This window comes from Maylandia zebra, linkage group LG8 (genome assembly GCF_041146795.1).
Source record: "Maylandia zebra isolate NMK-2024a linkage group LG8, Mzebra_GT3a, whole genome shotgun sequence".
NCBI classification, from domain to species: domain Eukaryota; kingdom Metazoa; phylum Chordata; class Actinopteri; order Cichliformes; family Cichlidae; genus Maylandia; species Maylandia zebra.
Genome location: NC_135174.1, coordinates 27,138,764 through 27,282,942, shown reverse-complemented (window position 1 = coordinate 27,282,942; position 144,179 = coordinate 27,138,764). Strand labels below are relative to the sequence as shown.

Here is a 144,179-nt window from a genome sequence, read left to right as displayed (position 1 = left end):
GAGAAAGGTTCAGATTGCTTCAGTGTCTTTTGCACAGATTATTATGAGAAATGGATTAAAAGTGGTGAGAATGAACTTTCTGGTATGAGAATTGCTTCAAAAACTATAAAGCCCAGTATAAGTTTTTCTAAGTCTGTATAAATCCATCTACTCATGACATTTTACTTCAAGGTAATGTAATTAGGAAGGGGGAGTAGTTTTTTTTAACTGTTTGACTGCAGGCCTTATCTTGGCTTAACATCCACCAGAACTCTCTGAGACCTGTTCTATAAGTAGGATCTGAAATCATCAGCAGGATTTCATCTTAAACTTTGGGGTTAACCCGTGTTTGATACATCACCATGGTAACTTGTTCTCACCGGAGTGCATTCCTATGGTTAATCATACTGTCAACATTATCTGCTCTGGAGGAGGTCATGTGCCAGATTAGAGCTCACCGCTTTAAATCTCCTACCGACCAATCAAATCTCTGGAAAATAGCATCACTGTTCCTGAAAGATCTCTTGAATCTGTGCACAAAGAAGTGGGAGGAAAATGAGTTTTGAAACTTTGCCAGCGTCTGCTGCTGCTTGGAACATAATAAAACAGATTAAAGCTGCTGCTGACACTTTTGAACGGACAAAGGGATTTTTAATTAAGCTCATGAGTGAAGTGATGACTCTGCATTACATTCTTCAGCTCTCAGATCAGGAAGCATCCTTGAGTCAGCAGGGGAGGGGGATGTTTGGGCACACACAATCAGCCATTGTTCTCCTGGAGGCCTCTCCATCACATGTTTGATATTGCTTCATTTTGTTTCTTTGAAAACAGTCAAGTGATATTCCAGAAAGCTGTTGAGCAACAAAAAGCAGCAACATGGCATCCATGAAGGAATCAAAGGACTGTAAATGTGGAAACTGTCAGCACACATTTAAGTCTTTCTGCTGCTTTCATCTAGTGAGCATATATTTCATCAAAGGCAGATGGTCGCCTGTTCGATGTCTCCTTAGGAAATGAACGATAAAGTGACAGAGGCTGGTTTATATGTGGAAGTGAGAAAGTGCCATTAAATGCTCACTAAACATCCTGATCTAGCTTTACAGAGGCAGTTTAAATTTGCTGTGCTGCATTTAATAAACAACTTTTATTCTATTGTATTTTGTATTTTGATCTGAAAAGTTTTATACTGTGATATGTATACTAGGAGACTGTAATAGGTGTGTACAGTGTGTTCCTATACATGACAAAGGATTTAATTTTTCTACAAATTTTTCTAGAAAAAAAATAAAAAATAAAAAATAAAAATTAATTATATGTCCATTTGTGCATAACTGATATGATTTAGATATTAAAGTTTGACCATGTTAACCTGTGTTAGCTGAAATTCCTTATGTGAAGGTTGTTAGCCAGATCTATTATGTTGATGACTGATAATTATGTTACAGTTTTAACTCAAATTTACACAAAGGATGAGACAAAAAAAACCCCCAATTGTTACATCAGATATTAAATAATATTCAATCCAAGGATTCAAAGTTACTTTGGATGCAGTTTAACGAGCTTTGGCACAGATAAGCTCTTTCAGCTTTCCACAGGTTTTTGCACAGGCAGGCTGACACATCAGGAAGAATCCCACTGATCTGGTGATGAAAGGGCAGCTGTGGTTAAATACTGCAGGTCAGTATTGATTAGAAACAGGTGTGCGAGCAGAGATAAGTACAGTTAACAACATACACATGCAGAAACGATAGAAAGGTGGTTGGTCTCAGCCTGAGAGGACAAGGGGAACATGACCTACTCACATATATTAAACTATTTCCTATCTTTGGACATTAATTTTCATACAGATGCTTTGTGCAAAATTGCATTTGTTGGGTATTTCACAGAGGACTCATTCTTTGCTGCACCAGTCACTTCAGTGCAAAGGACAGAGCAAAAAAAGAAAATTGAAATCTTGCAGAATAATGTCAGGATGTTTTTTCTTTAAAGCTTTAATGCACTTGTTAAATGAATGAACTTACTGCAGTTTTTTGTCTTTGTCTTTTGTTGCACTGTATTTAGCTTTTGACTTCATTTCACCTTTGTTTTGTCATTTTATCTATAAGATGGATCGATGAATATTTAGTCAACATCTAGCCCACTTTATAAAGCCAGTAGATTTCTCCCTGTGGTTGAGTGGCCTTTTTGACTTCTTCCCACACTCCAAACATGCATGGGTTAGGTTAATCACCCATAGGTGTGAGAGTGAATAGCTGTCTCTCAGTGTTACCCCTGTGATAGACTAGAGACCTGTCCAGGGTGCACCTACATTTCACCCCATGACAGCTTGGATAAAATGAACGGAGGATGAGGAGACATGTTGGACATTAAAATCTGGACATAGACAGCACCTGTGAGTCAGGTACACCTTACTGTACTTCTGCAGAAGACTGTATGAGAAGGACCACACCTGTCAATCATCTATCATCACTGTCTAGTGGATTGTGTATCAAGTATCCAGTGCTGTGAAGCGAGGCAATCTCTTGTGTGAAAAAAACACCCAGATGAACGGACTGTGATGCCCTAATGCACCACTAACTGCTGCGTAACAGAGACACGCCAGCAGCTTTGACAAAACAGCATTAATTGACTCCCCGGGAATAAGAAAGAGAGCGGGTAGTTTGGCAGGCTGGGTGAAGGGGGGCTGTTGTTTTGTAGCAAAGAAGCTGAGGGAATGTACCAAGAGGAGTGGAAAGCAGGGGCCAGAGATGCAGGTCTGAGCAGGTCTGGAGGGTCAAAGTGAGTTTAATAAAGAAAATGCAGAATAATAAACACAAGTCTTGCTTAAAGCGTGGACACTGACAGCTCTGGCATGTGCTTGAAAAGGCTTCATGTTTGATGAAATGGTAACTATGAGGCTCTGCTCCACTCGATATACTGCAAACCCTAAGGGAGAGAGAGACTCTCTCAGTCAGTCTGACCAAGATGCCAACAGGGAGTCAGAGGGCTTATATAGGAACTTATAACAGGAGAGTGTGCAAACAAGCTGGATTTTCTGCTACAGGTGAACAAATAGTCACAAGGCCTTTAAAAAAGGGAGACTTACACAAATGCAGACTAAGACTATTTATTTTAAATTAAATAAACAAGGAAAGAACTTATCCCCGATTCTTTTGTCCCCATGATAGAACAGAGAAAACCGACTCATAGTGTGTTAAAACATTTATATTTCTTTTTAAACATTGCTTATATGGAAAGTTCCTCTTTTCTGTGTCTTTATCTATTAATATGCCTGTGCACTAAAACTTCCTGTTTTTTAGTCTGGGTGAGCACTTTGTGAGTCAAAAGTGGCCTTGCTCTACAAGCCTTCATTATTAAAGTACATAAAACAATATAATAGGAAAATAAGGATACTAAGGATATTGATTTCATGACAAACTCAAGCTAACTATGGTGTCTGTAGTCGGCAGAATTAGTCGTATAAATAAGTGTGTTGTAACAAAAAAATGATGTATGCAAAAGTCAAATCAAAGAGCAACCAAAATCAAAAACGGTATCTCAGGGAGGAGAGGCTCTGAGGGCTTTTGGCACATCAGTGTCACTGATGTGAAAACGAGCTGCACCAGCCCTCCAGTGCCTGCAGATTAGACCTGCCACATAAAAAGGCTGAAAGGAAGAGGGGGTGGAGTGGATCATCATATGAAGCATCAGAGATGGGTTATCTGTTAAAGCGAGACACTGAGCATGAGTCATATGCAGTTAGGATACACCATCATAAAATCTAACTTGCAGCATAAACCAGCATGAGTATGCTGGTTTATGCTGGTTTATACATCTATAGTGTCTCTTACCTGGACACTACAGATGAGTACCGACTTCCTCATGGAGAGTGCACAAGAAGTCTGAAACACTCACCCTCTGATCTCTAACCCTTCATTTAACCTACTGAGATGTGCAGCTGTGGAGCCAGGTGCTAAATCAGTAGCACCTGGAGGTTCTTACATTGTGATTATAAAATGATATAATATAAGTTTTTCTGGGCTTGAAACTTTGAGTTAAAATCCACAGAGAGATGACCGGCTGAATTCTCCAGCTTGTCTGATACTTCCTGCCAATCTGCATGTAAATCTCAAGTTTCTTCATTTATTAACTTTGTGTATTATGGTTACTATGGTGCATTATGCGTTTCTGTTTAGTTTTTTTATTATTATTTTGATTCTTTGGGGGTTTTTTTTTTGTTTGTTTGTTCTAATTGCTGATTAGGCTTAAAGCAGGAAAGCCTCTAAACTCCATAAATATTAGAGCCCTTGGTCTTTATTTAGTCCTAGCTTATATTCTGAGTTGGTTATTTCTTATGCATTTTGTTCATTCCATATTTCTGTTCTTTCTTTCTTTTTCTGTGTTCATGCCATCAGCATCCAGTGTACTTTTAAGATTATGTTTCAGGGTTTTTTTTGTGTTCAGTTTTACTTCCCACCTAATCCTTTGTGGGGAAGGGCAAGGCAGTTTCTCTGTGAGTATTTCACCCGCTTATAATTGCTTTCTCTTGTTTTCTGACCGCACCTGTGCCCTTAATTACACTGTATCTGTGTGTGTGTGTGTGTGTGTGTGTGTGTGTGTGTGTGTGTGTGTGTGTGTGTGTGTGTGTGTGGGCAGGCTTGCCCCATGGAATGTAAAAAGCAGACATTAATTAAGACCAAAGTTGAAGCAATCTCTCGCCTTACATGCAAAGACTGCACTGTCATAAAGCTTCTAGCTTGTTTGCACAAGAAAATTTAATTAAATTTCTGCCATCTTGTGGCCACAGTTGGCTATTGTCTCCGGAAGCTGGATTAACTCCGCTCGCTTCTGATTCCATTTACATCCGTAGAACCTTAATTGAGAGCAGCATGCCGGATAAACTGTCCCAGGCTTTGCCTTTACTGCTCTGAGATCAGAAACGATCTGTGTCTTGTGTGGAATAGTGCTAGCATTAGCAAAGAAACAATCACTCTGATTTGTTTTGACAGATGTGTTTTCTCTTGCAAGCCACCTCAGGCAACATGTGTGATGTAGAGGAGTTGGAGTGCAGTGTAAAGAAGTTTTTAGAGATGGAGAGGGGAACTCCTGCCATATATGGTTTTAAAAAAAAAGGGCAATATGAACAGATGCATATGCTGTATCAGTTAGTATCTGAGAATTCACTTGGGTGTACCTGTGTTTATCTGTGTTTTCTTGCTACTTTTACTAAAGGAAAGGTTCTAAACAATTTCTCCAGCTCTTATGACGACCAAAGAATAGTAATTTTTAAGATTCTTGAGCCAGATAGATATCTATATCGATCATCTAGATATAGATGTGTTTCTGTTATGTTCTCCTCTCATTCAGCACACTTTACTCTTGGGTGTTTAATTCATTTATTGCCTGTCTTTCATGCTTTTGCATTCCTTTTTACCGTTATGGACTTTATAGTTTTGGGGCTTTGTATCAGCCACAGTAAAGGATCACTTCTATTTCGTGCTTGTTTCCCGTCTTCACTCTAAGCTGGACTCATTCATTGTGCTCTTCTAAACTAAAAATGAACATGATCTATGAAAAAATAAAAAGACCCAGACTTGAACCCTGAGCCTCTGCACGAAAAGCCACAGAGGCGACCAGCTGAGCCGTCCAGCAGCTCTGACATTTGAGCCTGATATTTCTGTACTAGATGACATTTGGCTTCATCAGCTCTCACAAAGAAGATGGTCAAGCGGTCAATCTGAAATCAGAGCAACGGCGATGGACACAGACACACAACTGGATAACATGGAATCAAATCTGCACTCCTTTAGCACAAAACAAAAGTGCTAAAGGAGTGCAAAAAAGAAAATTGAATTCTGAGTAAGACATCATTTTAGACATAAATGAACCTATACTGGTAATAAATATGGACAGCAGTTTGGAATTGTTAGGGTACCTGGGTCGTTGACCCAGTGTTTTCAGTTTTGTACCTTTATGTGTTCGCATTTTGGTTTATTACTGCGAAGGTTTTGGTTTCTGTTTTGCATTTCTCTTTTCCCCAGTTCTTCTTGGTGTGTGATTTTGTAGTTCTTAAGTTTGGTTCCATACTCCCTCTGTTCTGTGTCCAGTCAGTGTCTGTGTCTGCCCTGGTCTCACATCTCTGTTCCCTCTGTTGCAGTCCGCTTGTGAGTCTGTGTCTGTAAGTTCAGTCTGTGTTTCCTGTTTTACTTTGAAGGTCCATGTCTTATGTTAATGTGTCTGGTTTCACTTCCTTTGTCTCGTTAGCCCTGATTTGTCCCAGCTGTGTTTCCCTCCTGTTTCCCATTCTGTGTATTTAAGCCCTGTGTTTTCCTTTGTCTGTGTCGTGATCTGCTATCATATATCCTGTGTGTGTCTGCCCGCCTGCCCTATTTGTGTCAAAAATGATTTTCATATGCTCAGTTGTTTAGACCTGAGGTACAACAGACAGCCTTTCAAAGCATCAAGCATAAAAAATTGTTTTATTTGGTATTGAATCACATTTCAGCAAGTTCAGGATTAATTGCCTGACTCGTACTGCAAAAACTCATATCTCAGCCTCTGTTGAATCAATTATTATGGATATTTTCTAAATCTGTTTCTACTGAGTAAAAGCGTGTTACCAAATCTTTTTAATAGCCACAGTCTTGCTCATACTTGCGATATAGTATCCGAAAGCCTGGTTTATGTTCTAAATCATAGATTTATTTCATAGTGTTATCTTCTAATGTTCTTCTATTCCTCCAAACTAACAATATTTTTCAATATTTGTTAGTTTGTTTCCTTTTCCCCACACTTGGTAGTACGTGATTGTATTCGTCTATACCTAATAATAGCTTCTCCATGCTAGCTTTAATTCAAAAGCAGAGAAAGTGTGTCCCCTAAACACGAACGGGGAGCTGGTTCCACAGGAAACGAGCCTATTAGCTGAAGATGCTCTCTTACTTTTAAGCTTATACGCTGATACTATAGTGTTTTAAAAATATGATGAGGACTGATTATTCAAGACTTAGTATGGAAGGATAGTTCTTAAAATCTGGGGTTTACAGGAGGCCATTGAAGAGAATCGAACATGGGAGCAACATCATCAGTCTTTGCCAGTACTCTCTGTAGTATTTTGGATCAACTGAAGTCTTTCCAAAGAGCTTTTAAAACTTGATAATGAGAAATTATAGTAGTTGTAGCCTAAAAGCAACAAATGCACTGTAAACTGATACTGGTACATTTGTCAGGGTCCTCCAGTCCTTATCACAGTTAGCGTAGCCCCAACTCTCCTCGTGAGTCCCGTTTCCATCATCGTGCTATCTTGGTTTTCTGTGTGTTTCCTGTCCTTGTGCAGAACCTGCTTGGAGTGAGATTTCGGATGTGTGAGTCACAGGTTGTGTGAAGAGGAGCTTGGATGTGTGTTCCCTTTCCCGGATTCACTGGATTCCCTTGAGCCCTCTTCCCCCCCATCACTGTATATAAATATCAGTTTGTGTCTAGCTGTAAATAAACTCCGTTTAATGCATCATTCAGAGTCCTGCATTTAAGTCCTGCCTGTTTAATCGTGACAGCATTAAACTCAGTTTCTGCTGGTCTGTAGTGTGTACTTATACTGCGTTATCTATATAAACAAACCACAAACACTTCTGAACTGAGCAGCACAGATTCACAGGCCTGCTTTACTTTAAATCCTTCTCTTAGCAGAGTTGTGATCATTATTTTACTGATGTCATGTTTGGATTTAGATACTTGTAGATGTGACCGGCTGAGGCTCCTGCTGTGTTTTAATGACTCCCGGTCAGTGATCATGTGCAGATTTGTTTTGCCAGTATTATTGTAACTGTGCAGAAATGCAACATAGCCTCAGATCTATTGTTTCTAAATCTTAAATAAACAAGTAAAACAAAACTCTAAAAGAAACTCCAGACCACTCACAGGGACATTTTCTCAGCTTATTTTAAATAAAGAGATTGTATGAAGTGTTTCCAACTTAAACTCTGTAAACCATAATAAGTTAATTTGCCTTGTCCCCCTGTAGTACTGTACCCCTGATGCTGACACTTGGCAGTATTTGTGAGGTATTGAAGCCTATTTTGCCAAATTACAGAAGTAAATAAAATTCTTAGACTGTTCAGATGTGGGTCTGTGCATTCGGAGCTGTTTAGCCATTAGTGTCCTTTGCTCTGCATGGCTTTCACGCTGCGAGCTGGCTGTCTCAGAGTAGTGCCATCTTGACTCAGATGAGCACAGCTTTTGAAAGGTTGGCATTCATGCACCCTCAGCTTGGGCGGTATTGCACAAGGTTTTCCAGGAAGTTGTCTCTTTTTCAGACATTGGGATGAATTGGAAAACACATGACAAGTCCAACTCCCTCAGACTAAAGTCTGCTGCCTTACCTGACTCCTTTCTCTGCAACAGCAGAGGCTAAAGAAGCCAGATTCTTCTAAATCGGCTAATTTACTGGCTTGAATGTAAATAAATTTAAAAGTCACGGTTCAAATTTTTATTACTTGTATGAAATGGAAAAGCACATCCAGTGGCTGCGGAAACAAACTTAGCAGGTAAATCTTCTCACGAGAATCAATGCTTAAAGCCATTTTAATGGGCTAGAAATATGACTGTGCCTCAAGTTTCCAGCAAGTTTCCACTTTGCTGGAAATTTAGCAACACAAAGGTGGAAAAACATCAAAAATAAATGACAGTGTCAGATTATAATCAGCAATAGTTCCATAAAAATAAGCCAGTGTCATAGTGGTCTCAGACAGGGGTGGAGCTAAGTGGTGGTTATAGCCAGTGCAGAAAAAGTGTGGCCACAGAAACTCAACGTGAAGCTCCAAAAAACCTCATAGAACTGGAGTTACATCCAGTAACTACTGTTTTCCAAGCAAAAGCATTTTGTTGTGGAAACATTTCCACATGGAAACATTTTAACATCAAAACCACTAAAATTGTAATTATCTTTTGAACTTTACCATCACTTTTACATCCTCTCCAATTAAGGGCTTCATAAAATCCTTATTAGTCTTCATGATGTACAAGGCAGTCATGCCTTTTATAATTAAGCGTTTGATTAACCATCATAGGAACGACAGCACTATTTGCTATATTAATGCAGGGCATCAGTTTCTGTTTCATCCCAAATGTGAGTAATCATCTCAGTCTGGCAAGTCATATAAAAATTGTCTGTCTCCTCCATTGGTCTCTGAGGATGAGCGGAGCCTGTAAATCACTTTGAAGGATGGCAAATAAGGCTAAACCCTTGGAGCAGACTAAGACAGACATACCAGGATTTCAGTGTATGATGGAGGAAAAAAAAGTCCTATTTCCTTATGAATCCCAGTTAGAAGTTAGTGGGAGTAACAGCAGGGGGAATGCAAGGAGGCAAACAGGAAACAGAAGGATGCCACGGTGTCTGAGATGCTTAGCTACTCTAGAGTTGGACTAAATCGACTCCACACTGACTGAGAAGAAACAGCACTCTGTTCTTCAGAAACCTGCTCCACCCTGAGCTCTGCATCCACAGTGCAGCAGGATAATAAGTCCAAACATATCTCAGAGCTTTGAAGAACTACTGGGAGACCAAAGAAGGCTTACTGTTACTCAGATCCCTTCACTGCAACCTGACCTAAATCCATGTGAACGTTTAGAAGAAGTTCTTTGAGACGTCTTCAGATAATTCTCTGACAACACGACTTATAGTTTGAGCAGACTCGATGAGTCCATGCAGCTCAGGAGCTCCATGTTAAAGCAAAGTAAATTAAGCTATAATGAAATTCTAATTTCATTAAATCTGTAAAAGTTTATCAATCAAAGCTTCTAAAACACAACAGCATGACAAATGTGGGAAATTATTTGTTTTCTTACGGTTTAAATATTGCAACAACCTTCATCTCATCTCCAGCTGGTTCAAAGTGACCCTCTTTGGGTTCTCACTGATGGCATCAAATCCCATCATGAACTCTTCTGAGTTTCTGGATCATTTAGAACCAACTTTTATTCATCTCTTTTAACCCTCTGATATCCAAGTCATCAGAAGTGCTAACCTTATATTTTGGAGAAATGTAAAACAGACTGCTGCTTGTTAAGACTTGGGAGAACAATTTAGTAACCATTAAAAGAATATCAAGTAGGCTTATTCTGACAGGCTAGGTTTACACCTCAGTGGGTCAAAGCCCATCTTGATCCATCCCTAAGCTCCATATTAGCCAGCTCACAATTCCTCACATGCTGCCCTTCTTGGTGGTTACAAGGAGCCATCAGGATCTCATGGTTTTGGAACAACCTGCCTGAGGAGATCAGCCTCACAGAATCAGTGACATACTTTAAAATAACATCTTAAAACCTTTGGCATTAAACGTGGTGTCTTTCAGTGTCTGACTCAACCGTTTGTCCTTTTCACTGTTTCATTTTTGTTTACCATTGATGTTTTTTTATGGCTTTTGTGTAACATTTGTCTCGCTGTTTAAAATCTTGTCTTTGACTATTATATTTTTCGCTCTTTTGACAAGCGCTTTATAAATGCTAAAGCTAAAATATATTTTATTATTACATACATGAGTGTTTATGGAATAATGCAGTCTCTTACATCCTCACTGACACCTTATATTTGTGCATCGGCACTGTCACCTGCATGTCCTTACTGGATTCTGGCACATGCATGGAGTGAAGTGCACCAGCAGGGGGCAGAGGAGAGCTTGAGAAGTGGTTTCCAGCTGTCAGTGACCTGTGTCACCGTGCTCTTGCTGAATTCGGGTCACCTGCGAGTGAACAGTGGGATTTATATAATGCATGATTATTTGAAATGAAGCACACCACTTCACCATCAGCACCTCTGATCTTCATGCGAGCCGTGGGATCACAGCACCCCTTCAGGGCTTGATGAAAGCGATGCAGAGACGTGATCAGCACCAGGCTTTAAATGATCAGATCCCCCTTGTGTGCTGACATACAGATGCTGAAATCCACGAGGGTGTTTCTGCTGCATGCTAATTGTAGTTCTGTTAGCCTTTATGGGAGTCTCATCAGATTAAAGCAGGTCACCATGTGACTCCTGTGCAGCAGGGAGGAGAAGGAATTGCCAATCAAATCGTATCTCCTGTAATTTTATGTATCTAAGTTTATCAATGCCTTTCATCAGTGCTTTTATTTTTTCTGAAAGCTGCACATTGTAAAACTCACACGGAGCTTCTCTTAGCTCAGAGATAAAGAATAATGCTGAAAACCTGTGAATTTTTCAACAGAGAAAATCTAAGTGCTATAAATAGTGCTGAGATTTTGAATTAAAATCATGCAATACTGGAGTTATTCACATCACGCTACTTGTTATATGTTATTTTTGCAATACTCCATCACCTGGGTGATATCCCTTGAGCATTTCACATTGAAACATTTCTACTTAAATACTCTTTTTAATAAGGAGATCTTTCCTTAAGTAGCCTGCTTTAGTGTGACCACAAAGCTGACAGCAGAGTAAGTGAAAACAGCCCATAGAGCAGATAAAAGTGCATCAGAGGAACAGCTCAAAGTTTGAGACGCAAGGTTGAGATGGTTCGGACATGTGCAGAGGTGCAATAGTGCAAATACTGGACAAAGGATGTTGAAGAAAGAGGAAGAGGAGGTTTGTGGATGTCATGAAGGAGGACATGCACAGGTGATATGGAGGCAGATGATCGGCTGTGGTGACTCCTAAAGGGAATAAAAATAAGGAAAATTGCACTTGAGATAAAACTGTTGTGGTGACACTGATTCTACTAAAGGAACAGGTATGAGTAGAAATGTAGCGTCCAAAGTTTAATCTCGCCACAGGGCACATGCTTCAAAGACAACATGTAAGCATACATAAGGTACAATGTAACTACACTGTTACCACAATCTGAATCTCATGGTGTCAATCAAACCTTCACCATGGCGACAGCATCTGGAATTCAACACGTAGAGAATGTTGAGGGTCTGAAATGATGGTTTGTGTGCTTGAAAACACCCTGACATCAAATAGATGAAGCTTGTAAAGCACAGCTCAGGTGATCTTTCAGCCATCTCTGACTGTCTTCTCCATTTGCTCCTCTTTTTAGGATTAATCATAGAAAAGAGAAGTACTAACTCAATAAATGATTGTAAATTACATTTACATGAAAACATTGCAAGTTCCTTGAAACAAAAAAAACTAGCACTGAAAAATTTAACTTTGATCAGCGGTGGTTCAGAAGGGAAGGGAAGGGGCCCAATCCAAAAATAAACAATCATTTCTTTAGGCTTTAGCTGCATTTTCATGATGATATCTCCAGTTATACCAGTTAAGTTAATCAAGGATTGTGATTGTGATAATGCTCCACTCCCTGCAGAAGATAATTACAGAGTCATCGACACACCTAACAATAATTCTTGATCTGACTGCTCTGACCTTAATTAGCAAATAAAACAAATAAAAGCGATGAAAGCACACAACCCCGAAGGGATCCAGTGGATGATGAGCACCTACCAGGTACATTAAGCCAACTCTGTGGGATCTGGTTGTTAAAAAGTAAGTGGGCCGACTCACTGCGACATTGAAATCAGATGAAAGCCTTTGTGCAAGAAAATATGGATGAATGAAATTAAAAGCAGATGAAAAGTTAATAAAAAGCAAACATGGATGGATCTGATTTCTTTCACTGCCACTTAGTGCAGTGTTTTAACAGCGCAGCCCGTTTCCCAATGTGCCCTAAAGGCAAACTGTGTGGACTTCAGCATGGCACACACTGCATATAAAACTTCAGATTTAACAATGTGATCAAATGTTTTCATAATAACAGATGCGAGGGCCACAGAACTATGATAACTGAGTGCAGTAAGAGACTTACCCTTTGTCGCTGGCATCACAGCAGATTCTTTCCATATGCTGGGAACTTTCTGTCATTCCAAAGAGGATGGTAAATGCATGCAATACTTCTGTATTTTCCCTCCCAGACCATCAGGACCAGGGCCTCTTCTCTCTGTGATAAATCTGAAGGATTTGCACATCAGTGTCTCATTAATTTTGATTTTAGAATCAGCTACATGTTTTCGAGAAAGCTCTTCATTAAAATGAGATATATCAAGCCTACATAAGCCTTTTAGGCTTGCTCTGTATCAAACTATGGTGTTTATTCCTCTGCAGGCCAGCTTCAAGGGTCCCTTCTTTAACTTTACCCTCCTTTTGTGAGTTTATTGCCCCCTCATAATGAGACAGCTTTTACTGAGAAGATGTTTACATGACTTACTTTCCACATGTGAGCAGAATCTGCTGACGCTCTCCTTGCACCTGACTTTTAGTTTTATGTCATTGTTTATATAATGATTTGAGAGTGATTTGATAGTCAAGTGTGCATCATGATCCAAATGCCACAGGTGCCTAAAAGCTTCAGCTTTGACCGCCTGAGTGGGATCGATATACACACTGCTTTGACATTACTGAGGCATAGCTGCAAACAGTTTGGCTTAGAAATCTGGAAGGGCTTCCAATTGATTGGAAGGAGATGTTGTTTGTATTTACATGATGTTGAACTCTTGAGCTGCACCTCTCTGTCACACGCATACATCCATTAAGTCATGCATGCAGCTCAGCTTCCCATTACTCATTGGTGGGATTATTCCAAAAGAAACAATCTTGTTATATGTTTGTTGTGCAGAAAACCCCCCCAACTCAACCCCAATTGGTTGATATGATTTAACTCAAGTGAGAATTCTCATGAGGCCTCATATGCACATCACTCACGACTTGTCCATCTTACTGGTTGTCAGATAACCACTGGTTCCTAAGGAAAACTATGTATTACCCAGCGGGCTGGTGGTAGCTCCAGAAGCCTGCTTGCTCTCACTGGATGAAATTGATTGCAAAGAAGGTGCTGCATTAAAATTCTTCTGATTCTTCTAAAATTCTAGTGACTCCCAGACACCACAGCGAAGCATTGCCAATGTATATCGGCCGTGTGGGTAATGGTAAGTGTTATGTAGCGGAGACATGAGTTTGTTCAGTGGAAAGAGATTGCCTCTCTGTCACTTAGCGCTACTTTGCCTATGTTCAACCTCTCTCTGCTTGACTCCCACAAAGAGGGATTCGGTACCATTAGTGTTCCAGGTTTAGCCTGGGGACACTTACTAGATTGGGATTTTAACCTTAGTCTATTGTAGATTTATCACTAGACTTGTGGTAAAACGTGGCCAAAACGAAGCGATGAAGAAACATTCTGCACCCAGTGAGCAAACGCAAGCCTCCACTACGTACAGGACCGAGTGACTGTTTCTCTTTTTTACCTCACTCAGGGGTCACTGACCAGTCTGTAGCATGACTAGGACACCAGGAAACACATCTGATGGAGGAATGGTTATTTTTCGTGAGGGAAAGCGTGGTTGCCAGATCACCAGTGGACAGGTCTCCAGGCTTGTTTGATTGTTCACTTGATCGTACATTGTCACCACGACTGTCACACATCCAAAATGGGGAACAAGTTGACGTTACATGTCTGCAAAACCTCAATACAGTCCCAGCTAAAATGAACCTGCACACTTATTTAGCCTGTTTAAACCCATCTGTGCAAATGCACTTGTACTTAAATAACATGTCTAGTCTATTTGAACTTTTCTTAGTACAAGCATTACACGCACGTATTCACACAATTACTTTTTTCTTGGCTAGGCACTTTTAAACCTGTGATTAAACCACCAACCTTCTGATGACTAGATTATTCACTCTCTCCTAAATCACATTTTTTCATCTTTTTCTGATAATAGCATAAACTGTTATCTCCCTTTAGCGTTTTTTTAGCCAACATTTCCACTTTAAACTATTTAACAGCAAGCCAAAGACCAAGCCCACAGTTTTTCCAGAAATTGCATCATCTACTTTTGGTCTCTCTTTTGTTGTCACAATGAGCAGAGCTTAAGTGATGAAACAACAGCTAAGAGAGTCAGATTCTTTATTCACCATGTAAGTGTTCTGGCTGTGCAGAGATTATACAAGATTAACGTGAACCCAAGTGCAGACAAAAGACGACAGCCTGGCAACGAGGTAAATGAAACTTTAATTGCTCGTATAAAAAAGAAAAGCGCTGCTCGATGAGTCGGGAGAGTCCAGTCAAAAATAAATTCAACAGGAGAAAACAGCTGCTAAACACGAGGCAGTGGAGCCTAGCAGAGAGGTTAAGATTACAAAAGCAGCTGATGAAGTCCAAAATCATGTCAAAATTCAAAAGAAATGAAAGCCAGTAAACAGGCAGCCAACAGAAGATGATTTAGGAACATGAAGAAGAGACACTCTTAACAAAGACTGCAGGGAGTAGACTGACTCCCTGCAGTCACTGTGGGAGGGATAATAAGGCACAGGTGAGCTCAATTAGGACAATAACAAGGATGTGAAAAAAGGAGCGGAGGAGGTAAGTGGAGAAAAGACACGGACCCTTAACGTAAAGCAAAAACGAAATCTGAATAAAGGACAAAGAAGTAGAAGAAGAAAGTGATATAATCAGGCACAGCTGCAGCCACCTCACACCCATTCAAAACAATAAGTGTAATCCCACTCAGTGCAACACAGTTCATCTCAGAGATGTCTCAGAAGTGACTCTCTGCTCCCTACAACTCAAAATACACAAGCTGCACCGACAAGATAGTGAGGCCAGGAAGTTTGATTCAGGAGCTGCAGAGATTTCCAAAGTGTGGGTGATTGATACACGAAAAAAATCTAATGAAACATTTATTATTAAAAAAAAAAGCAGCAAATTTTAAATATAAGTCACTCTTTATCTGAGCAGTTCTTGACTCAGAACTATTTTAATGTCTCTTAATTATTTGGGTTTTCTTTTAATTAACGAACCTGATCTGTGGTACAAAAATGACACCGTTTACTGTTTCTGCACCACAAAAATGGGTTTTAGTCTCTCGGGGTAATTACAGATGATCTTCAGATTCCAAAGTGCCATAGAGACAATTATATAAAAGACCCTGTGCGGACTAAATGAAAGACTCCTAATGAGATCTGAAAACAACCTCTTCAGAAAGTTGAAGATGCACTGACATGGAGCACGTATATTCCCGGGATTAGATGCAGACAGGAGGAATATGCAAGGAACCAATGTTCAAAAACATGATTGAGATGTAAAGTAATCCTTGTTCTTCTCTGTAGCCTCGCTGAGTTCCACACAGCTGAAAATGCTCAGAAGAAAATCTTCTGTCGGAGGAGATGTAGTGAGATGCCCACCTCCACAACACCTACCCGACAATGGGAAAATGAGACAGGGCTAGCTTGTTAGCGGTTACCGAACTTTAAATCACTAAAAACAATTTACAATTAAAATCACAAAACATCCTCAGAAAGTAATCTGTGAATCAAGCGCAAGATAAAAGTAGAACAAGGAAGCTTATAGACCAAAATAAAAGGGTTTTAGTCATTTGCATGTTTCTATCCAGTCTTTCTCTTCATTCTGGCCCTGTTACAGAAAATGCTGGCTGCACCTTTTCTACTGTTCATACTTCATAATAATAAGTAGGTAACAAAAGTGTCAGCTACCACTTGAGATCAGTAGCACCAAAGACAAAAGTCTAGCTTCAGGGTGAAAAAGTTCTTTTCATGAAAGCTCAAGAATAGGACACATTCATCAAGCGGTCCTACTTCCAGTGAAGTGCAGTGTCCTTAAAGAGCAGCTCTCAAGTCATTATAAGGGGACAATGTTGATTTTTAAAAGGAAATGCTCATATTTAGTGAGGCGTGTTATTTTCTAAAAGCTGTTATTACTCAGTAAAACCCTGATTTTCTCGTATCATTTTGTAAACTCAAAACAAGCTGCAGTAATTAAGGATGAGGCAGCAGAAAGACTGCAAAACACGTTCTGTAAGCAAAAGTTTGTTCTGAGATAACACAGCAGCTGAAGAGTTGTGAAATTATAGCCTATTTGAATTATATATGTGCTTCAGGAAAAACAGTTATATTACAATGTGAGGTGTCACCTCTGTAAACCCGGAGGAATTAATGGGTCCACTTCAGTGGAGAACAGAAAATTGCACGCGGGTGTCCACTGTTCATAGACATAAACTACACCTTTATTGGTGCTATTTCCAAGCACATTGTGCGCTGTCGGTCCTGCTTGCTACACAACAACATTCAACATTTCGTATTTACTGCTGATTAACGTGATGGTGTTGTGTTTAGTATGTTGCTCTGTTTTGTTTTGTTTTTTGCTTGTTTTCTCTTCTTTTTCTCTCAACAGGTGATCCAGGTCAGGAGATTTTCTCTTTTAAGTGCCCTCTCTCACTGTCCCTCTTCCCTTCTGTTTTTCTTTTCCTTCATCTTTCTTTTTCCCTTTCCTATCCCTCAGTCATGTCTGTCCCGTCTGTAACAACTGAAAATATAATAAAATAAATAATAACAACAAAGGTCGATCAAATGGACCAATACGGCAAGGCCATGATGATCCATTTGGTAAAGTAAATCCATTGGGTATCCTTGTTGGTCTTCAGACAACAATTCTGACGGCTAAAGAACCAAATGGGACAGGCCAAAAAAAAAAAGAACAGAAAATTGATGCATGGCTCCATATAATCAAGAGTGTGTTTAAGTTAAAAGTGTTAATCAAATCAGTCTTAAAAGAAAAGTCTTGATTGTATCCACTGACAAATGAAAGTGAGTCATGAACAAAGGGCACATAAATACACATAATTATCCAAAGTATAACACATCTCTGTTGTTTCAGTGTAACTAGTCCTGTGGGAGCTCGCAGAGATCGTTCAGCTATAAGCTAGCTTAGCTAACATTCTTACATTCTTGGGTGCTTCGTGATGTCTTTGCTCTTAGCTTTGTTTATTGTGTAACCTTCATTAGTTATTGCACTTATATTTGTTTGTTTACTGACAGCTCAGGCTTCTTGAAGGACATTCAAGGCCTTTCTTTGGGTTTTCACCGCCTTTTGTTCTGTTCTCTGTCAAGATGATCCCAGACTGCTTCAATAGTGTTGGTGTCCCGGCTCTGTCTCAGTGCATTGTGTGCTTTTTTCTATTCAGGTGTGCTTTTACTGTATTGTATATCAGACACTTATTTGTACAGCACCAAATCACAACAATGGTCACCACAAGGTGCTTTATATTATAAGGTAGACGCTGAAATAATACGTCCAGAGAAAAACCCAACAATCATATGACCCCCTATGACAGGGATGGGGAACTCGAGGCCTCGAGGGCTGGTGTCCTGCAGGATTTGGATATCACTCTGGGTCAACAAACCTGAACCAAATGATTAGTACATTGCCAGGCCTCTGGAGAACTTCAAGACATGTTGAGGAGGTAGTTTAGCCATTTAAATCAGCTGTGTTGGATCAAGGACACATCTAAAACCTGCAGGACACCGGCCCTCCCTTTTAACAGGAAGAAACCTCCAGGAGAACCAGGTTCAGGGAGGGGCAGCCATCTGCTGCAGGTGAGTTAATAATCCAACAAGATCTTAAACCACTGACTGAAAGGCTGCTTCAAACTGTGACAGAGCCTCCACTGTGTGCAGCATTTTCTCCCTGTTTCCCTTCCTAAACAATGTAGAGTTAACAGCAGTGTTGATTTTGTTGACTGATACTTTTCTTAGTTTTCTTTTTAGACTGGTCAGTTTTTTTTTCTGACGGAAATGAGACGATAAATAAAAACAAATGTACAATGACAAAAACTACTACGAAATGTGTTGACACTTTCATCAATGAATACAAACAGGATGAAAATATTCAAGACTATCCAATCAGAATTAAAGGCAGCAAGAGTTTGGAAGTGATCCAATTAGAAGTAACCACCTTATGCAGTAAAGTTAGACACAAACAGTTTGATCTGCCCGACTAAACAGGGAAGGCGAGGGCACTCGGGTAACTCACATGCTCCCTGTTTGTCAGGAAAATGTGACAAAATGTCACTGCTTTGGAGGAAGAGAAGGGTAGATTATTTCTGCAACAGCCAGCTGGTTCAAATGGAGCAAGTAAGTGTCTGACTGTGCTTTAGACTCCTTACAGACACACAGGAGTGGAGTCTGAAGGACATGCAACAAACTTCTGGTAGGTAACTGCGAAGCAAGCGAGCACAGAGGATTGTACACTGTGCAAACACTAGACCTGTGAGCCAGTTTACTACCATAGCAGACAAGACAATCAGGCAGAGAATGCAGCCACAGTCGTTAAGTACACTGCAGGTGCACAGCTGCCAGTCTGGGAAACAGTAGGCCCACCTCTCCACCTCCACTTTGTCCAGTTTCCTCAAATTTTTAAGATCACACTGCACACTGTGATCAGATACGTCACACTTCCAAGTAACAGCTTGGGAATCAACTTGTTGGTGCAAAAAATAAAAATAGAAATTTCATGCCTTTTAAACACTTTTCACTAATTCAACTTAAGAAAGGGGGGGGGGAGAAAAATATGTGTATTAAAATTGGTTCTCTGTTATGTGCAGACGTGTCTGTGTGGGCACCACACTGCTCAGCTCTTAAATTAGGTGCCTTTTTATGCTTGAATGATTCATAGGTCAGTGCTCAACAAAACACAGACAAATTCATTTTTTTGTGGTTCAACAAAATAAAGAACTTAAGAACTGACCGCTTTAAAAAATGAGTCTCACTTCTTGGTAAAGTATTTTTAATGTTGCACATTAGGTTGTGTGAGTTTATTACATAAGTAATTCCATTATTCGTCATAGTGGGACTGCTAACAGTGTAACATGCTGCGAGTGCACACTGCGCTGCTGTCTTACTGTTTGTCTTTACTGGTTTAAAGATAAACAGTAAGATCCAGAGATACTGAGTGTAGTTACATTTAGTTTCCTGATAATTTTATTTTTGACTGTATTTTTAGTTACTAGTTGTAGTTTCAGCTTTGGCTTCTGTTTCTTGATTTTAGTCATTGTTCTTCTTTTCCTGCTTTACTTTGGTAATTATATTTCTGTGGTGTCTATTTGTCCCAACTGTTTCCACTTCACCTGCTTTATTTCTGTGTGTGTAAATACTCCCATCTCTCATTAGCCTTTGTCTTTGTGTCTATTGTGCTCCCCTGTGGTAGTGCCTGTGTTTACACCATTGATAGTTTTCTGAATTTTCATGGTGAAAATGTTAATACAAAATGCAAACATATTTGTTACAGTTGTAATGATAAGTTCACATATATGAGTAGTGATAAGCGGATGTACACAGAAAACACTTTCTCCCTGAAACATTTGAATGTGAAACTGAGCGTATTAAGTCTATAAAATTAAGAAAACAATAGACTGGAATCATTTTAAAGGCTGCACGGGATATTCAAGCTAACTATATTTAAATGACTTGATAAACTGGCGTGCACGATTACAACCAGTGTTGTGCACTCAGAGAAATGCAGCCACAAAAACAGAAGGCGTCTTTGGTAGCTGCTCAGCAGATTAAACGGATCACCGTGGGGAAAGCTGGACTCTGTGACTGCGACAGTGAGTGAGAATCACCTCCACACTTTCCCATTTGCTTCCTAATGAGGTCTGTGTCCTCCTCAGTCATGTTGCCTACCTCTATTTAGCTATCATTAACCAAATCATTAGCTTGAACCTGGTTATAACTACAATGACTTCCTACCTAATATAGTTTGACTTGATTTGTAGTTTTAAAAGTATGTATGATTTCCAGTGAGGGAGCACAGGGATGTCTTGGATGGGCCTGGAAACCCACAGTCTGCCCATTATGCCAGCATTGTGTGTACTTGTGTGTGAAAGCTGCAGTTAGGTTCATACTGGGACATAGAAAAAAAGAAAATCAAGTTATGATTACATAATGAATTTGAGCTAAAAGTGCAGACTTACAGCTTTAACTGGAGGGGCTGAGTAAAATCACAGCACTGACCATTAAGAAATTACAGCCATTATTATACTAAGGGTTGCTTTTGTTAGCCCTGCTGTTATGCCGCTGGAGTCACAATGAAAGCCAGAAAAATAACATTCACGCCATGATTTAGAGCTTGCATCTGGTCTGCAGTAAAGTCTCCATCAAATTACTTTGCAATGATTTTCAGATAGACAGCAGATCTCACTTGTGTTGTCTGCAGCAGTTGTGAAATGTGGATTTAAGGCTTTATTGTCATTTTAAGGCTTTATGTTTGCATGAGAGACATTTCAAGGATTTGTGAACAACTTTTAGTGGATTTATAAATACCCGACTTCACCAAAATCACGGTTTCTTTGGAGTTTAGTTCCTGATAGTATTTGGAGCTACCAGACAGAGCAACCCTCATAAGATGAAGCAATTTGGGCTCAAACATCAGCCGTGTTTTCTAATTTGAGGAAAGCCAACGAAGCCCAGCAAGTTAATGAACAAAAAGAAAATTCTGCTCTCTTGTGTGTTTGTCTTTTGTTTCTCTCTGCACCTTCTCAGTATTCATGTACCTGTTTATTTTTCAAGGGCGTTTAATTTTCAGCCTGCCTATAAATTCACACCTTGGCTTCCACTCGGTGTTGCACCAAAGTAATCAACACGCCCTGGCGATATATAGTGATGAGGCAATTATTTTGACCGCAGCATCTACTCTGCATATAATATAAAAGCAGATGGAAACACACGCAGGCACACACATATCAGATGAGTCTCGAGCCTTGGCACACATGTCAGTAACTACTGCCTGTGTCACTTTGTTGGTGCAGTCTGATTCCTGCTGTCAGTCTTGGCTCGAGTTCAGACTCTGGGAGCACTGCTATCGCTTCCTCGGCGCAGCCCTGTCTAGCAGACATTTATGCATAACAACAACCCCAGTGTGTATGCGTGATAATTAAAACGTGTGCGCTACAGAGCCTTTTCACATCTCCTTGAGTCTCACAGTGCAGAGCACGCTGGGGGAGTTTTATTTTTAGCTCCTTGGTCTTTGATTAAAATATGACTCTCCTGTTGACCTTCACACCTGCTGCAGCTCTGCCAGGGCCATGGGAACACAACCACTTGATAAATAAAAGCCTGACACCGGAACCGCTGACAAGACATAATCAATTCTCCATGAACTGTGCCTGGTCCTGCACGCTCTTTGTGACGCCTGTATTACATATCCTAATGCTGTGCGTGTGTGAAGCCCATTTTAAACCAGGCACAGCTCCGTGGATGGCAGCATCAGCATGAGTCAGATGACCACTTTACAGATGGAAATACTTCAACAAACATCAGTTGGAAGGCTTTAAATTTTGCTCATGCTTCCCGAATTCAGGCTACTTATTGTAGTGATCCGTCAGCTTTTCCCTCAGCACCATCATAGGGGTGACGTTCCTGGCCGTTAGTGACATGCCTCCACAGCTTTTGGATGGCTCGCCATAAAATTCTGAACAATATATTCACAATGCCCAAAGGCTGGATTTGTCTGACTTTCATGCAAGTTAAAGTCTTTGTTGGATTTTATACAAACATACTGCAGCAAGATGATGAATTCCTCTTTGGGGCCAAGCCCCTGAGTTTTCCTCTTCCACCATCAGGACACTGACATTGTGTGGTTTTGAGGGACTTTAATTTGCCACCTATAGCAATGAGTCAGCCCAACTTTACCTTAAGCAATAAATCACTGGGTCAAAATTAACTTTCTAATAATACACAAACAGTTTAGTGCTAATTAGGAAAGTTAACTCTAAACCTGACCATAAACTTGGTTAGTAATCTGTATTCATGGACTTTGAAACTTTGAGTTAATCACACAGACAGATATCTGCTCATTGGTCCCAGGAGGCTAATAAAATATTATAATGTCACTTACCAAAATTGGAGATGAAGGTTGTTGGATGGCCTCACAGTAAACACGATTACCTGTTAGAACACGGCATTAAAATGCTACAAAAGGCACCAACAGCACGTTTATATTTGTTTCATTTTTCAGCTCATACAAAGAACATTTGTGCTGTTTTTATATTAAATCAGTTCATACTGCGAACATATGTTTACTGATTACAGAAGCTGTAACCACTTGCATAATCTATGTCGGGTTCATTTTTAAAAATTCTGCTCCACAATGGCTTCCATTAGTTTGGTGCTTGGTTAGTATTATGCCTCGAGGTTAAACTCAGATGACAAACTTTTCCACCAGGACCATCATAAGGTGCCAGGTGACCGCTATTCATGGTGCCCAGAAGGTAAATCACGCCAGCTTTGGTGCTTTTCACATTTATTCTGCCACCATCTGTTGACTTTTAGGGTTTTCTGGGAGATGTCTCAACAACTGTTTGATGGATTACTATTACTTTTCTCTACACATTTTCACTATAAACAGGACTGTCAGTCCGCTACCTTATTATTGGCTCTCACATGATGAATTCAAATAATTCACTGATCCCCTCATACAGCAATCTGACATTTGGTTTTGATGGAAGCAGCTTTTGTATTGACTGCAATGAAATTTTGTAAGATTAAATGCATTAATCCTCCAGCAACATCTCGGATCAAAATGAGCTTTTTCAGAATGCAAAACAGAAAACTAAAAGAAATAATAATTCATGCTTAGCTGAGCTTTGTGTTCTATGCTAATTGTCAGGTGTTTGTTATCCTGTCAGGCTATACTCCAGCATGGGAGAATTTTGCCCTCAGTGCTGTCAAACACACGGTTACAGCTGAAATTTTTTACCCCCAAAACTATCATCCTTACCTGAACCACATAAACATTATAACCTCTCTGGCTGAAGTGTGAAGCCATATGTGATACTTAAAAATGCAGTTCCTGTAATGGCCACTAGGCGCTGGCTCCAGAAGTTGCCTCCCTTCCACCAGTTAATGTCTGTGTGTTACAACTGTGCAGTTCATAAATGCAAAACTTCTTAGACTGTCGTATTTTTGCACTTACTAGATCGCAGGATCACCCCCAGCCTGTCGTGGCAGATGGCCCCGCCCCTCCCTGAGCCTGGCTCTGCTGGAGGTTTCTTCCTGTTAAAAGGGAGTTTCTCCTTCCCACTGTCTCCAAAGTGCTTGCTCATCGGTGGTCTCTACCTTACAATATAAAGAGGCTTCAGGCAACTGTTGTTGTGATTTGGTGCAATATAAATAAAAGTTATTGAATTTAACTGAACTGAATTGACTCAGACCACAAAAAGTTTTAAATATTTGTTTACAGAACTGAGGAGGTTAACAATAGGCGGGTGGATTGGGGATCTATTAACGGTGCTGTCAAACAAGTGAGGTTTCTGAAAGCAGAGAAATAAAAAAATTACTGAGGAACAGAAAAGCATAGCACTTACTGAAGGCAGACTGTGACTAGACTCTGAGGATGGGAAGGGGCAGCGCTGATGTGTGACAAGCAGGTAGGTTTCCAGATGACTGGAGCTGAGTTGGATGGAGAGGCAGGTACTTGACTAAGGTTTGATTCCACTGTGGAGAGTGGATTCTAACGGAGACACAGGTCCGTGTAATCTGTGTATTCTGCACATCTTACTGGAACACAGGAGTGAGCTCTGAGAGACTGGATAAAGGCTTCAGGCAGACAACTGGAAAACAGGCGAGGACCAACTACTGTACACTGGACTACATAGTTCATATGCTAAATGATGGGATGATCTGGCGACAAATAGCAGCCTTAGTCGTTCCTTAGGTGCACAGAGATTGACGAGGAAATGAGCTGCAGGTGTGCAGATGCCAAGCCCAGAAAGGATACCTTCACCCGAGGAGGGGGCAAAGATGGGCTCACTCCCCCCCCCCGAGTACAGTCAAAGAGAAATGAAAGAGAAGAAAAGAAAAACATATCTCAGAGCACATTCATCGCTCATCCAAAAATGGTCATATTTGACTCCAAACCCCGGGACTAAACCATTACACACTCAGGAAACTCTCACAGCAACTGCTGGTGTCCTACTACAGCTGCATCATTGAGATTGTCCTGACCTATGGTGTCCTTGTATGGTATGGGAGCCGCTCTGCAGCTGATAGGAAGGCTCTGCAGAGGATTATAGAAACAAGACATCACCAACTCCCACCAAGTGGCATCTTCATCCATAAAAACTCACACCAGATGATTCTTGCACAGTTTTTACCCTGCAGCCATATCCATATTAAACACTGAACTTGAAAACCACTAAATACAATGCTGTGTTCTTAATGTGAATATTTATCATGTTCTTATATTATCTTATTCATTTGGCCTTTTGTACAGTTTACAGTTCTTCCTGTGCCTGCGTGGATTCTCTGTGTCCACTGGTTTCCTCTTGCAGTCCAAACACATACACGTTAAGGCAACTGGTGTTACATTTGAACGAGTGTCTCTTTGTGTTAGCCCTGTGATGTCCAAGGTGTACGAAGCATCTCAAACTGTACTGAGACGGAGAGCCGTAAGCTGCTGCAACAGAATAGCGGCACACAGTGTTGCAGCAGCTTACAGCTAACTATGGCAGTTCAGACAGGCTGTTTAGAATTTTTTTTTATCAGTGTTTCTCATTTCTTGGTATTCAAATTACATTATGCTGCAAGGATCCTAGCAACAACATTACCTACCAAATTTGGGAATATGTTACATTTATGTTCTAGAATTGTTACATTATTAAATATAACAGCATTACCCTGAGTATAATATCATAGTTAGCAAAATGCACTGCAGTCATATTGTCCATTTTAGTTCAGTAACCAATAACTGGCATTGCAGTTGTCCATCTGTTATATACAGTCTATGGATTTACTCAGCTGCTCCACACAAGTGCCCAACTATCCCAGTATCCCTCTGGCCTTCTGACTGACCTTAGACATCAGCACGTTCATGTCTTGGTGCATGATCAATAATCCACCTAAGGCATGCCAGAAAGTTAATTCATCTGGGTGCAGCATTTTCATTGGGGGAAAGCATTTTATCCCTCATCCAAGTGACTTCTTCACTCTCAGCAGGCGGCATGTTTCCCAGCTTTATACACAGCACAGATGCAGCATTGCCTACAAATGTGCCAAGAGCTCCTTCTCATGATCGTTAATATGCAAATTGTCATTTAAAGGTTTTTCCACTGAAAATGCTGCAAATCCTGCTGAACAGAAACTAATTAATGGGATCAGCATGTTAACATGCTACTCTAGTGCACAGCCTCATTAGGGTGACCAGAGCCCAACAAGCTAAAAGCAGGGAAAAGATTGTGTAGGTTGTGTAGTTTTACATTGCTGCTAATCTTACAGGTGGTTTAGCATTACAGGTTTAGCATGCTAAATGCTAAATATCACTGATATTTAGCATTTAGCATGATAAATATACAGTGTTTATTAACCCTCGAAAGGAAACTAGGGAAAGCCTCACAGTCTTTACTGTAACTGTATGCCTTTTTCTTTGTAGTAGTTTCTGTTAGATTCACTGAAATCACCATAACTTGACTGACTTTAATTCACTAAAATGTTTCCTGGTGATCAAAAGATAAAGACAGCAAAAACATGATGAAAGCTTGTTTCACACCCTTTGGATACAGTCTGCTGTGCATTGTTGGCATTTGAAAACTTAATGAAAATGTGAGGCATTGTCTCAGCATGGGGGACCAGTGTGAAGGAGGACTAAAAGTGCTGAGCTGTGATGTAAAGAGGGACACTGGCTTTCATTTACCCACTGCTGTTATATTTGAGTGTTTATGTAATCCTTCACAAAGCAACACTCACCAGATGCCAGTGATGATGCATCTATAAGCGTCCATAAATCGAGGGAGGGGTTTGTGGACAGTCATTTCCTTTTTTTCAGTCTCTGGGAAGAGACAGAAAATGTGGATAAACAAACTGTAGACGGATGAATGGACAGAAATATCGATTGACACAAAAAAATAATAATTGTCTGACATGTGGATGAAAAACTGAAGCAAACGGGCTAAAACAGGTTAAAGGAGAGTAACCCGCTGCATCCTGTTGTCCACTTATTGGTGTCTTCCTTGCACCATAATGGATGAATGTAGGACAGAAACACACTTTGGGTGTCCACATGAATTAAGGGCGCAGGCCCTTCAATTCCCTGTGGGCTAGGGACATTTGTCTTTCTGTTTGTGCACACTGTCTTTTATTTATTTATTTGTTTGTCTCTATATCTCTACAATGTTTTATTGTTTAACAGCAATAAATCAAAATAGACATGTTTAATGTTGCAGAGAAAATAAGAGAAGAAAACCCTTCATGGTCAGGGTGAAACCAGAGTTGCAGAAAGCAAAGAAGCTCCGCAAATGTGAAATATAAAATACAAACTACTTATTTTCATGAATTTTAATTTTTAATCCCTTTTTTGTTGCATTTTTTTCACTTATTTGTAAATGAGTCAGCTTTACTGTAACTCTTCCATATATAGAGTATATGGCTGAACGCAAATATAGTTTCATATGGACTAAAGTACATAACCAATAAACACACAACTGTGCACATTCAACAATAAATAGCAAAACCAGACAGACAACAACAATCACGGGGTGGTTTAGGCTTTTGATAGATTGCAGTGATTGTAGAGACTCGCAGTCTGACTCTTAATGCTGCAGAACCTTCTGCCTGATTGCAGAAGGGCAGCCAGGCTGTATGTGGGTTGGGTGGGGTTCTTCACAATAGCAGAGGCTCTGCAAATGCAGCATGTCTGGAACATGGATAAGGGGAAGGATGTTCCTATGAATGTTCTCACCTGCCTCACTGTGCTCTGCAGGAAGCTTTCTGCAGTTCCTCTGTTAAATGTTCAATTCAGTTTTATTTATTTAGTGCTAAATCACAACAACAGTCACCTCAAGGTGCTTTACATTGTAAGGTGAAGACCCCGCAATAATACAGAGAAAACCCAACAACCCTCTTTGAGCAAACACTTAGTGGGAGGGAAAAAAACAGGCTCGGGGAGGGTCGTCCATCTGTGGTGACTGGTTAGGGGTGATGGGGGGGACGGTAAGGATCGATGATGGGAGAGGTGTCAGAGATGTGCACAAAAAGAACTCTTTGCTTCTGACTCTACTTAAAAATCACTGAATTAGCAGTGAAGGCTGGTGGGCCTCTTTGGTTTTGTCTACCTTAAGAGACAGAGTGTTGTTGTGTTGTTGTGGTCCCAGCTTACCAGACGTTCCACCTCCTCTCTGTCTGATGCATCATCATTACTGCTGATCATGTCTTCAGCATACTTCATGATGAGGTTGAACTCAGACTTGGGGTTGCAGTAATGGGTGAGCCGGGTGAATAACAGAGCGCTGAGCATACAGCCTGAGGTGTTGAGGTTGAGCAGAAGGAGTTTTCTCACCAGCTGGAATTTTGACATGACGTTTGTCAAAGTGTGGTAAAGCAGACGGGTGTTGGAGATGTAGAGAGGTTGGGGAGGCAGGCAGTGGGGATGGAAGAGAGGATAGGGCTTTAGACCACTTCCTCAAAGCACTTCATTATAGTGGAAGTCAGTGCTACAAGGAGATAGTTACTGAGATAAGATTTGCTAAGATATTGATGATGTGCTCCTCAAATCAGCCATGGCCAGATGGAGCACCTGCTTCTCTATGGTGGGTGTAGAGGTAATTCAGACTCAAAATCCACCCAGCTGCCTTCCATTGGCGGTTTACAGGCCTGTCTAGCTCATAAAAGACCCAGAGGTGGACTTGAGATGTTAGCCATGGTTTCTAGTTTGGCTGACATGTGTGGTTACAGTCTTTTACTACAGTGATAGCCTTGATCTACTTCGCTGTGAACGGAGTCTATGTATTCCTCCAGACAGATGTGCTAGTCATAAGTGATTGCTTCCATGAATATATTGCAGCCTGTGCTCTCAAAGCAGTGCTGTAGGGTTGTGATGGCTCCACAGAGCAAAACTCTGATGGTTCTTTTTATTGGCCGGAATAGTTTGAGCAGTGATCTGTATGCTGGGAAGAGAAAAACACAAAGGTGGTAGGAATGACCCAGGTGGGGGACAGGGATGGCTTTGTGTGAGTCACAGATGTTGGAGTAAAATAGGTCAAACATATTCCCGCCCCTTCTGGCAATGTTGGGAAAAGTGTTGTGGGTAAAACTTTGTTTCTGCTGGTTTTTAGTTTGGTATGGTTGAAAGCACCAGGAACAATGAAAAAAAAAAAAACCCTTGGGGTGGGTCGTTTTTTTTTGGTCGCTGATGGCATTGTGGAGCTCGTGCAGTGTCTCATTAGCATTCGCACCAGGAAGGATGTAAGCTGGCATGACCATAATTACACTGAATTCTCTTGATAGAAAGAACCCAGCAGAATTTCACGTTAAAAAACAATCAGTCAGTGGCGAGCAATGAGTGATAACTACTGAGGCATCAACACACCAGCCTCTTGATATAATAGACGAAGCCCACCACCACAGGCCTTATTCAGTGTTACTGTGTTCCCTGTATCTGGATGGCTGTATCAGGGATGTTACTGTACAGCCATATTTATATGATGATAAACATGCATCAGTTCTTTATTTCAGGCTGTGTATGAGACTTTGTAGTGAGATGGAGTCTAAGGCAATCAGATTTGTTTTCTAGAGAGTCTACACTGGCCAAAAGTACAAACAGTAGAGCTACTTAGTATTAGCTTTTAACCTACAGCAGACCTCCATCTGCTGGCCTCGATTCTGGGTCTCTTCGCACCTCTTTTGACACCTTGTCTTCCAGGCAGCCGAGTCAGGTGATGCTGCGGTGGACCTTGGTTTGCACAGATTACCTACACTAGTTTTCTTTGTTAGTGGTGCTGCCATTTGTATAACAGACCACAAGATCAGTTTGCATAGTGACTGTTTTTGTTTGATTTTTGTCAATAATTAAACTGAAGATTTTTTAAATGATCTTTCTAATTATTATTTCTTTTTCATAAATTTGAAAAATTGTTTTTAAATAAATGTTATACAATTCATTTTTCTATATCTTAGTCACTTTAACATCTCATGTACATTTATCATTTTATAGTCTTGAAATTATTTAAATCTCTTTTTGATTTTTGTGTTTTCATATTTATTTGTATTTTTATACCGCCATCTGTTTAGATTTATTTATTTATTCATAACTGTATGTTTTCAAAATGCATTTTCTCGTGCCTTTATTTTTATTTTCTGCATTTTCACATCATGTCACTCCTAATATGTTACTGCGCCTCCAGTTCCACACAATTTTACAGCTACATGGACAACACTAGACAGTTACAACACAATGACAGCTATTACTGTGCGAAGACTGCAATTCCATCTGTTTTGTTACCACGTTACACAACTGCCGCCTCTCTCCTCATAAATGTCAGGAGTGTAAAATGATGATGTCACTAAAATTGCCCAAACCAAATGTATTTCTGCTAAATGTGATTGTCGGGACGTAATCCTCTGGACAGTATCTGAAATTAAATGCTGTGTTTATTTCATCCTGTGGTGAAGAACACTTCTTCTTTTTTTTTTTGCAAACAATAATCCGGTACTCTGTCATGGTAGCCTCTCCACACTGGCCTTACGCTACGGACCATAAATGTCACGGCTGTTTTGCATGTGGATGGAAAATGCTAATAAGTCTACTCATCGCTCTAAAAAAACCCAGCCTGGCTTCTTAAATGAACCTACTTGTATCCATCACAGGTTAGCGGTGCTTTAAGCCCTTCTTTGTTTGCGGCCTCATCAACATGCAGAGCTGTGTCACATTTGGAAGGTGCTACTACATCCGAGCCTGTCAGAAAATCAATACGCCATCTTCCGAAGGCTTCGGCTGTAACTCATATTGGCTTTGTGACAAACTCAGTTCAAGGACCGAGTCTTGAGATTGTTTACCACATGAAATATCTCAGAGCGTCGGGCGTGTGAGAGAAGAGCAGGATTGGGAGCGTGCACATCACACAGCGCATTGTCCTCCCTCAGTACAAAAGCAGAACCGCTGTTGCTTGTTCTCTCTGCAGCACGCTGCCTTTGTTTCTCCCTCACACACCCGTCCTGACTGCGCCTGCAGATTGTTGGAGTGTGTTTTAGACTGCTTTGTGTTTGTTATTGTTGGGAGGGCTCTTGAAGTGTTGCTCTGAATGTGCCGGTAAGACACAGTGCACAGATGTTGCAAAAAACTCAAAGCAAGAGTCAGCACGAGGATACAATGCCTCACACGTGCATGCGCACACACACACACACACACATGCACACATAGAGCGACTGCTTAAATATGAAGGCGATGCCTGTTTCTAGGTCACCGTCTCACTGACTTGACGAGTTTTCCTCTCTCGGAAAGCTTTTGAAGTGTCTGCATTGATTTGATGAATGAATTCATGATATTTTCTTACTGACAACTGATGTATTTAAAACTTTAAATTTGAAAAAGTAATTTAAACTCAAGGCCTCAATCTTCACTTGTTCTGGAGCTGTCAGCAGTCACGCGCTCTCATCATTAGCAAATTGAGCTGTCATTTCTGACAGCTGTTCTCATCTGTGTTGAAATTTGACGGAGTTTCTGCTTTCTGTGTAGCTTTCGACCACATCGCGTGGTCCTCATCAAATGCTGTATCCACTCTGCCGGGGAACCTGTAGATGTTCAAACCTTTCCAATAATGGTTATCTGTGAATTTAGTGTTGAAAGGTGAGCTTTGTGGATCGTTCTTTTACTCAGGTGTTGACAGTCTTTTAGCCACATTGCAGGGTTTGCACAAGCAAGTAAAGTTTGCACTGCAGACCAGGTAGGAGAGTTCAAGTTCTAGCAGACACTTCGCAGGTCAGCAGAAGAGCCCACACAGGTGGGTAGCCCAGAGGCATCAACAGAACAACCCAAGGCTGCAGCACAGAGGACAGGCCATTTAGCTGGACAGGTCTGAGGCAGGGAAGACAGGTGGGATGGGTGGAGCAGGCGGTTGCTGCCTGAAGGTTTTGCAGACATCTCCTGGCACCCAACCTGTAGGCTGAGTAGACAGGAGAGGACGATCCAGATAACAGCATGGAGGCAAAGCAGACAGGATAACCTGGGTCTACCTAGAATGCCGGCGGTGTTCAGTGTTGAGGTAGCTTACCTGGATGACCCAGAGGATGAGGAGACAGACAGGAGTAGTGAAGGCAGCGCTTGGCTGTGCAGAAAGTTGCTTACAAAGGCAGAGCCCCTCGGGAGTCCGGACAGGAAGCCTTTGGAGAAGAGCAAAGCTCTCAGGAGGCCATGCAGGAAGTTGCAGATGTAAACAGAACCCCTGGGGAGGTGGTCAGCAGCGGTGAGGAGGCGGAGCTGAGAGGCTGTCAGGCAGGACAGGCAGAGGAGCTGTGAAGGAGCCCAGCAGAGCAGGCGGTAGCAGAGAAACTGAAGCCTCTGACTTGTGGAAATCTTTATAACAAGAACATGTCACACTGTTTGTGTGTGTGTGTGCTGTACATTGTGAGCTTTGTGTATGATCCTCATAAGGCACTGCATTTGATTCTATTGTAGGTGGCTTCAGTTTAGATTTTGACTGGTATCCCTGTACTGGTCAAAGTTTACACATAAACAAAATCCACACAAAAAACTTTAGAGATTTAGAGATGTTTGTAGCTGTAAACATGTTTATTTCTACTGTAAAGTTGTGCGTTTTAAGAGCTAGTCTATGGGAACTGATTCACAGCCTCAAGTGGCCATAAGAGGGAACTGCAGGTTGGGGCATTTGCATTGCAGCCTGTAGAGTGCCACTTGATCTCCACCCAAACAACATGTGCCAGGCTTGTTGTGGGTCTCTCCACTGTGTCACCCAGCCACTGTGAGCAGAGCTGAACCTTATAAGTTTCTGCTTACTGACTGCATGACCGAGAGGCCCACAGCAAAATATGAGCCGTGGGCCTCTATGGGTCCCCTCTGTGGATTGTTCTCTGCGAACATACAACCCAAGGCCTCTAGATTATATAATGAAGGCCTTTACCTTATTAGACCCTTGTCATTTCAGTTATAGACTGTTAGGTTACCACACAGTGTTATGGCTATATTAATCTGCATTTTATCAAATAACTTCCACACAATGAACCTTCAGGAAGCCAGAGGCTTGTTCTACCCCAACTGGTAATTCAGCTTTGGCTGATTGTTGTAGCAATTAAATTTTTCCTCTTCAGCAACACTTGTTTGCCACCAGCCAGTAGTTCTATTCTGCTGTACGTTTTCCTGCTGTAATTAAACTCAAAGGATCATCTCGATGAAGTTCGCTGAAGGATCAGAACACGTAAGGAGATCATTTCAAGCTGTTCACATGAAAAATATGTGAAAAATGAGGGTAAATCCCAGCTGAAAATTGAACTGAGCTAATAAGGGCTGTGTGATTGGGGTGAAAAGGTAATGTGCAAAAAGTGTTCGTTCACAAGCGCAGCGGTGGAGTCTGCTTGTATTAGCTAATTGGCATCAGGTGTTTCTTTCAAGCCTTTAAATCCTTTCACAGCTGTAGCTATCATCAGACTAACACTCACAATCATGCACGAGCTCCAACACGACATTTCTCACTATTCCTTTACGTGCCGCCATTAACTGTAATTTTGGTTCACACACAGGACTTTTACTCACGTGAGTGTTTATTAAATTGATTCGTTAAACCAGCATTGAGCTGTCAGATAGAGATGAGGCTCTTACAGGAAATCTGACTACTTAAATATCTGCTTTCAGTAATTTAGTATTCTTCAAGCGCTTTGATTGAGCAGGTAGGAGAGTCGGCCTTGATTTGGCACTAAGAAATGTTGACATCTGCTGACATTCAGTTTAATCGTCACTAAGACAAAAAAAGGTAAAAATCCTTGAGTTTTATTACAGTTTTTCACAATCCCTAAGACGCGTTTCTTGGAACTCGCCATTTTTTTCTTAAAAGTCCAAACACAAACGCAAATATTTCCCTTTTGGCTCTCGGAGGAGGCGGACGCACTTTTCTCCTCTCCCTTATCTTCCCTGCTTAGCCTCTTGTGTCCTTGTCTTGTCTCGTGTGTATTACTTTCCCTGGAACACTCTCTCACAGTCTGTTCTCTAAAACCTAAAAGAGAATTGTGGATTTGATCAACTGGTCTCTGAATGCTTTTGACACCCTTTTCTCAACAAGAAGTCTGGGCTCGGGAGAGCCTGAGTTCCCTGGAGGGACTTTCCCTGCCGGATACACGATGGACGGATGGCAGAAATGGAGGGTCGTGTGCCTGGCGGGACTGTCGATCGAGGACGCTGACGATATCTACCTATTCGGAACCAATGATAACAGGGTTCTTGCTGATCGGAGCTGGCTTGGCCCTGGCTTATCGGAGAATTAAGAGAGCGGAACCGGCTGTTCAAACCCCCCCAAGGCTGCCCGCTGGGATTGAAACGATGGGACGAGGCGTGACTTCTCAGAATGGGCTCACTGAGTGCAGCATGGTTAAGAGCTTGGAGAAGCTTACGGCTGCCGTGAATACTCAGAATAACACCTCTGAGCGAAAGTTGGATCACATCTTGGAACAGCTGACTGCGGTCGTGAGTTCTCAGAATTGGCTCTTTGAGCAAAAGAATGACAACACCACGGAACTGAAGGTTAATAACATCATGGAAAAACTCGCGCCTCTCCAATGGGAGATTGAGAGACCAGTGTCGGAGTGTTAAAGAACAGCTTGAAATTCTCATGAGTTGTTTGCAAAAGAAAAATTACCATCATAATGAGGCTACCCCTTCGGCGCCAGCTGTGGGCTCGAGGCTGGAGCCGAACAAAAACTCCCTGATAACGATTGTGTTTAGTCTGTTCCTTCCCATTCCATGCAAGGCCACCTGGGTTGGCTGGAAGACTGTTTACTTAGCCTGGCAGGGCGAAGGACACTGTCTCAGCTGAACTCTGGACACGCACACATACATATACTGATACTGATAAGCACTCACTGACGCATCGCCCTCCCTACCCCGGATCCAACGCCACCTCCAACGCTTACCTCCCCTCTGATGTGGACATCGGGTCAGTTGGAGGCGCAGTCGAAAGATTGCAGCGGTCCCAGATCAGATGTACACACTGGAACTCTTTCCCATGTTGCTGTCTGTGTTTATTGTGCTATGGTGTGTTGATATCTGTGCACTCCTGTATTATCCTTTTGTGTTACACATTTCGATGTCTTTTTTCCTCGCTACCTAGCCTGACCTGTCTCCCCAATGTGATGTTTGTGTATTGTATGTACGGTCGGCAAGGTCTCGGTCTGTCATCTCGGTTGTGGGCAAAAAACCTGGAACTGACAAATAAATGCTATCTCTCATCTCATTTCATAATGCATTCACGTGGACCTCTTACTCTTCCGGTAACATCTCAAAAAAAGATCATTACACAGCCTTATCTGTCCCAAAACTACACAAAGTCTCACAAACCAACCATTCAAAACAATAATGCTGCTGAACATCATTACACAATACATAAAAAATTGAAAACTCAGTGTTCAGGATATGCAGCTTGAGTTTTTGAAGCTGTATGTGGCTCGTCTTTAAATTCAACAAAAAAAGAGACAAAAACTTGAAATAAGAATAGAAATGGGTCTCTCACCGCCACTCACGCTCCCCAGCCTGCTTTATATTTCATGAAACATGAGTTTAAAGTAAAGACTTGAGAGTACGGTGCCAACAGATGATCTACTCTTTAACATACTCCCCCATTAACATGGGAAAAGAAATAAAACACATGTTCAGTGCTTATATTTTATACCATATTTTTTTCATCATTCATAATCTACTCACTTTTTTCTCATCAATTAGAATTATAAGAAGTATGAATCACGACATTCACAACATGAGTAACTCAACCGAGACACGTGGGTGTCATTTTATCCTTTTTCTATTCTTAAAATGTAGAAAATTTTAAGAAATTTTGTGCAAATGTTTTGTTCTCAAACCAATCAGATCACCGTATTTGGCAACAAGTGCACGCTGCTCTGGGCCACTCGGTTTCTCTGAAGTTATTTCTCTGCCTCCTCAGATGTGGTCCACACTCAGCCAAAAAGCTCAATCTGCCCCACTGGCGTCCTGAAATATGTACGAAAGCGGCCACAATACTGCTTCAACTCCTGGTTCAAACCATGAAATTCTCCCTGATTCTTTCTTCTCGTGAGAATCGATGGATCCAGAATCTCAGTTTCCTCCTTTTCTTGTTTAGAAACATCGGGACTAGCTCGTCATCGCTTGAAGTTGACTGTTTTTTTTTTCACAGTGCATTTTTTAAGGACAAATTATTCTCTAAACGCAACTCACTCGATATGTATGTACTTCACGAGACAAGTTTGCATCCGAAAAATTCAGTTTCATGTCATGTTTTCACAATGTGGCCTTTAGACAAAATATATAAAAACTGGATGTAACTTCTGGGTCTGAAGAGTTAAACTCACAGCGCCTTTAACTGGCATTCTTTTTTTTTATGTCCAGCAGGGGGCGACTTCTCTGGTATCAAAAGACTTCCTGTTGTATAGTCTTTGGGAAATTAGCCGCCTCCTTTGATCTGTGACCTCTGTAAATACTTGCCTGATTAGTTTATGGGCACAATCAAAGGTTTTAGTTCATACTGAATATCATAAGAGGTCCATTTTATCACTAATGTTACTATTAGAGTAAGAAAGGAAGACTATCCAGTGCACGCTCACTGAGCTGATGAGCATGTGGTGCTCCTCGTTTCTCAGCCAGATCTTTCCCTTGTTTTGAATCTGGTTTGAAAAAGCCCAGATGGTAAGGATGAAAACACTCAGAAGAAATTTAATTTATATAAATATCTGTATATGTATGATATAAGGATGAAGTTGACATTTTGTGCTTGAATGCTAACAGCAGCAGGTATTGATTATTGCACATTAAGATATAAAGAAACCCCACTGTGTGCATGTGTGTATTCCCACGTGTGCATTCACTGCTGCTGAGAGTCTGACAGCAGCTGGAAGGAAAGACCTCCTTCACACACTGTGGGTGCAGCAGCCTGTCACTGAAGGAGCTGCTCCGTGCTGTCAGAGTGACCTGCACAGGACAGGAGGTGTTCTCTAACAGGGGTGACAGCTTATCCACCCGTCTCCTGTCACTCACGACCTCCACTGGATCAAGAGTGTGAACCAGAACAGAGCTGGTCTCCTTGAGCAGCGATCCATGTGAATTCTGTGTATGTAGAAATGTAAATGTCAGCTTGACCTCATTCGACTGCCAACCAAGGACTGAAGACTGACTGCGTCTCATCGCCGTGTTAACGTCATGCTACCTCATCAAAGTTGCTTTAAAGATGGCAACTGGTCGCAGACGTGGCCCCTGTTTTCAATGCAACAATTTCAGCTGTTACATCATACGGTTGATGTTTCATAATTATGCATTAAGTGTGAACACATTTGAATGGCTGTATTTAACAAAGGGCACCTTTGCTGTGGTAGTTTTGAATCATTGTGCAAAAACGTGTTTGACTGAGTGCGAATATGTTTTGCAGAAAGGTGAATGAGACCTGAACACTGTGTGAAATGAGGTGACAACTTTGACAATAGCGATTCATTCAATAAATAAGCTTCCCAGACAGCATTTTGCTGCTGAGTAACATCAGCTGACTGTCTGAAATGAAATGAAAGTCGTGTGGGTGTCAGCAAAGCGAAGTTTGTCTTTATTCATCATTTTATCGATTAGAGTCAAATTAAACTAAACACTTTTCATCAGAGAAGAGTGTTAATGAAAAATATTCACCATCACGACCCCTGAACTGCTCATCGCTGTAACATTTCCTGCTTCATTATTACCTCAAAGGATCATCTCAGTGGAGTTTGCTCAATTACAGGATCAAACACATAAGAGGATCATTTCCAGCCATTCAAAGACATTTAAACTCATAAAAAAATGTGTTAAAGATATACACCACGATGAAAACTTAAACTTCTGACCTCTTGCCGGGGAGTCTATTTCCTATCCTCCGAGCGCACCGACACTGGTGTCAGCGCATCACAGGTTTGTAATGCTCACTCTGGTGGGGGGCACAGAGGTGATGGTTGTGACAGTGCAGACACGTTAGGTTCACATTGCAATTAATGAGACAGAATTTCACTGCAGAGAAACATAAATGGCTTCGAAGGCTCAAAGAACGTCAGGGACACGATTATAAATCGACACAATGCCGGAGTCGGCTATGAGAGAAGGTGACAACAGTCGATGTGATTATTTTTAAATAGAAGAAATATGAAAATCATCAGTTGCTCCTAGTCTGGAGCTCCATGCAAGATCTTTCCTCATGGGGTGAGGAGGATGATGATGAAAAAAGTGGTGGATGAGCGAAAAACTATACAGGAGGAGCTTGTTAACCTGAAGGCAGTAGGAACACAGAGCTCTACGCCATAATGGAGTGAAATCTTACATCGCCCACAAGGTCCCCTGCTCATGTACATACCCATCATAAGTTTGCCAGTGAACATCTACATGCTTCAGAGGAAGTGCTGTGGTCAGATGGAACCAAAATCAAACTCTAAATCAGAGGAAGAGAAATGCTGAGTACGAACCAAAGAGCAGCATCCCCACAGTAAAGCACAGAGGTGGAAACATTATGCTCTGTGGCTGTTTTCCTGCTGAGGGTTCAGGACGACTTCACCATACTGAAGGACCAGCAGAAGGGGTAGTGTACACTTCTGTCCCTCAGCTAGATCACAGAAGATCTGAAGTTGGGTTTAACAGCATGGTAATGACCCAAAACATATCACCAAGACAACAAAAGAGCGGCTAAAGAAGACTCACGTTAAGGTCATGGAGTGGCATCGCCAGACTTCAGTCCTACAAAAGATCTGTGGAGGGAACTAAAGCTTCGAGACGCCAAGAAACCTGAAGGATTTAGTGTTTCTGTACAGAGGAGTAGGCCAGAATCTAGAAATGTCTAGTTTTGTGGTTGCAAATCAAATTATAACTATTAGGAAATTTGTGTTTTTCTGGATTTGTGGTTTATATTATGTCTCTTTCCATTAAAATAAAAGGACTGTAAAAATGTGAGACCGTTCATTTAATGCTCGCGGTGCAGCTGGATGTTCAGAACTATTTCAAAGCAGTGGACAATCAAATATTGCATTAAAAAAACAAAGACGTGCATTTGTTTTCTTCACTGGAATAATGTGATCAAGATTTCTTACTTGATAAAAGACAGTCTGACGTGACCTCTGTTGCACAATCCACAGTGCAGTTCCATTTCTTCCAGTTCTGACTGAAGAATTAACATCAGTGTTTTAACCATGTTTTCTGGGTTAGGACGCCAAGACATGGATTCAGAGAACTGGAGTTACTGGTTTATCGAGAAAAAAGAGATAAATGATCTAAAAGATCTATTTATTTTTCTTCCAGCTGTCCTTTAATGTTTTCCACTCTGTAGAAAGAATATGAACAGCTTCATTAATGCAATTAGAAATAACTTTTTCACTCCAGACCATCTTCTGTCTGAACTCGTCGCAGGATTCGTCTGCAGGTTTTCACCGCTGAGTGCTCTCGTGAGAACGGGTCGTTTATCGGGACCTTTTACGGGGACCGGACACATGCTGATTACATAAATGTGTTACGCCTGCTTTGTCATCCTCCATGCATCTGGAATGACCCTTGGCACCGCTCTGCACACACACTCGCACACCGACACGCAAGCACACACAGGATTGTGTTGAGTCTCCAGCACTGGGGATGTTTCATGCCTTGATTGAAGATAAATTGTGTTTCAGATTAAACCAGAAGGAGGGGGAGGGGAGGGGGTGGACTATATTGTGCTTGATGGTGAACTCCTCCAGCTGCAGGAAGAAGGGATTAAAAAAGACCATCTTACACAACCTTCTTGAAATAAACCCGGGTGGCCCCTCACAAAATCTACACTGAGAACAAATCACACGGCTCCACTGCAGCATGCACGGCACCTGTCAGGGATATTTTTTAGCACCTGACTGCTAGTCTCACAGACAAGCATGCATGCAGCTAGAAGCAGGCTAAAGAGTGGAAACAGTATCCTAACCACATAACCCAGTTTGTTATGGTCCCCCTGTTGCCACTACTGACACTTCAAGAGATAGCATACTCAGGGGAGGGCACTGTCACCTTGGATAAAGGCATCTTTTGATTAATGGCTCTCCGCGCGTCACTGGGTCTAAAGAAAGCTTTAGCGCACTGTGCATGAAGCATTTTGTGCACTCAGAGCCTCAGCGGTGTGGTTTTTGGCAGACATGGCATGAGAGTGTAATATCACATCTGATCATTTAATAGTTAAAATATGAATCAGGATCAGAATGAATACAGCCAGGAGAACTTCAAAACTACTACAGGGCAGGAATTAACAGTTATTCTGACACATCATAATAAACCTGTGTTTTATGGCATACATAATAAAGGGGTTAAGTAAATGTTCAGATTTGGCTGTTTTTGTCTACTCGAGAGATTAAAAAATGGACAATAACCAGAACATCTGGATATAATTATACCTGACAAGCTGGGATCAGAGGATATTTGACAGCTTTCCGTCATAAAATGACTTAAAATTGTTTCCCAACTTGTTTTGGCGCACGATCACTTAAAGTGAAGCAATGCGGACAAGAACAAGCGTTTCAGCCCAAGAACGATTTCCCTCAAAGACTGTTAAGTTTGAAAGGTTTCTGGGGCCCCAAAGAAGGTAAAAGCTGCTAAGGCCTGTGCCCCCCAGCTGTGTGGAGTCTTTCATAAACTGTTTATGCTGAGTCTGAGTCTGCAGAGGGTCCCGGTGATGTGGAAGACATCATGCCCTGGAAAGGCTCATCCTGGACCAGCTGCGACCCATAGTAAGACCACACCTGGATCCCCTTCAGTTCGCTTATCAGCCTCGTCTCGGAACAGAGGACGCCATCATCTACCTGCTCAATCGTGTCTACACCCATCTGGACCAGCCGGCGAGCACTGTGAGGGTCATGTTTTTTGACTTTTCCAGTGCTTTCAACACCATCAGGCCGACCCTCCTGGGTGATAAGTTAGCAGCGATGCAGGTGGATGCTTCTCTGGTGTCCTGGATTGTTGATTACCTGACAGGAAGACCACAATATGTACGTCTCCCACAGTGTGTGTCTGACGAGGTGATTAGCAACACAGGGGCACCACAGGGGACTGTCCTCTCCCCCTTCCTCTTCACCCTCTACACCACAGACTTCAGCCACTGCACAGAGACCTGCCATCTTCAGAAGTTTTCTGATGACTCTGCGGTGGTTGGATGCATCAGCAGGGATGATGAGACAGAGTACCGGGCTGTGGTCGACTCCTTTGTCACGTGGTGTGAGCAGAATCATCTGCAGCTCAACGTGGCAAAGACCAAGGAACTGATCGTGGACTTTAGGAAGACCAGGAAACACTTGACCCCTGTTTCAATCCAGGGGGTCAGTGTTGACATTGTGGAGGACTATAAATACCTTGGAGTACACATTGACAATAAACTGGACTGGGCTAAAAACACCACAGCACTTTACAGGAAGGGCCAGAGTCGTCTCTATTTTTTGAGGCGACTGAGGTCCTTCAACATCTGCCAGAAAATGCTGAGGGTTTTCTATGAGTCTGTGGTGGCCAGTGCGATCCTCTATGCTGTTGCATGCTGGGGGAGCAGGCTGAGGGTCGCAGATGCCAACAGACTTAATAAACTGATCCGTAAGGCCAGCAATGTTGTGGGGATGGAGCTGGACTCCCTCAAGGTGGTGTCGGAGAGGCGGATGCTGTCCAAGATAAAGACAATGTTGGATAACACCTCCCACCCACTCCATGACATGTTGGTCAGTCACAGGAGCTCGTTCAGTGAGAGACTGAGATTACCGAAAAGCACCACTGAACGACACAGGAAATCATTCCTGCCTGTGGCCATCTCCCTGTACAACGCATCCACTTAACACACTGTTTGCTGCTACAACTACACATGTTTCTTTTCCAACTATTTATTTATAAGTGACTTATGTATGTATGTATGTATATATATGTATATATTGTACTATTCTTAGTTAGTGTATTGTCTGTCTTGTCTTAATGTTGGTTTAAAATGGAGCACTGTAACAAAAAATAATTTCCCCCAGGGATCAATAAAGTATTCTGATTCTGATTCTGATTCTGATTCTATAATTTTATATTTATGTTGGGCAGCTTGGTCTCACGACCTCTAATCTGTTTCTGGACACAAATTTACATCTGTCTGGTCTCATATGCTCTGATTTGTGTTAACGTATTGATAATAAATATTTTCCACTGTTGTAGAGTGAAAGAAATTCCACATTTGGAGGTTGGAAGATTTGATAGAGGAATAAATCATTTCCCCACTTACACCAGACGCCACAGCTGAAGTCATACAGCACACAGATTTTTAAAAATTCATTATTACATTACATTCAACTTAAAACTCATTATTTGTTTAACACTTTATCATTTTAACATGTTTTATTCTTTATTATTAAAAATGATTTAGTTACGTCTAGAGAGAGATGATAGTTTTGAGTAAAATACAGTGGTTACCACTCTTTTTGTGTTTTCCTGGGTTCCTGTTACAAAATCATGACTGCAATGAAAAAATAAACTCGATATCTCACAAATTAATACATTATTTTTTGAGACCGGCCTGATTACAGTGGGGCAAAAAAGTATTTAGTCAGCCACCGATTGTGCAAGTTCCCCCACCTAAAATGATGACAGAGGTCAGTAATTTGCACCAGAGGTACACTTCAACTGTGAGAGACAGAATGTGAAAAAAAAATCCATGAATCCACATGGTAGGATTTGTAAAGAATTTATTCGTAAATCAGGGTGGAAAATAAATATTTGGTCACCTCAAACAAGGAAAATCTCTGGCTCTCACAGACCTGTAACGTCTTCTGTAAGACGCTTTTCTGTCCCCCACTCGTTACCTGTATGAATGGCACCTGTTTGAACTCATCATCTGTATAAAAGACACCTGTCCACAGCCTCAAACAGTCAGACTCCAAACTCCGCCATGGCCAAGACCAAAGAGCTTTCGAAGGACACCAGGAAAAGTATTGTAGACCTGCATCAGACTGGGAAGAGTGAATCTACAATAGGCAAGCAGCTTGGTGTGAAAAAATCAACTGTGGGAGCAATCATCAGAAAATGGAAGACATACAAGACCACTGATAATCTCCCACGATCTGGGGCTCCACGCAAGATCTCATCCCGTGGGGTCAAAATGATCATGAGAACGGTGAGCAAAGATCCCAGAACCACACGGGGGGACCTGGTGAATGACCTGCAGAGAGCTGGGACCAAAGTAACAAAGGTCACCATCAGTAACACACTACAACGGCAGGGAATCAAATCCCGCAGTGCCAGACGTGTTCCGCTGCTGAAGCCAGTGCATGTCCAGGCCCGTCTGAAGTTTGCCAGAGAGCACATGGATGATACAGCAGAGGATTGGGAGAATGTCATGTGGTCAGATGAAACCAAAGTAGAACTTTTTGGTATAAACTCAACTCGTCGTGTTTGGAGGACGAAGAATACTGAGTTGCATCCCAAGAACACCATACCTACTGTGAAGCATGGGGGTGGAAACATCATGCTATGGGGCTGTTTTTCTGCCAAGGGGACAGGACGACTGATCCGTGTTAAGGACAGAATGAATGGGGCCATGTATCGTGAGATTTTGAGCCAAAACCTCCTTCCATCAGTGAGAACTTTGAAGATGAAACGAGGCTGGGTCTTCCAACATGACAATGATCCAAAACACACCGCCCGGGCAACAAAGGAGTGGCTCCGTAAGAAGCATTTGAAAGTCCTGGAGTGGCCTAGCCAGTCTCCAGACCTCAACCCCATAGAAAATCTGTGGCGGGAGTTGAAAGTCCGTGGTGCTCGGCGACAGCCCCAAAACATCACTGCTCTCGAGAAGATCTGCATGGAGGAATGGGCCAAAATACCAGCTACTGTGTGTGCAAACCTGGTAAAGACCTATAGTAAACGTTTGACCTCTGTTATTGCCAACAAAGGTTATGTTACAAAGTATTGAGTTGTATTTTTGTTATTGACCAAATACTTATTTTCCACCCTGATTTATGAATAAATTCTTTACAAATCCTACCATGTGGATTCATGGATTTGTTTTTCACATTCTGTCTCTCACAGTTGAAGTGTACCTCTGGTGCAAATTACTGACCTCTGTCATCATTTTAGGTGGGGGAACTTGCACAATCGGTGGCTGACTAAATACTTTTTTGCCCCACTGTATATACAGATGCAGAAGTGCTAAAAACTGCAGTGAGGGAATTTCTAGCATTTTACTGATCACACTAATTAGCAGATCTCTGTGTCTGCAGATGCACCATTACAGTTGTCACAGTCTGGCGGTGGCAGACTGTATTAATTGTGAAGAGTGGACCCAAAATGCAGACACGAAGAAACTTGGACCAAAGCTTGAGTATTAACAAAAAGCGAGCCGTTTAATAAGGCTGGTAAAAAAGGTACAAAGAAAGGGCAAACTGAAGTAAACTAACATCAACCTAAACTGGGAGAACTAAATAAACAACAAGAAAAACTTAGACATGAAACTTGGAAACATGACATGGAAACCTTGGCGTGAACAACAGACGACCTGACCAGGAGTGAACAGAAACACAGACTAAATACACACAAGGGTGATTAGGGGAAGTGGAAACACATGGGGAAACAGCTGACACTAGTCTGACATAAGGAGACAAAGGAAGCAAAGCTGACTACACTGACATAGGACACAGACCTTCAAAATATAACAGGAAACATGGGACGCAGACAAGACAATATAAACTTGACAACATAAGACACGCAGCATGAAACACATAAGGGGCAAAGGGAGAGGGAAACTTAAATACAGCGGTAGAAAACACAAATGGAAACTAATAAACAATTTAGCTACCCTAAAGAACTCATACATATCATCCAAATAAACTAAAACTCAAAACGCTGGGTCAACAGACCCAGGAACGTGACAACAGTTTATGGTTGAAGCCTGCTAAACGAGCTTCCTTCCATCAGATGTTAACTTGTTAAAAGGGGGATCAACAATTCTCATCCAAATATATTCACTACTAGATCTAGAGGGAAAAAACGCTAATGCTAATGTAGAGTCACTGTTGCTGTAGCCAGCTTTTATTAAACACGTGACTCCCACACGCCACCTGCGACTCTCAAGCGAGGGATGAACGTCCTTCTTCAAATAGATGTTTTCTTACTTGGTGTTTGTTGATGATGGTTGAGAGTAATAACTGCTACCACATGAGTCCAAACATAAGACCACAGCATGACTTGCATTACTTTCATACTCAATGAATTATTTCTGACCATTCTGACCCTTGCATGGGGACATTGCTCTGGAAGAGCCTTGTTTCTTCAGTCGTGTTTTTAATGACCAACAGGGGGCGACTTTTAAAGTCCCGTGTTTAGAAATGTACAGGAAAACATCCCTTTGGTTCACGTGCCCTGTGACCTCAGTAAACACAGTCCTGATGAGGTTTTGACTGTTTCAGGTCTTACTGAATACAACATGATATTAAACTTAAAAATTATGCTGACAGTTACAGTGATATAGATATAAAGCAGGACAACCGTGTGACTGAAAAGTTGGTTTTAAAAAAACCAACTCAATTACATAGAAAACCCTCATGTCAAGGCTTCATAAAAGGCGATGACACTTTATTACCAACTTTTATATATAGTTTATGTCCAAGCCTCATATGTCCTTGGCTAATACAGTAAAAACCCACCCAAGAGGAGATCTATTCAGAGTAATACTGACTAATAATAATAATAATAATAAGCATTTTTTTTCTTATCCTCTAACCTCTCTGGGACGCCCCACGCACACTAATGAGAACTTTAATATTAAGATTATTTGTAATTATTTTAATTGCTGGAGTCGCAAATTCATTCCCACTGAGATTTTATTTACAGTGATTTTGACGCTCATTTGTACTGGGTTGTATTTAAAAAGATCCCCGGGGATGCTTAACTTTATTGACACACTGGGAACCATCTGTCGATCTTGGCTCACAGCGAAATCTGTTGACTCTGCGCTCTGGCACTAATTCGTCTGGAAACGGGGGCACATGATAAAAGGGTTCCCTTCTCCTGGATGCTTGATAAGAGCACAGCGATGCGCGCGGAGCCTTTCACAAGCAGCTCACCCCGGGCTCGTCTGCTTTTAACTTTCTCGCAGCAGTGACGTCTAGATTGCGCGGGGGATTAAAGATTAGGGTCTGGAACACGGGCAGTCATTGCATAATTAACTCCACGCAGAGGAATCGAGTTATTCCTCAGTCACACTGGATACACTCGACAAAGTGGCACAACGTGGGGGCGTTGTGGGGACGCTGTGCACCACCGCGGCGGCTCCGCGCAGGAGTCAGAAGCTGGATGGGAAGCCGGGCGGACGTTAGGCTGTAGCTCGGGGAAACCTGACGTGAAACCATGCGTGGAAAAGGAGTTTTAGTTCGTGGGCAGCTTTAAAGGTGCGACAGTGTTTGTCTGGATTCCGGTCCTGTTCACGGAGGCAGCGATTTCACGGGAAACCGACCCTACCAGAGAGGTGACAGGCTGCTACACCCCAGCTCCGCAGCTCCTCATTAAATGATCCTGACAGTGTCTAACCTCTGACATTACCCGGACATCTACACCCGGCCTAGCCACGCGGTTGTATTTTTTTTTCTGGGTACAGTTCAGTCAACACCATCAGAAAACTGCGCTGCTGGGACTTTTTCCACTCCCAGTAACAAGGATAAAATACTTCAGTGAAGTAACAAGAAGACATTTAGTTCCACACATGGAAATTATGTGAAAAATAAAAGGCCTGGAAATGCGTCGCAAATGCTTTTATCTGCTGGGGGTAAGTTCTGCGTCTTTTTGCGCCTCCGCTTCGTCTTCTCGCCTTTGGACATTTAATTAAAACGTCCTAATAACAGCTCGGGGAAATCTGTGCTGTTATCGCTGATTGCAGTTGAGCACAGTCTTGGTGTGAAGGCTTTAACACTACCCCCCCATCCAGATGTCGGGTTTGGATATTGTCTCTGTCTCAGATTGCTATTTTAAATCAATTTTCATTAAAGGGACGAGAATCCGAGTTTGTCTGAACTAAAATGTTTTAACAAGGACAATAATCTCTCTCTCTCTCTCTCTTTTATGTGTAAATATATAGTTATAGCACTTTGCATCCTATGACTTTAACTAAGCGCTGAAGCTTTGCTGAAGCGTGCCGGTGCGTTTTTACTTGTAAACACTGAAACTTGAACCAGGACTTTGGGTTAAGGTGGCATGAGAAAAACGATCCCAATGGCACGATTCCATACCCTCTGAAACCGGAGCTCAAGCACTGGTGAAGAAAAGGGGCAAAAAGCGGATCTGGGACACATTTCTGAGATGAAACTGGGTGTTTTAATGCAGCAAGTGCACTCCTTTAATATCGAACAAGAAAAGCGAGCGCGGTGATGTTGAAATTTCTCCAGCCCCATAACGCTGAGATCTGATATCACTCATGCTGTGACCCCTTCGTAGCAAAATGGAGAGCGAGCTGAGGCAAGAATAGGGACATGTGATTTGTTGCACTCACTTGCTGATGTTGTAGATGCCCGAGGTGAATTATTTCATCCACCTCCTGCCCATTGTGCAAAGTGCTGCTGCACTAAGAATAGTCAAGAATCCCGTGAGCCCTTTTTTAAAATCCCCCTGCTTTCTATTCGCGTCCCCATTGTTGTGATTTAAGACCCCACACTCACAGCAGCTCGCGTACTGAATGTCTACTGAGGTCATAAAAGAACAAACACCGGACTGTGTGCAGCTTTAAGGTGCGTGGATTTCTGTGCTGGAAATGGGGCCATTTAACGGTGTGGAAAGTAAAAGTCATGCGTGCAACATTTTATACAGTTAAGGAGTGAAGTATTTGCGTAGTGGTGCCTTTGCACACTCACCTAAATCAGATTAATGTCTGCATTATTGCATTGTTTGCACTGAATTATAGATGGAGCCGATCACATTTAGATGCAAAGCTGGGTGGCTGTAACTTCTCTTAAAATCTATTTTAATATATGTCACCACTTTTAGATACCCATCTGAGTTTGAGTAGGAAGCTGTTGGCAAGCACACCTTGAACAGGATGCCATCACAGAGCGATGTCACAAATCTACTCATGTGTTTGGACTGTGAGGAGTGTAGGGAGAACCAAAGACTGTATATAAAAGATGGGATGCATATTAAAGCTTCCGCATTAGCGTTTTGGCTGAAACTATGTATTCAGGTTTTTGGAAGCACGAGTTACCATATTTGAATAAAAGTATGGAGTGCTGATTCATCAGCTAATTCTGATGTAAACATGCTTTTAAATCAGTTAATGTTAAACATTTCCATATGGGAGTCTGTGAGGATTAGAGGAACTGCACATTTGGCACCAGTTCCACTCAGTTTTTCTCCAGAGCAGGTTGTTGGTTGGGTAGAACCTACAAGCTTTCCACAGAAAATCAGCAGCCAATCAGGAGCTTCAAACCAGGTATCCTCTTACAGTTAAGGCTCTACTGAGCGCCCTTCAGCAGGTGTAAGTTTCACAATGACAGATCTTTACTAAATAATTCAAAGTGATGACATAATTATGATGTCTTTATAAGTAGAATGATAATAGCTATTTCACTGCTTTGTTTACTGTGTTTTGTCTCATTTGTGGATACTTACAAGTATCGAGAAATGGAGAGAGACCGAAGTTTGCGAAACACTGCATCACGTGAAATACAAACACGATCCAGAGATTTAAACGTTACGGTTATTGTAGGTACCTGTATGTGGCGACACCCTTATCACTGCGTGTTCTTCATAATAAAAACAATAGATTCCACATTATGCTGTGCCATTGTTCATATACACAAACAGTGTCTCCACCTGCTTTTATTTTGAATAGATTTTTATCATTCTCGTGCCAGAGCTGCCTCGTTCAGTCACGTTTGAGCGAGCAGCAGGAACGTTCGAGCAGAGTGACATTTCGCAGGTGAACCACACCTCAAACCTGCATCTGTTTTTTCCCGCTTCAGCATTTTTCCTCATGCTGGTTAATAAATCTCAGTCGAAAGCTGGTTTACGACTCTGCAGCAGATCCATGCCGGAGGACCCTTTAAAAGTGGAGACGGTTTTCAGCTGTAAATGCAGCCAAACTGATTCTCTAAATTAAAAGGAAAAGGATTAAAAACTGAATTAGAGTAAATACTGGAGGCATTGATCCGTCACTTTGTTGGCAAGAGCAACTGTGAATCATTCTGAATAGACTGTATGCCATAGCAGTAGATTGTTTTTATGTAGATACAATCTCAAATTTAAAAAAAAAAGGGCAAGAGGACTGTAAGCTGTAAAAAAGAAAGACTTTATTATGATCCGTATATGCATGAAAAGAGGCATTAAATGGCACATGGGACCCAGGAAAGTCTGGGATCAGCAGCTTTGTGCCCGTCCTCAGGCATCCATCCCGAGCGTGCCCACTTGGGAAGCCTCTTCCTCCACTGTTTTTATGCAGTGTCCTCATGTGATGTGGATCATGTGATTCAAACAAGAAGTGGAGATTTGTTTGTTTTATTTTTTTCTTTTGGGGTTTCTTTCAGTTCAGTATCTGATAGAGTAAAATAAATGCTTCTGAAACATCAGTACATCACTGGCGGTATACTCTTTCATGCATATGGTACTGAAATACTGCTTTTGGGATTTTGTCAATATGCACCTGTCCACAGTGAACCCTGCCTCTTGTTCTGTGGCAGCTGGACTACAGGCAGGGTAGCCACCCATTTAATAGTAAAAATACTTAAAACAAGGATGCTTTGTCATCTTTGTCATGATATAGTATCATCCTGATTCTGTATTAAGTTTATTACTTGTAAAGATGCATTTTATTGGCAAAAATAAAAAATAAAAAATTTAAACTGCAATTCCTCTAGTGACCACTTGAGGCACGGTCCAAAAGTGAGTCAGTCTCTATGGAAGTTTTCCATGTGACATCATACAGACATTGCTCAGGAGTTGTCTACCATGTTAGATGTGATATAGCCACCACTGATGGGGAAAAAGGTATATTTTTGGTTGCAAACCGGGGGCTTCTTGTTTATGATTGCTGGAGGATTGTAGTGGTTCCCTGTAGTTTGCATAGAAGATGCCAACTTGCCTGCAAAGGCGCGCTGCACACCAGTACCCAAGCTGCAAAAAGAAAACAAAAAAAGAGACAAAAGCAGCACAAACTGCAAACAGACAATGTTCAAGTTCAAAGGTCCAACTTTATTGTAAGGGAAACAGACCAGAGGTTACCAGAGGGTCACTGTCCGTCTCCAAGCCTGTGCAGATGAGTGCTGAATAATCAATTTCCCAGCAATTCCCCAAAGTCCAGCAGCAACTCATCAGCTGGTCAGGGAATACACATTTTTCCCGCTTGACTGGTGGCTGCCTTTGGCCTTTGTGGCATCATGTCTGATAATTTCAGTCACTGAAATTGACCTCGTGACTAAGTTTTGTGGTTTTGGAGACTTTTTAAAATTATGAAATAACAAATTATTATTGTTCTAATAATAACGCTTCCTGTGAGGTAAACAACAAGTCTGTGCTCCAGTTTTGGTTTTACTCGTCTGTTGCACCTGCACAGTTTATAGATGCATAAACAGCGTCCAACCCACAGTGGAAATATGGCCACTTCTGAATGCAAAAAACAAAGTGATGTTGATCCCAGATGACAAATCAAGGCTTTAAATCAGTCAGTGACTGAACCGTCTTCTGTAGCGCCCTCTGTGTGTCAAAGCTGGCATTACTTTGCATGTCTTTCTCATTAATGCCTAAGGACTACTGCTTAGTGTTCACCTTTTCCTCTTTTAGTTCCGTGTTTGTCTTTGATGTTTCTTGTGCCAGACTTATTGCCACTTCCTGTTTTATTTTGGAAAGTTTTTTATGTGTTGGTCTTCCTGTCTTTGTCTTTTTTCCCCACGTTTTATGATTGTTTTCTCCACACTTGCTTGTTTCACCTTCCTGTGTATTAGTTGGTAGTCCTGCTTCTTTTCTGCCCACTCTTATTGTTTCTTTTTTTTTTTGCTTCTTGTTTACAGTGTGCAAAAATCCACCAAGCCAATCTTTTTTTGTTTGGGATACTCATTCCTTCATCCTGAACCTGCGTCCTTTCCCTGAACTTTGGATGAACATTTCACACCAGGTGTTTGGGACTAATGACCCAAGCCTGTCCTTTACATGAACCTCAACGATTTGACGCGGTTAAATCACACATAAAACGTGGAAAACATGCACACATGACATACGAGGTGTGGGCCAGAAGCAGTGTGACATTTATACACAGGTGAGTGCGTACGGTAAAGGCCACTTAAGAGTGTTTCTAAACTCTTTCAAGACCAAATATAATTTTCTAGAGAAATTAACAGAAGCTAAAACGGTTCATATGCATTCATGGCAAAAGATGACTTTTTGCTGCCCTGTATTTCTAGCGAGTCATTAGAATTTCTTCTCCAGTTAAAGAAATTAATCATGAAACTGTGATGTTACAGAAAACAAAGTTTAAACTCTGAGTATTTCTTTCATTTTGATTTGAAAAAATCCTGCTGTTTACATCGTGTGTCAGTTTGTAATTAAATGGAAGGAGGTGGATGGTCGGTCTCTGCACCCTGATACCTGCCCAGGACTCACTGAGCGTGAAACAGACACAGCAAGCGACCCAGAAAAACCTTCCGTGAAATCTGGGCCGCTCTAGCATTTTATATGATGTGACTTCATACAGTGTGAATGCTTGACGCTGCTGTGACCAGCAGGTATGAATGTGCTTTTGATACAGGGAAAAAAGTGAGGATTTTTGATGAATTTAAAGCACCCTTTCCTCCATTTTTCTCTCTGAAGACGGGTGAAATGTTTAACGTTTCAGGTGCTGTATTATTAATGGGGATGTTTTATTTACGGAGGAAATGAAGCATTGGCTTCGCAGGTAATTGTAGCCACCCTCTTGGATCCGCAGGGATCAGCCTGTATGCTCAAGGACAGCTGGGCGGAGATGTAACAGAGTTTGGGGTCACTCTGAGAGGCTGAACAAAATCAAAACTAATGATATTTTACAGTTTGTGTCTCTTCTGCCGCGTGTAGAAGGGTGCTGACAGATGCTGTGAATTCAGCAGTGAATCAGCTGTTAGATGTCACTGGTGCAGAACTATTTTTTTTCTTGTTGTGTCGCCAGCCTTCATTATTTGGATGCTTTCCAGTCGAGTCACTGGTCCAGGACGAAGGGATTTCAGTTGTGTTTGGATGAAATATTAATCCAACCACTGAATTCCACTGTGCTGGCATTTAACAAAGCCATAAATACAGGTTCTCCTGTTCTCCGTCCCGGAATAGAGCAGATGTTATCTAATGCTGTTATCAACTGTTGTCTCTTGAGACCCAGGGTCTGTAGTTTTAAAGAAAAATCTGCATTATTCAGTGTTTTCACCTCCTGCATAGCTGAAAAAAGGCTGATAGTAGCGCGATCCAGTAACAGAAAGACTTTAAATTTAGCATCAAAAGTCTTTAAGAAGTCATTTCTTCGTATCAGTGAACACAAGATTAGTGGGCTATGAGTGCAGATGATGAAATGCTCCAAATTTTGGGGGCATTTGCAGCTGTTAATTTATGCATCATCCACTCGAGGGACAGAAGGCAGTTACTGATTTTTAAAACAATACACAAATACCATAAAGGTCTTCCACACTGATATGATTTTGTTTTAAAAAGACCACCTGCTTTCATTCCTAATGCATCGAATACAGCTGCTTTCCTCCAGGCTTCTGGCTCTTGTGTTCAGGCAGTTGTAAGACACAATAAAATGTTCATAAAGGAACCCACGTTTAGGGTGAACTCACACAAGCTAATGATACACAAGCATGTTTGATCCCTAAAGTCCAGTTGTTTTTTCTGATTGGATCTAATGACAAGTCTTAAGGAACTTGTTACATACAATCCTGTAAAAAAGTGTTTTTCTCCTTCCTGATTTCTTAGATTGTTGCATATTTGTCACCTTATATATTTCAAATCATCACACAAATCTCAATATTAGACACAAATAACCCAATTTAATACAAACCTACCACACCTGTGTGAAAGAACAGCTGCTTCCTAAACATAATAACTGCTCGTCTCAGTTTTGGCAAGAACTCCAATCAAGCATGTGCGATAACTGGCAATGAGACTTTCACAGCACTGTGGAGGAATTTTGGCTCCCTCTTCTTTGGAGAATTCTTTTAATTAAGCCACATTGGAGGGTTTTCCAGCATGAGCCATACCAGAGCATCTTGATCTGATTTTTAAGACTTTTGACCAGGCTACTCTAAAACCTTCACTATTTCGAGTCATTCAGAGTGCTCAAAGAGTGGATCACTGTTCTGTTACATATCGAAGTCCTGAAGCAGCAAACAGCTCCAGGCCATCACACTTCCACCACCATGTTTGACCGTTGGTATGATCTTCTTGTTAGTTTTACGCCAATGCAACAGAATTGAAAGTTCAGCCTTTGTCTCGTCAGTCCACAGAGTATTTTCCTAAAACTGTGTGAGGGCTCTCACTGTGGTTCACTGGAGTACCTTAGAAATGGCTTTGCAACCCTTTACGGACTGACAGATATCAGTGATGTTGTTTCTCAGCTGTTTCTTTAGATCATCGTATGATGTGCCGCACTTTTGTCGGGCAGCTTCTGTTTAAGTGGTTTCTTGATTCAACAGGTCTGGCAGTAATCAGGCCTGTGTGTGGCTCATGAAATGAAACTCAACCTCCAAAAAAAAAATGCAGTTAATCATACAGTGAGCGACGAATCAAGAATTATCTTTTTTTTCCTTTACACTGGACCAGCTCTGTTTGTGTAGCTTCTTTCCCTTTAAAACAGACTCGTTATGTTAAAACTGCATTTGTATTTAGTCTAAAATTTAAAATTTGAGGTAAAAACTTTTTCCCAGCTCTGTTAAGATTACTTCTTTTAACTGTTAGTAATACTTCATATTACAGAATCACCTGCTGAGAACGGCAACTTTTTTGTGCTTTTGTTGAACTTTGGCACAAAAGTTTGCACACTTTGGTTATCCTGACCGAACTGACATCACCTCGCTGCATATCGAGTTCATATTGGTAGCATCTCCACTATATAACCAGCAGCAAGCTTATTAATTTCCTTGGAGTGAAGCTAGCCGGATGCTGGTACCGCGGGTCTTTCATTCTTTGCATCCTCCTCCTCAGCACTGGAGCTGCTGTGCTGAGTGTCTGTCCTTGATCAGATGTGAAGAAGAGCTCTTTGCAGCTGACAGACACTTATTATCACCCAGGCACAATTTGCATTTCACTGCAATGTCGTTTTACTTTTCATCCACAAAAGCTTTCAGAGTGATGCGAGTGCTTCTGTGACGTAAAGGCTGTCCTTTCACTGACATTAGCACGCAGCTACCTGCTGAGGAAAAGGACACAAATATACGTTTTCGCTTTTGTTTTGTTTTGTTGGACCAAAAAGACAGTGGAAGTGTGGGAAATATATTTCCACATTTCTTATGTGAACTATGTGGTTCCAGCCAGCCTTTAAACACTGAATCATTGTTGGCTGACCGTTTGTTGTTACTTGGCCGCCTGCTTGACGTCCTCCCAAGACTTTATAGCAACGGAAAACTTGATCATGAGAAATGTTAAAGTCATCTTTTTTTTTTATCAGAAAAGAAAATCTAGGATGAGTAAGAAACCCCAAAAACAAATATATCAAAAGCTCATACTCACAGTGTCTTGCTGTCATTGGAGGACTGATAAAAATAGTCTTTGTACACGGAGTGAACTTTGTGTGGATGTTTTCACTGATTATGCTGCTCTCTTGGATTTGCTTTACAGTGACTCTATTTGTGTCTTACTTCAGTCCAGGTTCATAGTTGGTTCAAACTTTTTACCAGTAATTTAATTGAATTCAGTTTTATTTACACAGTGTCAAATCACAGCAACAGTCGCCTCAAGGCACTTTATACTGTAAGGTCGACCCTACAATAATACATACAGAGAAAAACCCAACAATCATATGACCGCCTATGAGCAAGACCTTTGGCGACAGTGGGAAGAAAAAACTCTTTTAACAGGAAGAAACCTCCGGCAGAACCAGGCACAGGGAGGGGCGGGGCCATCTGCTGTGATTGGTTGGGGTAGCAACCAGCAGTATGTTTCTGCCTACATCGGGAAAAGGATGGCTAACGGCTTGGCTCGACAGAGATGGTTAAAATCTTAAATCACATTTTAAACTTAAAATTGGGTTTAGAACTTCTCACTCCTGTTGCAAGCTAGTAAAACTAGGCTAGTCTACACTTTCTCAGGGAGGCAGACCTCCGGACCTGAGTTTGTGGGAAGGTGCAGAGCTTCATATCATGAAACTACGAAATCTGTTTCACTCGGGCCTGATGTCCACATCCACACCCGTCTTTATAAAAAAGTACTACACCAGCTGATATTACAGAGTATTATGTGGCCTTAATGGTAACAAAGTCGACTTGGATGTGGCAGAACAGGATTGCCAGATGTGTTGTGATGTTGATGTTTGTCAGATGAGATAAGACGCCGTTAGCTCGTGCTGCTCGTTGTTGATGCTGGGAGTGGAGAGGGCATTGAGTCAAAGCCCTCCGTCTAAGTGTTGCATCCTTTGAATTTTTATGGAAGGTTCTTAACATAGCAGTCACTCCGAAGGCTATCAGAGGCAAGGCGGTCATGCCATGTCTCCCAAGTTACATCACAATTCGCCAAAGCATGCCCAATAAAATCTTCTCAATCACGAATAAAGTTGTATGTTTAATGTGTGCGTGTCAGACTGAAAGAGCAGGACGTATTTGATTGACCTCTGTGACTTTCCTCTGTTTGCAGGTGTGCGCCATCATGAGCCTCCTGCCATCAGCCTCGTTAGCAGATCTGACATGTGAAGCTCTGCTCATGCTGTCGGGGAACGTCTCGTGTAAGTTCTGGACAAACATCAGCTGGATTTTTATTACAGCAGCACGGCTACAGCAGCTGTTACAAGCTTTTAAAAGGCGCTCATTTCCCAGTACTGTCCAGCCAGTTTGTTCTAGCTGCCCCACTGTTAGTACACTTGAGATTGAATTGATTTTCAGTCTTTTCCATTTCATGGCCATAACCACTAAATGTCAAACCCTCATCCTCAGTCACAACTTCCCCCCTTGTGGATATTAGAAAACCGTTATTTTCCTACTATTCCGTTTCCTCGCAGACCTCTGCAGCACACCCAGAGGACTCACACAAGCACGCACAAATGCACAGGAATGATGTTCTTGTTATTTGCCCCAGGATACAGTCATAAAATCATTCCAGGTAGCTCTTAACAGAGTAATGATAACGCTCTGTTATCATGCTGTCACCCTGCTCAGCTGAACCGATTTCATTTGCTTCATAATTCATCAGAAATTATCTGCAAAGGAAATTAAATTATTATTTTTAATTATCTTTATTTGTTTTGGTAAATCTGTTAAGACGTTATTTAAATAAAAATGTTCATGACTCATTATCTGATGTCAACAGTCCAAAACCCAAAAATATCCAGTTTATTAAGCTATAAAATTATTAAACCAATAAAAGATCGCATTCTTAACTGGAATTATATGGGTTTCTTTTAATGGGGGCAAACCACAGAAACAGAAATAGTAATGAGAAGAATTTCTCATTAAGTCGACTCTGTTCCCTGTAGAAACAGTGTTTTTTTGTTTGTTTAAAAAAATGTGTTAACATAACATGACTACACAGTTATTTTCTGTCTTATGCTTCTGCTATTTATGAACTATGGATTTTGGCAAGCTGTCGCTCCAATCTTGGCCAATGGAGACATGTGTTACATTTTTAGTCCCAGGCCTCAAGATTCAACTCAGTGGCATGCAAAACTTGCGTCACATCCATATGTCACATGTCGCATTTATATTTAGTTAAATGCAATAAAATTTAGTTTGGATATGATAGTTACGTTCATGCAAATCTTTTTTTAATTGCAAGCATCGACTCTTTGGTTGCAGAAACAGGAGTTTTGCCTGTTGATTATCTAATTTTCAGTTCACGGGTGACAGACACAGGTGAAATCAAATGGGCCCAAGCAGTAAATCATATGTTAACCTGTTCAAATTTCCTATTTTCCATATGCAAAGAAAGAGAAGTAAATTCTGACACCAGCCTGAGAGGTTAATGTGTGATTTTATGTAAGTAAGCAAGAATACACTCAACTACTAAGCAGCTACACTCTATTACACTCTAATAATACTTACATCACAGCTTCACATCTGGAAAACTGGTACATTTTGTTTTTAAACTTCACCTTCCAAAGTCTTCCAAAGTCCCACTCGACCCTCTGGGCCCTGCGTTTGACATCCCTGATCGAAACAAAAGTACTGGGACATATTTCTGAACCTTTAAATTCACCTGTTTTCTGTCCCAAGGGTGCATAAAATCCCCAACAAAGCCATCTGCCTTTATTTGTGAAAGAATCTGTGAAATTACACCACGGCGTAATGGACAGAAATCTTGAAGCTGTGATCAGATGACACCCAAATCCACTTTTAGCTTTTCTGGTCGACCCGCCGTGTTTGAGAAATGCAGAGTATGACCCAAAGAGCACCATCCACACAGTCAAGCATGGAGGTGGAAACGTTATGCTTTGGGGCTGTCATTCTGTTAAGGGTATGGAACGACTTCAACACGTCGAGAGGGCCGTGTACCGTAAAATCCTGGATGAGAACCTTCCCTCATCCAGAATCATAAAGGTCGGAAAATGGGTTTTCCAGCAAGACAATATCACCAAGGCAACAAAGGGGCAGCTAAAGAAGTCATACAGTGGCCTAGCCAAGTCATATCATGCAAATCTATTTATAACTTTTATATAATATGTGTGTTTTTTCAGGATTTCATTCAAGATTCATCATTAAAATGAAACTAACAAAAAATTAGAACTTGTTCATTCAGCCGGGGATCAGCAGGAGATTATTATTTCCCTCACTGTACGTCAGCCTGTAACCTTTAAACGGTTAAAGCTACCCTGCTTTTAAAAATGTAAAACAAAATCCTTTTATGCATTTGAACAAATGACCAGTGGCAGCTTTTATGCACTTTTCATATTTTACTTTGTTTCATTCATTTTCTTGCCACACGTGGGTGTGAAAAGTGGTTTGGAAACCTCAAATGAAAGCATTAAAATTAAGTGTCACCTTTCCCCCTGCAGAACGTCCTTATCTCCGGATCCTTCTTATCTAATTCCTCTTGAGTTATTACAGAAGTAATAGTCTGACCCTCGGGGCATGTCTGGATTCATATTTGCTGCTACCGTCCCCTTATTGCTGGAGGAAAGGTCTGTCATCAGTGTTTACCGTTGCCCTTTCGTGCTCACCCTTTGTAGCTGTTAAGCTGAATCTAATGAGATTTTCATTGCCTCTTCTAAACTGAGCAAACAATGATTGAGGTTATTGATGAAGCTGTTTCTCTCTGGGTTGCAGTGCAGTCCCTGGCCGCCACCTGGAACCAAACCCTGAGTAACGCCACAAGCCAGTGGAGCGGTGAGTTGAGACGCGTGTGAAACCGATTCCCCGCACACTTACTGCAGAGCTGAGTTGTTGTTAGATACCCCGCAAGGGGAAAGCAAGTTTGATCGGAACTCAGATTATAAAGGACTAACATCAAAGAGGAAAACAATGCTGGAAATAGACGTGGCGTAGTGCCACAGGAGACGACGTTCAGCTCGGCAAAGCACAGGAGTAATCATTAAATCCTGTGTACACAAACAGCTCATTCTGATACCATATTTGTTGCCAGGATCTTTGGAGCATTATCTGGATTTCATGACATCTATATGCGGTTATGAAACATGACGGGAATGCGTGCACGTCCGTGTCTGACGCTTTTCTGTCCCCGCGCTTCAGGCTCGGGAATCTACTGTGAAACCTCCATCGATGGGATCGGCACCTGCTGGCCCAGGAGCAGCGCGGGGCAGCTGGTGGCGCGACCCTGTCCTGAGATGTTTTACGGCGTCCGGTACAACACCACCAGTAAGTCAATAAGCTGTCACCTCCTGCCCGCCTGCCTGCAGAAAAAAGCAAACCCAGACACAACTGATTCAAAACATGATTTAATACGATCCCTGCACCCTGCTTCGCCCTACCCCCACACTCAACGTCCCCTTGGGCAAACCCTGTTTGCGTAATTGTTTATACAGAAATTAGCATGAGCATACAAATTAGCAAAAGACGCAGAAAAGAGAAAAAAAAGTGTACACAAGTGCAGATAACACACCATGAAGTGTCAAAGCTCAAAACAAAACATGACGAGGCGAGGCGAGGCGAGCACCCGCTGTGAAAAATGATGCTTTTGTATGAGGACTCAAATGATTCCAAAAAAAGAAACGCAGAGAGAAAATCTAAAGATAAATCACCGCTGTCTGAGACGCTTAAGCCTATTAACTCTCCGGGACTCTCGACAATTGATTGTGTTGTTTCTTTTCTTTTTTTTCATCTTGGAAAATTAATAAAACGCTAAAAAATGAAACTACAATTTACTTTGTGGCCCATTTGCATAATTTAAAAGGCTTTTTGACAGTAGCAAGAGAGACAGGCAGGATTAAATAAAAAAGGAGGGGTTCAAACAATGGAAACATCGAGGAACAGGAGAAAAATTAGTCTTCATATATTTCCACAAAAAAACCGAAGCCTGGCTCCTAGAAGTGACTTTATTTATGTGTCTAAATCAGATAGAAGAGGTGGCTCATGTTTCTGCCAAACTATTCTTCAGCTCATCCTTAAAAAAGTTTCTTCTAAGGTCAAACTCTAAGTGCAGATAAAACACTGTTTGCCCTTAACTTATGAGTTAGGAGGTTGTTTATGTTGTGGCCCTTTGGGAGCTGTCAGTCAAACTCGTGCCACTCAGAGGAATGGAGCCCTCGCAGCATTCCTAATGTATCTTCAAAGATTTTTTTCAGCAATTTAAGGGTACAGAGCCCTTATTTAAACAGTGAAGCCTCAAAAATGTGAAGCTAGGCTTCAGCAACAATCAGAGACTAAGATCGTGAAACCGTTTAGTTATTTTCCCTGCAGGATCATTTTTTTCCCAGATAGTGTGAGAATACTTGCTATTATCTTCTTAAAACTCAATGTTGCATGTTTAAAATTGCTAATTTTCTGCTACAAAAAACCACAAACCACAAGTATATTCAGCTTTCTGTCATAAATGACAAAGAAAAATGTGTACGTGCGCTGCATTTGTACTTGTTTTGAAGTTGTGACTTGTTTTCTCAGAGACCCTTTCGCCACTAACTTCAGCCATAATCACTTGTTTTTAACACTTTATTGGATATTTTATCACCGCAGTGAAGGCATTTCTAGTGCAAACAAGGTCACAGTGTTTTCAGCTTGACCAAAGACCCTTTAGCATTCACACATATTGAAAGCTTGCAAAGCATTTTGCAGTGAAAATAGTCTGCAGCACGTAGTGATTTGACATGTGTGTTCCCTTGTGTTGTGTGCCCAGGACCTTTAGTCTTACATCCTGAAGGGTTTTATAGTTTGAATCATGAGGCTTTGTGCTTTTTGTGCCTTTTTTTGCTATTCAAAGTATGACAGCAGGACCTGCACCGTTGGATACCCACCCAAATAATAACACAGGTGCCACTGAAGTTTCCCAATTTCTTGAATCAATGAGGAAATTTTGCTTCTGCGTGATGTGAAAAATCCTAAAATTGACGTAAATGCTCATGCTTCGGTCTCTTAAACATCAGCAGTGCTACCAATAACACTTCTGCGCTATAGACCAGGCGTGGCAGGGCATTGGTAAAAATCCATGTCTGCTTACTGGAGCCATCTAATGTCACCTGGAGGCAGACACAAAAATATGTGGAACAGCTAGTAATGCGGGCCACTCCTGTTCTTGTTTGTGTGGCTGTTGGCACAGACTGTATGTAAAAGACAATAGGAAACCTCTGGAGCTTAAAAATGAAGCCAAAAAGAACCACAGTTCCATTAATGACCACTTGAGGAAGGCTCCAACAGCGAGTAAGCGTGTCAAAATGTCCAACTTTACAGCAGAAACAAGCATCTTTATTGCGTGATGGTCCTCATAACAACTCTGAAAAAGTTGCTTTTTTATAAACGTATCCACCTGCATACTAGAGTTGATTGGTAGGTTTCCTGATGCCTCGGACTCTGCACGGTCTCATCTACTACTTCAAGTCATTAAACTGGCACTCTCCACAGTCTGAGTGCTGTTTGGAGCTAATACAGTGGCTCACTGGGTGGTACAGATCGTGCAAAAAGTTCTAGAAGGTGGCGACTTCTCTGGTTGGAAAAACGAAACATGGTTATGTAGACGTCTACGGACAACGTCCCCTGGCACCATCGCACTGTGAACTCTGTCTGTAACTAGTGTCAAGTTTTATTAAATTTAACATGAATTTAACTTTTGAAAGATTCAATTCAGAGCAGATTTTTCTGTGCTTGAATAGCTGCCTTTTCTCGATGTCTAGTCTTTGTTGAATAGCTCCAAGATGCAAGTTTGAATGTAACCTGGATAAACAAGATGAATCAAAGCATTCTTTATCTAGAGAAGAGAAAGAAAGGCAAGAAATAATATACCACTAGCTCTTAAGTGCATTTCTCATCCTGATGTACTAACTGAGCGTGACATTGACCTGACCATAGTTTCAAACAATAATAAGCATTTTTATAGCACCATTCAAAGGAAAAGTTGCAAAGTGCTTCATGGGACAAACAGTGATATAAAGTTTTAAACAGGTAAAGGTGAAACAACATTAGGTCAGTAATGAGGTCGTGAGCTTAGTTTCAGACGGTGTTTTCTACTCTCGGCTCTGTATGACATCGAAGAGAGTGGATATCCCTAATATGGTCATCTCAGGCATACGGCTCCACCTACTGTTCAAACCTTTCTGTTTATGGGCTTCAGCCAATCAGAAGAAACTTGTCTTAAAGGGGGTGGAGCTAGAACAGCTTGTTTCATACAGAGGAGTAGCACCAAGGCCCCATTTAAGAAAGAAAAAAGATTTTGTGAAACGTAACTCATGCAAGGCTACTTGAGTCCATGAATAAAATATGGAGTTTGGATTGAATTCAGCATAATGAAAATTTATACCTTCAGAAGCACTATATTTTTATGATAAAATAAAGTACACAATTTAAGGGAAGTTATAAAGAATTGAACAAGTTTTATAATTAAACGGATCTATATTTATTTAATGTTGCGCTTAAAGACTGTATAAGAGCATGTCTCATAAATATTAACTATGATTTACTGGGTGTAACAATAGGCATCCCTGCAATTATCCTCAAGTGGATCAGCAGCCTGTGATGTGTGCCGGGACACTGCGGCACTGTGAAGGTAATGCAGACCTTCAGAGACATACAGTAAACACAAATAGCTAAATTTATGAGATGAAAGCCTGCGTGTTTCTGTGTGTTTCTGTGTGTTTCTTTGGTAATTTAAAGTCTAAACCTCCCACAGGATCCAGACGATCCATTTGAGAGAGAAAGAGAGCCGCGCTGCAATTCAGGCAAGGCCCGCTGGTAATTTGACACTGCGAGGTTCATTTCACCTTCAGGATTATCATAATCTCCATTGAAGTGTAGCCTAAAAGCCTAAAAAAGACCGGCCATCAGCTGACTATGCCAGCGAAGGTCAACAGTGGAGGAAGCGTTCATGGATGAAGCTGAAAGCTGTTCGGGATGCAGGATGATGACACAATGCTGATTTTAAGTTTCATTAAATTCTCTGCGATAATATGAGCAGAACAGACGACAGATAAAGCCGGCGTGCTATAATTTGAGGTGTATTTTTAGCATGAATGCATTATTAATCAGTATTGATTGCTGATTTTCACAGCGGAGGTCAGCAGAGATACTCGAGCTGTTTGCTGTCCTTTCGTTATGCACAATGGGTTGTTGATTTGAGAGATAAATGCTCCCTGCGACCTTAAAGACTCCTGTCAGGCATCAGTTAAGGACGTTCTAACTCTCAATTTTCATTCAGGCTCGTACAGTCACCACTTTGAGCTGACGCTGGCAGGTCGCTGGGATGCTGTAACGCTGAGGCCAGGGCTAAAAACTTTCCTTCACTGTAACTTTATTCAGAAAACACAAATTTAAAATGTGATGGAGCTCAGTTATCAAAGAGCATACACGTTACTTATTTTATTCTTGAGTAGCTTTGCATGAATAGTTATTTTTTACTCCTCATTTTATCTACTATAAGCTTTTTTAATACCTCAGATTTAATCTGATTGGCTGACCCTTAAGCGTTTGAACAGCAGGTGCCTGGTGCTCTGTAGTTTTATGTCATACAGAGCCAAAAGTAGAAAAAACTGGCTGAAACTGAGCATATGGGGCAGCCCGAGCTTTCAGCTCACAGGGTTAATTCTGCATCCAGTCTTGTAAAAGTATAAATATGATGGAAAATAAGGAAAAGCATAATAGGTGGTTGTGTTATAAGGAGCAATGTATTATCCAAAACACAATGTTTTCCTGAACTGATAAAAGTAGTTTTTAGTACCCAAAAGCAAATAGTAAATTAAACACAGCATCGACTCTCTCTAGCAGTGGTCTTATCTGCAGAGGGACAGTAACTGTTGCCCCAGGACGAGAACACTGGACAAGCCTTTGTTTTTGCACTTGATGGACTCATCGTGAAAACCGTGGAAATCCATTTATAATACCAGCGTCACTAACAAGCACAAACACATTTACATGCTGTTGAAGAGAACTGCTTTGAATATGATAAAAATCTCTGTAATTACAGAGAAGATGAAGATGGTTTGAAACCACCAGTCAGAAATATGCATGTTAGGTTAGTTTGGGATTCTAAATTGGCTGTAGGTGTAAAGGTGCCGAATAGTTTCTTTATGTATTTGACGTGCACCTGTCCAGGGTGTACTCCACCTCTCACAGTCATCTGGCTCTAGCTCCACGGTTACCGTGATTTGGATAAGCGGCGAGCACACAGAACAGCAAATGGTCAGTAACTGCCTGATAAACGCTTGTCACTGAGAAAACCAATTTTACCCAGCAACAGGAAGCAACCTTCTACATCCACTCGCCTACAAAACAAGACATACAAAGAGGTATATGAGGTTGCACTGAAAGGCTCCTAGCAGGTGCTCTGGCAGCTAGCACACTGCAACTTGTCTGCAAACACTTGCAGACTTCTCACTAAGCAGCAGTGAAACTGTGAAACCAGAAACATTTGCAATCACTGTGAAACTCACACGTTTTGAAACGCAGTGGTTTCAGCAGCGAGGCACAGCTTTTACATCAACTTTAGCCATTTCTGATTTGCATTGCTATTTTTTTTTAATTTCACTGGAGCTCATTGGCTAGTTAGCCAGCATTTTTATCTCCCCCATGGAAACTACAGGAAACTGCAGCAATACAATGACAGCAAGCAACTTCTCACAACTACTCACCAACCATTCAAGTACACAAGTCTCCTTATAGGTGTCCAGGCAGTGAGACAGTCTGTCTGAAATGGATGGATAACTTATCATTTGTCATCTATTGTCAGGATTTCCAGCTTCTAGACACAGCCAACTCTCATAGTAAAACTTGAAATAATAAAAGAAATTATCTTTTTGTTTGGACACAAATGTAGTCCAGGATCTTCAGGATGGACCTGATGTATCCTAACTCTAACCAAATCATTTATTTCATGGCAAGTAGAATATCATTAATTTAATTATTAATGTATAAAATAATACGAATGAAGTATAAAAATCTTTTACGTGTGAGATGCAAATCCTCATCTCTATGATTTCCTCCCTCGCCAACATCCCCCCAACCAGATGTGGACTTTTTTTCACCATTTAAAAGTGGAAAATAGAAATTGCACACACAGACACGAATCAGGACACATGAGACGAGACAAGTGAAAAATTGTGTTAAACGACAAAAACGTAAGGGTGGGAAATTTGCATTCACAAGCCAGATCCATGTCCCACATAATGAATGAGTGGACTGGAGGTTGTGGCTGCTGTACGTTTTACTGAGAGGAGTGAATTTTGCCATGATATAAAATGCTCTCTGTTTCTGGCCACGAGTGTTGCTCCTCTCCTAGATATAAAGGTCAGATCTTTTCATTTGCCTGTAAGCAAACACTGACTGAGCCGTGATGGCACCAGTTAGCTTCATCTTCCTGGAGGTCTTAGTAGATTTCGGGAAGATGTGCGTTTTGATGTGGCCGAGCGCTCATTTAATGATCACTGTTGCCCCAAATCTTTTCACTTTTTCCAGCCATCATGAAATCATTCCAGCTGAAGATAGACAAGCGAGATCAGGATTATCCCAGAGCGATCCTTGGAGAATTACAAATCCCGCGCTCATGCATATATCACGGGTTTAGTGTCTAATGATAATTTCAGCACATTCCAGGGAGTAAATTAAGCGCCTTCTTTTAACCACGAGCACATGTAAGATGTTATGAATGGGACTTGGATTTCTTACAGGAGCTTTTACAGCCGAGAGAATGAGGTGTTTTGTGGAGGCGTCGGGAAAGCGTTGCCTGATATTTACGAGCACTCGGCGTGGCCGTGAATCAAAATAGTATCCGAAGAATGTGGAGATGCAGGCTAAACAGCCTGTTACAAATTTGTTCCACTAGATTTCGTAGTTAGATTTACTGCCACCCCGATCTCTATCAGTTCTTCTGTTTCTGTGTGCTGCTGTTTAACACGCTGTCCCGAGCTTCAGCCTCTTGTTGTATCAGAGGACACGACTGGGGATTATGCCTGACAGGAAAATGTCTCGGGGTTTGTAACTGTGACAAAGTTTAAGAGATATCAGATCTAAAAAGATCAGCTTGCACCATCTGTGGTCGATAAGGTCCAGTGCAGCTACGGAGCCTCTGCTTAAGCTGCAGGGTGTACAGCTGTTTATTCAGGCTTGAGACTGAATCCACGCTCTGCCTGGGTTACAGCGAAAGAGACACAAGTTTGTAGTTTTTTCATTGTTAGTCTTGTTTTCTGTGCTTTACAAAAAGAAAAGGATAAAGAAAGAAAAGTAGCAAAGGGTACAAATGTGCTTAGTTTGAGCAGAATGGAGCCAAACTGTCTTCTTTATTTTTCAAACTAAGCATGTGACTCGCAGCAAACCTAAACTCAATCTATGCACACGTAATATAAGGATCTCTATGGTTTCTACCCTAACCCTGATATATAAATAACTCTTAAGCTCAGTTACAGTGAGTTTTTTATACCCCGTTGTTTTGTATATTGTCAGTGAGAGCAGATATCACTAATATTATCAGGCGCATAGGCGCAATCGTAGAAGCCCCACCCACCTGCGTGTCAGCCAATCAGAATAACATTGCTTAGAGATAAAAAAGAGTTTATTTCACACTGAAGAAGAGTTAGACGGCTCCACCATGGTCCAGTGTGATATAAATAAGGATTACTTTGAACTGTGAATCATGCAAAGCTGCTCTAGCAGAGTCCAAGTATGAAAGCACAGACTGGCACCTTAAAAAGGTTTCCACCATCTGAAACTTGACGCTTTGTGGTTTCAGATGATCTGTAATCAGGGTTAATGCTACTTAAAAGATGGCAGCAGATTTTTAAAAAATGTTTTTAAATGTTTGGCAGATGTTGTTAAAATTTACAGGGTATTTTAGTACATAAATTAAAATAATTAACTACCCAGTTGGTCAAAATGTGACTGAAATCATGCACAAGCCCACTTTGCACTCTTTGATCATTTTTCTAAAAGATTGTTATTTTATTTTTATTTTGTTCAAAGTGTCACTTCGTGTGATTCTAAAGAATGACAATAATAATAATAAAAAGAATTCAATGCATGTAAGAAAATAAGTCATATTTTCCAACCACCAAAAGAAGAAACGAGGTCTGAGTGCGATCACAGTGAAGTATATCTTGGCATGGGAAGGAGCAGTAAGTGGTATTGGGGCAGTAATAAGTGGCTTTAGGTGAGGACGAGGGCCACGGTGAGTCCTGAGTGGGCACTTAAAAGCCTGAGTGGATGTTCTGCTGGCCTCAGATCCAGAGGGAGATTATTCCAGAGTTCAGGTCCACGAGTGCAAAAGTCAGCTTCCCTGTTAGTCTGAGTTACGGGTACAAAAAAAGATCTTGGCTACATTTCAACCGCAGATCAACACCAGTGCCAGAGACTAATCCAGGAAAAGATTTACAGACAAGAAAAAAGGGTCTTAAACTGGAAGTTACAGCAGTGATGTGGATTCTTTTCTCTGCTCCAGTTACAGATAACACAGCGGGTCATGAACCGGACTCAAAAACCACAATATTAAGGCTGCTATGCAGCAAACTTGTCCTCGTCCTGACCCATTTGGATGAGACGATCAGAACAAAACTGTATTCAGAGCAGATTACCCAGAGCAGGGTATGTGTGTGTGTGTGTGTGTGTGTGGCTGATCAACGGCGACAAAAACACTACGCAGAAGTAAATGCGACATGTATTGTGACGCAGGGTTGAACATGTCCCTGCTCTGAATAGCAGCACTTCTATGAATCCAGGGCTGAGGTACCTGACTGGATTTCCAAAATTAGATGGTGACAAATCGCAGAGTTAAGTTGCTGAGCCAGACAGAAGGAGCGGATATGTATGGTTCCTTTCACTGCATCATTTTTATTCATCAAACTGATTATATTAGGCCAGATGAATAAATCGCTGGCAGAAGTCTTAACCCTTTCATTCTCAGTGGCCACTGTAGAGAGTACCTATTCTCTTATATACTGTTATAATTGTGGAAGTTTGTATTAAACAGAAATAATGTCAGAGTATGTAAAAATAGTGAGCCAACCATTCAGGTTTCAAACTGCTTTTCTGCTCGTGGCTCTGTGTGATGTCAGTGAGAGTGGATAGATCATGCAAAGCTACTCTGTGAGAGAACAGAAAACATGCAGCTAGGAATTAGCATAATGTGTGCACTTTAAATACTAATTTTAGATTTTTTTCACACACACACGCACACAAAGAAAGGCTGCAAGAGCTCATGCCAGCAGTCATGATGCATGCTTTTTTGTCCAGCTGGTCATTTTTCTGAGTCCCTACAATGCAAACGCTCGGTTGCAGTCATCCATGGAGCCACAATTAACAAAATAAAGGGAATTCAGCCAAAAACCGTACCAAAGGAGTTGTACCACCTTGTGTGCAGACACACAACAAAACAGAAATTATTGTGATGAGTTCCTGTTGGCTTTTAAAGGAACGAACATTTTAACTGTAAACACGAAAAAATGAGATGTGAGACCAAGACTGGATACACGAGATTCAGCAAGGCCCACAGACACAGCCTTTGTTAATTTATCACTTAATTATTCCATATATATAGATATTTGTGGTTGTTTTTGTCAGTAGCTTAAAAAGACAAAATCTACATTTTTATACAAATTTGAGTTGTATAAAAGTGACCTGCTAAAGTTTAAACCCAGCATCAGAATGAGGAAGAAAGGAGATTTAAGTAACTTGATGTGGCTGTGGGTTTGAATGTTTCAGAAAGTGCTGATCTGCAGCACAAAGCAGGGTTTACATAGAAAACATCCACTGAGCAGCAGTTCTCTGGGTGAAAATGTCAGAGGTCAGAGAAGAATGGCCAGTTGGCTTCGAGGTGATAGGAAGGCAAGAGTAAGTCACATACCCACTTGTTACAGCCACGGTATGCAGAAGAGCATCATGTTAAACCCTACAGCAGCAGAAGACCACACCGGTTACCACTTATGTCAGCTAAAAACAGGAAACTGAGGGTACATTTCACACAGGCTAACAAAAAAATAGATAAGAGATGACTGGAAAATGTAGGCTGGCATCATAAACAACATCAAAGCACAGATCCTTAATGATTCAGGCTGCTGGCTGGTGCAATGATGTGTGGGGACAAGTCTCTGAGCATCATTTAAACGCCGCAGCCTACCTGAGTATTGTTGTTGACCATGTCCATGCCCTTTATGACCACAGTATACCCATCTAATGATGGCTGCTTCCAGCAGGATGTCACAAAGCAGAGATATTCTCAAAGCGAGTTCGTTGTACTGAAATGGGCTCCGCAGTCTCAGATCTCAATCCAGCAGAGCGCCTTTGGGATGTGGTGGAACGGAGCTTTGCCTGACGGATGTGCAGCCAACAAATCCGCAGCAACTGTGTGATGCTGTCATGTCAATATGGACCGAAATCTCTGAAGAATATTTCCAACGCGTGTGCCACAAAGAACCGAGGTGGTTCAGTTACTAGTGTGCTTGTACCTGAAGCAGTGGCTGGTGATGTATTTGTCATCTGGGGCATGTCTGGATATTTAGAAATCTACCACAGCCAACTGTTTTGGATGAATACTGAAATAATGAGAACGGCGGCTGTTTTGTAACAGGTTTTTTTCTCATCATCTTTGTGCAGGTCGCACTGTGACCAGGAAAGATTTTTATAGGTCCATCTTATATAAAACTCTTTTTTTTCACCCTTTTTCCTCTGACTGTATTTACCATGTGCTGCTGATCAGATGGCATCATGGTCCATTTCCTACAGCCTACATGACATTTGAGCTACATCCAGATGATGTCGCGTAACCTGTAAATCATATACATGTTATGTTCTGTCCCAGGTTGACGTGTTTGGCCTGATTGCAGAGGTGACTGATGCACTGCATCTGCACCATATCGAGACCCGTTTGCCTTAAGGCGCTCGTGTCACTTTATTACACGTCACGCTGTTCAAGATGGCTCTAATAAAATCTTGGTCTCCATCTTTGTCAGACACAAAATTAATTCAAACCTGTGAGATTGTGAAAAGTGGAGCAATGCTCCAAACATGACGAGTTTTTATCATGTTTTGAAATCTGATGCTTGACATTGCCTCCATCATATACAGTTGAGGTCAGAAGTTTACGTATGCTCACTTTGGGCGTGAACGTCATGCTAATCTCTTTGAGCTGTTGTTTTTGACTGTGTCTGCAGTCATGACTGTACCTCAGATAAAGGTTTTTAACAATCTTTTATTAGTCACTGACTCAGGAGACTCGGCTGTGCTTTTGCATTTGGATCTGACAGCTGCCTTTGATACTGCTGACCACAACATCTTGATCTCGCGACTTGAGCATTGGCGGATCAAGGCCATTAGAGTGGTTCAGGTCCTGTCTGACAGGACTTTCTCTGTGAGCTTTGGAGATTTTATCTCTTCTTTAGCTCCCCTTACTTGTGGTGTTCCCCAGGGATCTATACTGGGACCAATTTGATTTTCTATTTATATGCTGATAGAAAATATAACATTTCTATCCATCTATACACCGATGACACTCAGATCTCTCTTCAACTGAAGAGACACTGTTGTGCTCCCTTACTTCAGTGTCTCGGTGACGTTAAAGCCTTCATGGCCTCTAACTTCCTTAACTTTAATGGGAACAAAACTGAAGTGATAATTTTTGGACCAAATGGCAATTCCAGCACTTCTCATTTTAACCTTACCTTTTACCTTTTAACCTTCTCATTTTAGCAGTCTTGAGCCATTTATTAAGTCGCACACCAAAGATTTGGGGGTTATATTTAACAGCAATTACAAACTGAGGCTTTTATCTAAGGTGAAATCATTTTTATCTTTTAAAAACTGTGAACGGGCGATCCATGCTTTTATTACATATCAGCCAGACTATTGTAACTCCTTATATGTTGGAGTTAGTCGGACCTGCGTTTATTCAGCACTTTCTCTCATCCACAGAAGCCAAAATATATGCATATACTCGCTTAAACCTTTTAATGAGAGCTGAAAAGTTCTACAATGTGTTTTAACTTGATAAGGCCAAGGCCTTTTAACCTTTCGTTAGTCATGATGATTGGCTACAGCTAGTAGTTCTCTTTATAAGATAAAAAGGATTTGTTTGACAGCGCACACTCCTCTGACCAACTTAGTCAGGAACTTAGTGAAGATCTAAGAAAGGGAATAGATTTGTAAAAGTTACGAAGGTCTCTCTGAGCCATTTCTTGACAACCTTGGATTCCAAGATCATCAGATCAAATAACTGTAAACGGTCATCTTCAACTGTTTAGGATTTGTGGGAATAACCCAAGAACCACCAAGGCTCAAGCCTGCAATGAACTGGAAACTGTCAGAGAATGGGTGTATAGCACAAGCACAATGCAGGTCATAATATTTGTAAGATAATCCATTAAATAATGCTTCCCAAAGGTGTAACACCACAGACGGGCCCGGGTATACCAGCGTAGCTGCCCGTGTCGTCACCTGTCATACACCAGTCTGATTCTGCTGTAAAACTGAACTTTTAACATGAGAGCTTGTAGGTGTGACTCAATTTTGGAGACAGCCTCAAGTGGCCATTAAAGGAACTGCAGATTAATACAGTCTATGGTTTTACAACACATCGTCATCCCAACACCTAACATATCGACACTATGTGACAAATCGTCAGTATGTTACGCGTTGGAAATGATAACTCTGGGTTTTAGGAATGAACTTCAGTAAATCCAATCCTTCTTTTGCCTTCAACCCCAATTGTTTACCTGCATGCAACAAATTCCTGCTTAAACATCACTGTGCAATAACCCACGAGCTACGAATTAAAACCAGAAAACTCTTGTCTATTTCTACAGATGCTGCATGTTCAAATGCAGATACGTGTTATTGGAGCTTATAACAGCTCCAACCAAGATTATTATAACTAAAACCAGGACTACACTTCAATATAACAGCTTACCTAATAACATTTTCTACTTGTACTACACTAAAATGTGGCATTAATGTGCACACAAAACAACAGATGTGAGATTGGTGTTTTGAAAAATTGTGTTTGTGTAATATGCATGTCCTCTTTCATGTAGCCTGAGAGCTTCATAAACAGGTACAAACCGCAGACAGATGTCACCAGCTGGTTTATGCAGTCTCATTATGAAGCCTCAAGCTGAGTGTGAAACACACATATGCACCGTGTAATTCCCATTTCTGACTGAATCACTGAATTCTTACCCAAATTTCCAAATGGACTTTTTTCCCTGAGTATAATCCAAAGTGAGTTACTGAGCCGAGGCCAAATCAGTCACTTTTACAGCCCTGGAAGTCTTTTGCAACCACAGAATGCAGCTTTTCAACACGTCCTTATCTTTCAAACTATCTGTGGGACAAAAACCGAACAATAAATCATGTTTCACACTGATGATTGCTTTATGCATTTTCTATGAAAAAAAAGATAATTTAGTGTCTATCTCACTGCTGTCTGGACTACTATAACATTTCAACACACTTAACCCCATCTCGTTTAGTGTGACCTGTTGAAATAATCTAGCCTCATTTCTACGTGGAAGAAGAAGATGAAAAGATGTAAAATTAAATGTAATGAGTGGGAGCGGATGGGGGGGGTCACGTCTGAAGATCAAAAAGAGCTGAATGCACTTTGGTTAACCTTCCTGCTGAGACTCGGCAGCTATGTGGAGTGATCAGCACGTTCTAATCATTACAAGCCCTTCACTATCTCTGATGTTCTCTCAGATGATTACAGCATGTTGTCAAACATATGCACGGAGGGGATGGCAGACGTCCGGCAGGGGTGTTGTCCAGCCCGCTCAGCCGCTGAGTTTGACAGGTGCCGTGGGCGCTGCGTGCCCTCCTCTCGGCTTAGAATAACTATCTTTGTTGTAGCCCGTCTTGCCCCACCCGGAAACCCCTTCAACATTTGTAGCCGAGCTTGACTTTCCCCTAATGGTCCCCAGAGGGAGGCCGGTGGATTTTAATATGTATGTGAGGAGCAGCTTGTGTGGCTTTATGTGGATGCTCATTTGGCTGTCTTGCTATAAGATGTCGGGTTTTGTCAGTTAAGAAAAATGAAGAGGAAAAGGAAGGCGGAGGGAGAGGAGGAGGCGGAGATGTTATTTAGAGCAGCGCTGGCAGTTGGTGGCAGTCGGGTGGCAAAGCCCTCTGCCCCGACTCATCCTCCTGCTCACTCACAAGAAAAACATCTTTTTGTTGAATGGGCTCGAGCTGGGCGGGGCGTTCATTAAATTTGACTTTATGAATGCATACGTGTGTCTGTGGAGGGGGTGACATCAAAGATAGAAAAGACAAAAGGGACGTGATGTGCATACATGTTTTCTTTACTCTCAAGTGGTCTTACACGCACTAAGACATGGAAAGTAAATTATTCTTCTCTCTGCAGAGCTTGTTTCAAAGCAGCCTGTGCAGTCCTCTGAAAACCCTCGAGGTGATTCGTTCCTCTGAGCCAGGATACACAGCCAGCGTGAAAACTGGCATCGGTTACCTTCAATAACAGGCAGTCTGTAATTTTCCATTTTGGCCGACTCGAATGTGTTTTATTTATGATAAAAATGAGGTGGCGGCAGACTTTTTCCAGCGTGTTTTCAGGTACAGCTGCTCACCTGAATACTGTGTGGATTATTTCAGAGTAGGCGTGTTGGGAGATTGTGGAAAGTTTAATCGATGTAGCTTCTGTGTGTTTGTTTCGGAAACGGTCTCACTTCTGGATTTATGAGTTGTTTGGGGAGAGATTTGTTTTGGTGGAGAGACTCAGGATTAGTTCCTCTTTTACTAGAGGAGGAGGGTGTATTATGATCCATTTAAAAGTACAAAAACCACAAAAACCTCACTGTAAAAACGCTCTGCCTGAAGTAAAAACATCGTTTGGCCTTATATAAGTATGGAAATAGGTTTGTGTGTTATTACTGTGTGACATATGCAATAATGTGTAAGCAGGCATAGCTTTTAGCTGTTTTATAAGCAGAAAAATCACTTTTGGTAATGAATTCATCTTCGTCTTGTGACTTTTTTCATTGTAACAATTCGACCCTTAAAATGATGTAAGTGAAAGAACATTTAAGTAAAGCAGGAATAGATTTTTTAAAATAAATCTAATTATTTGTGGTGATTTATTTTCTGCAATACTGTGAGGAAGTTTATGAATAACAAGCTTGTTACACACTCTTGTACTGTGTGTGCAAACTGGGAATATATGAGTAAATATAACTAGTGACTAAACATGGTCACATCCTCCACCTTTTACTCCAACACATGGTTGTGCGTGAGAGGTTGTAATTATGATGCATAGTTTGCAAATGGCTTTTAACACCTAAGTGTCTATTTTTGTTTTGGGATCCTCCCTGTACCTTTCAGCATACAGGTTGCCTGCTGAGCTATTCCCACACCCAAAACAATCATTCCTTTATTTAATGTAAAAATGATACCTTCACAGAGTTGTCCTGTCAGGGTTTCACATGAGAGAGAAACATGAAGGTGCAACTCCCCACTAGCAATTTATTTGACTTCGGACATGAGCTGTGCCCAAAACAACAAACAAAAAGGTTTCTAATGTTCCCTAAGCTTCCCTATTAAAACAAAAGCAAATAAAAGACAATTTTCTAACCTATGCTCCAAAAACATGAGAAAAAGGGTCAACAAAAAAAGGGCTTCTCAATCTGCTGCTCACTATATACAGTGAATACCAAAATTACAAGCAATGTTTAAACAACTATATACAAAGGCGCTCTTAACTCACACAGGGTATCTCAGTAACTGACGGCTCACACAGTCCAAAACACTACAGCTCAGGTTTTACACAGAAAAAGCTCAAAAACATGGCCAATGAGCTGGCACTTTGTTGGTGGTGGAGGAATCAAGGAGAGGGCGAGGTGGCTGTCTGCTGGAGGTTAAGTACTGGGGGTGATCAACCAACTATCCAATCCCAGGACAGGAACAAACTCCACCCAACGACTCAGCAGGCACACCCAGGTGTCCACCCCTGAGAGAGAGAAAAGGGAAAACCTACAGCCATCCTCTGGTGGGAGGAGTCACGCATAAATCACAAACACTGAATCATAACAGTTTGCAGTGCAGTAAAAATGAGTGCAAAGTGCAGGCTTTTATTTTTTGCCCTGATAATGCCCATTTAGTGATACTTGACACAATTTTGAGTTTATTTATTTTTATGCATGTGAATGTAGAATATGGGTAGCATTCATTCATTTTTAGTACAATTATTCTAAATGTTAAATGATAAATTTCAGTCGAATAAAGTATTTAATTTTTTGGTTTTCAAAGAAATATATACTTTTTTAGGAATATTGTACATGTATTAAAATTGTTAGATATTTAAAGGGTTATAAACTGTAAAGTACCTAAAAATTCTAGGATATTTTATTTATATAACACTAAATATCAGTCACCTCAAGGTGCTACAGTAATAGAGTGATATTTAGATTCCATGTATATCTTCCCTATTTCCCTATGTGTTGTGTTGTCATTCCAAACAATGGCAGCAGGAAATAGTTCTATATCACCTTATTACAATTCTTCAGTAATTTAAAAAAAATACCTTCTCTGTAATTTGTTTTTTTGAAGGAAACCTAAATATTAACACAACAGCTGAGCGAAGCGCACTCAGCAGTGGGGTGCCACAGGGTTCTATGCTCGGCCCCTTTTTGTTTTTAAACAAAACTAAAGCACCATCATTCTCCCTGTTCATTCCTTAAAGTCCATTTTTGTGAACAACACATTTATACACAGGCTTTGACTCTTCTTCAGTCTGACCTCTAATTATCTCTTCGTAATCACAGACTTGTTTTAAAGGTAGGCAAGACCAAGTACACGATGCCAGCGACAGCTCCCCCACGGTATCTCCACAGTACTGAGTCATATAAAGCAAACTGTTATTTGTGATTCATATTCAACATTAGGCTGAAAAACAAAAGTTTTTAAAGTCTTGCACATAATCAAAGGTTGCTTGTTCTTTTTCAAGTATAAAACCTTTCTGCTGCACGTCGCAGCACTTTCCGATTTAACACTAACAGCTTGATAAAAAGATCTTAAGCTATTCATTTCTAAAGTTTTAGCTTTCAGTTTCCAATCTACCTCACATCAAGTGTCTGCTTAACCTTGGATGCTGCTTATGTACGTAAAAACCTTGGCAGAGCTGTTCTTTCCCTGCAAAGTAGAGTCCTTCACACCTTGTTTTTCCCTTTTTTATTTGATGTTTTCTATGCCACTCTTCACTGTTTTTATTATTACGACCTCGCATTAATGGTGTTTGATGATGGTTTCTTTGTCTGATTATTATGCTTTCGTCTTCTCTGCACTCTGAAAATGTGATCTCAGACTACCTGATTAAACAAAGATTTAATATGAATAATAACATGGTAATATCTTACTGTAGCCGCAGAGGCTCTGAGCTGCGTGCACACCAGCACGGGCATCATGTTACTTCTGAGATTTTTGCAGTTTGTTTTGCTCTACAGCAGCACAGAAAACACAGTAGTTTGCTCTCAATTAATGCAAATAATATGTTCTTTTCTACCCTGCTGATGCTCGCTTTAATTAGACCCCTTCTCCAAATGCACAGAGGAGGAAGATGCTTCTTAGCTGCAGCCATTGATCTGCTAAGCCAGTGTGACTAAATTTGGGTCAGCATATTTGCCTGTGTAGTGGTGTGCAATTACGCCAACATTTCTGCTCTGTTATGCGTTTTCACCCGCAGAGAGGGCACGCTCTGGGTGTTTGTTACCGAGCTGCGTGTTTGTTTGGCCTGCGGTGTATGGAAATAAGATGAAAAGAGGATCATTTGGCCCCCGGGCGTGGAGGGATACCTAAAGCTCCTGTTTCCACTGGGAGGATTTATCACCTGGCTCAACCCATATCACTGTTTTTAACTCCCATTCAAACAACAATAGGAGGTCAGTGAGAAAACACAGAGCTGATATGTACGATGCACTTTACATCTCTTCAAGCGCTCAAATCGACTGTGAGCTTTCTAAGATGCTCCAGAGACGGACCTGTCCGCTGTTATTATAACTGCTGGCAAATCTCCAGTTTGGCTGAGGCCTCTGTGTGAAGTCAGCAGTTATTTCAGGACCTTGAGCTCGTGACCCGTGCAAAAGGCATTTTACGATTCTGTCGATGGCTCCCAACCCTTTGAAGACTGCAGGAGAATGTTAATAAAGTGGTGCTGCAGCAGTCTCAGTAATGTGACCGCTGTAAAAGAAATGAGAGGAACAACAAGGGTCTCATATTATCTTTAGTGTTTTTCACTAGTTTTTGTTTTTTAATGTTATTTTTAATTGAGTTTGAAGGGAGCAATTCAGTTTAGTTTTTATTAAATTTACTGTTTGCTTTATTTGGGTTTTACTATAATGTGGGGGTGTTTATCAGGGGCAACATTTAAGGAGTTGTAAGTGTGTAAGGTTAAAGCAAGATTTGGCAGGTGAAGGAATCCCATGATCCAGTGTAGCAGCACGGAGGGAACAATGAGACTAACTACCAGATTGATTTTTGTTTTCCTCTTTTTGACAGGCTCTGATCAGCTTACCTGACATTTACTGCTCGTTCTGGATTTGGCTAACTGCATCCTACAATATATAAGCAGATGTTACGTGATCTGCAGTGGCTGCTTTCCAACCCGTGGCCAGTACAAAGCTAGCATAAAGGTGAAATTTGGCAAGTGAAGCTAAAGAGCATCATCTGCTTAAATTCAATCCCTTGTGAGGACAGTGAGCATGGATACCACATGCTGCCCATCACAAGGCTATGCTCCATTACTCCATTCTCATTCTTCCTGTTAAAAGGGAGATTTTACTTCCCACTATCGCCAATTTCTTATTCATTTTGGTTTGCCTGATCATTGGGGTTTTCTCTCTTATTGTAGGGTCTTTACCTTAAAATATAAAACGCCTTGAGGCAACTAATGTTGTGTAATTTTGTACCATATGAATGCGCCACTTTGTCACATTCATGCATTAAGCTGTACCTCTGGACCATTTTTTTTTACTGCTCATGTCTTTTGGAGCACTGAATTTGATCGTCCAATATGTCTGCACTCTGCTAAGTGAAATTCTGCTACTTAAGCACTTAATGAAAGGTATCTGTGTCTTGCCTATACAAGCAGATGATACATGAGCTCTCATGGCTGCTGTCCAATGCTGAACTAGTTGAAAGCTAAAAAAGTGACACATAAAGAGCATCATCTGCTTTGCTGCCCTTGAACCGATCTTCAGCAAGCAGCCTGCCCAGCCAACATAGTGCATTGCTGTAAACATTACCATAGTACTGATTTTGTAACATAGCTGTTGGATTTATTACAGTGTTTATGAAATGTCACTTGCTGAGCCGTCCTTACCTTTGAACACGATCTCTTCTCTTCCTGTCACATTTCTCCATGTCTGAGAGTGAAGTGAAGTTCACACATTTACATTTTTTTCTCCCTGGAAAATAAATCAACTTTACAGATCCTGTGCCAGAATGGCAACGAGCCAGGTTCTGTGTTTGGTGGTTTCTGTTGAGCTGTTAGAAACGTTGCATTTGAAAATGACCTGCTACCTTCTGTAGCACCGAGCCCCTCAAACTTTAGAGGGTGGCTGCTGCCTTGCTTCCCAAGAAGCTAATACTGTTCTACTTAATAACAAAGGTTATAACTTTTACTCAAGTTTACAAAGCAGTAGTTCGCTATTTTGCAAAACCCTTACTTAACACAAAACAACCTTTAACCTCCTCTCCAGCATCATTTTTCATATAATACATCAGCATCATGGACACGAATGTTGGAGTTTTTTTTTCTTTCTCTTGGCTACATGTTTAAAAAAACGTCTTTAAGCCCCAGTTATAAGTTTTACGGTGCAAAGAAGACAACCTCATCATGTATCAAGGTCTCCTCACACACTCACAGTGTTGAACACATTGACAACAACTGTATTTTAAAAGCAAACTACTGTTTCGGTTATTTTCAGTCATTATTTCTGCTGTTAGTCTAGTTCTAGTTCAAATGAACGCGCTGACTGCACAGTATGTGTGTGGCAGACTGCAAATTTAATGAAGTGAGAAAAAGATCTGTCCAAGGAGCCACAAAAACTGGGCTCCGTCTTGACGTTACCACACAAGTACATTTTCTTTGTGGAAACAATCCCTGTGTTTTAACAGTAGTTTAACATTTTGGGAAATCCACTCATTCGCGTTCTGAAGAATTAGATGAAAGCTCGGTATGAATCTCACCTCTGTTTGTTGAGCGCGAGGCTGAAATCAGGGTATAATTAGCCCCGGCTTAGCACAGAGACTGTAAACAGGAGGAAACAGCCAGCCTCAATCTGTCAAAGTGAAAAAATACACCAATAAAGCTCGAGCTCATTAGGCTCCCAGTGACACTGTGACCTTTGTGCTTTCACTACGCTCCGTAGCAGGCGAGGGATGTCAATGAGATCAATGAATCCATAAATAAAAACGCAGCCAATTCCTTCCTGTTGGGCTAATATGGATTTTGGGTTGCGGACTTCTTCTGTGAGTTTACCGGACGCTTGTCCATTTTAAAGTGAATCTCCAATTAGGAAATAGGTAATGACTTACAGGAGTCACCTGACGTGAAGCATCGCTCAGTCAGGCTTCAGCGCTTGAAGCGACGAGGAAACCTTTCCTGTTTCAGTTTGACTTTTAATGTAAAATTCTGCAGCATTTTGTGAACCCAGCAAACATTTTTATCCCTCTCTGTGCTGTTTTCACGAGCATTTAAGAAAATCACATGGCTCAGGTTTTGATTTTTGTCTCTGATACCAAACACAAATTCTCATTTTTGCCTTAAAGCTGAAGTGAGGCCAAATGAAAGAGCTGAAATGTGTTAATTATTGAGCTTTAGAGGTTCTGGCATGTGTGTTTTCTCACTGAGGTCACAGCCCAGTTAGCAGCTTTGAGGAGTGAAACATTTTCCTCTCACATATCTGAGCCCATAAGGAAACAGGCTTAGTGCGTCTGCTGGAAACAACCAACAACAATACTGCTGCCTCTGTGTAGCGTGGGCGTTAAATCCTCCTTCATTTGCTTCGGCTTTTGAACTCGCTCATGCACACTGACAGCAAACTATGTCGGAAATAATGACACAGATGCATAGAAATACTTCTTCTTTGTCATATAATAGTAGTGTGTGTGTATATAGATGTGGTCTATTTTTATAGTAGTTTAGCAGTATATCAGATACATCACCAGTAATCCCTCTGTGATGTAGTGCCTGACATGCTGTGTGTGTTTCAATAAGCCTTTTAAGATAAACATTAAAGTGGGAATGATCAATAAGTGACAATGTGAAAACAACTTGCAAACCCCCCTCCCGGCTTAATGTTTGGCTTCTTTTATTTACTATTCTGGTTCGTTTCCTGCAGATAAAAGCAAAAAAGCTCATCCTTAGAGTTAGGATAAGGAGCTCAGTCATTCAGGGGGAGCTCAGAGTAGAGCCGCTGCTCCTCCACATAGAAAGGAGCCAGCTGAGGTGGTTTAGACATCTAATCAAGACGCTTCCTGGACGCCTCCCAGGTGAGGCATGTCTGACCAGAAGGAGACACTGGGCTGGATCTGGACCTGCTGGAGAGATTATGTCTCTGGGGTGGCTTGGGAACACCACAGTGTCCTCCCAGAAACTGGAGGTGGTCTCGGGAGAGGGAGGTGTGGCGATCCAAAACTTTGTCTTCCTGTCACATAATAAAATGCCACCTGCGCCTCCCCGTTATGTCCAAGGTGTCTTTTTGTGTCAGTGCTTTGATTCAGTAGTAACTGCAGAGCCTGTGTTAGGAGATCAGAGAGATGGTAAGTCACACTCACAGACGTAGTTCATATCCATTTGTGTCCTGTGTGTTTTGCACTTTGCTCTGATTGATTTCCTTCTTTTTTCAGTGCCTAGATTTGGGTACGTAGCTCAGCTCCTTGATTAGGTTTGGAAGAAGTTTGCAGGTGCAGTAAAAGATGCATTTTCTGCTGAGTCAGCTGCTCCTGTGACAGCGACTGAGGAACTGAAATAAAGTCAGGAGAGCAGAAAGAAAAGGAAGAATGGATGTGAGGCCCTCAAATTGCATTTGGAAGCTTCAGTCAGGAAAAAACAATTTAATAAATGTTTGGCTGCAAACAGGAGAAGAACAGCGGTGAGCACACTGGAGCAACCATCTTGGCACCACCACCTTACAAAATCAAGCCCTCATTTAAATTAATTGGGAAAGAACTACAACTTTTATTTTGATAGTCACCATGTAGTATGATTATTTTTTATTGCTTCAGATTTTTGGTGGCTTTGCCCCAAAATATGATTTCAAAAAGCTTTTCTCTGCAGGTGATACTTCTGCATCACATGCTCTCAGTTTTATACCATCACAGTTTCATGAAGGACTCAAACCACAAACTCATCACAGCACTGAAATCCACACGCTAGCTATGATGTGGATACAACGAGTGTAGAAAAACAGCAAGTTCACTCATTCTTAGATTGTACGTTTCCCAGTTCAGCCTTTGATCCGATGTTAGTTTTATCTAAAAAGAGCCAAGCAGCTAATTTAGTTCTGTGCACATATCACAAACACATCCATCATAACGTTTTTACCTACTTTATTCATCCACATAACACAGCAAACATAAAAAGTGCCAGATGTGCACAAAAATTCAGACATACATTCTTAAATCAGTCCTCAACTCCAGTTCTTGCTTACAAAGAGCGAAAACAAACCTCCCTCTATTGTATATATAATTCAAGTTTAATGTATTATTATTACCAACACGCACACAAAAACACCACCATAATAGCATCATTTTAAAAAATGTCTCTATAACATACGCACATAATGAGCCAGTGGCTCGTGCACATTTGCTTAACATGCAGCCTCAGTATGAGACTGCGAGGAGACACAAATCTATGAGAGGGTTTTGTCAGGAAAGGGCAATCAATGCAAATATTGTGAATGGAGGAGCAGCTGCAGAGAAGGTGTCTATATACATATATTGAACTTTATGCACTTCAAAATCCAAGAGAAGGTCTGCAAACATAATTTCTTTCTACAAGTTAAAAACAAAAAGGTCAGCATGATGTCATCAGGGGTGAAGTAAACAGTGCTGTGCTGCTGTTTATTTCACAAAAATCCAAATTTGGTCCTTTTTCTTATTTTTAATATTCGTAAACCAAAACTATTCCAGGTTTCGAGGCATTAACTGTCTCCTTCTTCTCGCACGTGTCAGAGAAACATTCAAAAACAAATCAAAGAGTTTAGTCATTCTGTGTGACGGGGAAATATTTGCCAGTTGTGTATTTCAGCTTCTTGCACTTGCACACTGAAACAACACAAATTTTCCTATAAACGTACCATATTAACAGTGCCGGGCATTAAATCCACCATAATGTGCCTCCGCCGTAAAGCTCCCCTCACCTCTTCTCATGCAACTTGTCGAGCGATGCCAAGAAATTATCCCGGGCTACTTAATTCCCTTATTACATAAGAAATGCCTCCTGTGTTACTGAGGTTTAACAGTCATAAATCACTGTGTGGTCCAGTGCCAGAAAGAATTCATTTCAAGGTCATGCTGCTTAATTTGAAAGCTCCACCATTTCTACCTTTAATCTCTTGGCTCTGCATGAAGGTGATGTCTCAGTGCGGTCGGGTTTTCTTTCTGCTTTTACACACTTGCTTTGTAAATCTTTGTTTTTGTTAATGTGCATTGTTTTTTTTCACAAAGTGACTTTATTGCTTTGACTTTAATAAATTCAGATTATGTGTGACCAAGTGCCCCGGAGGAAAGTTGTGCACTCATGCAGTGCCATGTAAAGAAGCTTTGTTATAAAAGAAAATGTGTCTTCAATGAGAAGATTTTGTTTGGCTGTGCAGTGAAAACGTGCAAAAAAAGCAAAAAAACTGATTTTTACAGGAATGAAAACACTGATAACCTGTTGTTTATGTGTCCACATCTCAGTAAAGGCTTACTTAAAATTTTAAAAACTATGAATTATGTGCATGGTCAGTCCATTAGGCAACTTTGTCGGTCTTAACTTTTGACATTGACGTAATCGTCCACAGACAGATTTTAAAGCTCTCTAGGATATTGCATTTGGGGTTTAGGGAATATCACAAGCTAGGTAATCTTGATTGGGGATGACAGTCCCTTTACACTGTCAACATCCTATTTTTAACCAGGTCATTGCACATTGTTGCCCTCAGGCAACCCAATCCGATTTTATCTCTTCCCCTCCCTGGACATTTATGATTATTAAAACATGCATTTAGGATTATCAGCCTCCATCTCAGGTGTCCGCATGCACACTGACGGGAACGCGTTTGATGTTTGTTATTTCTGTTTGCCTTCATCTTTCATCTTTTTAGCTTATCTTGAGGATGGAGCTGATAGAGGGGGTGAAAAATAAAGCTTATGCTTATGTGCTTAAGACTGCAGTTCCTCTAATGGCCACTTGAGGCTTGCTGTGAAAGCAGGTTAGTGGCTTGTAATCACATGGGTGAGGGTCAAATTGAGAGGTGTGCCTACCTGTAGTTTTCTTTATCCCTGCTCTGCTAAAAGTGGGATTTAGTATTTTAGTAGTAAAATCTAGTGTAGCAGAGCAAAGGAAAATGAATGAGCTCAAATAACTAAATATTAAATAAATACGATGTGATTTGTTTCATAAGTTCCAGTAAGAAAGATTAAATAAGATGTACTTTATCACAAAAGCTCCTCTGGAGCTTCAATTAAATAGGATAGTTCAATAAAATATAATATATGACAGCACAGAATATCTGAATAAGATAAGAAAAATAAACTTGGCCAGCTGTATCCTGCTGTGTATAAGCAGATGTTATATGATGATGCTATCGTGGCTGCTTTTCAGCCTAAAGCGAGAATAAAGGTGGAATTTGGCATGTGAAGCTAAAAAGCATCATCAGCTTAAATTCAACCCCTTAAACTAACCTAACAGTGTGCATGGATGCCGCATGTTGCTTTGCACCAGTCTAACATAAGTGACCAGTCATAACACTTCAAACTAACCCGCTCCGTAATCTGCAGAGGTGTTAATGGAGCTGAAGGCTTGACGGGTCACCCTGCTAACTTTAAACCTGAACAAAAAGCTGAGTTGTACAAGAATCGCCTGGTGTGCAGATGTTACGAGGGGCCTGTGTATTTACAGGGGTCCTGACCTCTGTAAACACTGTCTTGATGCCTTCATAGGCTCAGTCACTAGTTTCAGGTCATATTGAATAAGTCATGAAGTCCATTTGGGAACTTATCGTCATTATTAGTCTGAAACGAAGGAGACCTCCATGTCCAATGAGCATGCAGCGTCCAATAAAAGTGTTTGCCTCTGGGCTTTGTAACGGGAGCTCACCAACCAAAAAACTATGCCACGGGGGCTACGTCCATCTTTTACGCCGTTAATGATTTCCGTTAATGTCTGCCTTTGGGTGTCTACTAGTCCTCCTTCACCTTTGATCACCTGACTGGATCTCTGCTCTGTGTTTTTGACATCGATGCTTTTTCAAGCATTTGTGTGTGATTTTAGTGGAAAGATTTAGAGGAAAGAAGAAAAGTTCCATTGTTTATGGATGTTGACAGCTTTCTGACATTCAGTCTGAACAACAAAAAGTCCACTGTCACTGAAAAAGGTGTCCAATGACCCTTGGAAGCGACCCGCTCCGAGATCGGGGTCAGACCTGTCCATAAAAGTCTGGAAAATGTTTTGAAATGGGAGAGGTGACACGTGCATACGTGACTTCACTGCCAATTATCGCCCGACGGAAAGTCTGACCTGAAGATTGAGCTGCGGTCCCTAACAGCGCCCTAACGTGATTACGTGGCAGGCGGCATATCTAACTTCATTTCAACCATGATAATCATCAAATTAACTGAACCACAAGCGTACATTTCAACGTTTGATTCACACACTTGCAGCAAGCTCCTGCAGCTCCCCTGCAGGTAGCCCCGCATGTCAAACACCCACTCTAAAAAGAGTCTCCCTTCAACTTGAAATGGCCTCGTTTGAGGTCTTTCAGTTCCACGATGTCCCACTTGACGGATTTAATTTCCGTCATCTTTAGAGATAATAAATGTGAAATGACAAATGTGAAATTTGTTCCAGATTTACCGTGTCCTGTGCTGTGACACGGCGGGCCTGAGTGGAAAAATGTAATTTTACTCATCATTTGTCAGTGCCTCCATATCAACACCCCCTCCACTTTGTATTATCCAGCAATGTGGAGAAATCATTATTTGGGACTCGCTTTTGATTTTTACCCTCAAGTGACCAAGACTGAGTGACAGTCTTTGTGTTTCTCATTTCTGGATTGTTTCCTTCATCTGTGACAGATACTCTAAATTAATCTGATGCACTTATTTTGTTTCTGTTTTACTTCCATTCATCCAGTTACATCCACTTCAGGATTATGGGGGTCTGGGGCTTTACCCCAGCAGTCATAGAGCAAGAGGGATTCACACCCAGCATCTTCATGCTGTGAGGCAGCAGTGCTACCCACTACACCACCACGCTGCCCTTATTTCCCCTTTGTTTGTGTCCCTGAACACTTTTATTTATCTCACACTGACTTGTGTCTGTGCAAAATCAACACATTCCCCCTTTAAAGGGGTGAAAACGTCTGAATTTGGATTCTGGCATCAGTTTGATGCTCACTCCAGAGAAACGCGTTCAAGTCTTGCACATCGAACATGTTTACACTTCATTGTTATTATTTTTTAACATGTTATTGTGTATTTTGTGTTCTTTCTGGGTACCCAAAAGCACACAGCATCATCAAGGACCACAGCCACCCAGCACACCAGCTGTTCTCCTTGTTACCATCTGGCAGACGTTACAGGAGTCTGTGTTTTTACCACCTAGCCGTACGACACCTCAACCACAATATTTAAACACACACACTACGCTCCACAGGATGCACGCAGACGCTGTCCTACAGTTTCACAGATACATACTACGCTCTGCACTGGTCACGTCATTTTTATTAGTATTTAAATAGAAATAACAACCCTTACTCCGTGCAGTCCTGCACTAACTGACACTCAAACTTTGTGCTGTTCAGTTTGTACTGCTGCTCACTCCTGACACTTTATCTCATTTAAGATTTCTTTTTCTGTTTATACAAGTGTGCACATGTATTTATACTTAGTCTGTTAACATTTTTTACTATATTTTTTGCTGTGTTTTATAAATATTGTGGTTTTTTTTTTACTATTTTTACTGTACTATACTGCTGAGTGACTGTCTTCTGCTCGTCAAATACATTTCATTGCAATGTTGACGCTGTGCTAACTTGCATATGACAAATAAAACTGAACTGAAACTGCTTCTAAAGTGTTAGCCCTGCAATTGGTTGGTGTCCTGTCCAGGGTGGACCCCACCTTTTGCCCTACGACAGCTGGGGCAGTCTTCAGCCCCGCAGCAGTTAAGAAATTGGACGGATGGATTAATAATTGTCATTAAAACCAGCTTTCATGTGTTCATATGCCATCTTGTCCTGGCTGATGAGTTTGGACACCATATATCTGCTGCAGACACAAAACATGCTTCTTGTTTAACTACTTTACTTTCAGAGTCGTGCTTTTGCAAAAAACGTGACAGCTGGTGTCCTTGAACACAAACAAACATTTTTTCATAACTGTCTCACATTTTCTTCTATGAGACTCAGCTGTGCAGTGTGCTCGTGTCAGTTCAACATCGAAATGTAGACGAGCCGAACCTCTGACAGTCATTACAGTCGGGCTCTCTGTGTGGGCTCTCAGTCGTCCCGGTCATGTTAGTCTGGAGTGGTTGAGTCAAAGGCAGCTTCTCAATCCGCCTTTATTGGCCTGAGCTGAAGAACTTCTGAATAAAAAGTGAAACATGTTCAAGAACCTAAAAGTTTCAATGCCTTTTAGTGTTTAGTATTTAGTATTTATTTATTTATTGTCATTGTCAAGAACAATGAAATTGCATTTGGGGCTTCCATACAACCCAAAAAAAAGAAGAAAATAATAAATACCCCTTAAAACCCAAGTGTACATATTTAACCCAGTGTGACTCCAATGCAATAAGACAATCCTTAGCAATAATGTTCGTAGAAATTCAGACAAAGACCTGAGAAACATGACAAAATACAACAATGCAACCCATTCAATATTATTGTACTGTGAGATATGATATCAGATATGATAGTTATCTATTTAAGAAAGAGGGGGGGGGGGGGGCAGGAGGGGGAAGAGAATAAAGATATGATGCACCAATGCAGACCAGTTCATTGCTATTAAGAAGTTGGATATGGTTATTGTCCGTGAGAGGGGGGCAGAGAGTTCAGGAGCCTCACAGCCTGTGGATACAGGCTGTTGGCCAGTCTGGATGTTCTGGCCTGTATAGACCTGTACCTTCTCCCTGAGGGCAGCAGATGGAAAAGGTGGCGCGCAGGGTGATGTTGGTCCCGCAGGATACTGTGCACCCTCCTCAGACAGCGAGTGGGGAAGATATTACTGATCTCTGGCAGACTTGTTCCAATAATTCTGCCAGCTTCTTTCACCACCCGCTGGAGTGCTTGCTGATCGGCCTTGGTGCAGCTGGGGAACCACACTAGAAATCCATACGTCAGAACGCTGCTGATGGCACAGTTGTAGAAGTTCAACATCAGAGATCTGGGAATGTGTGCGCTCCGCAGTCTCCTCAGGTAGTAGAGGCGCTGTTGGGCCTTCCGTACAACTGAGGTGATATGGTTGCCGCAGGACAGGTCCTCGGTCACAGTTACCCCCGAGGACCTGTCCTGGGGCAACCATATCACCTTTGAAGGTGTTACCAGTGAGCGGATCCTGAAGTGAGACCCAAAAGAGAGTGATTTCCTTTCAAATGGCTTTATTGTGCAGACTGAGCAACATGGGAGGATAACTCTGAGAGAGAAGGAAGGAGAGTCAGTCCTGACAGAATCGGACGCTGAGCTGTTCATGAAATGTTTCAGGAGGTGATAGTGAGACTTGGTCAGGATGTTTATTTGGGGAGAGTGAGCCAAATGTGAGAGACCGGGACTCCACCTGCAGATGGAGCTCAGATGAATCCAGCTCGAGAGATTTAGAGAGATGTTAAAGCACAACAGATGACCAGTGCAGGACCATGACAAACAGAAGTCTGGCTGCTGTTGACTCAACCATCTTAGTCCATAATCAGCGGCTCTCTCTGTTTCTAAATCCAAACATCTCGTTGTGGATGTGTAATTGTTCGTGTCCAGGAGCAGCTGGATTTAAGCAGGAGGCAGAGATGATTCAGCAACACGATAAAACAAACCGAACATTTCTGAAGTGGCACGTAGCCGATAGGACTGCACAGTTTGTGCTTTCAGCTAAACCTGTAAACTTAAACAGATCAAACTTTATTCACTTTATTTAATGATCTCAGACTGCTGTCACCTGCACCTTCGCACTCCTTTGGCCTGAACACCTTGGGGAGCAGATGGGTCGCTCATTAAATTCTTCAGTTTTTCTTACGCATCGCTTCAGAGATAATTGTCTAAATTATTATTTACTGAGCTTGTCATATTATTGCAGATTTTTATTCCCACCGCAAAGAAAAAACAACCACTTAAATATCCTCGACCTCCGTGTGTGTGTGTGTGCAATTCTTGAGTATTTATGACTATATCCACTTTGACCTTTGACCTATTTTAATCTGAAATCGTTTTGAGTGAAAAGTATGATCCTCATTATGTATTTTTTTTTTAAATTTGTTATCTCTGACCCATTTAATTTTACATATGTGTGAATAGTATCATTATTATTTACTCCATAATCCTCAATTTTGCAAACATTAGACCAAAGGAAAGCTATTTTATTTTGTATATTATTAATAGTCACTTTATTTTAGGCCACATGGATGCTTCGTATATTTTATACCATAACACATAGACTGTTGACATGTCTGTGCTGACATTGCATCAGGAGTTCTCCACATGCAGCCCGTTTGACTCTGAGAGCAGTGGGAGACGGCGAGCACCTGCACCCTTCAGTGCCTTTCTCGTGACTGTAGGATGGGCTAATTGGCTTGGGATACACAAGTCCGCAGGGTTCTGCAGGACACATATCAAAGACAGATCCACATAGGAGACAGGAAACAGGGAAGGAACTGGAAAGTACTTTATTTTCTGAATATCTGCCAGAGTAGAACAGGCTGTGGAATTCGATGATTGGCTAACCGTGGTAGACCCTTCTCAATAAACTGAGAAGCTCCCTAGAGCCCAGCTGCTGCTGCTGCTGCTGCTGGCCCGTCTTCCACCGACTTTGAATCTGCTCGTTACAACTTACCCCCCGGGGAGTGGTTTGTGTCTATTTTTTCTGCATGAATCCGTATTTCAATAAGTGATTTTCCAGAAGCTGCATCTCCGTTTTTACCTATTTTAAAGTTTTAAATAGTAATAAAACTGTAATTCAGGAGTACAGTTCTGTCCTCAGCTCCAGCGTCTGAAACAACAGGATGGACGTGAAGCGTACGTCATTTGCGGCTAAATCGTGGGCCTCAATTTAAAGAATAATGACAGTGCTTAGGCAGAAGGGTGGTAGACTGTTCCAACTGTGAAAAATCACAGCTTGTGAGACTTTCTCTAATGATATCTCTCCCTATTAGTCTCAAAGCAGAAAAAGGTCACAGTGCCACTACGAATCGAGCACAAATTCCCATCTAGGGACACGAGGCCAAAAAGGAAAAGGCAAAAAAAATGTGATAAATGAAACAGAGTCTCCTCATCTGGTCTTTCTTCTTCTCTTGCTCTCTTTACAGATAATGTTTATAGGCGATGTCTTGCAAATGGGACGTGGGCGTTGAAGGGGAACTACTCCATGTGTAAGGCCATCCTTCACGAGGAGGTAAGAGTCAGCTGTCTGCACGTGTCTTGATTAATGTGGCCTTTAGGGAGGATCCTAAAAGTGTGGAGCCTACTGCATGGTAATCAGAAACAGACAAAGGCAAGGTTAGTGGTGGAAGACGCCGCTTTGCTCGAGGCTTATTGGAATATTTATAGTAAATATGACTTCGGGGTTTGTTTGCCTGCAGACAAAAGAGCGAAACATCACTGAAAATACGGCAGATTGCCCGAGAGCATCTCTTTAAGGAATCTACTTGTTTTGATTTTTGCACTGCAGCGTGCTTTTAATGTCACCTTGCCCCAAGTTATTGAGGCGTCGCTGGTTTCAAATGTAGGTGGAAGCTTTAAATCAGCTTATCGACCTGCAGCTTTTTCTCTTCTGAAACACGGGTTTCATTTAAAAGAAAAGAAAACTTCCTCAAAAGAAACAACAGTGATTTTTCTAAACAGCATTGTCCTCCGGTGATGTGAGCGACTCGTGAAAGCCGAGAAGAAAACAGCCAGTCAGCACGCTGCTGTTATGGTCCTGCTGTGCTCTACATTTTAATCATTCACGTTTTTTTTCTTCCACTTTTTCTACTCATTTTTTTTTTTGTTCGTATCCGATGCGTCCTCGTGCAGTGTTTCGAGTGTTGTAAGTGCTCTTTTTCCCCCCTAAGGACTGAATGGTCCTGATAAAAATGCAGAACATGCTGAACCAAATCGAGCAGGAACAAATACACATTTCAAGTATCATTTCAGGGGGTCAAGTACTGCACTAGACCCCCTGAAATTACAGATACACGCGAGGCAGACAAATGCACACTAGGTGACCATTGTCATTGTTGCTTTAAAACACCACCTGGAGCAAAGGTAGATGGTAAGATTCAGCTTTTAGTTCCAAAGTCGACAGAAGGTTGTGTTTGTTCGTTTGTGGGTTTCGCCGCTGTTTGGCTTCACGTGCTTTTATTTACTTCACATACCTATTTTTTGTGCCTTCACTTTATTTCCACGATACAGAGCGCAAAAGATGGATGTATCCACTGTCACGTTAACTTGATTTATAAGCCTTTGTCCTATTAAGCGATCAAGTCCATGAAGTAAATCAGGAAACCATTACTGACGTCATATAGCGAGGGAGCAGAGGATCGTTTTCCCACAGAAATCATTCTGCAGCCACACTAATGTTCCCCTGGTGGCCATTAAAAAGAAGGCACTTATTCATTAGCTTCACTTTTCAGACCTGAAAGACACATCTGCTTTCCATGTGAAAATCTAACACCCAGTCCATTTAAATGTGATGGAGGGGATCGCAAACAAGCATTTATAATGTCTTATTGACTCTATTTGCATAATTGCGTGAGTCCTCTTCTGTTTCAGTGCACCATGAAAGTGGCTACTGCATTTATGCGCGTGCTCCTCTGTCTTCTCTGCCATTATCACATCTTTCTGAGAGAGGACGGGCGGAGCAGCAGGAGAGAAAAGCACTGATAGTCCTAACTAACCAGAAGCTAGTCTGGCTGAGAGCAGTCAACCTGATAACTGACAAAAAGTTGGAGTCTAAATCCTAATCCTGCATTATGGGATAAGACCGATGCTCTTTTAAAACACCAAAACAATGCCGGCTCTGCTCTCAGTGCTGTCATCTCACTCTTTCAATCCCAATCCCACTGCTACTACAGAAGATTTTAAACCTTAAATTGGCTTAAAATCTATGATTCTTCTTTTTTTTTATCAGTGCCGTAGTGCTTAGAAATCATAACTCCATCACAATGAAATGTTAGGGAATAGTGTCAGCTGTGGATTAATATACATCTGCTGCTCTAGTGAGCGCTCAGAGCAGCCAGGAGGTGCCCGCCTGATTTAGTTGGCTTGATTCGGTGGTTATTTGATTGTTTATTTTGCTCAATCTCACCCTAAGAGAACGGGTGAGGAGAATAGAATGAATTTAGAAACAGGCGACAAGTCACTTTTTCCTCCCGGTGTACAAAAGTTAAACCAAAATATCTTTAGAATATCTCTGAATTTGCAGTTATTTATTTATTAACCTTTATTTAACCGAGAAGTGAAACTCCTCAGAGTGAGTAAGATCTGTTTTGTGAGAGTGAGCCCACAAAAGCATTAATCTTGCATGTTTTTTGATGATGTAGTAGAGAACTAATTTCTGAGGTATTTCTGGCTTTGCTTTCCTCAGACATCTGGAGAGGCTGATAGTAGAACCGCTGCTCCTTTGCATTTAAAAAAGCGAGGTAATTCAGACTTCTAATCACGATCCACCCGGCTGCCTTCAGTTGGAGGTTTACAGGCTTGTCTAGCTCACAGAAGACCCAGAGGTGGACCCTGAACATCTCACTGAGATTATATATGCAATCGGCCCTGTAAATGCCTCAAGATCACCCAGGAGGAGCTGGGAAGTGTTGCCAAGGAGGAGAGCGTCTAGACGGACTTGTTTAGCCTTGGAGGGATTTCTATAATGCCATTCTTACTCTGAAATAGGGGCTCCATTAACACATTCGCCTTACACGTGAAAGATCCCCAGTTTGAAACTGGGAGCAGACACAAACTCAGCTTCAGTGCATCACAAGCTCAGCTAATTGGGAGGTTTGCATCAGGAAGGGCGTTTGGTGTCAAACCTGTGCTAAGTCAGCATGTAGATCCATCTGCTGTGGTGACCACTCGGGAAATAAGGGAGCAGCAAAAAGTACCGTCTCCATTCTTCCTCTTAAATACACCCGCCTGTTTTTCTATCCAGGGAAACGACTTTTAATGAGCAGAGCGCCATAAGATTATCATCACTGAAAGAATCAAAGACGTCGGCAACAGTTCAGGGGAGTGAAAAAGTATGTACTGAAATATTAGCAGCAGGTACAACAATTGGAAATATTGATTCAGTGTTGATTGAAAGGCGCTTTCTCAACATCAAAGTTGTGCCTGCTTTGACCCCGAGGCAACCTTTCCGACCTCAAGTCAATGCCGAGAGCAGAGCTGTTTGCCGAACACGATGTGTGTGAACGATTCAAATGAAAACGAAACAGTTTTAGTTTGTTGAAATTTAAAATATTACCCCACTCTCTGCAGGTTGTCAGCGCTACATGAAACAGAGACACGCTTACTTTGCCGCTGCATCACCTCTTATTTTAATGTACCCTTTTTAGCATTTGGAAACGTTTGCAGAGTGAATCTTAAGCTGTTGTGACTGACATAGGCTCTGTCTTATTTTTGGAATATGTGCAGAATGTGATTTAGTAAATAAGTAAGACCATGCCTGGAAAAGAAACATGAGCAATATTACCGTTGGATTTATAAAACATTTTGTTCTAACCGCCATGCATAAGCTTGTGCAATCTGCATAACATCCCTACTTCTGTATATAAGGAAATAGTTGAAGCCCAGGTGACGTAGAGAAAAATGTGAGGATGTTGTAAGAGAGAAGCCTGCACCTCTAAAGCACGAAAGTCCAACTGAAGAAACTGAAATGATTGTGTCCAAAGAGGAAATCAGAGAAAGTTGAGCTGTTTTTTAAGATGTTAAAACATTTAAGAGAAGGTCAGATAAATATTCTTTAAATGGAAAGGTTAAAGCCAACACCTTTCCATTTTGGGAATTAAAGTATCCGAGAAAACCAAATTAATGACCAAAAGACAATAATAATTGTTGCACACTTCCAGGCGTGCATGAGTTCAGAATTGTTCTCTTTACTTGCTCATTTGCAACTGCAAATACAAAACACAAGCACTTCAGTTTAGTGTAGCTGCACTCTGCAGGCTATCTGTGCAGTAAAACACACAGGACCCCAAAGCCGCCCGATTCAGTGCCTGCGTGAGCACCACCAGTGGGAATCATCATTGACCAGAATATTCTAGCTGGATTGCCAGTGAGCACAGTATGTGTCAAAATAGTAATAAAGAACTGAATGCATAACGTAACAATGATAAGAAGGCCAAACACATGAAATTATGGAGGGAGGGAGGCAATATCTATTACAATACTTTCATCTTGTCCACCCATTACATGAGTTTCACATAATTCTAATAATAAATAGTAGTATTCATTTTAAAGACTTGTTTAAATTCACTAAAACAGCCAGGCCTTCATTTGTTCATACGCAGGCACCTCTAAATCTGTAAGTTAGTAAATGAGGCTCATTGTGTGGATGGCAGCTTACGTATGAACCAAATTCAAATTCAAATTCAAATTTTATTTGTCACGTACACAGTCATACACAGTACGATATGTAGTGAAATGCTTGGACAACTGCTCGTGACCTAAAGAAAACAAAAAAGGAAAAGGCTATGAATAAGATAGGAAATAAATATGAAAAATTAAAAAGGGTAAATTTAACTAGGAAGGAATAAAATATAAATTAAGGTTAAAAATGAAATAACTGTACAACACAAATTAGAATGAAGGGTAAATTTAACTGGGAAGGAATAAGATAAAATATATAAATTAAAGTTGAAAATAAAATAACTGTACAACAAAATACACAATACACAATATAGAACTATATAAGAATGTATGAAGAAATCTAAATATAAATAAATATATACACAATAACAGCAGCTGTACAAGTATTAACCGGAAATGAAGAATATAGTGACCAGTGTTGTGCAAAAAAACAATGTGTGCAAAACCAAAGTCCAGAAAGTCCAGTGTGTGTGTAAGAACCATATGTGTGGGTCAGTACTGTGTGGTGGTGTGATTGAGAGACCGTATCGCCTGCGGGAAGAAGCTCCTCCTCAGTCTCTCTGTGTTGGTCTTCAGGGAGCGGAATCGCTTTCCTGACCTCAACAGAGAGAACAGTCTGTTGTTGGGATGGCTGAGGTCCTTCACGATCTTCCTGGCCTTGGTCCAGCACCGCCTGCTGTAGATTGAGTGCAGGTCAGGGAGCTCGGAGCGGATGGTGCGCTCAGCTGACCGCACAACCCTCTGTAGAGCTCGTCTGTCCTGCATGGTGCTGTTCCCGAACCAGGTTAAGATGTTTCCCGCCAGGATGCTCTCTATGGTGCACGAGTAAAAGTTCCTGAGCACCTTGGAGGGCAGTTGGAAGTCTCTCAAGCGTCTGAGGTGGTAGAGACGCTGTCGGGCCTTTTTCACCACAGTGTTGATGTGACAGGACCATGACAGGTCCTGCGTGATGTGAACTCCGAGGTATTTGAACCAGTACAGCCTCTCACGTCCTCGGCACCAATCTGATACTTATTCCAATAAGCAGGACAAAAATGCAGCTTTCAGTCTAAAAGTCCCAGACTGGACTCGGTGTCACCGGGAAGCGTTGAGATTTGAAAAATCTACCTCTCGGATTAATATTCACCTGTGAACATTTCTCAACTACCTTAAGTTTTGCTTTTAAAAGTATTAATTGTAATAATTATAATTAATATATGTTCATTCTTAATTAATACAGCCTCACAAAATCCCCATTTTCTTGGTTGCCATGAATGAAGACCCTCAAACAAAATATCCGTCTTATTAAAATACACAAAAACAGAATAAAACCAGCAGACACACAGCTTTTTGTTTTTTTGAAAGCAGAGTTGTGAAGACATGCTTTCGTGTAATTAGGTTGGCAGTTAGTCATTTGTACTTTATAGATCTGTGAGGATGAGAAAACAGAGTTTGGAGCGAGACCCTTCATTTACTGCCTTTTTTTTTTCCACGGACTGACTGATCCATCGATCCCTTCAGGAGATGGATATAGAGCGTCTCACCTTTTACAAATATGTGTCTCAGTTTTTCTTCCACCAGGTATCAGCAGCGCTGTGATTGACATCAGAGGAGAGAGGGGGGACGTGAAGTAGCTTCCCTTTAAAGTTCAGGCTGTATTGAACCGGATATTCAGCGGTTCCACTGGGAGAAGAAACTGAGTGGATCAAAGGCTTATTAGAAAGTTTGTTTGAGGAAAAGAAGAATCCTCATTTCCTTTTGGGTCTTCCTCGAGGTTATTTTCTCAAATATAAGTGTCTTTGTTGTTTCTTATAAGGAGAGTGAGTCAGGTTTGGTTTTATGGCCCACACATTTTGTGAGACCCGAGGCTACTGGTGGTGGTGGGTGGGTCTTATATTATCTTCTTGCCATCCACCCCCTCCTCTCCTTTCAGGCTCAACTCGGTTCTCTCGTATCCATTTGAAAAACCTCCCATTTTCTTGATTTATACCTAGAAGTGTTAGCCTGCTCTACAGAAGTGCCTGTTGCAGAACTGATTCACGCACGTTTTTTATATCTATACACAAATGTCCATACACTGCATGCAGTAGAAATCAATGCACTCTTTGGTTATATGCGGTTAGACCTTTGGAAGAGATCTTTGTATTTTGCTCATTCACACTGAACGCATCATTGAATAGTGCGTGGAGCCCGAGGATGACAGCTTTAACAAAAGCTAACTGGAGTCAACAAACCGCAGTCAGATAAATGAAAGCACGTTGGAGGTGTGGTTTAAAGCTTCCTCTGATTTGTAAAAATACTCAGGGCTTTTCAGTCTGACGCATCTTCTTGAAAAAAGAGCTCTGAGGAGATTTGCATAAACCCAAAAAGTACCGTTAGAGATTTAGTCCAGCAGTTACTCTTCATAGAAGTTGACTTTAAAAGTTACTAAAGCCTTAAATGATTCACAGGACCTGGTTAACATGAGGTGACTGTAGACATAAATATCACAACTGCCTGCTGGAGTCTGAACACTTCTATCACGCTGCTGCCTGGGGAGATGTTATGTGGGCTAGTGCAGCTAGAGATGAGCTCTATGGGGAGAACGCAGCACCGTGACGCAGTGTAAGAAGGTCCTTCATACATCGTGAACTCGTCATGTACATGGTGAAGCACGGCGGTGGTGGCACCAGGATTTTGGCTGATTCATGGAGGGTGAAATTCATTTGCAAATTTTAACAAATTGTTTTGAAACACAGTGTCCAGGTTCTCAACAATGACACCGCTGGACACATCTACTTAATGTCAATGTGGATGATGATCTTGGGGACTGTTAGTTATTGCCAATAGTTTAGAGATTTGTAGTTTGTTTTACCTTTAATGCTTTTAATTATTTTACAATATTATTAGATTTATATTAAAATTGATTTGCCCCACTCTAGTTATGACTTTTATTCAGTGGGGATGCAGAAAATGCATAAATGTTTCTGTGGTTGTTGCTAATCTGTTGCTAACTCTGTTTTATCCTGCTGGAAATGTAGTTAATAGAACACAGATTAGAAAAATGAAAACTGACAGTCAGTAATTTGTCTCTCTGTCACTGGTAACATTAATTTAAACTGAAATGATTTTCACATCGCCTTCATCAGAGTCAAACCTGAACATACTGAACATTTGAGTAGATTTTTTTTTTGCCAGGATTACTTTTTGGCTTTATTTGCAGTACCAACATTATATTTTTGCCTTTTTTATAGCTTTCTTATAAATCGACCCATTTTTTGTAGCACATTGAAATTATGTATCCAGTGTCTCTTGAAGAGCCTGATTGTGGATTTAGGATTTATTCAACCAGCTAATTCAAAGAAAACCTGGCTATGCTGAGCTGGCTATGTAGTGCACTGTTGTAGTGTAGTTGTGTTTGAATCACACTGTTTGCATTCTCTCCATTCCCTGCTCCACCTGGTGTTGACACCATCCGTAATTAGCGATCACATGGTTGGATCACCAGTGTGGAGTTGACTGCCCAACTCTACACTGACTCCAAAATTACCAAAGAAAATCCAACTTTTGGAGCAGTCCAGACCAAACCAAGGCTGTACATCCCACTGATGCTTCTGCTGTGTCTCTGTGGGTCATGCTAACTTGGCACTCTCAAACTTTGTTTAGGGGGAAACGATCCATCACACAAATCTGTTTATAACACTCTGATTAGTGCAAAGCTCCTTGCAGCTTTCCTAAAAGTGATCTTTGCACGAATCATTTTAAACATCCTCTGCACCCAAAGCGAAATGCAGATATTTGACACGTTGCATTAGCTGCATTAGTGATGTCCGGCGTGCTTAGCACGCTTGCTTTTTGTGACCTCGTCATTTCCCTGAAAAGGAGGTGGAAAGTGCGAAGTTGGCAGTACACAAAAAGCCACAATAGGCTTATATAATCCAAAATCATCCTTTAACACAACAGCAATACCATGAGCTGACCTCAAAGTGCTGCTCACATCCTGAGAATCTGGCTGAGCTGAAGCGGTTCTCTGAGGACAAGTGGTCCAAAACTCGTCCAGGACATTGTGCAGGTCTACTGGCAACACTTGTCAGAGATAACTGATGCCAGAGTTATTAAATTAAGATATTTAATCCAAGGATTCAACAACTTTTTTTACACCAGATTTGTGAATGTTTAATGTCATGCTCAAAAATTGTGTGTGTGTGTCTTTACTTGTGATTTGGATAAAGATCAGATCACATTTTATGAATAATTAAAGCAGAAAATTCCACACATACTCTTTTCTTGCCGCTAACCGCTCCTGTCGGTAATTACTCATTATTCCTTCTGTCATGTGACCTTTAAAATGTTCCCTTTAAACGATGGGAAACAAAAAGTCTACAGTCCTTTAACCGGTGCGCACGACATCCTGCTGTGAAGGAGGGATTTTTGACATATCTTGGATTTTAACTGGTGTTTTTAATTAGTAATGATTCCTAATTGCATTGCATTCTGTAATTAGAGCACGCAGTGACGCTTTTCATAGCACTGCTGCGCTGTGCAGGCACTCTAACTGATTCAGCCACAGTTCGTAATCAGGTAGACACAGAGCACATGCTCGTTTTCATCATCAATATCGTATCAGGTTTTTTCTGCTTCTATTATTGCTGCATTTGTTTTCTTCCACCGTGAGCATTTTAATGTGAGCGCTCGCATAAAAGGGGGGATTTTACACATGATTGCACATTATTTCACTCGTATTCATCATTTCACACACAAAATAGACTGGTGCCTACTTTAGTCAGAGGCATTATCAGAGGAAAAGTAAAACATCAAAATCTTATATTTTTTCTTTTCCCTCTTGGAGCGCTCTCGGGGCTGCTGTTTATTTTTAACCTGACAGCTGCACATTAGACTTTAGTAAACTGGATCCATTTAAATATCAAAGGTTACTCTGAGTCCCACAGGCTAATCACACAGATGTGGACATGTTGAACTTTTACTGTAGTGATCTATCACACCAAAAATAAAGACAAAAATCTAGCTTTGCAGTACACCCCACAGCTCTGAGTCGTCTCCTCACAGCCTCCTGTTTTCTCGTAGCCTCGCTTGCTTTTTGATTTCTCTTTGTTTCACATTTTCAGCTGCTTTTGTTTGGAGGCTTTGATTTCCAGGTTTCCTGGGGCCCGTTCTTCGTACCTCGCTAAGTAAGTTAGCCGGATTTGACTGTTGACGATTTCGCGTGATCCTGGATCGTTCGGTTCTTCGAAGCCCATCCGGGACTTGCTGTCATAGCAACAGAGCCGTAAGCGTAAACCTGCTCGGGAGCAGGTTTACTTTATGTAAACAGGATTAGATCGCGGCCACTCAGGTATTTCTGCTTCATGTATACGAAAGCAACAGCGATATTTTACCACTGTTGTACCATAAATAAATAACATCACTGTAACTAAAGATAATGCAGCACTTGATCCTTTTATTGATTTCACACAGATACATACAGGTCATTTCCTAAAAAAGGGAAATGTACTATTAACATTCTATTACATGTATGTGATTATTACAGATGTAATTCAGATTTCAGAGTAGTAATTGCAATTTACTTCGTGTAATCAAGATGGGAGACCACGGCTATAAAAGCGAAGGTGGATTTGGGAAGCCTGTCGCAGCCATGTCCTGTCCGTATACGCGAGCCACCCATTGCGGAAGGTGCAAGATTGATAAGGAGAGTCCTCAGAATTCAGCGTATATTGCGGGACAGACAGGATCCTTTAGCTCAGCGCGACAGTGTGCTCATAGAGAGATATCGATTTTCCCGTGAGGGTATTATTTACTTAACCAACTTGTTGACGAGGGGGTGCAGGACCACCACCTGTCTTTTTTTGCTCTGCCCTTTTCTTGGTTGCTGTTATAAACAAACAAACAGATTATTCCAGGGTCTCTTTCCAAGAGACGAAAAGCAATATAAGTGATCAATATTACCATTCTGTAGAATATTCTTATATTTCACTTTTACTTGTTCCCATGTTCTAGTGGGTCCTGTTGTGGCTCTAATGTGAAAGGGGATATAATATAACATAATGTAATATAATATAATGTAATATAATATTGGATAATATAGTGTGATATGATAAATCTACCCTACCACCTACTGGTGTTGGCCAGAGGGGCCGATGGCGCGATATGGCAGCCTGGCTTCTGTCAGTCTGCCCCAGGGCAGCTGTGACAGCTACCAGTGTGTGAATGTGAGAGTGAATGAATAGTGGCATTGTAAAGCGCTTTGTGTGCCTTGAAAAGCGCTACATCAATCCACTCCATTATTATTGTTATTATTAAATTACTTACGAGTTTGATTTGTCAGCAACTTTCTGCCAGCCCTCTCTCCTTGCTTTTGCAGCCTTTGCAGTGTTCCCTTGCGTTTTAATTAGACTCTGAAACTCCTAAAATCCCTCACTCAAGAGTTCTTGCTCTGCTGCCGAAGAATACCGAGCGCTTTCGCCGACCAATCAAAGGGTTGCCGATCAATGTTTCTACTATCGATGCGTAGCCCCTGTTGGGCCACCCAGTGATCTCACATTACTTCATCCAGCTATACTAATCGTCAACAACAGGTGTGTTCGGGGAACCGGAATAGCGAGCTCAGAGTTAGCGCGATGATTTGATCTTGGATGTGTCATTTGATCTTGGATGTAGTAAGCGACGTACGAAGAACGGGCCCCAGGTCTTTGGACTTTGTGTAGTTTAGCCACTGAAAGGCTCACTTTTATTTGACTTTTTCTTGCATCTGGGTGCTCTTTTGCATTTCACGACACTTAATTTTTGGTTATTTTGTTCTGCTTTTAGTATGTTTTTATGCCCTTGGAAGTCCTGTGAGCCTTTACATGTGATACTGAGCTATACAAATAAAACTGGAACAAAATCGCTGCACTTTTTGTCCGCCTGTCCCACATACTGAGACAGTGTCCGGCATTTTGACTGGATCTAGTTTATATAAACAAACACGCGAGTCAAACAGGTGTGCTAATAAACCTTAACAGACTGAACAGCAGCTGAAATCTCATTTTTGAGAATATTAAAAAAGAAATACTCAGGAGTGCATTTCAGCCTAAGTGTCCCACACAGTCACAATCTTTGCCCCGTGTTTAGTTTCTTAGGATCTGATGAGGCTGAATGTATTAAACTTCACAAATGAAGGATTTGTTGCCTTATATCTACTGAGATTTACCAAAGGAAGTAATCGGTAACTCAGTTTAAATGGCATTGTTTCAGACTCTGTTTAACAGCTGCACACAAAGAAACAGCAGTTCTGTAACCTGGTTTAATCTGTGAGAATGAACAGCTTCTGTTTAAAGGTAGAAATCTGACTGAAAAAATGTAGCAGGGTTCGATCTGTAGTGAGGACACAGTGTGTGGACTGTAGTCGTGTGTACTAATGAGATAACTAATGACTAACAAAGGCATTCATGGTGTAACTTTGACTGCAGTGAAAATGAGTGAAACTAGTTTTTAGTTTTTCTAGTTTTATTGGCACAAAGAACATTTCTCTTCATAAAGGACCCGATATGTGGCGGCCAGATAAAATATTAAATCCATGTGACAATGAGTGAAGTAACCGCCGGCAACACAAAGCCTCAACTTCAAGACAGGTTTATTGAAGCGACTGCCAATAAGAGCGTACGGTCCTTTTGACTTAGACCTATGACAAGGTGCTGAATAATATTAGAGAGACACCGAGGCAGCCGAAGCCTGGAAGGTCTGCTAGCAACCAGCCATCAGCCACAAGTACCTAAAATATGTTTTAAAAAATTAATCTCGTTGGATGAATTTATTTTAATTCCTTTTTGCATAAAAATGATTTTTAAAAAACCTTCAAATAGAAATAAAATATGTCACTCACTCAAAAAATATTTATCCCAAAAAACTGACTTTTCCATGTACTTTCTTTGCATAAATATAATGTTAAATGTTAAATTTGATGGAATTTGGTCAAATGAAATTTACTTGACTTGTATACAGTTAGTTTAAACCAACTTATTTTCCTTAATTATTAAAAAAACTTCTTTTTTATAAAGTTCATCTGCATTTTACTCAAAATTATTGCTTCATGTTCACGAGGGCAAAGAATCCGTTTTTTCAGTGTGGATAAAGGAAACCCTTTTGATAGTGTGATAAATGGCATCAGTAGAGCCATTTGTCTTTTAAATGTCTCTGTCTCATGAGCGACCAGAGCCTCGAGCTTTCCCAAACAATTCTTATTTGTTCCTTAAAATATGCCAACTTTTAACCGCAGAGGTGGGCGCTCAGAAAAAGAACTCATATGACTTCTTCGCATGGATCATGAGTCTTGTCACCCAGTCCTAGAAATATCCCTCCAAGGATCTATCAGAAAAACATCTTACAAAAAACAATAGAGCAATTTCCAGTAAAGCAGCAGAGAGATGGCTGGCTGGCGCTTTTAGTCACAACAACATTTGTCCAGTACAGATTTAGAAGTTGAAGATTAGAGCTGTTGGACTAAAATATAGTGAATGGGACGCATGACGTTTTTCAGTGTGGATGAGGCAGGGATTAAACATGCCCACGCTTAATCTCGGCGTAGACACCAGTAGGTTACATAAATCCACTTACAGCACAGATTACTGTTGGTAGAGTGGGGGAAATCTGATCACAATGGATTTCTGAGGCACAGACAGTGGGCTTAGGCACCGATTTGCAGGAAGATGGGTCTGTGTTTGCATGAAATCTTATCACAAGGCCTCATGTGGATTCTCCATATGTGAGCGTGTGCAAAATCAAATGCTTCCCAGTATTCCTGTTTCCTAACCAGGAGTGGATCCAGTGGGGCGGCACAAGCCCCCATGAAATCTGGTTGGCCCTCCTGCAAGGCTCAGGGATTACTAGCCCCTGGACCACATCCTCTGTTTACATCTCCTGTTGGAAAGTTGGCTCCAGAAAGTATATGCACAATCACTGCTGAGGAGACATAAAACAGCAACAACAGAACAACAAAGAGATGCAGAAATGCCAAAAGGAGAGGTGTAAAATAATAAAGCCACAGTGAGATCACCGGTGCCAGAGAGGCACCAAATGAACACAAATGTGGATAAAATGAACTGCTGAGAGACACAAACACACCAAAGAAATCCACAAAATGACTGTGAAGTGAAAATAATACCACGGAGAGACTCGGAACAGCAAATAACATTTACTAAATGCAAAAGCAATTCAAAACTCCCCCCAAAATGGCACCAAAGATGTGTAACACTTCCACTAAGAGACACACAAGTACCCTGAAATTACATAAATTGAATGCAACTGTATGAGCCAGAGTGCCAGAAGATGGACACACAAGATTAGGGATGACACAAAATGACTGCAAAAGACACCAAAAGAATAAAGGTCTAAAGAACTACACAGAGACACAAAAACAAGCAGAAAATAAAAGAAAATTTAGACAAAACTATGCTAAAGTATCACAAGGATGTGTTAAATAATCCACATGAGCACACAAACAGACCAAAAAGATGTCAGCAAAGAAATGTAAAATTATTTTAAGGTTATTCAAAATGATATGAGAGACACAAACATAAATAGTCGCAATTTAAAAATACATAAAGCAGCAACAAATAGATAAATTTCTAAAAAGCCAAGCAAAATGAATATAAAGGGGAAACCGACCCAACAACATACTGAAGGGCAGCTATAAACTTCCACAAAGACACCAAAAAAAGCCAAAAGTGACAAAAACAAGATCAAAAAATAAGATTTTAGAAGAAGAAAAACTAAATGTACAGTACTTAGTAAGTAATTGGAAACTGGCACAAAAGTACCACCAAACAAAGTGCCTAAGATTGGAAAAGCACAATTTCAAAGAAAACTAGAAAGACTGCAGAAGGATTCTCAAATGTTGTGAAATATGGGCTGAGAGTGATGAGTAAACCTTCCACAAAGAGATCCAAAAGTTACATAAAAATACTCCACAAGTACCACAAAATGATCAAAAATGACTGCAAATGAACAGAAAACAGACAAAAGAGACAAAACAACAATAACGAAAATGATAGGAAAAAAGAGTTATTGCACAAAGGCTGAAGAGAGTCCAAGAATTCACAATGATTTGCAAAACTTGCACAAAAAAACTCACAAACATAAAAAAGTTTGTTTAAGAAATGTGAAAAAGAAAAGCCATAAAGAGATGCAAAATCGATACAAAACCACTTCAAAAAGATGCAAACGTACCACAAAGTTATAGACACAAAATGACAAGAAAAAGCTGCACAAATATCTGCACAAAAAGGCCACAAAGAAAAAATGCAAACAGCATAATAAACTTTGCAGTTTTGTTCATTTTTTGTGGCATTTTTGCTGCGGTAACACAGTGAGACCTGTTACATGTTTGTGTTCGTTTAGACTCATTTTTGTCTAAATCCATCCACAGCTGTAGGATATTTAGAGATATTATTCCATATTTGAATATTTACCATTATTTTTGGGGTTCGATTATTGCCAGAAATAGACAGTTTAACAATTAATTATGAACAGCTTTGCATTCAGATTTAAATTGAGCCTTGACAGCCCTGTTGGGAATGCTAACACCCACTCCTGTTTAAAATCACAGCGGGAGTCATCCGTCAAAAATCGAAAAAATAAAAGAGGATTTGTCACCCTTTGAAGTGTCCTGTCTTATCCAGAGAGAAGAAAATAAGAACTATTTCTGTGAATCAAAAGACTCATCCAGTGTTTCTCTTCTTCTTCTGCAGAAAAAAAGCAAGATGCACTACCAAATAGCCGTGATCATAAACTTCCTGGGTCACTGCATCTCCATGGTGGCGCTGCTCATAGCCTTCTTCCTCTTCTTGTGTTTGAGGTAAGTGTTGGTCTCGCTGCCACCAGTCCACTGATAATCCCCGATGTGACAGAGACGTCAGTATTTTCCAGATCCCAGTAGGTTCAAAGCGTCTCTGGTTCTTATTCAAAAACCCATTTGGTCATGGGATGAAACCTCCCCTATCTCAATCCCGCAGATGTAAAAAGGGTTTAGACGCCCGCAAAAACTAGGGCACATTTCACCCCACAATTGGGAATAATAGACCCATCTCAAAACCGGGAGAAAACAGTCTCACGGAGGCCTGCCGGGACAATCGGTGGAGGCGGAAAAGGGTTTCTCTGGCAAACCGAAATAAGCCGTGCATTAACGAGAGAAAGGTCTTAGCACCCTCGACAGCCGGGGCTGTTATCGATCGCCGAGACACCCCCGGGGAGTGAGAAAAGCGTGAAAGGGCACAGAGAGACATAATAAGTAGAAGCTCTACAGGATAGCATTTATGCACAACCTGTGTTTGTGGGCCACAGTGGCATGAATAGAGAGTGGGGGAGGAAGAAGTGTCAGGCAGCTAAAAATGGCAGGAGAAGGAGTTTGGCATTTATTACTTACCTTCTTGACTTTGTAAAGAAATTGAGAACCATTTAAAGGAAAGCTGTTTGATGGAGGGAAACGCCGAGGCTCCTGTGCACTGGTGTGGATCTGGAAGGAAGGAGAGGAGCGCAGGGTAGAGCGAGGCGTAATGTTCATTATAAAATAGTGCAATGAGCAGTTTGGCGTATTTCCTGATAATCTTACTATAAAAGACAGTTTGAAGGGATTCTTTCCACAGAAGCTCACGAGTCTCCCGCTTAATCTAACAATAATGCAGATTTATGCCGTGGACATGAAGTTTAATAAGTTCTGACTGTTTCCAAGAGCTGCATTCATAATCTCCTGTTATTTATCAGAATAGCACATTCCTCGGGTTTGTGCTGGTTATGAATTCGAGCTTCTGCTGAGTTTTTACTTTTATTCCCAACGGTTTGAAATTTAGATTATTGTTTGGATTTTTTCTCTTTTAGTTGATCTTAGGCTTCATTTCCTGTGACATCACCAGGTTTTGATGGTTATTCTAGCGATCAGTCTCAGTTTTGGATCATGTATTTCAGTTCATGTGTTGGTTTAATTTCTCGCTGTCTCTGTTTGTCCTCCAGGATTCCTTCATCTCTGTCCCCATGTTCAGTTTGTTTTGGGCCGTTTTCTTATCTCACACTTGTTAAGTGTTAGTACCCAGGTCTGTTTCATTCACCTTCGGTTACTTCTTGTTTTACTTTGATAGGGTTTTTATTAGAGATGGCACGATACCACTTTTTTATGTCCGATACCGATACCGATATCATAAATTTGGATATCTGCCGATACCGATATGAATCCGATATAGTGTGTTTTAATCAATAAAACTGTTTTTTTTAATATCTTGCTGCATTTTGTATAAGTTCATACTCAAGTTTAAAACAACAACTACACTAAAGCTATTCTGTTATACCTGTATGCAAAAAAAAATATTTCATAGTTCAGCAATACTGATCAATCTAATAAACTTAAACCTACACCATCCTCCCTATTCTGGTATTTTAAAGAGTACTTAGCATAAATATTAAGCAACCTAACTAATAGGGTTCCAACTCCCAGCAACAACAAAAATAAATAAATAAAAAATAGGGAACCACCCCTCACGCTCCACCTCATGATGCTTAATCGACGTAATCAATCTTAATTTGATGCAGTGTGAAAAAAATGCACAGAAATCAATTATTTTTCAAGAAATATTAAATAGATTCAACAGCTTTCTTCAACAAAATTGCAGACTGCACAGATGGTACCTTCCCAAAGGAAAAAGTACTATAGCTTACTAGGGTATATTAGACTTAACAGTTACTATATGCAGTAATGGACTTCTATACATTTTACATCAGATTAAAACTTTGGGTGTAAGATTCAGATAAATATTAAATAATTAAAAGCGAGACATTTTAAATGAGAATAAGAATGAAAAGTATGTCTTTGTGCCCCCTTTTCCCTGTTCATGCCCTATCGGCCCCCCTGGCTAAACTTTGCTAGATCCGCCCCTGCACAGTTACCAGCGTCAGCTACGTAGAAAAAAATCCTGGTGTAGAAAGAAATATTAAATACATTCTAACAACAGCTTATCAAGCTTAAACGTGCTGCTGTTGTTCAGCCGCTAGTTTCCTCTTTCTGGTGCAAAGTGGGCCAAAAACAAACCAGAGAGATGGACTCGCGACAGAAAAGCCGATCAGCTGATCATTAAGCAGTTTCATGATTGAAGTAGCAGCCGGAGAGCGAGAGGCAGTCGCTCGTTAAGCTTAATGCAGGAATGCTTTACAAACATTCAGAGATGGACTTACACACTTGCTTTACTTCTCTCGGGGATAACTTTGTCGGAGATGAAATGCCGGGTTGCTAGCGAAGCTCCACATGCTATCCAGACCACCGACAGGTCCCGCATGCCACAGCCGCTCTATCACGTGATGCATACTGCTCCGACGTGCTAACGTTCTGAGGCGAGTTACGGCGTGTTGCAAATTTTGTGAGGTGCTTTCGTGATATTTAATGGATCGGATTACATTTTTTTATTTTTCTCCGATATCCGATCCAGTAATTTAGGTCAGTATCGGACCGATACCGATACGTAATATCGGATCGGTCCATCTCTAGTTTTTATTTCTGCTTCCTGTTTGTCTCCCATCAGTTTTATTTATAAATCCTCAAATATCAGTAACAGTCGCTTCAAGGCGCTTTATATTGTAAGGTAAGGACCCATCAAGATTAGAGAGAAAACAACAACAATCAGACAGCCCCCTATGAGCAGGCACTCGGCGACAGTGGGTAGGAAAAAATCTCTTTTAACAGGAAGGAATCTTAGGCAGAACCAACCTCAGGGAAGGGCGGCCATGTGCACAACCGAAAGAGCGGACCAAAGACACGCTGTGAAAAAGAGCCAGAGATTAATAATCCCTGATGATTAAATGCAGGGAGCTGTATAAACACAGCCAGCAGCAACATAACTAAGGGAGGATTCAGGGACACCTGATCCAGCCCTGACTATATGCTTTATCAAAAAGGAAGGTTTTAAGCCCAATGTCAAAAGAAGACAGGGTGTTTGTCTCCTGAATCCAAACTGGGAGCTGGTTCCAGAGAAGAGGGGCCTGAAATCTGGAGGCTCCAAAGAACCAGAAGTAAACCAGCACTTTAAAGTGCTTTATTGTTGTCATGTGGTGCTTTGAGGTCATTAAGATAAGATGGGGCCTGATTGAAACCTTGTATGTGAGTTAAATTAGCTTCTTAATCTAACAGGGAGCCAATGAAGAGGAGCCAGCATGGGAGAAATATGCTCTGTCCTTCTAGTCCCTGTCATTCTCTTCACTTGTCTCATTACCCTCCTGCTGGTCCTTCCCTAATCAGCCCTCTTTGATTATCCCATCTTCCACTTCAGGCTTCCTCAAAAGTGTCTGTTATGTTTGGTTATGCTCCCTGTGCATTACCCTCCATGAGTGCCTGAATTTGATTTGGCTTTGTTTGACATTTTAGACTTCTGGAATTTGTTCAGTCCTAAGTGAAAGCCATGGGTAGTGTAGTGTAATAATCCACACAGTAAACTGTTTGATTACTAATGTCTGTTAATAAATGATTATCTTTGGATTTTGAGCTGTTGGTAAGACAAAAGAAGGAATTTTACTTATTCTGCTTAATGGGGACAAGTATGTGGCATGAACTATGCTACACACCACAGCATCTGCAGTGCCCATCCCTAGCTGAACTTTTACAACACAGGAGTCAATAAGCAACATAATCCGTGGAATAAATATACACATTAAGAAAGACTAATCTCAGAGCACAGCTGAGATATAGATCAGCGGGACAGCACAGGACGCAAGCTGCAGCATAATAAGGCCCCATTTAACAAGGCTGCACATTATTCATGACTGATCCCAATTTAAAAACAGCAAACAGGAAACTGTGTGTCCCGAAATGAGGATTTACATAATGCTGCCTTTCAATTTCCAGTAGATGTTACTGAGCCCAGAGCTTTCAGAAGAACCAGGAGGTCTCTGAGCACCTGATGAGCCTGATTATCTGAACTTTACATATTTAATTTATTAAGAACAATTTTCAATTCAGTACAATTCAATGTTATTTATACAGCACCAAATCACAGCAACAGTCACCTCAAGGCTCTTTATATTGTAAGGTAGACCCTACAATAATACCTACAAAGAAAAACCCAACAATCATATGACCCTCTATGAGCAAGCACTTTGGCGACAGTGGGAAGGAAAAACTCCCTTTTAACAGGAAGAAACCTCTGGCAGAACCAGGCTCAGGGAGGGGCGGGGCCATCTGCTGCGACCAGTTGGGGTGAGAGAAGGAAGACAGGATAAAGACATGCTGTGGAAGAGAGACAGAGATTAATAACAGATATGATTCAATGCAGAGAGTCTATTAACACATAGTGAGTGAGAAACAATCCGTTTGTCATTAGTTAAACCTTGTTCGTACCAGGTTAGACTCCCTTTTGTCAGTTGCTGCAAATCCATGATGAGAATCTCATGTTCCACCACAGCCCAGCCATGATCCATTCCACTGAGATTGGTGATTGTGGAGGCCGTCTGAATACATTAAACCCATTGTCCTGTTCAAGAAACCACCAACAACATTCAAATTCAAGCTTTGACGCTACCATCTGAATGCTGCAGCAGTGTTGCATGATGGAACGCTCAGACCAGCCCGTGCCATGTTCAGGGTCACTTAAATAACCGTTATTCCCAGTTCTGATGCTTAACTTAGCCTTCAGCGGGTCGTCGTGACCCTGTCTGCTTATCTAAATGCATTGAGTTACTGCCTTATGATTACCTGAGTAGTTCCACCAATCACTTAAAACATACACAGTTTGTTTGTTTGTTTGTTTTGTTTATTTTTAGCTGACAAACAAGGATCAGGCTGAAGTCATTAAGTAATCTGAACGAATGGAATATTTCTATCCAATTAAAATGAATGCACTTTTTCTGTGTACCTGAAAGCGAGGTGCCTTCAGGTACGCTCAAATGGACCTTGGGATAATTAGTTGACTGCAGTTTTAAATGAGGTCGTCTGTCACCTTGAACCCTAACACAAGAACGCCAGCAGCATGAAGAAGTATCAATTAATGTGTTCAATTAACCACCACCACCCGAAGGCCTCTGTCTTTAACAGATAACAGATAGTGCCTGGTCTCGTTTTTATTAAAGACACAAGCAGTTTAAGTAACGCTACACAAGCTTTAGTAGACCACAAATCAAACCATTTTAAATGAAAGCAAGCAAAACAAAAAAGCCAAAACACAACAAAGTCTAAAAATTTTAAGAGCATGTAGCAAAAATTTGGGGTAATCTTCCTCCTAAACACTCAGTCGTTCCTTTCCATCATTTATCCTGTGCTACAAACTTGCAGAGCGTACTGTTGGTGTTACTGTGATTAAGGTGGATGGAGTATTTGTTCCTGTTGTTTCTGTAGACAAAGGTCCAATAACCTCACTGTTTCTCAAATATCTGCTCCAGTGACTGGAAAATAGGAAGAGGCGAGTGTTACTGAGGAGTGTTTCTGAAGTTAAAGATGTTTTTCCGAGCAGAAATGTCAACAGCAGCTGTGGGTTGTCCAACTTTAAACTTAACAAGCAGCATGAATGGGACAAAGCAGTGACAGGAAATTGGAAGAAACGCTGCTTAATTGGCCATCATTTTAAAATGTTTGGTGCTGACCAGCACATCCAAGTATCAGGTTGTGCAGCTGATCGCTATGCAGATGGACGAGTGCAGCATTGTAGTGGATTATTTCGTGGCACAAAACACACTTTTGCACCTAATTTGGAAAAAATGTGATAAAATATGAAGAGCAAATGGTAAAAAAAAAATACAGTCATTTTAATATTTCATACACTGTAGTACCATCAGGTGGTAAAGTTGTACAGAGGTATTGACCTATCAGTCGAAACGACCACATTCCCTAATAATTCACAACTAAAGAGCAAACGTGCTCGTTGGAGCAGGCCTCAAGTGGCCATTAGAGGAACTGCAGTTTGCATACTTTGATGTTGCCTTCATTTTACAGCCTTTGAAGTTGCTGCTTATTGTGAACATCTGACCTAAATTTAACTATTAAGTGAAGACTTATGAGATCTATACTGTAATCATAATGTTCTTTAATCTGGAGCAAAAACCGGGGAGTGAGTTGGAAAACAAATAAATAATAAGGCCTGCAGGAAAGCAGTCATTGTGTTTTGCACCTAACAGCAAATAGAAAATGTAATTTGTGTTAATGTTTCAAAGGCAAAGAAGTAAAAGTCCTGCACCAGCAATAAAAGTCAGGAGGAAGAGAAGTTGGCTTTCAGATTCTCCATCAGAAAGCAGCAGCTGGATGCCAAAATCCTGAAGTTACAGCAGGTCGTACCTCCTCATACTTCATTTCCTTTTACGTGACAAAGAACACCTCCATTTCTCCCCTTCCTGGACACATTTACGCACTGATCCCTGGCAATAAAACCCCTGTTATCACACAGCATATGGCACCTCTTCAACAGAAAACATTCAGCTCCCTGATTTTAGCCGGTTGACTTGTTTATATAAAAAAAGCATGTGTTCATGTGAGTCTCAACAAACGTGACACGTCTTGCTCAAGGACCATTTGAGAGGAGTCAGTAAATAACCATCCCTGCGACGAGTGAACATCCAGCTCTACCTGCTGAGCAGCTGCTGCCCCACTTTGGTTGATGCCTATAAATACTCAGCTGTAAAAACTGTCATTTCAGTTCAGTTATTCATCCAAAACTGACCCAGAATCAGAAAGTGGAACTCATTCAGCCTCCTAAATGTTGTATCAGGTTTCTAAGAGTTATAGCTGTCACTGGTGGCGCATGTAACAGCATCATAAACCGGGTGTTTCTTATTGAAATGCACCTCAGGATTCGCACGTTTTCCCTACATGCGCGGACAAATCTATAACACCGACTCCTCGAGTTGATCTGACTGCAGTGAATCTTAGCCCAGCAGTGGAGCTCCTCACTGCAGACTGTGAGTGTGCTACATGGCATAATACTTACAGTGAAAAGCTTACTGTGCAATAATTCAGGTTAAAAAAAAAAATAGGCCACCCGGGCCACTTGGATTACCAGGGATCCATCTTCTTACTGTTCACACTGTCAAAACTGTGAACTGTGAACGCTGAGAAGCAAAGTTAAGTTTTGTGCTCCAAATATATCTGAAACTCTCAGAGAAAGCCAGAAATCGAAACTGTCCTCATTTAAGAGAGGGGCACAGCAGCGGCAAAGTCAGCAAATCTTCTAAAATGTCATCGTGATCTTACCTGCATACCAAACAGTGTCTGCAGCAGAATTACTGGGAACACAGTGGCCATGCTGAGCATAAATCCAGCACCATCTGAGCTGAGACCACATTTCTATTTTCAGCAGAAGACTGAACATCATTTCCTCTGGAGAATCTTTATTTTTCCTGGTGTGTCAAATGGATTATTACATCTGCCAAGAGGGTTATGTTCTTGTCGTCTGTCAGTCTCTCCCCCTGTTTGCAGGATTTGGGAAAACTACCCGGCAAACATTTTGACGTTGAGTACCTGCGAGATGACCATCTTTTCTCAACGCCTAGCCTCGGTGGAAAAGTAGTTCCAAAATGAAAATTGGGCCGACATCAGCGACAGAACGTCAATGACATAATGTCCGGGACAAAAAATGTGTACGATAAATGTTTTATTTAATCCTTTTATCAATAAATGGAGAAAGAACGTTAAACAAAGCTTTAAAAAAATCATGTTAGGACAGCTACCATGATAGCAACTCAAACTGGCACCCTCTGATTTTAGAGACCATTTCCTGTCAACAGAAAAGGAGGACACTGTGATTGGTCAAGGAGCCAATTCCTTTGTAGTGTTGACTGGTTATAACTTCATATTAGTAGCACTGTCACTGGCGTTTTATATTAAGATACTCAAAATCAATTGGACAAACTAACATGAATGTGAATCCTTTGCAGTGTCTGACTGTCTGAAGTCTAGCCTGTGATAAAATGCTGTTTCCTCCCTTGAGATGCTTTGCCTGCAGCTACCTTCAGTTGCTGCTTGTTTGTGGGTTCTCTTCCCTCTGTGCCTTCTGCTCTGTTTGGCTGAGATCAGGTAACTGATGTGTCCGTTGAAGAATGTCCCATTTCTTTTCCTTGGGTTGCTTTTGCAGTTTGCTTTGGATCTATTTGCACTGTGAAGGGTTGTCTGATCTAAGCAGAGAGTACAGCCCTGTGTACTTCACAATTCATTCCACTGCTTCTATCAGCAGTCATATCATCAATAAATACTAGTGACCCAGTTCTGCTGGCAGCCGTGCACGCCCATACGATGCCCTCCATGATGTGGTGTGCTTCAGATTAGGAACTGTTTCTCTCCTCGTGTCGGGAAATGCATGGAGATGAGACCTAAATGCAAACTGCAGAGTCAGACTAGAAGAAAACAAAAAGTGAATCTTTACTGTGGCCGACGTCCAAAAACACAGAAGAAACCAGCAGGGAACACCCTAGGAACTTCACAGGGCTGAAACACAGCGTGACACAACTAAAAACACAGGCTATAAATACACATGAAACAGGAGGGAAACTAAACACAGCTGAATATGATCAAGGTAAACAACAGACAGGAGGTAAAACCAGAGACAATACATGGGAGAATGTGATTAGCAAATTAAAGCTGAATGCGAGTAAACTGAATGAACGGAGGGAGACACTGAGAGATCAAACTAGCTAAAATATATACATATAAATGTAATAATCAAGCTAAGAACAAAGAAATCTTAATGAAGGAGAACCTAAAAGTCCAGAAACACCTTCTCATTTTTTCCCATCATTCTTCACCTTGTTTCATTTATATATTTATTTTTCCATAACTCTTCAGGCTCTTCTAGATGTTTTCCATTCAAAGTCTAATCTGACCTTCCTGATCTTCAGTGTAACCAGTGGTTTGCACCTTGTTCTGAAACCTCAGTAAACCTCAGTTCAGTCAAATAGTTCTGTCTAAATGCACTTCAGGTGTCGTCTGTGGCCTTTCGGGCCTTTCGGTGTTCCTCATTTTTAAGAATGCACCAGGTTTGTTGATTTGGCAGGTCCTAAGGTTTCTGCTCTGTCTCTAATAGGTTTATTTTGTGATCTCAGGCTAATGATGGAAACCTTTTTGTCCTTCATACTAAGAGTTACTTGGTTCAAGACTTGGAATCAACTCGAGCTCATTCATCTGCTTAATTTCTTACAAAATAACAACGGGAACAAGACTCAGACATGTAGCTGCTCATCAGCCGACTGATCCATTACTGTCTAAAATATGGGACTGTGTATAAAAATGGCAGTAATTTCTAAACAGAACTTGAATCACATCTTGGTTGTTTGATTTAAAATCTATTGTGGTGGCGTACAGATGCAAAGCTACAAATTTGAGTCTGCGGTTGTCGTATGATTCTGGACCTGTATGTTCAGTATCACATGAATAAAAACCCAGATCAAGTAAGATTGTAATATAAAATAATAACATTTTAAAAATTTGTGAGATTAGAAGAAAAGAAAAACAAATTTACTGTGCCTTTAACAAAGACTTGTTTGCAGGAGCATGTAGCCATTCTCTTAATTAGGTCCCATCAGGCCACACTGCCCCCACAGACAGCATGCCGAGGGCAGTGAGGTGCTTGCTGTGCTCCTGGCGTGGTGGCAACATTATAACATGATGTGGGGAAATTATCTTCTCATTTGTGGAACAACGGGATTTAAAAAACACAAAGTTATTTGATTTTTATCATCTCAAGGCTGCTTTTAAAACCTTATTTAAAATGACATTGTAATTAATCCAAACGGTGTTCGAGCTTTTTGAAGCCTGCTATGTTACTAATGGGGTAGAGCGTCTTCAGAGAGAAATAAAAAACATGATACAATTTGTACAACGTGCAATATAATAAATAAGTAAATACAATGCTGCTGGAAAATGCTGCTCATGCATCTGCTCAGTCAGCACAAAGCCAGTGAAAGTGACACCTATTAAGAATTAATGCATGCTGAAAAATAAATCACGTCACTCATGCTTGGCAGAAGAGGAAGCGGCCTTCGCCGGCTGATAATGCCGTCAGCTGGTGACAGCGAACGTGGCCGTCACTGCAGCGAGCGAGGATGGTTTGCTCAGTCGGTGCAGTCGTATGTTTCTATTTTCAAGCGCCCGCTCTGAGGCACTTGGGCAGATTTTAATTGTATCCCCGAGTGAATTTATTTACCGCATTTAAAAAAAGAAAAAAAACATCAGGCTTTCAGGGCATTACACAAACAAAAGAGTAGAGCGGGAATTAAGTCTTACTTCTTATTATATAAGTGAGGATTGATGGGAAATGTTCCTTTTGAGGCTACATCAACTCGTTATTCTTATCTATCAGCTTCATTTTCTGTGTTTCCGATATTATAATTTGTAATGTTGGAGTCACACTGTAACTGTCAAAAATAGACTCAAACTCAGCAGGAGGAGATAATTAAATCAGATATTTCCTGCCAGCTTTCACATGTTTGCTTTTAAACTACATATATATTTTTTTATCTTTCTTCTCAGAATTAAATTAAGCTCGTGACCTAACAACAAGAGAAATGTTGGAAAAGCAGCATCAGCAGTTGAGTTTTCCCTACTTCTGTTCTCACAGGAGCATCCGCTGCCTGAGAAACATCATCCACTGGAACCTCATAACCGCCTTCATCCTGAGGAACGCCACCTGGTTCATCGTCCAAATGACCATGAGCCCCGAGGTGCACGAGAGCAACGTGGTATGAGCCCATTTATGTGAGGTTTAATACAAAAAACCCCTAAACTTTGGTTTTAAAGTAAAGGAGATTTTTAACAGTATTTTTAATGCCTTAAAAACAAAATGAGATGAGCCAAATATATTTATTGGGTGAAATGTTCCTTCAGCGCCAGAACTCTCTAGCTTAGTTTGACTTAATCCCATAAACAGTCCTGCTGATGGAAGAAGAACATATGTATTAATCCAGGTGTGAAACTAATGCCGGTAGACCTCTGTGTGTCAGCCTGTGTAGGAAAATTATGTTTTTACTCTTTTTATTCAATTCAGTTGAGTCCAATCTCACTGATACATCACCAACAACAAGCACTACAACAGTCACCTGTTATATTGTCGGGTAAAGGTCCTACGATATTAGAGAGAAAACCCCACCAACAACAATCAAACGACCCTGTGAACAAGCACTTGGTGACACCAGGAAGGAAAAACTCCCTTTTAACAGGAAGAAGCCTCTGGCAGAACCAGGCTGGACCATGTAAATAATGGATATAAAGTCTATATGTTACAGTTAGATTGAAATATTTTTGTTTACTGAATTAAATTATTTGTTGGACATAACAAAAAAGAAACAAATTAATTCATTAAGGTATAAAAGTATGTCTTCCATAATAAGTTTAAGCTTGATTAGTTGAAATTGTTCTCAGAATGTAGAAATATTTACATTTTTGCCTTTAATTTGTCAGGTGAAAGTAAGACTAGAACAAGAGCAAGTACGAAGCCATGGATAACAGCTTGTAGATATGGCAGTTTTTAGAAGTATTATCAGTTTGTCTTGGCTGAATTTAATTCAGTAACTACACATTTAAGTCTGCTTAAATGCAGATAATTGTTTTCATTTTGCAGATATGGTGTCGCCTTGTAACCGCCTCCTTCAACTATTTCCACTCCACCAACTTCTTTTGGATGTTTGGAGAGGGCTGCTACCTCCACACCGCCATCGTCCTCACCTACTCCACCGACAAGCTCCGCAAGTGGATGTTCATCTGCATCGGCTGGTGTAAGCAGCCTTACTGCTTTTATCTTGAATTATCTGCAAAACACTTCTACAGTTATCAGTTAATATTTAACAAGGACATTTTGGGAAAATGGGAAACATTTACCAAAATTCTCTCTGATTAAATTGGCTCATAGTTACCAGATCAGTTCAGTAGATTTTTGGACCACTAAGAGTCTTTTTTTCTTTGCTTAAATAACCACTTAATGACAAATCTAAGAGCTTTTTAACAAATCTTATCTACTTACCAAACTAAGCCTAATCATCATTGACTAAAAACAAGTTACAATAAATCAGGATGGTGCAGCAGCTTGTAAATGGCTTAAAAGGTGATGGTGGTGTAAAATCCAGTTTTAAAGGGCTGCATTGCAGGCTCAGTGTCGTACTCCAGTCATCTGACGCACACAAAAATATATGAAAACAGCTTTTTTTACTAGTTCAGGCATATTAAAATATGTATAAACAGACAAAGCAAGGGAAAAACAAACAAATATCTGACCCCAGCTGACGCACGCAAGGATGCAAATATGATGAAACTCTGAAAGAACTAATACATTCACACACCATCAAGTGGCATTTTATTAGCAGTACATCAGTACTGGATTGAAGCCACACTCATGCATACTTTGAGAAAGATGGAGCGGAATTTTTTACAAAGCAAACCAACTGGTTTAATAACAGCAGTTTAGATAAATCTCATTAAGTGGAACATCAAACACTTCTTAATAGAGTGATAGAAAGGCTTAATACAAGTGTAACTAACAAAATTGTAGCAGTTCAAAATAAAACAGCAAAAGAAACCTGATGTAACCCTACTTATGGTTTATTAGCAAGAATGACCAAATTCCCACTAGGCCAGTATCAGATAATCTAGGACTGACAGGAGCCCAAGGTATAAGCATCAATAAGGAAGGACCACACCAAGGTAAACAGTGCACAGCTTGTTATATTTGACACAGCAGCTGCAAATAAATGTACTTGAAACAATAAAATACAAAATAGTTCCCCCCTAAAAATAAACTAAATAAAAGTGTGCGCATACAGCTTTCTCTGAGTCAAATGTATGAATGAATAATGTTGGATAACTGATGGATGTTTGGGGCTGTTCAGTTTGTTTAACTGTTGTCCTACCACACGCCGGTGAAGGAAGCTTCAATGGGAACGAAGCTCTGCCTTCAATAAAACCTCAGCAAATCCTACCCACTTTTGGGTTCCACTTAACTGGAACTGTGGAATCACTGCTCCTCGATGGAGGTTTGCTTCAGACTGCGTTCGTCTGTCCAGTCATCCTTTGACCAGATAACAAGAAACCTGACGTTGAACAGGGTGAAATTCGGAACAACCAAAAAAGCTGCAGCAGACTCCGTTGCAACTCCTAGCGATTCGGCTTCGGTAACATTAGTATGCCGAGCACATGGCACTGTATGAACAGGAATGAAAAGGCAACAAATCATCTGATTTGTTCACTTCTTCCTTTAACCCAAAAAAAGAAATGACTAAATCGTTTACATCATACACCCAAAAATTACTTTCTACTGCTCTTTTTTTCTAGCTGGGCTACACCGACATCATGACAATACAGATAAAAGATGGTGGCTAGCTTGGTTTGAGAGCCTGTATAACCTCTAAAGGTTCATCTAGCTTATTCTTCCACTGTCAGAGCTAACGCACAGAAAGACACAACCATTCAGTTAGAATCACCAATTAACCTATCCACAATAACTGCATGTCTGTACTGTTCGAGGATGGTGGAGTACCCTGCACACAAAGTCAAACCCAGGACCTTGTTGCTGTGAGGCAACAGTAAAGTAGTTTTTCCAGCATTAAACTAACCTCTTCTGGTCCTAATTTAAAACTTAAAGTCAAGAAAGTAGGTTTAATTTTCCTACTAATCTCTCAGAAAGAATTCCCAAAATGTCAAGCTAAGGACACTAAATGCTTTAGGGTTAGATTCACTTTGACTAATGGGAGTGTGTTGGCCCAGTCACACAGGCCTACAAATATATCGAAACTCCGCCAACCTGCCAGCCACTAGAAAAAAAGCCTGTAGGCCCGTGTGACTAAAACCTTATCAAAGAGATATCTCAGAGTCCAACTATGAACTTCAGAGCTGTGAGTTTCATCTCAAAAGACGTAGCTGAACATCAGATGCTGTTTTATCAAACAGCAGGAGGCAGTTGACTTGATGGAGATCTCAGGATTTTGTGCGGCAGCTGGAAAATGCCTTGATGTGCAGTTCACTGTCAGCCTGTTTCACATTGTCAAACTAAACTTTGAGTTGTTGAGATTAGGTGTATTGTCTAGCTGGATTACATTTCCCTCCGGGGATGATGTGAAGGCTCGGTGTGAAGGACAGACCGCAGCACATTTCATCAAAATAAATAAGGTCAGATTTTCTGTGCTTCGCTATATGTTGGATCACTGGCTTCGGGAGGACATCATTGCTTTCCACAAGTCAGGAGGTGGACAAGAGGAGAACACTGCAAGAAAAATGTAATTTATCAAGTAATCTGGAGCTGTGAGGGGAGAATTTCCTGCTGATGACAGTAAATTTCCCGCAGCGTGGAAATATTCCAGAGATTTGACTTAAATGTGTGACTCGTTGGCTCGTAGGGTCTTGACGCTCCTGTTAGTATCATTTAAAAGTGAGTGATGGCTGTTTTTTCTGCTTTATTAAGCTTTTATAAGTCGGTAAATCATGAGATCACGCCGCATTATCGTCAGCCAGAGTCCAGCTTTTTATTCATTCACAAAGAAACATTCAGATGGTGACAAGTCTTGGCTTGCATCTGTGGATCACGGCACACAGACAACAATTGCTCCTGACAGAGCTTGGCAGTCACTGGTGCTGTGCTTTAAAAAAAAAAGAAAAGGATTTCATATTCCAGCATGAAATCCCTGGAGTGATATTTTGTGATTTGAATAGCAGAGAAAGATGAAAGAACCACCTGTCATTTTGTGTTTTTTTGCCTTACAGGTATACCATTCCCGATAATCGTGGCATGGGCCATCGGGAAGCTCTACTACGACAATGAGAAGTAAGCCTCTTTTCAAGATATTCAACAAGGAACTTTTTATTCTATCCGGGTAATAAAAGGACAAGGGCAAAGCGTTACATTAGGGAGATGAATGTCTATTAATAATCAGCCGTAATCACATTTGCATTGTACAATATTCTTAATTACACTCTAGCCCTGCCAGCATTTCATTGGGAGTGCTTGCTCTCTTTTCACACCTATTAGTGAGGTGAAAATTGATTCGGCAATTTAGAAACGGGCGCTGAATAACTGGAAAAGTCGGTTGATACGCTAGATTTCTCTAATTGTCACCAAATGCAATTAAAAGGCCAAAACCAGATTCTCCAAAGTCCTAAATCTGACTCCCCTGTGCTTCTGAGCTCTGCTGTGGTCCAGAAACTGTTAAAAACTGTGAGTGACATATTCCTTCATTACCACGAGCATACGCTGTAGTTTATTTTGATTCAGTCCCCCCACACAAACCATCCTGCTGCCAGAAATATAAAAATCGCTAGAGTAGTGAATGCATCGGAATCAATTTAATGGCCAAGTCTGATGACACATTCAAGAAATTTGGTTCCAGCTCCCATCAGCAGCAGAGAAAGTGTCTGCAGAGGGAAACGTACACAAAGATAAGTAAAAAGTATACGCAACTGCATTAATGAGATTTTCCTGACAGCGAGTTGTCTATCGAAACATTAAGACTGCACAGACAGCTCATTTACACAGCTCATTTAAACCGAATAAAGTTTTATCCCACTGACCAGTGCAAGACCGTGGGTGTGATTGAACAGTCAAATATTCACACCATTTCTATGTTTTACAGAAAGCAGTGTTTCCCTCAGAAGTGATATTTGGGTTCCAAGGACCTCGTTAGCTTGCTTGGCACCATATTAGTGTTACTTAACACTTCCCAGTAAATGATGCAGTCAGGCTGAAGGTTGTTGACGTCTCCGGTCTAGCTGATGTCTTGAAACTGACTGTGAAGAATGAACGCAGACTTCAGAGGCACTCTTGATGAAACAGAAGACAAGCTGTTTATTTGGATGATAAAAACTCCAACGTGAATCCAAAACAGACCCAAAACAAAGTCCAAGATACAAAGTAATAACATCCAGGCAGCACAGCACATTACAACTAGGTCTAAGTGAAACACGAGGTACATATACACACAGACGAACGCGCTGTGTGCTGATGAGGAGTGGAAACAGCTGGGGACCAAGAAACAGGTGAAGCTAATCAATGGTAACGAAAAGACAGAGGTCAAGAGACTACCGCGATAAAGCAGGAAGTGTTTTCACACAGAAGCACACATAAACTTGACACAGAAAGATCCAAGACTAGAAAGGTTACAAAAAACTCTATAAGCTTGCCTTAAACAGAAAACTAATGTAAAACACTGAAACAGAGAACTAAAGGCTAACGATACAGTTCACTCTAACCTTAACCAGAAGTTTTCAGGGTTACAGAGCTTGTTCACTTCTTACTGGGTTACAGCGTCATGCTGCATAACTACTCACTACTCAGAGAAGATACAACAAAGCATTTTGCATGGAGAGAATTTAAACCTTTTGGATTTCTCTGACAAGCATATATAGAAGACAATAGAATCTAGTCTGCAAGTTTCCTTGCAGAGAACCCAGAACTGGCCTTGATGCATTCATCAAGGTGTGAGTATTAGATAAACAGCACTTAGCTGTAGAAAGGAAGTGCTTGCGTGAATGAGACATGTTGCATAAAGCACTTTGAATACTCAAAAGTACTATACAATATAAGAACCAACCCTTTTACCTCAAGAATTACAGAAGAAGGCTAAAGTTATACTATCTATTATACTCCATGAAAAGATCTAAACAACACATAATTTAATGGAAGTCACCATTGTAATTCAAGTCTAACTCTAAGCCTTTAAAAGTCATTTTGCAAGCTTTTCTTTCCTTCTTTTAGTTTGTGACTTGTGGTCTTATAGTTGTTAAACGCCATCGTGTGAGCGCTTACACTGCTTTGCAGTTTTTAGGTTGAGACTAACATGCACAGTTTGAAGATATCCTCAGTATCATACAGTACAGGGCTCAGCTGAGCAGCAAAACACACAATCCAAATAAGCAAAGCTCAAGGAAAGCAACAACCAAACAAAATGACAACAAAAAGAACCCAGGCTGCAAAGACCTGACAGCTGAAGGAGGGAACGCAAACCTCCCAGATACACGAGGCAGCAATCAGCTAAACAAACCCCGACAACACGGAAGCAAAATATGACACGTGAACAAATGAAAGTGCTCCGTGAAAAGAAAACAACAAATCAAATGAAGGCCAGTGATATACACAGATACAAAACCATGTCGACGGTATGAGGAGAGAGGGAACAAATGCAACCAAATTCAAAAGAAATACAGCAAGACACTAAGTTAATCCATTCCTCTACAAACTGATTGAAATCCTCCAGAAAAAGATTACCATTGATTTAACTCTTAGGCCTAAATCTTTGCCGATGATGAAACACAATCCCTCAGATAGAGACATGGGATTTTTCGTGGTAGGGGTGGGGGATACAGTTTTTTATTTGTGTGTGCTATTGTGCTTTTCCTTTCTTGAATGCCACAAATTTGGAGAACTTTTATTTAAAACTCATTATCAGTGAGGACTCAGACATCAGAGGGTTAATTATCGAAACAGAGTCACTCTGTGGTTCTTTCATTTTTAAGGGGTCAGTTTGTGCTCAAGGAGCATTTTTCGTAATTCATCAATGAACACAGACTTACTGGAGCCCCTGTTTACGCACGAATATCAGTATATTAAGAGTAGAGACTGTACAAACAAGGGTGTGGCACAGGTAGTGGAAGAGTGCTGTTTGTATTATTACACAGATAAAAATAGTCCCCAACAAATGCTCGGTTTAATCCTGTTTGAGTACAATTTGATGAAAACCGCAGGGGCCAGCTGCCACCAGCTGCCTTATTCCCTCTTGATTCATTTCAAGAAAATTACATAAGATCCTTTCTTCTGTTCTCACGAGGCTGGCAGATGTTTTCATTTATATTAAGGCAGAAGCCCTTAAATGTTACTTGTTTTAAAGGGTTAAAGTCCTGAGAGTATTTCCCACCTCTGGCTAAAATAATCTGGCTATAACTCATATTTTGGGTGAATCACTGACTGGAAAACACATGTTTAAACCCCTTGAGCACACATTGGGAAATGAATGCCAACACATACCGAAGGGGAGGAGATGAGTGACAATATAAATGGACCTGCTCGTTAGAACAAACCATGACTGATTGCTTTTGCTGACATTTCAGGTGCTGGTTTGGGAAGCGAGCTGGCGTGTACACCGACTACATCTATCAAGGTCCCATGATTCTGGTTTTAGTGGTAAGAGTCTCTTTTTTTGCCCTTCAGTAGTAGCATGTGCTTCAGAACCTGCTCGACATAATTTGCAGGTACAATTAGTCCTCATTATGTCTTGGAAATGCCTGACAGGCGTGAAAAGTTGGAAAGTTGAACACATATTTCAATGATAAATGAGCCGGCCCGACGTTAGCTCTATCAAGATTAACGTTTAACTTGACAACCTCTGGGACTCATTTTGGACTTCAGGCATAAAAACATGAATAAAGTCCAAATATATGTTCAGTCTTGAAGGAATTATCTCTTACACTAGGCTATTTCCACCCCCTGGGGTGGGTGCCTTTCATCACAAATCAGCTTTTGCAAATCTGTCTTGTCACTTGAACTGAAAATATCTCTCATCTGCATCCAGTTTGCCGTCAAATCACAGCTGAGATTAATCTTCATTCTAAACTGTATGTCAGCTCCAAGAAAGACTTCTCCTTCAGCATTCGGATATGTGTTTTTGTGACTCACCCTCGCCCTGCCAGCCGTCCCTTGTGATTCTGAGCCCTTCAGCGGGGCTCATGTGAAAGGTCCTCGAGATTTTACAGAATAGCTGGGGACTCGTGTGAGCTTTGCTCAGCTCTCATCTGGACTAACCCTCTCCTGTCTGAGCATCCAAAATACTGTCCTCAGTCCCCTGTTGCAATGTAGATAAGTAGAATCGATCCAGTGCTGTGCTTAAATGTAAGAATTAGAGGAGTACGCTTTTTCTATTTTGTAATTTTACACAGAGGAACATGTTGCACTTTTACTCTACCACAATCACCTTTACAGATATGTCCTAATATAAATGCATTGTTTTTCATCAACATGTATTGATATCATTTGAATATACAAAATATTAGAATAGAGATCGGATTCAAAAGACAGATCCAGCTCAAACTGGTTATCGGTACTTCTGTAGAAGATGAGAGAGGGAGTTTTGACTGGCCAAGTTAATCTCTGAAGTATCTAGTACTCTGATGATGATGAGATGAGAGATGATGAGATAGCCTTTATTTGTCAGTTGCAGGTCTTTTGCCCACAACCGAGATGACAGACCTTGCCGACCGTACATACAATACAAACATCACATTGAGGAGACAGGTCAGGCTAGGTAGCGAGGAAAAAAAAACATCGAAATGTGTAACACAGAAGGATAATAATGCACAGATATCAACACACCATAGCACAATAAACACAGACAAGCAACATGGGAAAGAGTTCCAGTGTGTACATCTGATCTGGGACCGCTGCAATCTTTCGACTGCGCCTCCAACTGACCCGATGTCCACATCAGAGGGGAGGTAAGCGTTGGAGGTGGCGTTGGATCCGGGGTAGGAATGGGAAGGAACAGACTAAACACAGTCGTTATCAGGGTGTTTTGTTCAGCTCCAGCCTTGCAGCTGGCACCAAAGGGGTATCCACATAAGGGATGGTATTTTTTACTTTAGTGCGAACAGCTCATCTGAATTTCAAAGCAGTTCTACAGTCCAACACCGGTCTCTCAATCTCCCGTTGGAGAGCCGCGAGCTTCGCCATACTTGCGTTCTGTGACGTTGTCATTTCTTGTGCTCAAGGAGCCAATTTCTGAGAACTCACGGCAGTCCAATTTGCGCCCCGAGATGTTATTCCGAGCGAGCCCTTCCGAGATGTATCCAGTCTGCAGTCAGAGATCTTATTCTGAGTATTCACAGCAGCCGTAGCTTCTCCAAGATCTTATCCGTGCTGACTCAATGAGCCCATTTTGAGAAACTCACGCCTCTCCCATCATTCCAATCCCAGCGGGCAGCCTTGTGGGGGTTTGAACAGCCGGTTCCGCTTTCTTAATTCTTCGATAAGTCAGGGCCAAGCCAGCTCCGATCAGCCAGAACCCTGTTACCATGGTTCCGAATAGGTAGATATCTTCAGCACTCAGGCTCACCCAAGCCCAAACTTCTCGTTGAGAAAGGGGTGTCAATTGCATTTAGGGACCAGTTGATCCAATCCATAATTCCTCTTTTAGGTTTTAGAGAACAGACTGTGTGAGAGTGTTCCAGGGAAAATACAAAAAAACCACGAGACTAGACAAGGACATAAGCAGGGAAGATAAGGGAGAGGAGAAAAAGTGTGTCCGCCTCCTCCGAGAGCCAAAGAGAGTGATGGAATGAAATTGTCTTACTTGGGATTATCTGGACATGAATAACAGGGGAGGTCCCAGGTCGACAGGCAGGTAAAAGAGAGGATCAGTGTACCCTTCGCACTTAATGTGTGCCCCGAATGTTCAAACAAACTCTGCACTCATTCCAGTCCTGAACCAAGCCAGCTTTCTTCTGATTGGTTGCCCCTCTGAAGCAAAACGTTTTAACAACAATTTGTTGGGGCAGGCAAACATGAGCCTTGGTCAGTGTTGGGTAGTAACAGAATACATGTGCCGGCGTTACGTATTTAAAATACAAAATATGAAGAATTGTAAACAGTTACCATTTAAAAAGGTAGTATTCAGAATACAGTTACTTTGTTGAAATTAATGGATTACACGGCGGTCTTTTCCTGTTTCATATGTTAGGCTGTCCCCTCTCTATTTCTGATCATTTCACTCCAGTGGAAACCCAAACAAAACACGCATTAAGAGGCTCTAATGTCTGTGTCTCAATCTCGCGGCCCATGTCACCTCTACTGCGGCATAATGGCATAGCATGTATGAAGCATGTAAATATAATAATAACCACTGCAGCCAAAAAGAGTGTCTGACAAGCCCAGTTGTAAGTAAGCTATATTTATATACGCGCGGAATAGTTTTCTACACGAGATCGCTGCAAAAAGTGCAGCCTTACCTAATGTCCACCTACTGTTACTCATTTATATTAAGATTTAAATGTTGGTATTGGTATGGCGAGTGTCCTTCAGTAATGGTAATAAATCACACAGCAATAGTACATTCATGTAGTTGTAAAAAAGCATGGTAATATATTAAGTAATCCAAAGTATTCAGAATATGTTACTCTCATTGAGTAACATAACGGAATACATGGGGCATGTAATCTGTAATCTGTAGTGGAATACATTTTAAAAGTAACCTTCCCAACACTGTCTTTGGAAGACATAATAGAGCTTTACAATAAGCATTTAGTAGACTGAACATTTACTAATTAAAAAACAACAGTTCACTTAAATATATATAAGTAAAAGTTAGCAGATCTTATGTACAAATGCAGATGTTTTAAAGGTTAAATCATTTTGCACCATCTATAACTCTTGAGAGTGTAGCGTTTAAAGATAAAACGTAACACATATGAGCGAGAGTCAAGTTAAATAGAAGTACAGGCTTTAAGCATCATGTTGCCTTTACTGGGTTGTTTTTGGGCAGTGGGGTTGTTTAGCATTCCTTGTAGGATGCTGCAAGCCGGACTGAGATGGTTTGGGTCGTTTTTTTGCCCATTTTTGGTTTCAAGTATTCTGAAACCTGAGCTATGAGCTCACAGAGATGAGTTGTCCATTCTCAAACCTCCGTATTTGAAACTTAACATTTTGGCCCTGTTGGATTTGAAAGTCCACTTGAACAGGATATATATGAGATAATATTAGGAGAAGCAGAATAGGTCTTGTTTAACTGAAGGATCAGATTATTTCCTCCCCCTCTACAGTCCACGTCTTCACACACTGTCACTGTTTGATCACGTCTTTGCTCAGTTTTGACTTTTTTGTCCCTGCTGGCTCTCGACTGGTCGAGTGACCTCCCCACCCAACATCCAAAACAGCACACCCTTATCCTCTCTTCTTTGAAAAAAAAAGGAAAAATCATCTCTTCAAGAGGCTCTTTACTGTGTTCGCTCCTGCTTTACTCGCCCCTGGAGCACATATCTGTCTGCTCTAATATCTCTCTGCTACTTTCCCTGAAATTTCTCCAGTCTTCCTTACAATGGCATGTTCTTGCGGGCTTTTATCTCTGTGCCCAGCACTTAATCCGACAGGGTGAACATGTGGTCACCAGGAAATTCGTGGTCTGCTCTCTGAGGGTGTTGCGTCGGTGGACTCTCCAGGCATCATCACCAGCGGCTCTTAATATCAGCAATAAAGTAATGTCCTGCCTTAATGAAGGAATCTGGGATGTTATTAAAAATTGTATGAGCTTAGTTAGACCAATAGAGTGCAGGGTCCCTGAGAGGCTGCCATACATCTGTTCGAGCCAAGGTCGGGTCAAACCGGCCCTGGAAAGTATTCCTATGTCTATTTTTACTCCCATGTGACTTATTTCACACTTATTTCACAAGCTATTGATTTTGTCATTCGTCACACAGTGGAAAAATAATCTCAAGAAGCACTTTAGATACACAAAGAACATTTTTTAAGCAAGATTAAAGGAGAATGTAGGCATTATGTTAGATTTCTCTCTGTGCCAGTAAAGCCTCCTGTTTAACTAAAGCCTTAAACAGCTTAGTGCCTTATCGACATAGAGCTCCTTGTTGTACAGAAGCTGTTAACGTTGACTGACGTGTACTTCAACACCATTAACACGCACACTCTGTTTATTTTGAGTCATCTCCATCCTGCTGCCATAAAGGGTGGAAGAAGAAATCATTTTACTTGTGTGTAAAAGCAGCAGAAGCCCCGTATTGAAACACTAAAACTATCATCAGCTAAAAGTGATTAAAATCTATAATAAAAATAAACTGTCAGTGTGTTTTAACGTGTAGCATTTCACAGCTGTGATGGATGGAGTTTAATTAGTATGTAGTTAGTGGGTACATTATGTAGCCGTATCATGTGTTAATGATAAAGGTCTACATCACCCAACAAGACTCCAGCTTCCCACATGATCTTGAAGTGGATAAGCAGAAGAGGATGGATGGATGGATGACCCCAACCGGTCGCAGCAGATGGCCCCGCCCCTCCCTGAGCCTGGTTCTGCCGGAGGTTTCTTCCTGTTAAAAGGAAGTTTTTCCTTCCCACTGTCGCCAAAGAGCTTGCTCATAGGGGGTCATATGATTGTTGGGTTTTTCTCTGTATCTATGAAGCGCCTTGAGGCGACTTTTGTTGTGATTTGGCGCTATATAAATAAAATTGAATTGAAATTGAATTGAATTGGATGGATGGATGATAAGGAGATATTAAATAAGAAGGAGATCCCGGAATCTGGGCGAAGTCTGATCTGCCAAAGGCGGCCGTTGACCTGTGCCTGTGCATAGTATGTTTTTCAGGAGGGAAAAACCTTTTTAAACCTTGTTTTGGTGCAAAGACGCCAAACTTCTGAAACGCTTTTTATTGGCTCTTATTGGTGATTCTTTACTTTCATGTCATAATCCTACAGTTTTCTTGAGTTAAGCATTGGATCCTTTAATATTTCTCTGTTCGGGTTTGTACAGGATTTAGTTTTATTGCTTTTAAAGCCCTCTAAGTTTCTGATTATTGTGAGGGTGAGGTTTGATTCATGTTCAGTTTTCATTATCATTGTAGTAACTTTACACTTTAGTTCCTGTTTTATTATGTGAGTTTTCAGTGCTTAGTGCTGACTGTTATATTGTTCAAGGGTTAGTTTGTGCAGCTTTGTGTGCAGTCTTGGGTTATTCGATGCCACTCGTGGTTATATAACAAACTCCATTTTGGACATTATTGTCATGAACTTCTCCTCAGCTTTTAAAACTCATCTTTTATTTCATTTTTTTGTCACCTGCATTCTGCATTTGGGTCCAACAATCCACATCCTTACAACAGCCCAGTGATCTTTAAAGCTAAACATATGCCCCTTTACCCCATTCACTTAGATGGGGACTTCAAAATATTTGTTTTTCTTCTAGAAGCACTTTGTCATCATCGGTGCTTGATATTCAGTAGCTGAAAGTACTAGTGAAGGTGCATCAAAAAATGTACCAAAGTACATGACCTCAACAAGTATATGCAAGTACATTTGCAACTGGACATATTAATCTGTGTTAATGCACTGACCTGCCCAGCTACCATTCTTTCAATGGCACTAAATGTTTGTGTATAACTTTTAAATGTGAAATGTAACAAACTGCAATATTTAACTCATTCACTGCCAGCCATTGGCAGTGAATGAGTTAAACCCATTGACTCATTCACTGCAATTGACGGCTATAGACGTCAATGGCAGTGAATGAGTTAATCAGGAATTGAAAACCTGCCTAAAGTCCACAAACAGCATGTCGTGTCACGCTGGTGTCTGCACATTTTAAAGCTTCAGCTTCAGACCTTGCTTGGATGAGATGTTAGCATTAGCAGAGCTTGGTTATTAAGCTGTATTCATAAACTGCACAGGTAATGACACAGGTACAGACTTGTGATCATAACTGCCATATTATTGGACAGATAACTGATTATGGTACTACAAACTGGGAATGGGCCTCATTAAGCAGCTAGCACATCTAATACCCTTCTCCACATCCTTTTGGTAAACCCCATATCAATCTAGATATTTAAGCTTCTTTACCATGCATATGGCTGTTGCTGCTTCTGCAAGAAGCTTTGCAACCCACGTTCTATCAGGTCCCTCCTCTTCACACCATGCCTGACTACCTCAGTCTCATCGATGTCATTGTTGCCTGCTCTGTACCACCGCTGTCCCTGCCTTAGGCCTTCCACACATGTTTGTGGAACGTGATCCTTGCAGCACAGCCGGATATAAATTACCGTAGATGGAATAGCAATCATATTTTGACTCTACTGATCTTGACAGAAATACAGTCAAGTGGTCCAGTTGAGTGACCCCAATTAACTGAGGTGAAGCCTAGCAGGCAAAGCCAGGCTGTAAACATGTTTATTTCTGCAGTAAAGTTGGGCATTTTAATACACAAGTCTATGGGGACCGATTTGCTCTTGGAGCCAGCCTCAAATGGCCATTTGTCAGCCCCAGAGTTGGCAGTTTGAGCAGCATGCCAAGGCACAAGTGAATTGCAACAACACATACTGTATGTTTTGAAGGAAACGTGATTTGCATGTGGGACATATTCTCTGCAAAACAAAAATTCACCACAAAAATGGCTTATAATCTTATAGGTGAGTCCTGTGTTTGCAAAGAACAGCTCACATTCCTTTGGTTCACCTTCCCTGACTAATTTTTAAATGTAAGGTTTTAATGTGGTTTTGTTTTTTGTTTTTTTTTTACTTTATTACCTTTGTGGTTTTTTCAATCTATATTAATGCAACACTTCTGTAGTTCTGACTCTATCTACTGCACAACAAGTATGCCCTGGGTGCTAATGAAGAAACCTTGAACCTCAGTGAGCAGCAGTCAATAATGTCAGAAAATGAGGTTTAAAATCATTTTAAAAGCCATTTAAAGGAAAACGAAAGGTGAAAGGGGTTAAGCAATATGAAGAGCACATCAATGAGGAGTAGATGGAAACAAAATAACCTTTCTCTGACACTGACACGCACTGTAAAGCCTTCATAAAGAGGTTCACATTGATTTACAGGACCTTTATTTATTTCAGATGAGATTAGTCCATATCATTAAAAAAAAAGAAAAACATTAAGGATGAAACTATCACAAAATATACAGACACTTGTTCCAGTATTTACCCACCAGACACCATATTACCCAGTCAGAATAAAAGAGATAAAATTCAGATAAAATTTCCTACATAATCAGTACCATGCTTACTTTGTTTGATTTCTCCACAGATCAATTTCATTTTCCTCTTCAACATCGTACGAATCCTGATGACCAAACTGCGAGCCTCTACGACATCAGAGACAATCCAGTACAGGTGAACTGAACGTTACCTGCTGTGAAAACACTTCCTCATTGTAGTGTGTTTTTTTTTTATATACCACTTGCTTTTGCTTCTACCTGTTATAGAAAATGTGTTCCTTGGCAAGTCTGCCAACTACATTAGCCAGTTTTAGAGACACATTAGGAAGTTGGAAGTTTGAAGACTTAATTTGCAGGTTTTCCATTCAGGAAATCTTCTTTCATGTCCTTTTGGATCATCTGTGTCTCTTTCCTTTGCTTTCTTTTATTTGATAATTTATTTGATTTTTTTTTTCACTTGTTTTCACTTTCGCTGTGAAAAACAACTAAAAATAATGTGATTATGTTTGGCTTGGTTTGGGCACTAAGAAGGATTTGGTTTGGTTTTGCCACTAAAACTGACTTGGTTAGGTTTGGTGCAAAAGCCTAAATATTTAGCCACTAAAAATCTGGTTGGTTTAATGTACTAAATAGTATTTAGTCAGGTTTAGACAGCAAAAACTGGGTAAGGCTAGGTTTGAGTGAATGGTTTGGGTTAAAACATGCCCCTTCACAATAAAAAAGAGTGACTTATTCTTCTCAGTAATTCCACTGGACAGTAAAGGACACCTTGTGTGTAAATGAGCCATGCTATTGTGAAAAAGCCACGAACTGAATGTGCTCTGCTGTACCTGAAGCATAGAGACCCTGGATCTTAGTCACGATTTACACTTAATCCTCAGTCAGGTAAAAGGATCCAAAAAGAGCCTTTAACACACAGTGAGCTGAGCCTGTCCGTCATGGTTGTCTGATCTGTGGTTTCTTCGCCTGCAGGAAAGCCGTGAAGGCCACGCTCGTCCTTCTCCCCCTCCTGGGAATCACCTATATGCTGTTTTTTGTCAACCCAGGGGAAGATGAGATCTCTCAAATCGTCTTCATCTACTTCAACTCCTTCTTGGAATCCTTCCAGGTACAATTTGTTTAAACAGTGGAGCCTTTCAGAGACAATCAGAGTATAATGACATTTGTGTGGGTGGATTTCTTTTTTTTGGGGGGGGGATAAAGAGTAATTGTAATGATGGGACTGGGAAATGATTAAATGAATGTGTGTGATAAGCTGCTGTGTATATGTGATTAATCCAGGATCACAGCGCTGATGTTTTGGATGGCTTCCTCTTTGTTCATGTTTTGTCCTTTCTTTATCTCTCCCTTCCTCTCACACAGGGTTTCTTTGTGTCAGTATTTTACTGCTTCCTAAACAGCGAGGTAAGCAGAATCACACCGCCTTATTGATTTAACATTTTAAAGCCCCCACCCCCTTTTGCTTTAGACACTTATTTATATCTCCCCGTCTTCAGGCGGCTCCACTCGCCGTTTCGGTGGCTGCATGTTCCTATGTGTGTTTTTTTGCAGGGAGCAGAGTGATAAAGCTCGAAGCACTTATATTCAGGGCACAATTAAGACTTGTCATGTGCCGACATAAGTGACATCACTCGCTACACTTTATGACAGTGTCAGCCCTAATTTGGTTTCATGGCGAAATCAGGGGTGAAACCCTCTGAAAATAGAACTCCAGTATTAATATGCAAGCACGGAGGAATGCTACTTTATGTTTGATACGCTCATTGTTTAATATTAATATTAGTCATAGTTTTAGCATTTTAATTGGTATCTGCTCCATAGAAAAAATCACATTTAACACATTTAAGTCTTTGCACATTTTAAGCAGTAAGTAGTAACAAATGTATAAAGTGTTGCTCCTTTCCTGTTCCTTCCTTCCTACAAGAACAGTCCTCATTGCCTCTTTGCACCATCTGCAGATGTTTCCTCGCGGCTTACGAGCGTGCTGGCAGTTGTTTCTCTGTTTCTTTTACACGATACAAGCAGAACAAAATAGATAGCAGAAGTGAAACAGATGCTGCAGCTGAGGCCGGTGAGCTTTAGGCTGATGCAGATCTGTCAAATCAAGAAAGACTATATTTAGAGTGTGCAGCCCTGCTAGCAGCTATGTGGTGCTTTGCAGATCAGCACAGTGGTGCCTTACTGCTAACACCAGCATGCTAACCTGCTGATGTTCACTGTTTATTTCAGGGCATGAGCGTTAAACACAAAGTCTAGCTGTGGCTTGATGTTTTGAAGGTGAACTGATGATGAAACTGGCTTAAAGGGGGCGCTAGATGATTCCTATGGGAATAAAGAACATCTGTACAGATTAGCTGTATTTACTGTAATAGATCTAAATACTGTTTCTAAATAAATTTTAAAAAAAGCAAAACGCAAGTAGTTCAAACAGCAACATCCCAGCAGCTGTGCCTAAAACAGACACGTTAACGCCCAGGTCAAAACTGGTTGCTGTATATTAGTTTTGACAGATGCTGACCTTGTTTTCATTTACAAAAGAGGTTCAGCAGCAAATATCTGTCAGATCACTGCAATGAAGAAATCTTTATGTCTTTACTAAATGGGTGTAAATAGATGGCTACACAACGTGGACCTTGTTTGGTAGATTACAAACATGTCTGGGATGTTTTTTGCTGAAAAACATCAGCAGCTCATGCACGACTCCGACTGTACCTATTTATTGCATCATGACAGCTGTAACGTTTCAAGCACACCTGCACTTGATCAGACGAACTTTCTTGTGTGCACTGTCACAAACATCGCCCCCTGTGCCCCGATGTCAGCATTATAAACTCATGGTGTGGCTGAATTACTGTCAGGATCAGTTAGCTCAGCAAGTAAAAGACTCGGGAGAGAGGCTGACAGCTTAAGTTGCTCGTGTGGGGTTTTGTTCTCGACTTTCTTAATCTAAAGTCCAACATGGACATCGAGGCAAAGTTCAAGGAGCAGACAGCGAGGCTTCACGCCCAAACTTGACAGATCTTCTGTGTTTGAACTACTGCATGTTTTAGAGCTAATGTGACTTCTGGACGACCTCAGTGGGTTTTGTAATACTATTTTGGCAGCTACATGGAGCTGAGTTTTGCAGAGGGAGAGAGATGTTGGGTGGATAACTGTAGATATTACCTGAAAAACATTTTTAGATTGAACCACCACTGGCAGTTTCTCTGTCTTGTCTGAAAAACAGAATCAGAGATATTGTAGGCTCAACATTATAGTTGGTTGTTCTGGTAAAGGGGAATTTGTGTTGTTGGGTTTTTGTTTGTTTGTTTGTTTGTTTGTTTGTTTGTTTGTTTGTTTGTTTGTTTTATTTTATTGCCTAGAATAAAACAGAGCAGACAAAGCATTCTCAGTCGAGCTTCAAGGATCCTGATCGCTTTCTCAGCCGACTGGTCTGTGGGGAAGACAGCTGATGAGAAGTGTTGTTTAATTTATTTATTTTTTAAACAGGCTTTGGTAATTCTATTCTATGCATGTGGAGTAGAAACCCATTTTGTAACCAATTTAGTTTTCAATCAGATGTTGCTTTAAAAAATTAAACCTGCCATTTTGTTTCTTTATTGGAATACTAGAGTAACTGGGCGATAACAACAATGTGTACAGTTCAAAATTTAAAAGCAAATAGTAAGAAGAGAGCTGCCCAAAAAATGAGTATTAAGTATTGAAATCTTTAGGTACACTCAAAGCAGTTTGTGGCACAACCTCTTCCTCTTCTTTATGAGAGAGAGGATAGCTAGCGTTGCATTATTAGCTTTTGATTTTGCCTTTGTGTCCTCAGCCCAACTTGAAACTGAATATTTTTTGTGTCATGCTGAACAATTTTAGGCCACTTCATTCTGTTTTTGTCCTCACTGTGAGCAGATCACCTTAAATTACCAGCACTGAGAGGCATTAATAGATTGGTGGCTGTGGCTCAGGTGGCAGAGCACTTGTTGTTTGATTGCAGGTTGAGTGATTTAATTCCTGGCCTTGGACTCAATAGATGGCTTTTAGGCCGTTCACTTCTGTAATCAATATCGAGCTACGGTTAATTGAAAAGCAAACTGTAGTCTCTTCTGTCAGAGAATGCAGCTTTTAGCAACTCAGATTTTCTCTGGTTTTGTTGTCAATTTCCGTGTTTGCTTATTGAAGCAAAAGGTTGAACACTTCACACTTTTTTTCTGGCATTTTGTGAACTAAATGATCATTTATTAAGAAAGCAAGAGAAAAAAAATGACAGGTTAATGAAAAAAATATTTGCAGCTCCTGTAATATGAAAAGTGAAATGCGTGTGTGTGTCACGGGCTGCGATGGCAAAGACCGTGGAGTTGCAGTGAAAGTAGGGCCCAAATGCGAGACTGTGTGAAGGACAGTGGATTTATTGACAGGGGGTGGAAAACACACAACTATATACAAAATCCCAGCACTGTGGTCCCGTGGCGATTCTCCCTGAATCCCACACAGTGCAGATGTTCATGAAAGGTGAAACAGTGGCGACTCCAAAAACTCCCACACTCCGCTCCAGATTCCTGGTAACATAGACACATACAGGTTAGCAGGGAATCTACGTTCTCAAAGGTTTATACCAAGTCCACAGCTGTACTGACGAGTTCTGACTCAAGGATGCAGTGTCGGCCTCAGCTCAGCTACAGTCTTAAATGCCGCTCCCTTGACGAGCGTAATCTGCTGCAGCTGGCAGAGGACGACGAGCGGCAGGTGTGGCTGTCTCTTCCAGGTTCGCAGTCTCCTCAGCACACCAAAACCTCTGGAAGCTCACACGGAAAAACATGGAGAGAAAACCAAAACACCACATGGAAAATATAAACATAAACATACACTAAAATACATGAGCCCTGGGTCCCTAGACCCAGGCCATGACAGTGTGGGTGTAATTTTTATCAGATTTGACTGATAGCTTTCACAGCAAAGACCATCATCACAATGTGACTGGTGCCCCAAAATGACGGGAAGTCCACACCCATTAGTTTAGTTTAGACTCCACATTATGAAGCCTCAGTGTTAGCACTTTGGGGTTTTTTGGAGACAGAAGTGACCATATTTGCATCCTGAAACTGTATGGATGTGACACTGACACACAGACTAAATATTTCAGTTTCACTCACCAAAACTGAAGCCCAGACTTCTTGGGCTATATTTATCACACATCAAGCCGGATCATTTCTTGCTTTTAGGCTCCACAAGGCAACAAAAGCACAAACCCGATGGAGAGGTCGAGTTCAGTGATGCAGATTAGACACATGACAGCCTATGGACCTTTGATGAACACACATATGGCTTATGAATGCTAATTAAGTTTGCTGTGGTGTGTTTCCGCCGAATGTTTGGTTACTAGCGTAACTGCGGTTCTCTGAAAACCAAGAGACTGCAGTTTGAAAGAGAATTCAGCAAATACATCACGTGCCACCTTTTCATGTAAATAAGGTCACTTGGAAAAAATAATAATGCCAGTGTCAGCATTCAAAACCAATGGGTGATGTAATGGTGGCTATGCCCACTTTAAGCGCTAAAGTTGTTTTAATTAAGGAAGAAACTATCCAAAGAGGCCAAAGTGTATTTTTGTATGAGACTGTAATCATCTATGGGGACTGATTCATTTGAAGACAGCCTCAAGTGGCCGCTAGAGGAACTGCAGTTTTGGCTTTATTTTTTCAGCCCGGAGTTTGTAGTTTAAAAAGCCTACTCCTGCTTCCAAAATAGCAAAGAAATTTAGAAAATCTCATAAAATTTGTGTTCATGTAGAATTTCATCCTTCACAGCAGGAAGCCACCTGAGAAATGGCTAATGATTTGGTACGTCACAGTGTTTAGATGGACTGTTCTATTATGCTCTCCAAAGTCTCAATCAATACCTTTATTGCTGAAGAGACCATAGCCGTGCCACCTGAGCCACAAACTAGGCATAAAGGTAAACCTGCAGGATCATAACCTGATTTAGCTTCAGAGCCCGGCGTCATTTGACAGAACAATCATTACCTAACGAGTTATTCCTTGACTCGCTTGTAGATGTAATATCAGCTGACTGCTTGCCCTTTGGTACCGTCCCACACTGTGATAGCCGACTGAATGGTGAACGACTGTCTCATCATGAACAGTGTTGTAGCTGCAATGAGGAGCTTAACCAGCATGTGCAGCCTACACAGGGTATTGATTTAGTGTTTTGTTACAGGCTGAGGGTAGCAGGGAAAAGCAGGGGGAAAAATGAAAGAGATGAACAAAGGATACCCACAGTCACATACAGGAGAAACGGAAAACATTTGGAGCAAAAACATCTGTAGAGGATTAAATGATCCTACTTTGGGCCACATGACCCAAGTGAAACACAATGGTGGTCAGTTATCTGACAGTCTGCCCTGTAAAGTCTAAAGTTGTGTGTTAAAGTAATGCTCTGTGGTTCACATTTTCGATTAGCGAAAGATAAGAATTGTGATTGTGGAGGTGGACAGAAATGGGACACATGGGGCGATTGATTTTTGGATTGATTGATTGATGGTCCCGTTTTAATCATCGTTAAAATAATTTATAGCCAGTTGTCACCGTATAGTATATGAAACATATGAGCTGAGGGCCATAAATGTGACTGTACAGTGCAGAGACTGCTATATGTATATGCACAGTACTGTCAAACAGTTTTTTTAATATTTTGGGAAAATGTGAAATATGTGTAGCAATGACACATATATAAACATACATGGAAACACATGCCTATAGATGCCTATATTAGGCAAAAAAAAGTTTTATTATTCTAGCCCTGCGAGAGACTGTGCAGGGTGTACCCTGCCTCTCGCCCTAAGTCAGCTAATTTCTTTAAGTAGTCTTCAGAAATGGTTCTCAAGGACGTCTGAAGGTCATGCTGAGCTCTTCTTTGGATGTTTGCTGTTCGCTGCTTTAATAATGTTGAGGTCTGGGCTCTGGGCTTTTTCATCCAGGTATGCTCTGGTTTCTTAGAGCCAAGTGCACTACATATGATTGAGTTGTTGAGTTATTGAGTTATTTTTTCCCCCAAAAAAATAATAAATTGCATGATACATTTTTAAGCAAAAAATGCAAAAAAAAAATGTCTGATGTTGCAAATAATACACAAATGTAAATTCAGATATGCAAATTATTAGTTCTTTTTTTTGTAATTTTGCAATTATTACATTGTTTAGTCTTTAAAGGGTTGACAGCATGTTTGTGATCGTTGTTTTCTGGAGAATGAAGCTGCTGCCAATCAGAAACTTTCCATGTTGTGTTGTATGATGTATCAAAATCTGATTTTATTTTTCTGCATTCAGAATTTCATCAATTTTGAGAAGATCTCCAACACCACTGGCTGGAATACAGCCCCAAACCATGATAAAGTCTCCACTGTGTTTTACAGATGGCTGTAGACACTCAGCCGTACCTCTGTTGTTGCAGCTCTCTCCTGATCTCGTCTGTATTTACTGGCTGTGATTTTAGCCAAAAATCTCCCTCAATAATTTCTGTCACCACTGATTTTCAGTCCAGATCTTATCAGGTCTTTTTCATATTTCTTAAGGATCTGACTTAGATACTGTTCGTCTGCTGTGGATAGTCTCTTGTTTTTTTCTTAGGTCACGTCTTCTTTTTCTTTTCTCCTCCACTTCTTTCTCTTGACAATTTTAAATTGGTTCTATGCTAAGTTGTCTGTTATTTGCAGACACAACAGTGGTGCTTTTTATCCTTAAATAATTTATATCAAATTTAAGTGGCTTAACAAACATAAAGACATTCCTGTGAAAAAGGTCAGGTACATAGACTGGAAATGAGTGAAAAAGAAAAACAAAACAGCAAACAAAATATAAAGAAACAATAAAGAAACAGGGGGTAGCTGAAGACTTTTGCACAGTACTGTGTGTGCATGTATTTAGACTCCTCCCAAAGAGGTCGGTTACCTTGTTAAAATGCTGCAGTCCCATTGCATAACACTGAATCCTGAAACTACAAATCACTGCAGTTTGACTCATTTCACTTCCTGAACGTCGGTCTTTCTGTCAAGTCTGTGAAAAAAGTTAAGGGTGAATTAAAAGGTAGAAAAATAGCCTATCACTCTGAAAATATTCACAGTATGAAGGTAAATAAAAATAAAGTCAGCTGATTCTGCAGCAGTCAGGTGGAGCGACCCACGAGGCAGCGTCTCAGTAAACAGCGTGAGCGTAAAAGAATTAAATCGGCTCAGCTGAACGACCAGTCGGCTGACAGATAATCATTCTTTGTTTTCTTTAATTCCTCGAGCTTATTGTTGTCGGTGTTGTTGTTGACAGGTGCGCTCAGCCGTGAGGAAGCGCTTCCACCGATGGCAGGAGCAGCACTCGATCCGAGCCAGGATGACCCAGGCCATGTCCATCCCCACTTCACCTTCACGGGTCAGCTTTCACAGCATCAAGCAGTCCACATCGCTATGAAAGAGGAAACCAGCTTTGTCCTACATGCTCGCGCTTTGGGAGAAACCTCCAGCTGTCGTTGTCATCCTTTTCTGCCACATCACTGGAGTAACACTAAAACACTTTCTGCGGCTAGAGATCTAGAGAGAGGCTGCATCAGTCTCCTAAACCTCAGGAGGGACATTACACAGACTTTCAGGAGAAAATGGATGGGTACAGGCGGGAGAGGACATTGCAATGTTTGTGAAAATGGGAGGTTAGTGGATCAAAAAGATGCACGTGACCAAGCTGATGAGTGTGTACTGGAGTTTGAATGTACAGCACTTGTTTAATTGTCTGTCGTTTCCCCGCTGGCACTTTGTTTTTGCTAACATCGCCATCACGATTGAGGATTTATGCTCCTGGACTGCACCGAGCTGGATTCCATCTCAGCGGAGTCATGTGCTAGCAGGGGCCAGTGACTAAGTCGTTACTTATCCTGAGATTTTATTTTAAGTTTTTATTTTTCTCTCAAGCAGCTGTCTGCTTCTGGTGTTTGTTTATTTGATGTTGTGCTTTCTTCCTCTGTTCTCAGCTCGGTGCGCTCGTGCTGCTTTCATCGACTTTCCAGGAAGGTTAAACACATTCCATAATTCCTACCTGAAGAGTTTTGTTCCAGAAAAAACAGACACATTTACAGCTTTGAGTAACCTCCAAGTGACCCTCTGGGGACATTTATGACCCTACGTGTATATTTCTGTGACAACTTTAATTGTTTTCTGTAAGAAGTGGCCCATTGGGATGGCAGTGTTTGTCTTCTATTTACATTTTCCACCTTTTATCGCTGCATTGTGACAGTAACAGGCTAAGAACAGCGTGATTTAGTGCTGCAGAAGCCCAATAATGCAATGAAAACAGCTCAGCTGATGGAAAAAATTCAGGTTAACTCCCATAATTTCTTACCTCTTAACACTTTAGAATATTGGTCATAGAGAAAGGAAACATAGTATGATGTTATAAAGATATAATCTAGCCTTTAAAACAATTTATTCCAGTATAGAATCTAATGGGGTCATAAATGACCCTACTCAGTCACTTTAGTGGCTATAGTAGCTCAGCTACCTGAGGTTTAAGGTTACTGTCAGTTAGTCTCACATCATTCATCTCCTTTCTGAGCTCAGGTGACTTCTTAGTCGAGCACAAAGAGTGAAAGTGGAGGAAATAGCCTTTTACTGCAGAATAATTACATGGCTTAACTCTCGCTTAAAGCACAAGCTATGATGTGTATGTTTCTATTGATGTACAGATTAAACAGGCGGGTCGATACACGATAATTAGGGCGGCGTAGGGTGGCTGTGGTTGAGATGATGGAGGTATGTCCACTAATTGAATTTAAAAACCTCCTCCTCACATACAAAGTCCTGGATGATCAGGCCCCATCATATCTTAAAGTCCTCTGAGCACCGCATTATCCCAATAGAGCACTTCACACTCAGTGAAAAGAACCTTGAGACGACTGTTTCTGTGAATTGGCGCTATATATGTAGGATTTAATCTAACTGAATTAATTGCAGGGTTAGCTGTCCAGTCTTCAGCTCCCCCTATAATAAAACCCTGGACTGAAATGGCATGTGATAAAAATCTGCTGGATAAGCGAATTCCATTCAGCTTCATAAGTGCATATTTCTATATATAGCTAGCCTTTGCCCCTTTGACTACAGCTGCTGTGCCAAGTAAGGCTAATCACTTCCTGGCTTTAGCTCACATTGGGGCAAAATATGGTCAGAACGTCCCTACAGACCATTTCAATCTGACCCCAAACAGAGGAAAATTGAATAAGAATCATCACTCAAACATCTCAAGGTGATTGTCTGCTATGACTGTGTGTGGTTATCAAATGCTGACACAACATTTAGTTGGAATTTTCTTTTATTGTAACCTGTAACAATGGTTTCTATTCAGCTACAGAGACGTGTAGCCTTTCTTCTAATTTATCTTACTGATCATTTATGGTGCCCGTCTCTGCGCCTGCAGATCTGCCTCAGTAATAATTGGTAGAGGGTTTTTTGTGCCGATTTGACCTACTTTGGCCTGAGAGGTTGGCTGCATTCAGACCATCTCTGAATCACGTGTGATGACCTGAATTTGGCTAAGATGTAGATCTGGTTCAGCTTCAGACTCATTGGGACTCTTGGGTGTCTCTTTGGCTGTGATTTTACTCCTGGCACACTGGTTCTGGACCATTTTGAAGCCAGACCAGTTTGGATACATGTGTACTCGGAAAGTGCACACATGGCATATTTTGTTTTCTATACACACACACGCACACAGTAACCATGCATGTATCTCACATATTCTCATCATCTTATCCAAACTAAATTTACCTAGAAAGAATAAACCTTTGTGGGCAGAAAAACAATATTAACATTAGAAAGTTAATGTGGCAACATACATTCAATTCTAGATATAAGAAAGACTTTTTTTTAAATTAACCCACTTTCAAAAGATCAAATGTTTAATTATTTAATTTAGAAATAATTAGTATAATACCTGTGAAACTATTTATATTTTCTCTCTGGCACTTACCTCTAGAAAAACATAAGTCTAAGCATAAGAGAAGCAGCTACTAAATGCTTCACTGTGTTCACCAACTCTGTTTGTTTACATCTGAAAGAAACAAAAGAAACAGAAAAACCAAAAGAATCAGAATATTTAAAACCCAAAACTATGACCTGAAAGTTCCTCAAAAAGAGATTTTTAGAGATGTAACCACAGGACCAGTGTGAGTGACAGCATGTTTCACATTACTTGGACACACAATACATTTAATTTTGTGGCACTTTAAATCAAATTAAGCGTCGTGTTAGTTCAGGTCACGAAGTGATTAAAGTCTCTGCGGCATCCCGCATGGTTTTCTTTTACACATCCTGTTGGTTAAACCTCTCAGAGCCCACAGTTTCACTCTTTCAGCCTGCATGTAGTTGCTGTGAATCTGCAAGCCACTTTGCAACCAGTCATGTCATGGAAAGATTCTGCATTAGTGGTCCTTTTAGTGCAGAGACTTTCACAAAGTATAAAAACTGTGCAGTGAGAATGAGTGGACCACGTGTTCAGCAGTTCCTTTATTGCTTGTAAGTTAGTTAGTTGTTATATTTTTTACTTGTCAGGGACCAGGCACAAAAGGATTGAACTCATATGAGAAAAGATGCCTTATACTGGATTTAGCTACAAGCACTTTAAATAAATACAATATTAAACAAGCCTATACTACAAATGCAGATAAGAACTACAAGATAATCAAATGTACAAGCTTCTTCTTCTTTAGTGGATCATCTGCTTCCATTTCACTCTTTCTGTAGCATCCACCTCTGTCACATGACCCCCCTCACAACACCCATGAATCTTCACTGCAGTCTGTGCTGTTCGTCCTGCCTGGCAGCTGCCCTGTCCGGACTGTCTCGGCATTGCCTCACTAAGTTCCCATCCAAACACCTCAATCTGATGTACTTATTTCTAATCCTTTTCATGCTGGATTCTTCTAATGATAAGTACAGTTTCCACCGGCACCCTGTTAGCCAACAGCATCAGGGGTGGTCATTTATCCACCCCGGACCCTGACTCATTATGAGTCACGTGTTTGATTTGACTGCCCTTTCTGACGCAACCCTTCACATTTATCTGGGCTTGGGACAGGAAGTACGCAGTGTTGTGCTCGGCAGTGGCAGCAACAGGTATAAATGACCACAGATATGATTTCAACTGAGTCAAAAATAACAAGAAAGCTGGGAGAGAAGGTGGGTTGTAAAGCAGCTTTTACATGTCCAAAGTGCTATGCTCAAAGTGTCACCCATTTGAAAGCAAACCAAGTTAAAATTATCAGTCAGAATTTAGTTTAAAAAAAAGGAATAATCTTTATAGAAAGCAAATGAAATGATCAAGTTTTACAAGTTTTAGTCAGACCACCGCCGCCTCCGATGGTCTTTGTGGAACAAAACTCTTCAGCTGATCAAAGAGACTTAATAGATCGACTCGACCAGCAAGCAAAGGGTTCCTCCATTCAGGGTGGTGTTTATACTCATTCACACCTTTCTGTGGCGTTCGATTGACTTGAACACTTGCAGTAACTGTATTTACTGATGACCTGTAAATATATAAATATCAGAGGTGAGTGTGATGGGAGGGGGCTTTAAAATCCACGAATAGAAACCAAAAACACAAACCACACACTGTAAATCATATGGGCACATTTTCCATGTGATCAGCAATTCACAGTCCACATTCCTATGATACCAGTATGCCTAGCACCTGTGCATTTTTATGAGAAAATTGTATATGAACCTTTTCTTTTTGTCACCCTATTATTATATTTTTTTTACCCCTTGTAAGTGATGTGTGAGCTCTGGTTGTGATAAAAAAAAAAGTCAAATTATTTTAAGTAATTGAGTTTTACATGATGCTGATCATCACTTGTAACAGAGCAGCTGCTTTCAGCTTGATTCCAGCCTTTTGTGGTGGAGAAAATTCAAATTAAACGAAAGAAACGTGTAGTCGTCATGCAATTGTGCTAGGAATTTTCAAAATAAAAGTTTTACATCAGCAAGAATAAGAAATATAGAAACCATGCAAAGAGAATCTTCATCGTTTTGTGGTACGTATACGGTGGTCAATGAAAAATCACAATGTCATTCAAATTATTATTTATTGTTATTTATTTTCAATATTGTTATTTTCATACTTGAAAAAAAATGTCAAGCGATAATAAACTGTCTGTTGCATTTGACTGAATGAAAAATTGAAGAGATTTATTTATAGACCAGTTTTTCTGAAAACAAGCCTGTAAAAAAAAAAAGACACCATTACCCGCGATGGAGACTCCGGATCACACAGCCATTTGTCTCCACAGTCCCCCGAGACGAAAGCAAAGAAAGAAAACACATCCTGAGTATCGTGTGATCCTCTTAAGCTTTGTGTGTGAGTCTCGAAGGGGAGCACAGCCCAAATCTGGCTTTTAAATAAGATCCTTCTGCCCAAGTGAACATTCACCATTTTCTGGGTATGAGAAGGGAGGGGTCTTTGTGTGTGCACTAAAACACAAAGAAAGGACCACAGAAGTCGACTTTAACAGTATTCACCATGATGCACTATTGCTTAATTGAATGCAAACACTTAAAGAGAACAGGAAGGTTAGTCGTTGCCTGCGGAGCGGCTTTTGGGGGGACGATTACTCTGTCATCTCATGGATTCACTCTTCCACTCAGGGCTTCTAGCTTTGGGAGAGTTACTCATATTCGCAGTTCCAGATAAAACTACAGTCAGCATGATTCAATTTCCTATTCTCATTACTTCTTGTCATGATTACATAATGACTGTTTATGTGGAGAAGCATCAAAGTGCTGTAGTAAACAAGTTTTGGCCTTTTTCTTACATGTGCACAAATTTACAGTTTATGGCATAAACACTGGAAAACAAATGAAATTCTGTGAAATATGAGACATGAGTACATTATAGACTGTATACAAAAGATGGACGTGGCCACTGTGACGTCATACATTGGTTTCTGAAATCCTGTTTTCAAACCTTGACTTTAGGATTTTGCTTAATAGCAGGTTGTTACTTCTGGAGGGTGGAGTACTAAATTATTAACTAATGCTAGTAAGGTTAGCAATATAGGCTAAAGAAAGAACATCACACACACAGCGGTGCTTGCTAGCTAGTACCATTACAACAAAAATAATATAAT

At 40.9% G+C, this 144,179-nt stretch overlaps 1 protein-coding gene and 1 long non-coding RNA gene across 2 annotated transcripts; one reads left to right on the top strand and one right to left on the bottom strand.

The window, feature by feature from the left end:
• Positions 1–565: 565 nt before the first annotated feature.
• On the bottom strand, positions 566–3,883 carry LOC143419980 (uncharacterized). Its single transcript, XR_013100006.1, has 3 exons — positions 3,810–3,883; positions 1,520–1,619; positions 566–830 (listed from the first exon to the last, which is right to left on the bottom strand). It is a non-coding gene; the product is annotated as an uncharacterized LOC143419980 (long non-coding RNA).
• A 41,922-nt stretch (positions 3,884–45,805) lies between these two features.
• Positions 45,806–143,219, top strand: LOC101467831 (corticotropin-releasing factor receptor 1). Its single transcript, XM_014410645.3, has 14 exons — positions 45,806–46,530; positions 55,551–55,638; positions 58,172–58,231; positions 58,595–58,720; positions 89,199–89,284; positions 104,151–104,257; positions 114,969–115,089; positions 115,968–116,121; positions 119,096–119,156; positions 122,432–122,504; positions 130,128–130,213; positions 131,011–131,146; positions 131,401–131,442; positions 138,341–143,219. Exons 1-14 carry the CDS (start codon positions 46,501–46,503, stop codon positions 138,479–138,481), a joined length of 1,311 nt encoding a protein of 436 aa, XP_014266131.1. The 5' UTR covers positions 45,806–46,500; the 3' UTR covers positions 138,482–143,219.
• Positions 143,220–144,179: the final 960 nt, after the last annotated feature.

Coding starts and splice junctions, on each gene's coding strand:
- LOC101467831 (XM_014410645.3), top strand. CDS start 46,501: ATGCGTCGCAAATGCTTTTATCTGCTGGGG. Junction 58,721..89,198: donor CGTCCGGTACAACACCACCA/GTAAGTCAATAA, acceptor CTCTCTTTACAG/ATAATGTTTATAGGCGATGT. Junction 104,258..114,968: donor TTCCTCTTCTTGTGTTTGAG/GTAAGTGTTGGT, acceptor CTGTTCTCACAG/GAGCATCCGCTGCCTGAGAA.